The following is a 144,179-nucleotide window of genomic DNA, read 5'->3' on the forward strand; positions in this document are numbered from 1 at the left end:
GTTTGTCATATGATCCATCTCTGACATCATCCAGCCTTTCTCAATCCTCCAGTTGCTTCTCAGTCCCCCAATATCCAGTGTTATCATATAGCTCACTAAATCTAATCCAACAAAGCTCTTCAACCTCCAAAAGAGCTGTCTCTTTCCTCTACCATCAGATCATGGTTTCTTCTTCTTCTTTTTATCTTTTTAATTTATTTGTTTTCAGTGCTCTGCTCTTAAACATTTAGAAAAGACCATCTAATTGTTTATGCCAGGAGAATTTGCATTCTAACAGAGATAGTTTCAATCCAAATTAATTTATAATTGGTGCCAAATTTCATAGTGTGACAAATAAAGCAATTCAATAAGCACAGTGGGGAATATTTCTGGGTTATGCCATGAGGCTGTTCTATGGGTGGATGATTCATCAAAGTATTTCTTCCCTTTCTATAGCTTGTTCCTTTATGTTAATTTTGAATCTGAGCACATAGGATTTATAAAATTCTGCATCTTTTTCTTTATTTTTTTCCCTATGAAATGTTGTGACATTGTGATATGGGTCTGCAGCACTCTGAGAGAGACAGAGGTTTATTCATCAAGCTGTTTAATTGTGGGTCAGTCTTAAGGCTAAGCTACAAGGTATGCAAATCATCAAACTCAGGCCTCCAAAGTCTAGACATTAACCCAGCAACCTCCAAACTCTAATTAGCTTTCGCTTTAACCTCATTTTACTTTCTCTTTCCATTTTCATTGTGTGAAATTTCAAGCTGTTAATAGGATAAAATTGCTTCTACCTTTGTTTGTAAGATATGTCATTTCAAAATTTAATATCTGAAAAATGTCCAAAGGGGAATTTCATCAGATATACTCCATTCATTAGTAGAAAGTTTATTAAGGTTCTATGTAGAGTATATGTAGAATATAAGGATCATTTTTTTGTTTGTTTCTTGCTTGTTTTATTCTTGCCTTCTAACTGATCTATATTTATAAATGTATAATTAGGTATATTTGTTACATGTAGAAGTTCAGAAGTTCACCAACACAATAGGATAATTGTTCAATTAAACATTTTGAAATTTAAGTTAGTCTCTGGTAAATTATACTTCTGTTTATGTATTATTTATTATGATCTTAATGAGTCACAACAAAATTGATGGCTTTACTAATTAAATTTTCAGTAATTTTTAAAATTTTAGATTTATAAAGCATAATTGTTGTAATTTATATTGTTTTAGATCTCTAAAACATGGTATAATTATTTGTTTTATGATTATCAAGTATCAGATTGTGTTGAAACACACTCATTAGTGAAAACACTATTTTATATTTTGGGTATTTTTAGTGGCTATACTTCGATAGTGAAAATGAAATTATTATTTATTAATCCATATTGATTATAGTTATTCTTACTGTTGTATTTAGTACTAGAGCATATAGCACTTAGTGATATACTTACTATTCTACTTTTGATATTATGAGCTAAATGTAGTTGTAGAAAATGCTTTAGTAAATGTTACAGGCAGAGAAGAGACACTAGGATTTGGAAGGTGATTTTATAGTTTAAGAGAAAAAAATTAATTCGGTTTTGTTGTTTTAACTTCTGTTTGCTTTTCTCAAAAGTCTCTTCTTAACTAGTGAGCCCAAAATGTCAGGTCCGTAATCCCAGAAAGAGCTTTCCCAGATGTGTGTACTGGCTGGATCACAGTTCAATGAGCTGTATTATCTGCCTCAGAACAGTCTCTTCTCAAGCCAGTTACTGTTGCTGTAATCATAACCCTTGAAATGTATGGGTAAATAAAGAGTTCCTTATCAGAAATGTATAACTTCTCATTCACTTATCTCAAGAGACTCTTAATGGTAAAACTATGGTAAAATAAGCAATTCCTTTTCTCCCTGTATTTGAAAACAATATACTGTAACCATGATTTCATTCCAGTGCCTCATTAAATTGGCTCCCATTTTATGGAAAGTCCCTTTTGAAAGATATGTTTACAAAGGAATCTTGTTTCATTAAACTCTCAGTCAAGTCTTCTCCTTGAGCTTTGCTATATTTATTGCCTTTTGACCCAAAAAGGGCCATCAGATGACCCCTGAGATCATCTAATAAATAAGCATCCATTTCCCATACATATAATAATTAATAACAATACATAATTAATTTAGTAATTTCCTATCTACTGAATGGTCTCATATGCAGGCCCTACTTTGGGTTGGCATGTAGAATAGATTAGATTTTATAATACTGAACCATTGCCACACAACAAGCTAAATTTATTTACCTAGTAAGAGCTTTTGTTTTGCTTTGTTCTGTTTTCCAAAGACTGAGACACACTTGATAAAGCATTGTTCTTCTCTACCACGAACCATAAAATTAAAGGACGTAATTGGGTTTTCCAGCATTTACCAAGAGTTGATTCAATATTACTGGAATAAAATTACAGGCTCTCAGAACTTGGGTTGTTTAAAGCCATTCTGTAAGTTTTTCAAAAGTTTATCTTTCAAAATTCTACATACCATATTTTAATATTCCAGCCAGCCATTTGGGTTTGACCAATTCTGTGGGAAGAACAATAAAATATTTTTTCTTCCTGTTCAGCCATTTTTTTTGTTTGTTCATTTGTTTTCTTGGTCAATGCAATTTCAGTTTTGCTGGTTTATTCCTTTTGGATTTCCCTAGATCATTATTCGTCATACTAAATGTGATACAAAAAACATTAGCTGAATATATTTTTCCAGATAAAACTCTTGATAATATAGCTGAAAGGCCAAGATAGATATATACACACACACATACACACACACACACACACACTAGCACACACACACACAGATAGAATTTATACTTCCCTTAGTTTGTACCTACACTAAGGTAGGCTACATTCTATTTTTAGCAAAAATGGAATTTAAGACTTTGGGAACAATTCATTAAGTGTTTCACAGGTTTTCAATATAATTTATAGATCATTGTTTTAAAAAGTATTAAATATGAAATAGTCCACACAAAGTGAAATTTTTAGGAAAGTATCTAACCTGACTTTTTCTGTTCAATATATTGGCAATTTTATGGTTATTTCTCATAGGAGAGCCATAATTTTCTCCTTGCTATTATTTGTCTTACCTCTATTGCTTTGCCCCAATTTGCCACTCTTCTTCTGCGAAGTACAGTTTGTTTCAGAAGCTAAAAAATTATGTTAATAACCAAGTAACACTGGCAACCACTAAGTAAATTTTACCTCATTTACTCTAAAAAAGTATTGTGGAGTTGGCTTACAAGCATAATATAGGCAGAATTTGTAAAGGAAGTAGGCCTTCAACTTTTCTCTGACCTAAATTTGAGTTTACAGTGTAACTGTTTCTTCTTTCCACTGGTGAAAAAGATGGTATAGGGTTCCATTTATGGTTGAATTTGTGAATGCTAATTGCTTATTGGAAACCACAGTACTTTCTGTTTTTCCTATTTTAAAAAAATCTCACCATATTTACCAACAACAAATTATAACCAAAAATGGAAGAATATTTGAGAGTAATTTCTTTAATGAAATGTTATTATTTCCTCATTCCAGATTCCTGAATTGGGGGGAAAACACACAAAACCTTACAAATAATGTGTATATTTCATATGATAGTATTTATTTTTTCTTATATACTTACACATTGTTGTTAAATTAATGGTGCCTTAGAAGTAAAGAAATGCAGTATTTATTTACATATACTGAGTACTCTTTACCTAACTTTCATAAGAATAGGATGAGATGAGTGGGGTTTTATTCCCATTTACAGATAAAAAACTTGAGGCTCTAAAGGTTCCAGTAACTTGCTTAATATCTTAGTAGATTTCAAACTCAAAGTAGTTGTGTTCCAGAGACCAAGTTCATAACTATATTACTTTACTAATTCTGAAAGGCTATGTGGATAGCCTAGCGAGCATTGGAAAGGTGTCAAAGAAGTAAGTGGAAGAAATATTAAAAATCATGTCATTTTGTGTTTGTTAATCTTCAACCTGAGGATATTTTTCCATAGATTTTTAGATAGAGTGGAAGGGAGGGAGGGAGGAAGAGAGAGAAAACAACAACAACAACAACACATCAATGTGAGAGAGACACATCAATTGGTTGCCTCCTGCCCAAGGCTGGTTATTGAGCCTGTAATCTAGATATGTGCCCTTGACCAGGAATCAAACCCATGACCCTTCAGTCCAAGGGCCAACACTCTAAACGCTGAGCCTAACTGGCCAGTGCAAAGATCATGTCACATTAATACGAAAAAATAGGAGGTTAATGAAAACAGTGTTCTTCACCTCATATTCTTATTTAATGACAGAGGTCAAACATCTCTCCATTCAAGTGATCGTTAAAAAGAATCCCAAAAAAGATTATTTATAATTTTATTTGAAATCCTTTGGCATTTTTACTTATACTATATTGGAAATTCTTATGTTTTTATCTATTTATTCTCTCTCTACTGTTCTATTCTTAGTCTACTCCATTTAAAAATAAACCGTTTTTTTTAAATAGAAGAAATTTCTATTTCTCAAAGAATTTATTTTAAGCATGGTTATTTTGAACATTTTGGGAAAAACTTGAAAGCCTTGCCTGTAACATTTGATGATTTGGTTCAAACTCAATTACTTATCATCTTTCTATTTAACATTGCTGCCCAAATAGAAGGTAAGGAAGAGAGAAATAGCTGCTTTAGTCAATGTAATATCTCAACTTTCTCAAAACTATACTGATTTCTAATAATTTATTAGTTTAAGTTCTGTTAGAATGAAGGAATTTATGAAAAAAAAAAACATTGCTCTCTCCATAACATCAAGAAAATAATGTAGATAAAATATACATTATTTTTTAAAGACATTTAAGAGCTGTGGTATAAAAGTAGTCTCAATGAGCTAAGTTCTAGAGAGAAATGAGATCTAGATTAAATGTAGGTTGTTAGCTCTTCCTTCTCTGGAGGCATTTGCTAAATATGGGCAAGGAAGTAGACATCAGACCTAATGCTGGGAACTAGATTAGAAAAGGAAAGAGATCTTCATAGCTTTGTACTTAGATCCCAAAGTCCTGCTAGCATGATGTGCTTATAATACACACAGCATGGATCTCATTCTCTAAAATTTTAACTAGATATAAATTAAAATGAACTAAAATTGCAACCCATTTCTAATAGCACATCTCCTGGATAAGTCAGGATATATTCAGCTCCTTGCCCTAGCTGCCAGGGAGAGAAAAGAAGGAGGAAAGTATTTCTGTCTCTTTGGTTTTCTAAAATGTATCTTCGACATACATCCACAATTTGCAAAACACATAAAGAAGCAGAGAAATACAACTCAACATCGAGAGCAAAAATAAGAAATAAAAACAGATAGTTGCCTCAGAGTTTAGAAGTAGTAGACAAAGAATTTAAAATGATTATCATAAATATGTTCAAAAAAACAGAGGCAATGATTAGTGCAATACCTGAAGAACATAATAATTTTACAAATAAGTAGAAACTCCCTAAAGAAAATAAAATGGACGTGTATAAACAAAAAATATATATATATAATTAAGAATTTTTAGATGGATTTAAAAATAGATTGAAAAAGTAGAAATAAGTATCAGTGAATTTGAATTCAGGTCAATATAAGTTATAACTCTGAGGCACAGAGACAAAAAGAATGAAAAATAAAACAGAGCATCAAATTACTTGTCCTGAAGAGAAATAATTTTTACTCTCAGTAGAACCTAAATTTTTTCTTTCAAAAGGAGGTCTCCAGGTACATGGAAGAGGTCATCAAGAATAGGGATGTAACATTATTTCTTTTCTTCCAAATAAAAATTCCTTGAGTATATTTATTGAATTAATATTTAGGAAATTTCTATTGTGTCCTAGTTTCTGGAGATATGTAAGTGAATAACTACTATATTATAGGGTCTGCAGACAGGTCAGTAACAAAACAGATAAACTCTCCATTTATATAGATTTTAGTTTCAAGTGGAAGGAGACAGGAAACAACATGGTGTGTGTGTGTGTGTGTGTGTGTGTGTGTGTGTGTGGTCTGTGTGTGTGTGTGTACTTTCAAAAGTATGTGTGTGTGTCTGTGCACATGAGACAGAAAGGAAGAGTAAGAGAGAGAGAGAGAAAGTGAGAGAGAGAGAAGATATGTGCTTTTAAAAATGTCAAGTAGTAAAAGGAGATATAGTGTGCCCAGGGGATGAAGGAATGTGTAATGTTTTTGATAGAATGGTCTGGAAATGCTTCTCTGGTGAGTTGAAATTTGAGTAGATATTTGAAAAAAGTGAGGTGACAGACTATAAAGATAACTTGGAAAGTGTTTTCAGCAGAAGGATGAAAAGTGCTAAGACAGTGACCCAGAGGCATACGTGTTGTGTTGAAGGAATGACAGAGTTCAGTCTGGCTCCAGTGGAGAGATCAAGTGGAGGAATAAAAGAAGAAAGGCAAGGAAAGTAGTTGGAGCTAGGACTAACAGGGGAGTTAAGTCATGATAAGGACTTGGCCTTAATCTGAAAGAGCTGGGATGTCACCTACCTGGCATATTTTAAAATCATCATTTTGCTCTTATATAGAAAGGCAGAATGGAAAGGGTAGAAACAAGAATAACTAAGTAGTAGTTCCACTAAGTAATAGTCCCAATATAATATTTAGTTAGCATTTGCAGATAGATTTGATATGAAATAAGACCAAAAAGGATAAATTAATGCACAAGTTACTAATAGAAGTTTAATGGTGAATAATTAACATCTCTTTTGTAAATTGGTGTGTTTTAGTATTCTTTTTTTTTCTTTTTCTTTTTTAGTCTTTGTTTTTGTTGTTGTTTTGTATTGTTTTTATGTTGTTTTAGGTTTATTTTTTGTTTTGTCCCATTTCATTCTGTCAGCTCCTGTATAACAGTTGGCACAACATTGTTGTCGTTGAGCCTCACAGCAAATCTAAGGGTTGAACCCCCCCATGAATGGGACAACAGCTATCAAACCCAAATACAATAGGCGGTCCCACATAACCAACACAAGGGACATTCCTAGAGCACCCAGCTCAGAAGATCAAAAGGACTACACCACTGGGTCCCACAAGAAGGACATTTCACCAACATTGGGAGGCATAGCAATATTATCTAATACTAAAAAAAAAAAAAAAAAAAAACACTAAGAAAAAGCAAAAATTGGGGAACAAAGAAACAGGCCACAAATGAAAAATCAGGAGCCCTGGCCAGTTTGGCTTAGCAGTTAGAGCATTGGCCTGTGGTCCAGAGAGACCCGGGTTTGGTTCCCGCTAAGGGCATGTACCTTGGTTGCAGTTAGTCCCCAGCCCTGGTAGGTCGTGCAGGTGGCAGCCACTTGATATGTCCATTTCATGTCGATGTTTCTCTCTCTCTCTCTCTCTTCCTCCCACTCTATCTGAACAAAAAATGGAAAAATGTCCTCAGGTGAGGATAAAAAAGGAAGAAGAAAACAAAAATGAAAGATCAGGAGAAATCTTCAGAAAAATAGCTAAAAGAAAAATGGAGGCAAACAATTGATCAGAAACAGAGTATAAAGTAATAGTTTTTAGAACGCTCAACAACATGAAAAAGGACATTGAAACCATGAAAAACAACTAGTCAAAAATGAAGAATGACATAGCTGAAAAAAGGAATGCACTGGGCCCTGGATGATTTCACTCAGTGGTTAGAGTGTTGGCCTGCGAACCAAAGAGTCTCAGGTTTGATTCTGGCCAAAGGCACATACCTCAGTTGCGGTTATTCCCCAGTCCCAGTTGGGGTCGTGCAGGTGGCAACCAATTGAGGTGTCTCTCTCATATCAATGTCTCTCTAGCTCTCTCTTTCTCCCTTCTACTCTGTCTGAAGATAAATGTAAAAATATCCTCAGGCTAGGATTAAAAAAAAAAAAAAGAATATACTGGAAGAAATTAACAGTAGGTTAGAAGAAGCAGAGGATTGAATCAGCAAATTAGAAGACAAGGTACAAAAAATTACTCAGAGCAGCAAAAAGAAAAAATACTTTAAAAGTATGAGGACAGTTTAAGGGGCTTTTGAGACAATATGAAATGAACAACATCTGCATCATGGGAATGCCAGAGAGAGAAAAAAGTGAGTAAGGAATGGAGAAATTTTTGAAGGAATAATGACAAAAATATTCCATAAGTTGGTGAAAGAAAAACTCACACAAGTTCAGGAACCATGGAAAGTCTCAATCAAGATGAACTCAAAGATACCCACACCAAATTGCATCATAATTAAAATGGCAAATGTTAAAGACAAAGAGAGAATCTAAGGGTAGCAAGAGGGAGACAGTCATTTAACTACAAGGGAGCCTTCATAAGGCTGTCAGCTGATTTATCAACAGAAACTCTATACGCCAGAAAGAAATGGCATGAGTTATTTAAAGTAATGAACATCAAGAATCAAAACCAAGACTACTCTATCGAGCAAGGCTATCATTCAAAATTGAAGATAAAATAAAAAACTTCCCAGATTAAAAAAAAAAAAAAAGGATAACAGAGTTCATTATCACCAAATGAGCATTGTAAAAACTGTTAGAACTGTTACAGGGCACGACTGATGTGGCTCAGTGGTTGAGTGTTGACCCATGCACCAGGAGGTCACCTATTTGATTCCCAGTCAGGGCACATGCCCGGGTTATGGGCCCAATCCCTAGTGCGGAGCATGCAGGAGACAGCCACTTGATGTCCTCTCTCATAGATGTTTCTATCTCTCTCCCTTTCCCTTCCTCTCTTTCTAAAATCAATAAAGAAAAAAAAAATGTTAAAATGACTACTATAAGAAGAAGAAATAGAAAGAAAGAGGAACACAGGCATAAAGAATAAAAATGGCAATACATAAGTACATACTAATAATATAATAACAAATGTAAGTGGATTAAATGCTCCAATAAAATGACATAAGGTAGTTGAATGGATAAGAAAACATGAGTCATATATATGCTGTCTACAAGAGACCCACTGCAGAACAAGATGAAAGTGAAGGGATGGCAAAAAATTTTCCATGCGAATGGATATGAGCAAAAGCTTAGATAGCAATACTTATATCTGACAAAACAGACTTCAAAACAAAGGCCATAACAAGAGACAAAGAAAGTCAGTATATAATACCAGAAGGATTGATCCAACAAGAGGATGTAATTCTAGTAAACATATATGTACCCAATATAGGAACACCCACATATATATAAAAGAAATTATTTGGAGGACTTTAAGGGACAGGTCACAAGAAATACAGTCATAGTAGGACACACTTACACCTCATTGACATCACTGAATAGATCTTCCAGACAAATAAATCAATAAGAAAACACCCACCTTAAACAACACACTAGATCAGATGGATTTAATTGATATTTACAGAGTATTTCGCCCCAAAACTGCAGAATATACCTTATTCTCAAGTAAGTGCACATGGGTTATTCTCAAAGACAGACCACATGTTAGGATGCAAAATAAGTCTATACAACTTCAAGAAAATTAAAATCATATTAAGCATCTTCTCAGATCACAATGGCATAAAACTGGAAATCAACCACAATAAAAACACTAAAAAAATTCAAACACATGGAAGCTAAATAGCATGTTATTAAGCATTGAAGGGCTACCAATGAGATCAAGGAATAAAAAAAAAAAAAAAAAAAAAAAAACTCCTGGAAACAAATGAAAATGAACATACAACAAGCCAAAATCTGTGAGACACAGCAAAAGCAGTCCTGAGAGGGAAGTTCATAGCATTATAGGCCTATCTCAAGATTCAAGAAAAATCTCAAATAAATAATCCAACTCTACAATTAAAAGAATTAAAAAGAGAACATCAAGAAAAGGCCAGAGTAGGTAGAAGGAAGGAGATAATAAAGATCAGAGTGGAAATAATTGACATAGAGACTGAGAAAACAATGCAAAAGATCAATGGAACCAAGAGATGGTTCTTTGAAAAGATAAACAAGATTGATGAACCTGTAGGCACACTCATCAAGCAAAGAGAGAGCGGGCCCAATAAGTAAAATCAGAAATAAAAGAGAAGACATAATAACTAACTCCAAAGAAATACAAAGGATTATAAGAAAATACAATGAACAACTATATGTCAACAAATTGGACAAGCTGGAAAAAGGACAAATCCCTAGAAACATATAATCTTCCAAAATTCAATCAGGAAGAGTCAGAAAAGCTGAATAGATTGATAAGAATGAATGAAATTGAAGCAGTAAAAAAAAAAAAAAAAAAAATCAAACAAACAAAAAACCCAAAAATGAAAAACTTGCAGCAAACAAAATCCTGGACTGAGTGGCTTCACAAGGGAATTCAACCAAAAATTCAAAGAACTAACACCTATCCTTTTCAAACTAGTCAAAAATATTCAAGAGCAACAAAGACTTTCAAGTTCTTTTTACAAACCTGGCATTATCCTAATTCCAAAACCGGATAAAGATATTACAAGAAAGAAAATTACAGGCCAATATCCCTGATGAACATAGATGCTAAAATTTTCAACTAAATAGTAGCAAATCAAATCTAGCAACACATTCAAAAGATTATACACCATGATCAACTGGATTTATTCTCCAGATGCAACGCTGGTACAATATTTGCAAATCAATAAATATGATACATCCATAATCAAAATGAAGGGTAAAGATCACATGATCATATTAATAGATGCAAGAAAAAGCATTTGACAAAATTCAGCACCCATTTTTGATAAACACTCAGCAAAACTGAAATACAGAGATCCTAACTCAACATAATGAAGGCCATATATGACAAACTGAGAGCCAACATCGTACTCAGTGGACAAAAACTGAAAGCATTACCCTTAAAAACAGAAACAAGACAGGGATGCCCACTTTCACCACTCTTATTTAACATAGTACTGGAAGTCCTTGCCACAGCAATCAGACAAGGAGCAAAAGATAAAAGGCTTCCGAATTAGAACGGCAGAAGTAAAACTGTTGTTATTTGCAAAAACATGATATTGTATGTAGAAAACCCTAAAGACCATCAAAAAAATCTATTACATTAAATAAATGAGTTTGGCAAAGTAAAAGGATACAAAATTAACATCCAGAAATCAATGGCATTTTTATACACCAATAATGAATGCTCAGAAAAAGAAACTAAAACAAATAAACAAAACAATTCTATTTACCACTGCAAGAAATTTAACAAAGATACCTAGGAAGGAATTTAACCAAGGAGGTAGAAAATCTGTACTCAGAAAACAATAGGACACTGAAAAAAGAAATAGAGAGAGATACAAACAACTGGAAGCATACAGCATGTTCATGGATTGGAAGAACCAACATCATTAAAATGTCCATACTACCCAAACAATCCATAGATTCAATGAAATCCCTATTAAAATACCAATGGCATATTTCACATATCTAGAATAAATATTCCAAAAATTATATGGAACCAAAAAAGATTCCAAATAGCTACAATAATTTTGAGATTAAAAAATAAAGTTGGAGGGATCATGATACCAAATATCAAACTATACTACAAAGTCATTGCAATCAAAACATTATGCTACTGGCACAAAAACGGGCATATAGATCGATGAAACAGAACAGAGAACCCATAAATCAACCCAAGCCGTTATGTTCAATTAATATTTGACAAAGGAGGCAAGAGCATACAATGGAGTAAAGACAGTCTTTTCAATAAATGGTATTGGGAAAATTGGACAGATATATGCAAAAAAAAAAAAAAAAAATGAAATTAGATCACAACTTCTACCATATTCAAGAATAAACTCAAAATGGATAAAATACTTAAATGTGACTCATGAATCCATAAAAATCCTAGAAGAAAAAACATTGTCAGTAGAATCTCAGACATCTCACATAGCAGAATTTTCACAGATACATATCCTAGTGCAAAAAAATAAAAGAAAAAAATAAACAGCGGGGTCTACATCAAACTAAAAAGCTTCTGCACAGCAAAAGAAACCATCATCAAAATGAAAATCAAACTCACTGAATGGGAGAACATATTTACCAATGATACATCTGATAAGAGGTTAATTTCCAAAATATATAAAGAACTCATAAAACTCAACAAAAGGAAAACAAATAATCCAATTAAATGGGCAAGGACCAGAATAGACATCATTAGATGAGTGGTTTAAAAAGCTGTGGCTCATTTACAGAAGGGAATTCTATGTAGCTGTAAAAAAAGAAGGATTTCTTACACTGCGCAACAATATGGATGGAACTGGAAATTATTATGCTAAGTGAAATAAGCCAGCCAGAGAAAAATAAATGTCTCATGCTCTCACTTACATGTGGAATCTAATGAACATAATAAACTGATAAGCAAAATAGGTCCATAGGCATGGATGGATGGAACAGACTGACAGATCTCAGAGTAGAGGGGGGTCGGGACATGAAGAGATTAACCAAATAACTCATATGCATATGTGTATGGCCCATGGACGCAGACAATAGGGTGGTGAAGGCCTGGGGTGGTGCATGAGCTGGTTGAAGGGGAGCATATGGGGGGAATCTGTAATACTGTCAACAAACAAAGAAATAAACAAATATATAAATATTTAAAGAAAAGAAAATGTGAAAGAAAGTTAAGAAGCTTTCTAATATACAGAGTTTTATAGGGAAAGAATAAACAGCACATAAAAATGCAATATATACAGCTTATAGTGCAAAATTATGTTTGTTTTTCCTTGCATAATTAAAAAAATTGAGGTAAAATTCACATCATATAAAATTTACCCTTTAGAAGTATCCAATTGTTGTCATTATATTTATGAAGTGGTTCAATTATCATCACTATCTAGTTCCAGAACAATTAATCATCCTTAAGTAAATTCCATACCCATTAGGAGTCATTCTCCATTCTCCTAGGAAGTCTCTAAGGAATGGCCTATTTTGCACATTTCATATAAATGGAATTCTCCGATATGTGGCCTTTTGTGTCTAACTTCTTTTACTTATCATAACGTTTACAAGATCCATCCATGTTGTTGAAAGTATCAGTACTTCATTATCTTTTTGTGGCTGAATAATATTGTATGAATATACCACATTTTATTTCTCTACTCATCAATGGGGTTATAATTTTGGGTTGTTTCCACTTTTTGGCTACTATGAGTAATGCTGCTATTATTCTGTTTGCTCTGATGGATCGTCCACCACTAAGCCCTAATTACCATCTTTCTCCCAGCATCAGTCTACAGCATTTGTATCTGCTATTTTCAACCTCAAATGCATATTCTTCTCATACCACAAACTTTGTCCTACTTTATGTTTAGATGTAATAAAATATAAAATACATAATTCTACTTTTATAAATGGGTTCAGGGGGCATCTCCATGTTGGCATTTAGTCTGGATGTAAATACATTAAAAATATCCATGCTTTTACCAGACCCATGATCTTTCAAAGAAAACGTTAAAAGCCAAACCATTTTAACTTCTACTAAAATAATGTATCCTGGAATAGAGTTCTTATTGGTCTCTAAGGAAATTACAATACATTACCAATATCGCAATGTTTTTGTTTCTTCCTTAGAATTGTATGAAGATGTTTGGACCAAAAATATAATTTTTAAAACCTCTATTAAGCAAAACTATGTCTTAATGAATTCTGCTTACTCTTTGTTAGACATATCTACTCTCTCTGGTCTGAGCAGCATCTGATTGAGAGAGACTTTAAATGACGCTAGGGTACAATCAAATAGTTTAACTGTGCAGAGAGGAGCCTAGTAGAATTGGAAGACATGCTTCAGTTTCAACTGTAGTCTTATTTTTGTCCCGGTTCACAAACCTTCAAGCCTGTGTTCAAATATGCTGCCCATTATCCTTCACTTAACATCTGACGCACATAGCCAAAGCACTCACAGCTGGTACTGATCAGACCAGGCCAACACACTCAAAAACTTACATCAGGGAAGCAAGGCCGGGGGTCAGACATCCTTGGCAAAACTTGCTAAACATTTTTGTAAAATTACTTGCAGACTCATCAAGTTACCAGTAATTTTTCTGCATGAATGGTATCCAAAATGCATTTGTGTGCTGGTGGATGTGCTTTTAAAACTGAAGCAAAAAGTAAATAATTGCCCAATTTGCATTACTGAAAATGTGGGACTTGAGGGGTGGGTGTGGAAGGGGCAAATTAAGAGGAGAAAAAAAGAAAATGAGCATTCCCAGAGGGCAGCTGTTCTAGATGTTACCAGGAAAACTTTGCAGAAGAAAATGACCTTGAGAGTTGGAATTCCATTTGAAGGGGGAAAAAAAACCAAAAAGACAAAACAGTCAGGGCTATGATCCAGAATAAAAAGGAAATAGAAATGCTTTAATCTTGCCCCTAAAGCAATGGAAATTTATTGTGTATATTTAGATGAAGATTTTATATTTTTTACTACCCTGGTGGGTAAGCTGAAAAAAAACAACCATTTCGTCCATTTTATGACATGATGGCCCTTTTGGATTGAGACTCAGGCCATTGGCAGCAACATTAGTTTGGTTGGACAAAAGGTTAGTCCAAAGTTAAGGCATCATTCTCACTTAGCTGGCTTGCCAAAGGGACTTTTCAAACACATGCACCTTCAAACAATGGGAAGGTAGCCATTCGCAGGAAATCTAAACTTGTGATAGCTCTATCAGGCATTTTAGTGTCACAGAGTAAGTAAATCTTGTTTGCTTATCTATGATATAAACAAAAAGATATAGGGAATGCTTGAAAATGAGCTCAGGCTGCATTGTGTTCATACTGCTTCAACAGTTTTCTTGTGTCTTTGCCCTGGGAATACATTGCTCTTTTTTTTTTTTTTTTCTGTGAGTTGCTCTCATTGAATCAATTCTTGCTTGCCTCACCCTTAAATTATTGTGATTGCTTACTATCTGAATCTATTTCTCATTAAAAGAAGGAATCATGACTTATTAATGGTGTATTCCCAGTGCATGGCACATAGTAGCTGCTTAGTAAGAATACACTGACTAAATCATTCATTTTCAACAATCAAGAGTATGTAAAGGATGCCCTGGGAAGCATGTTAGTTGAGATTAAGGTAATTATTCCTTATTCAGAATCTTTCTTCTGAAACCATATTAATCCCTTGGGTTTAAAAAAAGTGTCTGGAAGAATTCAGTGGATTGGCTTTCCTTGAGAGACAGCCAACATTTTTCTCTCTTGATCCATAATTGGAATAAAGTGAGGACAGCCATTTAGATGTTCTTTCAAGAGTTCCTAAATTAATTCAGACTTACAAAAGAAGAAGGAGGAAGAGACAGAGAGAGACATGAAGGGGAAGATAGAAGTAGAAAGAATGGGAGACCAAGAAGAGAGAAAGATTGGTTTAGAAATTTTCTGCTGTATTTGTCTTAAGATATTAGCACATTTTATGTAACTACAATTTTGGCCCCAAATTTCATTTTTGCCACATATGCCTTGTTTTAAACTAACTCCCAGAACTGTGCCATAAAATATTCCTAGTTTAGCATCACACCTGGGTCAAGTTCAAGAACCTAACTAATTCTAGTCCTCACACTAAAGCCTCACCCTCCTATGCCAAGAAAAATAGTCTTTGCCATTTACCATCTGGATCCAATGTACTCTTTTTATTTATTTTTTATATCTTAAAATTACTTTCCAAAAAAAAAAAATCACAACAGTAAAAATACAGGGATCGTGAAAATCATTTAAGAATTTTAACAAGAATTTGAACATAGTAAACTCAAATTTTTATTTCATATTTTCCTAATTTTGATATTTTATATGTCCACAAAGGCAACATCCTCTGAATACAACTACTTGCTCATTAGTCAGGCTATTTTTATATTTCAAATACATATCTAATAGGATCTAGTTTATCATTAATTCTTGTCCATATTTCATTCTGATCATAAAATGCAATATTTAAAAATAATTTTTGAAACTTTTGGATGACATAACTTTGGTTATATATTCTTTGCTCTGTAATAACAACCAATTTTCAGTTTTACATTGATAAATATCATTTAAAATTCTCAATTATATTTGTTTCTACTCATTATGTTTTTTAAAAATCACTTTTTTAGTACACACCTGTTTTCAACAATTATCTACTTAAAAACTCAATCAAGTAAAATTTGGTGTACAAACATCATAATAGGTGGAAACACTATCACACATCATTTTAACAAAACAGGACAGTCCAGCTTTCATCACAAATACTGCAGGGTGATACCCTTTCTGTTGAAGGACCAAACTGCATGAGGACACTATTTCTTTTTCATCCTTAGAAATCTATTGCTCACTAACTGATGGTTAAATCTGAGAAAATTTATCTAGGATATTGTCATCTGAATATTCATTGTTTTAAGTTTTGCTTGTATGATACATTTTACTGTCAGCATTACAATAGAGAGTGCTTCTCTCTGTGTTTGCATTTGATTTCTGCATTATCTTGCAGTTGTGAAATATCCTCCTCTTTTAGTTTTCCTCTGTTTGCCATTATGAGCAGAACATTAGAAATTCTGAATTCAAAGTTGTGTTCAATGGAAAGTAAAAGTGGACTACAACCTGATGTCTAGTCTCCTTTCATACGTTCTCAAAAAATGGTGCAATACTTTGAACTACACAATAAGAGAACTGAAGGATGACCCAATAGTGATTATTTATTCTAATCTTTCACTATGCTACTGGGTTACCTAATTATTTCTCTTTTTTCTTATTATTTATTTTTTTAAATATGCCTTGGAATAACTGGTAAGGAATGAGAAAATAATCTCCAGGATGAATCAATAGCTAAATGTTTCAAGATGTAGGAAAAACTGAAATCACTAAAAACTTATAATGTGGCTTATAGATATAAAGTTTTTCAATGAATTCAAGTGATAATTACAAAACACAGTGAATTTTATTGTCATTTAATAAAAATATCTGATTCTTTCTCTTTATTCTTTGGAAGATCCCTAAGACAGAATAAAAACCATGAAGTATTAATACTTACAAATATAACTATTCTAAAAAATAAATTTAGAAACTAACACTGGGTTAGATGAACCCTGAAGGTATACTGAGTTATCAGATACATAATAAATATTTTTTAATAGCAAAAATTAGCAGTGTATGTTTGTGAGTATGTTGGAACATACTATCCATTCTTCTGCACTCTGTACAATGTTGGAGCTAGTACTCTGGCATTCCATTTTCATTGCATTTTTCCTTATAAATCTAATTCAGCATCAGTTTTGCTCTGGATCTGTCCTGGGGCTTTGATCTAGTTCACTGCCCCCACAGGTGGAAGAGGGTGAAAATCTTGATTCAGTAAACAACTTGAGCTTTTGATCTGAAAATAAATAGCTTCCAGGGAAATAGGACCCATATATATTTTATTTTCCTGGCTCTGTCTCTTTTTCATTCAGAAACTCCAACTGCATACAAATCACCGCCTTTCATATTATATCTGGGAGCACCTAATGGGTACCTCAACCTCACATGTGTTCAAGAAAATGTTCATTCTCTCTCTCTCTTTTTTGTTTTTTTTTGCTTTTAATTACATTATTTAAAAATTAATTTATTTGTTTTATAATTTGTTTTTGTTACAGATGTTTCTCACTTTTCTCCCATTAACACCCTCCTCCCCTTCCCCCCGACCCCATCCCCAGCTTTATTGTCCATGTTCATTGGTCATGCATACATGCATGTAAGTTCTGTGGTTTTTCTCTCCCCCCCAAACCCCCTTCCTCTGAGGCTTGTCAGTCAGTACCTCACATCTATTTCTCTGGGTTAATTTTGTTTAGCAGTTTGTTTAATTCATTATATTCCACAAATAAGTGAGATCATGTGATATTTGTCTTTCTCTGCTTGGCTTGTTTCACTTAGAATAATACTCACCAGGTCCTTCCATGCCATCTCAAAGGGTAAGAGATCTTTCTTTCTTACAGCTGCATAATATTCGATTTTGCACATGTACCACAGTTTTTTAATCCAATCATATTTTGATGGGCATTTAGGTTATTTCAAGATCTTAGCTATTGTAAATAGTGCTGCTATGAACACAGGGTTACATATATTCTTTCTGATTGGTATTTCAGGGAAAATGTTCATTCTCTTGCAGGCTCAATGCTTCTTGGTGTTCCTCTACTAGGAACATCAGTGTTCCTGCCAGTGATTGTTGGTCTTAGTAAAGAGTCTCTCTCATTGATAAACCAAACTCATTATTTCTTTTTTTTTAAATCCTCACCCAAGGTTATTTGTCCATGTATCTTCAGGTAGAGTGGGGGAGAGGTGGAGAAAGAGAGAAATATTGATATGAGAGACACTGATTGGTTGCTTCCCGCACAACCACAACCAGGACCAGGGACCAAACCACAACCAAGGTACATGTCCTTGACCTGAACCAAACCAACAACTCTTCAGTCCAAGGGCCGATGCACCAACTGCTGGGCCAAACCGGCCAGGGCATATTTCCTTATTGGTAGACTCTTTAAATTGTCACGGTGTCAGTGCTATAATGCCTATAGGAATGCACATAGGAGTGATGAAGGCCTATTTTTTCTTTTCATATAACAATCCATTGGAGGGATGCCAAAAAATTAGTGTTAGGGCCCAAATGGGTCATAGAGTTAGGGTAGCAGCTTGTCCAGATTTTATTTACAATTCTCCCTCGCGGTCCTTTTTCCTTAGACATGATCCCATAGGGTTGGGCAGGGCCATCTTGGAGTCCGGGCCACCTGCAAATACTATGTTTCTCTGAGGGTGACTACAAGTATCTAGCTCCTGTTTCCATACTTAATTTTGTTATATCCCAGTTGGTTTTCTGCAATCTCCTTGCAAATAAACTTAACTAGGTGGTTAGATATGCTCACATAAATTCCATTACAATTTGCTTTACCTCCTTGGAAAATTCGGATGAAGTACAAATCTAATTCATTTGGACACATCCCAAAATTTGTCAAACATGACCCAAATTTCTTAAATATAATGGTGCAAAGTAAAAGGCAATATCTTAAACTACAATCCCTCTGTAGTTATATCTAACCAAAACTTATTGTTTATTTCTGTCAATAACTTATATATCCTTATGTCAGAATATGGAGAACAATAAAACATGTGAAGAATATAAGCTCTATCATATTATGCTCATGATCACTAATCTGAACTTGAGTTAGAAAGAAAAGAGAGCGAACAGTATTTTATTCTTAAACTTGAAATTCATCTGTCTTAACTTTCTATTCTTTGACAATATTTTGGTAATCAACTTAAAACATATTGAATAAAATTAATTATGTGAAATGCTCATTTTTACAAAATTGACATTACATTATAAATTCTGTTTTATATCCTCTTTTTCACTAAAATTTATATTTGAGCATTTTCCATGTCATTAAACATTATTTGAAAATACAATTTTAATGGCTTCATAATAGACTATTGTTAGAAAATAGCATAATATATTTAACTAATCTTCTGTTGTTAGACATTTAAATTGTATCCCATTTTTCACTATTATAAAAAAAGTTATAAACAGTCTTGTATGTGAGCTTTTAATTGCATATCACTGATGGTTATTTCTCTGGGATGGATTTCTTGGAATAGAATTACTACCTCAAAGTTTACAAATATTTTTAAGGCTTTTGAACATATTGCCAACTTGCCCTCCCAAATGGGTATATATATTTATAATTCGTTAAGTGTCATTCAAAGTATTGATTCTAACTCCAAAAAACTTTTGAAACTCTCTGTTCTCCTCTGCTCTAGGGATGAGATACTCAAGAGATTTCAAATCAGATGGTCCCCTTAATTATTCATGTAACTGACGTCTTCTCAGGAGAAGCAAAGTACTTTTGTGGCCAAGAAATTCTAGTCTTTTAGCATTTCCCCTGAATTATTAAGATAATTTGATATAATCAAAGAATTTTATTTAAAAGTGAGAGATTATGCGTCAGGTTGGGTGACTCCATTTGTTTACATATATTCCCTTCCATGTTCAGGTGTCTTGTTTTGAGCAAAGCAAGTTACCTATTGTCCACACAGTTGTGGAAGGGAAGGCTTGTTAATCCTGTTTGCACAGAAACTGAATGAAGGTAAGGTCAGAGATCTTTGAACCATGTGACACATGAAAGATGTGGTAGAACCATAATTCAAACTCAGGTCTATCTGTTTACAGAGTCTCCGTGAAGTCCACAGTACTAGTCTTGATTTCTAATTAGTAAATTTATGGATTTTTGTGATATAAACAAAGCTCCTGTTGTTGCTGAATCCTAAGAGTTTGTCATTAAACCAGATTGAAATGGAGAGATTTATGACTTCCTCTCTCTATTCAATCATTCACGTGTTCAGCTCTGTTTATTTAGCATCGTCTATGTGACAGATCTTATGTGAAACACTGTTCTTCAGGATACCTGAACTTGTAATTTAGGAAGCCCAAGTTTATAGTCCAGGAATATTAAATTCTCTAAATCTACTGTGTCAGAAAAAGAAGTGCAGCACAGTGGTAAAGATAAGCAGGCCCAAGTACATTCCAGAATCTACCGATGTCAAATCTGACACTTGATATGCTCCGACGTCTCTAAATTAACACGGTGAATACTCTGAAGAGCCTTTGCTGTTGTTACTTGTCAGGCCTCAGATTTCTCCCCATTTATTTTCTCTCAAGATATTTTTGCCAACAACTATGTTGCTCAGTGTGGTTAGGAAAAGGAAATAGCAAAGTGATGTGGTGTATCAGAAAAATAATACTAAGAGCAAATGGAGAAAAATGGGGCTGAATCCATAAAGAAACCACACTTCAGGTGACATTGATTTGTATCCAGGAATGCCTAAAAGGCTCTCTAGTGATTCTAAATACTTAAGAGCATATTCATTTCCTTCTAGAAGAAACCAAAATTACCCAGTAATTTAATTCTTATTGAACAAGAAAGGCAGTCAGTTACATACACAGATCCACATCAACTTGCTGGTTTTGCTTTGCCTCTTTCCATGTGCTGGAGACTGAAGAATTAGAAATATATTTACGAAGCGTGCAATGAGGAGGCTATTGTTAGCATGCCTTGGGCTTGATCCATCAAGAAGTTACAGCCAAAATGCCTGTGACAGAATAAAGTCTCGTAGAGAAGTAGACAACTACCTATCGAGCTAACTTGATGCTCTCCACCATGGTAGTAAAAGTATTGGCAGGAGAATGAGTTAAATAATAAAAAAGGGGGTCAGCAAACTTTTAGAACACACTTGCATTCCTTGCTTTCCCTCTTCCTTTTATCTGTCTTCATTCCTATCCCTGACAGAGTTGTTTATTGTTTCCTGAATTGTTTTAGGTATTTTCAAAAATTACTACTTATATCCCTGTTTTGCCTAGAAGGGCCATTAATGGCTGATTACTGTCAGATCTGTTTTGGCAGGAGATTGCCATCTGAAAAAGTTTACTGTAGGATGTGTTTACAGCCTCTAATTTTGAAAACCAACACCTTTTCCATTGAAAAGAAAGATAGAATCAGAAATACAGCTACTGAAATAAGAGCTGCTTTTGCTGGAAAATAATCTTCATTTTCTATTCACAATGCACAGCTTTGCAGCGAGAGGGGCCTTTCGGTTTGCCACTAAAACTTCTGCAATGTAGATTTTCATCCCAGGTTATATGCAGAAAACAACCTACCTGATTTGTACAAAAGAACACTGCTCTCTAGTGGAATAAGGGGAAAGAAATCCTCATTCATTTGCTTTGCTTGCCTTCTTGGCTGCTGCCTACGAAAGGCGGCTGAGCTTTGTCCTGGACTTATGACATGTTATGATATATGGCTACAATTATTGTGATATTATACTGTGAAGTGGTTTTGCTCTTGTAATCAAGCAAAAATCTTCCCCCCCCAACCCTTTTTTGTAAATTGAAACCAGTAGGTTTCCCCATCTCTTCCTTCTCAGCTGCTGCTTGTACCAAAAAAGAAAAAAAAAAAAAAAAAAGTTTACAACTAATAATGATTTAATTTATACAGGAACTTGCAATAATTTAACTCACATCAGGTTCATTTGAAAGTGATGAATGGCAGCATTTATGGGGCTGGAAATTTTTAATAATGCTTTACTTGTGAATTTATGGCATTCGGGTTTCAGACCGTGGGCTGCCTTTTGTGCGTTCATCGTCTGTCTCCTTCATGATGCTCAGCCCTCCCTTTGCTATCCCCCTATGTGGCACTGGTTGAGGGAACAGTGATAGATTTTCAATGCCCCATTTCCTATCTCGGAGGGAGGGGCTTCAAAACTAGTACAAGTTTGCTCAGAAGGGGTTTTTTTTTGCCCCGGGATGGTTGTTGCCTCATTCATTATTTTCTTTATTTTTTTTCGTAAGTTTAGGAACTGCTATGAAACTCTCACTTACTGATATATAAAGGGTGCCGCAAAAGTAGGTTTATAGTTATGAGTACATACAAGTTTATTCTTGTATTATTATTTATGAATTATTGTACTGTTTTCCATACAAGCAACCGTAACCTGCTTTTGCCCCACCCTGTATTTTATTGCTTTCCTACACAATCTGAAATAACTGTTGGGTATTTCAAATAGTTTTATTTTTTTTTAGATTGTTATTAAGAAAAATCTTTTATTTTATTTTTATTGAATTTATTGGTGTTACATTGGTTAATGAAAGTATATAGGTTTCAAGTGTACAGTTTTAACAATACTCTTAGGGATCGTGGGCTCCTTGGATACGTTTCGTCACCATGCTAATACATACTGAGCTGGTCAACATGAAATTGACCTTCTGGATTTGCTCTAATGGTTTCATACCACTGGGTTGGTTCAAACGTGGTTGGGAATACCAGTGCTTTCCAAACAGATACACACATTTTGAGGGATTAAACCTGCAATCAATAGCCCTCCAAAGATGAATCATCAACATGTCCCATTCCCAAGGCCTGAAAAGTAACTTGAAGTTGGGTCTTCTCTTCAACCTCCTCAACCTTGCGGTTAGGGAGAGCCCTGCTTGGCTCAGAATCTTTATATGCAAATGCACACACATATATGATACCATGTAAGGATGCATAATGCCCCCTACCACTACCACCACTTTCAAAGTCTATCCTTTTGCTGACTATCATTGCAAAGACTTTTAGGATAAAACTGTAAGTAACAATTTGAGATGGCTGGGAACAAGGTGAACTAGAGGCCCCCACACCTTTATACTCCTAGTCACACATATCCACTGAGCTTAGCCCTAAACCTGCTCAGATTCTGCAGACCAGTTATACAGTTGTGAGAAGCAGAGGTCAATAGTAAGAAGAAGGAAAAAAAAACCCAAAAAAACAGGGTATTTTATGAGATGAAAAGCAAACTTCTATTTTTTTCATGTTTAATATTTACTTTATCTTCACCTCTCACATCTGGGCAAAATTAATAATCTCTCATTAAAACCTCCCTTCAAAACACATTAGATAAATTGAGCTTTGTCTGTTCGAGAGAAAGTACTGAAATGATGCTTCTTTGAAAAATTACCTGCTCCAAACCAGGGAAGAAAAGCTCATCTTCAAAATTCTGATCAGTGGGAGTTGTTGATTGCCATTGTCACATGTGTGTGAACAGTGGGACAGCATTGTTCAGGGGGTGGAAACCGCCACTTGAAGGCAGGCCTTGAGAAGGAGTGGAAAGAGTCCTGCAATGAGACACAGTCAAGCTCCAGCCTTTCCACCAAGACATTTAGAGCCTTGAGTCATGTCACTTCTACATAACTCAGTTTTTCATCTCCAAGAATTACCTGCATGAAGGATTCTTACAGGGATCCCATAATGCGAACATGAGAAAGATTTCTGAAAAGATATAATATACTGCACCTATTGAGGAGTTCGAATACTATCTTGGTTACATGCCAAGTAGCCAAGATAAACTGTATTTCACAGTATATGAGCTGTTTAGTTTGTTAATCTCTCCAAGCCTCAATTTCTGCTTCAGGAACATAAGAATAATAACTATTTCACTCAGAGGGTTGTTGTGAAGCCTAGAAATAATATGTACCAAGCATCTGGCTTAGCACTTGGCATAAAATAGGAATTCAATAAATAATAAACAGGATAAAAATGTGCTTGATAATGAAGGTTAGAAAGAATGTATGGAAGTACCTATTCCAGTTCTAGTCATACAGTAGGTACACAATAAATTCTAAATGGGATGATAATAATAATGATGAGGAGGAGGAGGAGGAGGAGGATAACAAAGATGATGATAGAGAAGAAATGCTATATATTACAGTTGGAAATTTTTAGCTGAAGCAACATGGTGTGATTGAAAGAATCCAATGTATTTGAGTTTGAAAACTGATTCCATTAATTAGTCATATTTTGACCTTGAGCAAGTTATGAACTTCTCTAAGCCTAGATTTTCTTGTCTATATATATTTAAGTGCTGCTTAAAGGAATGTCATTAAAACATGTGATCCAAGTACTGACATCTACCTTATTCTAGATATATATTAGCCTCTTTCCTGCCTTTTGCCATCACCATATATATCTTACTTGTTTTGTCTTACTTGCTTTTAAATTTGGGGTGCACACTTTCTACTTTTTGGAGAGGAAATTGCTTTGCTTTATATAATACATATTCACATTCCATTGGTCAGAGCTAGTCATATGAGACTAGTTATATGCAAAGGGAGTTGCGGGAGCAAGGATCTCTTCTGAGAAATCACTTTCTAGAAGCAACAATAACAAAAACTCTGTGGAAGGAAAGTCTATGGTAGAAACTAGCCATGTTTGCCACAGTCAGCTTCTCTGTCCTCAATTATGCATGCTCTTCCTCTCAAACACAGTACACACTTCCCATTTCCCCAAGGGAGGCAACTCAACAGCCACTTCAGTCTCTCCATTCAATTCAAAGTTCAGGAGTTGCACAGGCCTTACCATCATGCCTAGGCCTGTCTTCTCAAGGTCCAGAACCAGCTATCAGCAATTTTCCATTAAACAAGAATGGAGCATGTACAAGATACTCGCAATAAAACTTTTTATTTTATTTTATTAAGGGAAGCTTTTGGCCATAGCAACTGTGAAGGCCACCCTACCGTGAGGATGAGAAAGTTCCTTTAAATAGCCCAAGATGCTTGGATATACCTCAGGCTCAGAACTACCTGAAGTTTTCCTTATCTATTATCCTCCATGGACATATTTTAATTGGAAATTAGGACAAGTGCACAACTTGGAAACTGTACAACTTTTGCTGTTTCTTACTCATGCAAATGTGGGATATTAAGAGCAGTTTTAAATCTTGATGAGTCAAAGGGGGTTTTTAAAAGGCTAGACTCATGATATCTGGCAACACATTTTCTTTCACAATTTAGTAGAACTCTGATCCATTTCCTTGGAAATAATTCCATAATACAACAACCTATGACAATGTTGAACTTTACCTGAGACCTATGCTCCTGAAAAACAGTGATGGTTAAGAAATCCACTTTTGTGTTCTAGGAAACAACCTTTTGAGAAGAACCACTCTTCCTCATATGACTTGGATAAGACTCACAGATGCCCCCTTTGTTTGTTTATGACAAAGCTTGACATAGACTTTTCAAATACCCATTCTCACCTCTTAATGATAAAGCTGAACTGTTTGTCCCTTGACAAATCTGAACAAAATGCCCATGAACTTGACTTGATCAAAGTTCATCACCTTTTAACAAAGTTTTTTATATATTGATTTTGGAGAGAGAGAGAGAGGAATATAGAAAAAGAGAGAGAGAGAAACAATTCATTGGTTGCTTCTTGTATGTGCCCTGACTGAGGATCAATCCCAGAACTTTGGTGGGTTAGGATGACACTCTAACCAACTGAGCTATCTGGCCAGGGCTTATGACTTGACCAAACTTTAGTCAGACTTCTTTCCTCTTCCCAAGTTTCTAAATTTTGTCTTACTCTTAAGTTTAAGCAAACACTGAAATGGAAAACAACTCTCCTTAATGGCCTCCTCTGAGAATAAGTAGGATGACTACAGAGAGAAAAACGTTATTTTTAGCTCAACTTTAGAGCATGCCACTTGCTCATTCTATACCCACTTCATTTCAGTCTTGTTTAGTCTTCTCTGTAAAAGAAAAGCTTCAAGAATTTGGATCTCCATATGTTTCCGAAGATTTATAAAGTTTTCAGCCATTATTTCTTTAAATAATTGTTCTTCATTTTTCTCCCTCTCTTCTCCTTCTGTAGATCCCCTAATGTGTAAATTCATTCACTTGATGATATGTCATAAATTGCATAGGCTTTCTTTTTTTTTTTTTATCCTCACCCGAGGATATTTTTCCACCTTTTGTACAGATAGAGTGGGAGGGAGAGAGAGGAAGGAGAGAGAGAGAGAAACATCGACGTGAAGGGACACATCGAGTGGCTGCAACCCGCACGACCAACCAGGGCCGGGGACAAACTGCAACCGAAGTACGTGCCCTTAGCGGAAACCAAACCCGGGTCTCTCCGGACCGCAGGCCGACGCTCTAACCGCTGAGCCAAACTGGCCAGGGCTAGGCTTTCTTTATTATTTTTTAATTCTTTTTTTTTTTTTTTCTGTTCCTTTGGATAATTTCAAAGGACTAGCCTTTGAGATTATAGATGCTTTCTGCTGCTTATTCAAGTCTGTTCTTGATGCTCTCTATCATATTTTTTTTTTATAAATTTTATTCATTGTATTTTTTCAGCTCCAGAAATACTTTTTGATTCATTTTTATTATTTATATCTGTTAATTTTCTCATTTTGTTCTTCTATTGTTTTCACTGAGTTACCTTTTTGTTTTTTCTTGTAGCTCACCAAGTTTCCTTAAAACAATTATTTTGAATTTCATGCTTGACATAGCATAGATCTCCATTTTGGGGGGTTAGTTACTAACAAGTTATTGTGCTCCTTTGGTGGGTCATGTTTTCTTCATTTTTTCTTGTTCCTTAAATTATTGCATTGCTGTTTTTATATTTAAAGAAGCAGTCACTTCCTCTAGTCTTCTTTAATAATGGGCTTGGGAGAGAAATATCTTAACTTGTCAGTCCTGCTAGAGAGACTGAGCCTCTTTGAGATCTTTTTTAGATACTCCTGCTGCACATTTCTTGTTCTGTCTTGGGGAATGGGAGTTGTTCTTAAGAGTGTATGCTTTTTCTTGATCCTCAAAGCTAGTGTGAATGCTGACAACTTCCTTTTTGCTTTCCATAGGGTGGGGCTGAATGTTCATGTTTGTATGCTTTCTCCCAATCCCAAAGAGTTGGGCCAGCTTTCCCTGCTTGCTCACTAGCTATCTGCAAAGGCTCATATTCATTGCCCTCCAGGGCATGCACAAGATGCAGCCATTGGGTATGTGTATGGGAGTAGGAGTGAGGCATGCAGAGCATTGGGAGTGCCCATGAGCCGGTTGACAGGGTCCACAGGTGAAGCAACCCCAGTGGCTCATGGGCAGGCTTCCTGATGACATCCATGAAGTGATCAATAGGATCCACATATCTTTGATGAGTTCTGGGTCTTGGCTGCTGTGTCCCTAGCCTCTCCTTGCCTCTTAGTCATGCAGATCACCTCAGTACTCTTAATGAGTTGAGAAATAATTGGATCTCTTTGACAGCATCCCACACAGCTGGGAAAGCCAGGTGCTCACTTATACATTATCACTTTCTCCTATGGGAGAAATCATGAGCCACAACATCTCTCTTGGCACTGAACTAGATTGCCTTGGGGATAGGTGACATGAGTAAAGTGAAACTGTCCCTTTACCCTCTTCAATGTATCCAATCTCGGGATTGTTTTTATCCAATAGTGTGCTGAAACTTCTCTTTTGGACACTTAGACTCTCACAAAGTTACTCATGTGGGGTTGATTGTGAAAATTAGTGGATGAGGGTAGAAAGCACCTATTTCACTATCTTGCTTACATCGCTCTCCAGAAGGCTACTTTCCTAATCTGATCTCAGCTGCATGTCAATTTATCCATCTAAGACGTGTAATTGGACCTTGGTAGTTCCAGAACAAATGGAAAATCTCATATATGTCAATGCCTGGTTCTTTTAAGAATCTGAGATTGAACCATCCATTAGGTGTCACATTGAACTTCTAAATACTTCCCACAAACTGCCCCTAAAATAAAAAGTGAAATGGCAGAAGAGTGATGCTGTACCATGAATAGCCCTGTGATCTATATGAGAGAGACTGAGGGAAAAGTTCTTCAAATACACACACACACACACACACACAAACATTTATATACATATACACACACGTGCTTATATATGAATAAAGGTATGTATGCATATATGTATTATGTAATACATATACACACAAAAACAAGGAGAAAATATTAATAGCTCATTTACTTAAAAAATGGATTGAGCTGCTTTATATAAAAAGTAAAGTAATTTAAATGAGAATAAAATCTCATAAATTTTATAATCAAGCAAAAGAGAATAAAAATACAAATATCTAAAATCATGGATTAAGAAAATGTATTTAGCTCTGAGCTCTCTGAAAAGCAGAAACAAAAAGGGGAATAGTTTAAGTAGATAATAAGAGTAAGAATTATATGTAACAGGAAAAAAAGTAAATTGGAATCTGGAACTAGAATTCCTTTTGAGAAAAGTGAAAATCTGATAATGAAAGTTCTTTTCCTCTGTAAAGCACATTGATAGGCTGAGAACCTATTGATAGGTTCATTTTAGGAACTATGAGATGTGGAAAGCTATGCTTCTGCCTGTAACAGAGATAAATAATATGGAGCTCATGGAGCAACCTGGGTGGATAATAAGCAACCTGAGTGAAATAATAAGATTACAAAAAACTTTTGTTAACATGACTAGAACAATCTCCATGACCTCCAAAATTTTGAGTAAAAGTTAATAAACTCGAGAAAAGCTTTTTGTTGTTGTTGAAGGAACCAGTGAAAATGCTGTGTTATTGTTTGTGATCATGCAGAGTACAAGAAGGATAATATTAGGAATGCAAGAACTGTACATAGAAATACAACAAAAACGTATGCTCCTAGAAATATTCAGGATCATGGAGACTTTTCTATGACTTGGAATGTTACAATTAAGGAATTATATATCTATGCCATAGGGAAAATGATAACCTGATACTAATTTAAATAAACATTCAATATAATGGGTTTTAGGGTAGAAAAAGAAAAATCTGAAGCCTATAGGGAGATGAAGAGTGGCTCTGTAAACAGTGGTTATGGCATAAACTGAAGGTAGAGGTTTCCATGTACACCATTCTGGAACTCACCGGTCGCTGCCATCATTCTGTCTCATGAGGCTCTGCCTCAGGAAGGCACTAGTGTGTATTATTTGAACCAGAAAATTAGTGATTATGAGGTCCATGGTTTCTGCAGTTCCATATTAGTATTATTATTGTTTTAATATTCATATTTTTAATGAACTTTGCGTCTTCTTTGATTTTCTTTGGGCAGATATGTTTCAATTCCACATCAGTTAATAGGAACATTGTGTTGGGATAATAGAGGAATAAAAGGTGCCCCTTAATTTTCTTTCCCTAAGGGAAAGATAAAGTAAAAATAGTAAAATGAAAGTTCTCTAAAATATAAAATGCAATGTTTTATTTATTGCTATTATTAGGGGACAGGCCCCAAGTCCACCATAAAGAATTCTTTCAGGCACGCAGACATGCTGAGACTTCAGGATGCATGCTAGAAAGTTTCCTTAGTTCTCCAAAGGTATTTTACTTTTAACTCTCAGATCAGTTGCCAGATTTTTAAGGTAGCTCAAAGATGGACTGACAGATTTACTTCAGGTATGGACACTATAAATTTCAGACTTTCTAATGTCTTCTCATCTAAAACACTCTTGCACTTTGTTCCACAAACCAACAAAATGTCCAAAATAGCCCCACATTTCATGCTTCTAAACCACATCATGCAGAGTTCTAGATTATCTTTTAACCCTGAGATTGACACAAACATCCATGAACACATCGTCACATGCCCCTGCTATGTACTTCTAAAAATATGGCCGTCATATTGCCAGTGTTTGGAGCCTGCAAACTGTTGCACCTCGGCTCACCCTCATTATATTTGGAGAATGAAGACATGACAGTGCTCTTTGAGCACTGAAACAGCAAGAAAAATGCAGATCCGATCAGACCCCATCGCAGATGCACAGCCACCTTTACACAACAGCTCAGCAGAATGAGTGAGTACCAGCAGCAGGTCACAGGCAGCCGGTGTGAGTTCAAGGCCCCACTCCTGGTGTGTGCACTTGCACAACTCATTCTACCTGTGGCTGTTTCTTAACCTCTAAAATGGAGATGAAAATAACAGTGCCTAGCCTTGGCCAGTTTGACTCAGCAGTTAGAGTGTCGGCCCACGGACCAAAAAGTCACGGATTCAATTCCTGCCAGAGGCATGTTCATCAGTTGCAGTTCGTCCCTGGCCCTGGTTGGGGTCCTGCAGGAGGCAACCGGTTGATGTGTCTCTCTCGCCTCGATATTTCTCTCCCTCCCTCCCACTCTATCTAAAGATAAATGGAAAAAATGTCCTAGGGTGAGGATTAATAAATAAATAAATAAATAAATAAATAAATAAATAAATAAATAAATAAAATGACAGGGCCTAGAGCATGTGGATGACCTGAGGCTGCATTAGTTCATACATAAAGTGGTTTCAGGAGTGCCAGGCACAAAATAAGTGCTATAAGGTCTTTTCTCCTCCTTTATTGTTATCGCCATCATCATCGTTATTCCTAGCCAGGGAGACCAGCTTATAACTAGAGTGCATGTAGCAATACATATAAAGAAATGATATATGTGGGTTTGGGGGATGAAAGTGGTTGGTTAAAATAAGTGGGTTCCCAGGAGAAGGATCTATTCTAGGACTTGGAACGAATCTAGGAAGTCTACAAAGAAAGCCAGACTGTGACAAATTCACCGATCTATCGCCATTACATAAGGTATTTTAGAAAATAACCTGTAGTCTCCTGTGGCCCCACCCCCACGAAGCTCCACTGAAAATTCTTTTTATGCATAGGCAACGGAGAAAAATAGGTTACCCCACTGATTATTATTCTTAGTTCGCTTTTTATAAATGAAAACCAATTTATTTTCAGACAATAAAAAAATACATGCATTTCTTTTTCTTATAATAAAACAATGTAGTGTGCAAGGGTTTGAAGCAACAAAAATTCTTAGTTGCATTTTTGAGTCTTGACATTTTATTTATTTTTGTTTTTTTAAATATTAGACAAGCCTATCTCTCAATGTGCATATTTCTGTGGTCTTTTTTAAAATTATTTTTATTAATTTGTTTTTGTTACAGATGTTTCTCCTTTTTTCCCCAATTGACATCCTCCTCCACACCCCCCCTGCACAATCCCCAGCTTTGTTGTCTATGTCTATTGGTTATGTGTACATGCATATAAGTTCTGTGGTATATCTCTTCCCCCTCAGAACCCTCTCTTCTCAGGTTTTTCAGTCTGTACCCTACCTCTATATCTCTGGGTCAATTTTGTTCAGCAGTTTGTTTAGTTCATATATTCCACAAATAAATGATATCATGTAATATTTATCTTTCTCTGCTTGACTTGTTTTGCTTAGCATAATGTTCTCCAGATCCCTTCATGTCATCTCAAAGGATAAGAGATCTTTCTTTCTTACAGCTGCATAATATTCCACTGTGTACATGTACCACTGCTTTTTTATCCACTCATATACTGATGGACACTTATTCTGTTTCCACATCTTAGCTATTGTAAATAGTGCTGCTATGAACATAGGGGTACATATATCCTTTCTGATTGGTGTTTCAGGCTTCTTAGGGTATATTCCTAGAAGTGGGATCACTGGGTCAAATGGAAGTTCAATTTTTAATTTTTTGAGGTAACACCATAGTGTTTTCCACAGTGGCTGTATCAGTCTACATTCCCACCAGCAGTGTACTAGAGTCCCCTTTTCTCCACACCCTCGCTAACACTTGTTGTTTGCTGATTTGTTGATGGCGGCCATTCTGACAGGTGTAAAGTTATACCTCATAGTTGTTTTAATTTGCATCTCTCTGATGATTAGTGATGTTGAGCATTTCTTCATTTGTCTCTTGGCCATTTGTATGTCCTGTTGGTGAGGTGTCTATTTAGTTCCTCTGCCCATTTTATAATTGGGCTCTTTGTCTTCCTTTTGTTGAGTTGTATTAGTACTCTATATATTTTGCAAATTAATCCCTTATCTGATGCATCATTGGAAATTATGGTCTCCCATATGGTGGGTTCCCTTTCCATTTTGATGATTGTTTCTTTTGCTATGAAGAAGCTTTTTAGTTTGATGTAGTCCCATGTGTTCATTTTTTCCTTTGTTTCTCTTGCCTTAGATATTGTATCAGTGAAAATTCAGCTGCATATGATGTCTGAAATTTTTTTGCCTACATTTTCTTCTAGAATTTTTATAGATTCACGAGTTACATTTAAGTCTTTTATCTATTTTGAGTTTATTCTTGTGTATGGTGTAAGTTGGTGGTCTAGCTTCATTTTTTTGCAAGTAGCTGTCCAATTTTCCCAACACCATTTATTGAAGAGACTGTCTTGACTCCACTGTATGCTCTTGCCTCTTTGTCAGATATTAATTGAGCATATTGACTTGGTCGATTTCTGGGTTATCTGTTCTGTTTCATTGATCTATCTGCCTGTTCTTGTGTCAGTACCAGGCTGTTTTGGTTACAGTGGCTTTGTAGTATAACCTGATATCTGGTAATGTGCTCGCTCCTACTTTGTTCTTTTTTTTTTTTTTCAAGATTGCTGTGGCTATTTGGGGTCTTTTTTGGTTCCATATAAACTTTTGAAGTGTTTGTTCTAGTTCTGTGAAATGTGTCATTGGTATTTTGATGGGGATTGCATTGAATCTATAGATTTCTTTGGGTAGTATGGACATTTCAATGATGCTAATTCTTCCAATCCATGAACAAGGTATATGCTTCCACTTTTTAATATCTTCCTCTATTTCTTTTTTAAATGACCTGTAGTTTTCTGTGAAGAGGTCCTTTACTTCTTTGGTTAAGTTTATTCCTAGGTATCTTAACTTTTTTTGTTGCGATGGTAAATGGGATTGTTTTTTCAGTTTCTCTTTCTGTGAGTTCATCATTGGTGTATAAGAATGCCATTGCTTTTGTATCCTGCTACTTTGCCAAATTCATTTATTAACTCTAGTAGATTTTTGATGGAGTCTTTAGGGTTTTCTATGTATAATATCATGTCATCTGCAAATAATGACAGTTTCAATTCCTCCTTTCCAATTTGGATCCCTTTGATTTTTTCTTCATGTCTAATTCCTGTGGCTAACACTTCCAATACTATGTTAAATGAGAGTGGTGAAAGTGGGCATCCCTCTCTTGTTCCTGTTCTTAGGGGGAATGCTTTTAATTTTTGCCCACTGAGTATGATGTTGGCTGTAGGTTTTCCATATATTGCTTTTATTATATTGAGATATGATGCCTCTATTCCCACATGCTTAGCGTTTTTATCATAAATGGGTACTAGATTTTGTCGAATGCTTTTTCAGCATCTATTGATATGATCATATGGTTATCTTTTATTGTTTATGTGGTGAATCACATTTATTGATTTGTGAATATTATACCATCCTTGCTTTCCTGGGATGAATCCAACTTGGTTATGGAGAATTACTTTTTTAATGTATTGCTGAATTTGATTTGCTAATATTTTGTTAAGGACTTTGGCATCTGTGTTCATTAGGGATATTGGCCTGTAGTTTTCTTTCTTTGTAGTGTCTTTTTCTGGTTTTGGAATTAGGATTATGCTGGCCTTATTAAATGAGCTTGGAAGTGTTTCATCTTCTTGGATTTTTTGGAACAGTTTGAAGAGAATGGGTATTAGATTTTTGAATGTTTGGTAAAACTCCCCCATGAAGACATCTGGGCCTGGGCTTTTGTTTGCTGGGGGTTTCTTAATTACATCTTCAATTTTCTTTGTTGTTATTGGTCTTTTCAAGTTTTCTGTCTCTTCCTGGTTCAGTTTTGGGACACTGTGTGTTTCTAGAAATGTGTCCACTTCTCCTAGATTGTGCAATTTGTTGGTGTATAATTGTTCATAGTAATTGTTAATGATCCTTTCTATTTCTGTGGTGTTAGTGGTTACTTCTCCCTTTTTCTTTCTAATTTTGTTTATTTGGTTTCCTCTTTTTGTTTTTTGGTGAGTTAAAGGTCCATTGATTTTGTTTATCTTTTCAAAGAACCAGCTTTTTGTTTCATTGATATTTTGAATTGTTTTCTGTTCTCTATGTCATTTATTTCTGCTCTGACTTTTACTATTTCCTTCCTCCTACTAGCTCTGGGTTTGTTTGTTTGATTATTTTCTAGTTCTTTAACTTGTAGGGTTAGAATGTCAAGTAGAAATTCTTCTTGTTTCTTGAGATAGGGCTGTAGTGCTATGAACTTCCTTCTCAGGACTGCTTTCGCTGTGTCCCATAGATTTTGTGTTGTTGTGTGTTCGTTTCACTGGTTTCCAGGAAGTTTTTAATTTTTTCCTTGATCTTGTTAGTAACCCATTCATTGTTTAATAACATGCTATTTAGCCTCCAAGTGTTTGAATGTTTTTGTGTGTTTTTATTGTAATTAAGTTCCAGTTTCATGCCACTGTGATCTGAGAAGATGCTTGATACGATTTCAGTCTTCTTGAATTTGTAAAGACTTGCTTTGTGTCCTAACATGTGGTCTATCTTTGAGAATGACCCATGTGCATTTGAGAAGAATGTATATTCTGCAGCTTTGGGGTGAAATGTTCTGTAAATATCAATGAAGTCCAACTGATCTAGATTGTCTTTCAGGACTATATGTCCTTGTTAATTTTTTTTTCTAGATCTATCTAGTGGTGTCAGTGGTGTTTTAAAGTTACCCACTATGATCGTATTGCTATTGATCTCTCTCTTGAAGTCCTCCAGAAGTTTTTTAATATATTTTGGTGCCCCCGTATTTGGTGCATACATATTTATCAGGGTTATATCCTCTTGTTGATAATCCTTTTAATATTATGTAGTGACTTTCTCTGTCTCGTATTATGGCCCTCTTTTTGAAGTCTATTTTGTCAGATTTGAGTATTGCTACACTAGCTTTTATTTAATTTCCATTTGCTTGGAAAAATTTTTCCATCCCTTCATTTTCATCCTGTGCGAGTCTTTTGTTATGAGGTGGGTCTCTTGTAGACAGCATATATATGGGTAATGTTTTCTTATTCAATCAGCTACCCTAAGTCTTTTGATTGGAGCATTCAAGCCATTTACATTTAAGGTAATTAATGATAGATAGTTATTAGTTGCCAATTTAAATTCATACCTGTGTCTCCCCCCCCCCCCCCCCCCGGTGTGTTTCTTCTTCTTCTTACAACAGTTCCTTCAGCATTTCTTGCAGTGCTGGGTTGGTGGTGGTAAATTCCTTTAGCTTTTTTTTTTAATGTGAAGCTCTTTATTTCTCCTTCAATTTTGAATGATAGCCTTGCTGGATAGAGTAGTCTTGGATTCAGACCCTTGCCTTGCATTACTTTGTACACTTCATGCCACTCCTCTCTGGCCTTCAGCGTTTCTATTTAGAAATCAGCTGACAGTCAAATGGGAGCTCCCTTGTAGGTAACTTTCTGTCTCTCTCTCGCTTCCTTTAAGATTCTTTCTTTGTCTTTAATGTTTGCCATTTTTATTATGATTTGTCTAGCTGTGGTCTTCTGGGGTTCATCTTGCTCAGGACTCTCTGTGTTCCATGGACTTGTGTGACTTTTTCCTTCACCAGTTTAGGGAATTTTTGGTGTCCCCATATTTGGTGCATATATATTTATCAGGGTTATATCCTCTTGTTGATTGATCCTTTTAATATTATGTAGTGACCTTCTCTGTCTCTTATTATGGCCTTCTTTTTGAAGTCTATTTTGTCAGATATGAGTATTTCTTCTGTCATTTCTTCAAACAGTTTCTCTATTCCTTTCTCTGATTCTTTTCCTTCCAGTACCCCTATAATGCAAATGTTGCTACATGTTTGTATTGTCCCACAGCTCCCTTAAACTCTCCTCCTGCTTTTTAAGCCTTTTTTCCATTTGCTGCTCTATTTGGGTGTTTTTCTCTACCTTGTCTTCTAAGTACTGATTTGGTCTTCAGCTTCTTCTAATCTACTATTGAACCCTTCTAAGGTGTTTTTCATAATAGCTATGTCATTCTTTATTTCCTCTTGATTTATATGCATAGCTTCTACCTCTTTTTTTAAGCTGAAGTTGTTGCCAGTGAGCTATTCATAATTGTTATTAAGTTGTTTGTAGTTCTCACCAAATTGTTTGAGCACCCTTAAAATCATTGCTTTGAATTTTTTATCTGACAAGTTGCTTTCTTCTATTTTTGTAGTTCCTTTTCTAGTGATTCCTCTTTTTCTTTCCTTTGGGTGTTGTTTCTTTGTCTCCCCATTTTAGCCGTCTGGTAACTCTAGACCTGGTGAGGGATGTTTGGATGAATAGGCAGCTCACTGTATATCAAATAAGGATATTGTGCCTCCCAGACTGTTCTGTTGCATGTCGCCTCTTGCTTGCTGTAGATCCTGGAGGATTGACTACTAGGGGTTAGTATTGGTGTGTCCTGGTAGGTGCTGCTACTGGACTGCATAGGCCATTCTGAAGCTGTGTTCCCAGCTGTTTGTTGGTGTCACCTGTAGCTGTATTGCTCAGTTCCTGCTGGAGCTCCACTCCCTGCCCACACCTTGGGTGGCTGGGTCACACAGGACCTTCTTGAGTCCCAGCTCCCAGCTGGACCCATGGGCAGCTGTGTTGCACAGGCCCTACTGGAGCCCTGGTTCCCTGCCGATCTCGTGGGCAGCTGGGTTGTACAGGCCCCATTGGAGCCCCCGCTTCCCACTGATCCCACCAGGAGCTGGATCGCACTGGTCCCTCTTGAGCCCTGGCTTTCCACCGCTCTTGTGGGCCACTGTGTTGCACAGGACCCTGTGGAGCTCAGGTCCTGCTGCTGGCAGCTGGGAAGTGCTGCTGCACAGTGGGGCTCAGCTCCTGCTCAGCCTTTGCTGTAGTTTTGGGGGATGGGTCTCTGCTGCTGGTCTGTGCTTCTGTTGCCTGGGGATGGATGTCAGCTCCCCAGCCTCTGTTGCTGGGGGTATATCTGGACTCTGATCGGGCTGCTATTGTGGGGGATGGTGCTTGGCTCTCAGCCATCTGTGGTTTCTGCAACTGACACCTTGGCAGCTCTGCTAATGTGCACTGGTCTGTGTTGACACAGGGTGTCCACTGGTCCGATGGTGCCAGGTGTGCTGGTGGGCTCAGGTTGCTGGGCCCTAGCCGCTCCCACTGCCTCCTCCCAGGGAAGACCTGGGATCTTCCAAAATGGTGGGACCTCCCCGTGGTGCAGGGAGAAATGCCCTGAAGGGCCGCTCACCGCGGTAGCCGGCTGCTCCGTCCACAGCACAGGAACCTTCTGCTCCGCGGCTCTGCACTGCTCGGGTTTGGTCGTCCACCTTCACGTCCACTCACACTCTCTCACACACTCCCCTCCCTCCGGTCCTGCCTGCCACCATCTTTCAAATGTTGCCTTTTTAAAAACACATTTACTTTTCTCCCACTTACCAGTGGTACTAGACCTTTGTTACTGGTTTTAGTAATGCCAGTATGGTTCAATTTATTCTAGTGTTTAGATCAGAGGCGCTAAATACCTTAGTATTACCTTCTTATTATTGCATTTAAACACTTAGCATAGTGAGTGGATGGAGATGTCAGACAGATCTTAAGGGGAACTGCTTTTCTGCTTCTATATGATAGGCTTTGAACAAGTTATCTGACCCTTTTGATTCTCAGTTTTCTCATCTATAAAACAGGGTTATATAATTTAAAAGATCAAAAGAGAATAAATAAAATACTGTAAAATTATTGACACATTGCCAACTCTAAATAAATATGAGCTCCATTTTGCCTCCCTTTCTAAAAACCAAATATATTCATTAGTTGTCCTAGTAAGATCAGGTTAATTACATTTCTCTCCATTCTTTTGGTTCTAAGTCTCTTCAGCTTTTACTTTTAAATTTGGAATTGATCTGCAAATAAAAGCAGTAATTCCAATTAAGGAAACCAAACAGCCAAACCAATATTTATGGAAGACTTATCTCATTCATACTACAGTGTTTATAATCGGAAAGTCTATCTTGTGAGGATGGCATTATTATCCCATGGAACAGAAGATAAGATCAAGGCTTAAAGTAACTTACCTGACATATTTAAAAAGTGGTGAAGCAGAGTTTTGAACTACTGTTCTATCTGACCCCAAAGTTCATGATTTTGGTAGACTTCCTCCATGAGTTCTGATTTGAAAATAAATGGCATTCTCTCTCTCTCTCTCTCTCTCTCTCTCTCTCTCTCTCTCTCTCTCTCTAACTTATTTCAAATGATGCAGTGTTTACAATGAGCTCAGTGTTGCTCTAACTTTCTGTGATATAGCAATGAAGCAAAATGACAGAGGCCTTGCTGAAATGAGGTTTACAAGTGTTAGAGGAGAGGGAGGTCAGACAATAATAAAATACATTTATTACATTTCTAAGGGTATTACATGCTATGAAAACAAAGATTAATGGTGGAGGGAGTGCTCTCTCATAGAGTTGCAGGAAAAGCATCTCTCATGAGGCGCCTTTCTAGCACAGATAAGAAGAAAATGAGGGAGATGCCATGACAGTATCCAGCAGAGCTTTCCAGGCTGAGCATGTGCAAAGGCCCTACAGTAGAAATGTGGTTATGATGTCTGAGAAACTGAAATGAGGCCAGTGTAATTTAAATAGATAGCCAAAAGGGGAGAGTGGTAGGTGATGAGGTCAGAATTAGCACCATCTTAGATCATTTAGATGTGTAGATCATGGTAATGACTTTGGATTTTTCTTAGAGTCATTGGAGAATTTGATCAAAGGGGTATATGATATAGCTTGAGTTTTCATTGTTTTACTTTGGCTGATGAGAAGACAGTTGATTGCAAAGGGGAAAAGAGCAAAAGCACAGAAACTAGTAAATGATCTCAATAGTGTAGTGAGATTATTTTCTTCGGTTCATCTCCAGATCATTATTCTCTCTTTTACTCCTTAATTCATCATACTTTATACTTCTTGTCATTTTCTCTGATATCTCCAGCCTCTAAATATTGGAGTACCTTGTAAATAATAAAACTTTAGTTATAGTTCTTGTTGGTGTGGCTCAGTGGATGGAGTGTCTGCCTGTGCACCAAAGGGTTGCAGGTTCACATACCCGGGTTACAGGTTTGATCCCCGGCCCTGGTCAGGGTCATGCAAGAGGCCACCAAGTAATGTGTCTCTCTCACATTGATATTTCTCTGTCTCCCCCACCTCCCTCCCTTCCACTCTATCTAAAAGCAATAGAAAAATAATGGATTTAAGAAAGCAATACTTTAATTATAAAGTCTGAAAATTAATGGAGTATAACTTTGATGTGGAGTTTTATATCTGAGCCAATACAATGTCAATTGGTCCATAAACATTGGTCTCCTTGCTGATTCAGAGGCAGATCCACACATGTACAAAAATAATAGACAATGGTGATAGAATCACAAATTAGTGGAGGGAGGACTGACACGTCAGTAAATAATTCCAGGATAATTGCTTATACGCATGAGGGGAAAACAAAGTGATCCCTACCTCACACCATGCACAAAAATAAATGCCAAATAATTTAAAGAATATAAAATAGACAGCAATATCCAACAATATTTAAAAACATAGGAGAATATGTTTAAGATTGCAGGGTAGAAAAATATGTTTAAATAAGATTCCAAAACTTATAAACCATGAAAGAAGAAAATAATCTACTTTTGCTCCTCCTTTTATTAACTTCATTCTTTCAAACCTTATCTCCCAAGTAAGCATAGAGAGGCACTTGTCCTCAAGCTGAAACTTGGGAGATATATCCATTGCACAGAGAAATGATAACAATGACATATCTATGGGGCTTTTTGCTCATTGTCAATATATATAACAGTTCAGACTGCTTTTTATTAAGAAAAAGAAAATTTTCCCAATGGTCCGGCAATCAGAAATATAGGTTTAACACCTACCATTTAACATAAAATTAAATGCTTTCAATTTTATCTACCAAATGTGGACAATAATATATATATATATGTATATATATATATTTTTATCCTCACCCGAGGACATTTTTCTATTTTTTGTACAGATAGAGTGGGAGGGAGAGAGAGGAAAAGAGAGAGAGAGAGAAACATCGATGTGAAAGGGACACATCGAGTGGCTGCCACCCGCACGACCAACCAGGGCTGGGAACAAACTGCAACCGAGGTACATGCCCTTAGCGGGAACCGAACCCGGGTCTCTCCAGACCGCAGGCCAACGCTCTAACCGCTGAGCCAAACTGGCCAGGGCGACAATAATATATTTTATACATACTTTATAAAAATTAGAATCAAGTAAGATTATGTAAGTTTCAATGCTTTTGGCTATTTCAAGCATAATAGAAATATCAACTATTCACTTTAAGTCAGATATAGATAAGCAAAGTAGAGAACAAAGGACGCACTAAAAACTGCAATTTTAAAAAATCACTTCTATGTAGGTTTTTCTGGTTAGTTTTGACAAAAATGAGCAGTCTTGATTTATCAAACAAACAGGTGTTTTTCTGCATTTTATTCTATAAGAGTAGATTTGGGCAGTTAGTATTTTGACAGATATGTAATCTCTCTGGATAAAATGTAACCACTATGATTATTAACATTAAGCCTTAGATTTTGCAGGGAAAAAATGAAAAACACGAGAGGTTTCTAAAACCTTGGACTCATGGGAGCCACAATTTTTCTCAAGCCCATTTTCTTTTTTTCTAAAGTATTCAAACTGCTTTGGAGGGGATATTGTTCTGTGCAGTTGAGTAAGATAAATCACACATGTAAGTAGATGATCCCAGAGTGCAGTTAGATGAACAACCACAAAGCACCAGGGGGAAAAAATATATCTATATGTGGTAGCTATGTCTGAGCAAAACAAACCAACACTATAAACCACTGAGGCATTTAGTAAGAGGATTAGCAAAATACATTCCATTTTTGTTATTGCTGATATAATTTAGATAGAATTGCTATGTTAGCTTGAATAATAACGTACAGAGGGTAACACAGTCAGAAAAGGAAGAAAACAGAGTTAGGGACAGAGGGACTATTATTGAACTAAGTGTGGGTAACAATAAACCTAGTTTATAGTAAAGCAAAGGCATGCCAAACTCAGGTTTCTTACACGCTTGCAGTGTCATCTGGGTGGGTCCATTCTCATGTAATGTCACCCAGCAACAGGAATATAGGGCCACTGACGTATCCAAAATTACGTGTCCTGTGACCCTGAGTAGTAACTGGTATGAACTAATCTAATAAGAAGATGGATCAAGGATAATCGGCTGTGATTCCAAGAAGACAAGTTTGGCATGGTTGGCACTAGACATGGCTTTCTCTAACCCTTTGTCTTTAAAAGTAGGATCCCAGTTTTGTTCAGAGAGCAGAGGCCCAGGGAAAATGTGTAACTGCCTTTGCAGCTAAGAACAGCCCAATGAGATGGAAATGGACATTTACCTGAAGAATAAGCAATACATTTTATTTCACATTAAAAAGGAAGACTTGGCTGACTGCCCTTTACCTTTTGCCTCTTACTTTTCTTCCTCTGTGGAGGGTGGGTGCTAGGCTAAGGGTGGTAGAGCAGAGGGTTAGAAGGAAGCTGGGTCATGGGTGAGCATCTCAGGCACCTGCCCCATCCCTGTAGTCTCTACCTCTAGATTTTGATTAATGGAAGAACAAATAAAAAACCCTATTTGATTAAGCCACTAGACTTGGATTTTTGTTACATGCAGATGAACAAATTCCTATGTGACACAGCAGCCCATTATAAATGAGTGTTTTTCATTAGCTTATATGCAGTGTGGTACTCTTACCAATGGAGATAATTTGGGGTAGCATTAAATTACATGGTTAGAAAGTATTTTCCATTTATCATTCAACCTTGATTACTTCAAGGAGGAAAGTCTCACTTTAGAGCTCACTTTAGAGTGTGTCTTAGTTCTCTAAAATTTATTTTAGATATAATTTATTATATCACCTTTGCAATAATCTAAGATTTACTTTAATCTAAGAGCCTTGGTTAAGCATCATTGTATAGTTAAATTTAATAACATTGTTTTGTTTTCATTAAGTTTAGCTTATAGTCACATTCTCACCATTGTGCAGTTACTGGTTTTCCATTCATGGAAATGACAGAAAGTTTCCTTATAAAATAAATTGAAATAAAAATGTAAATTGATTTAAAGACAAATAATAAGTAAATACAAATAAAAGTGGTACAGAGGAAAAATATTTTTGAAAGGAAAATAGTGTATAAATGAATAATGTTTGATAAGTTAGGACCCAGATATATTCAATTCTGCCCAGACCTATAAGAAGAACCTCAGGTTCACTAACACTTCGGGGCCATGTTCTATTTGCCAGTCTAAGAGAGCCTTGACAGACTTTAGCCTGTTGGTCAAATATCCTCAGTACCGAGAGTTAGGAACAAGTATGTGGTGAATGTGAACAGAATGCTTAAAGCCTGTTATACTCTCCTCTAGACTCAGCTACTAAAATCTCAGTCCAAATGTCATCCTTTAAAAACCTAAAAAATACTCTAGAGTATGGTCTATACAGATGATAAATCAATATTTTACCATTTCAGTTACTTTAGAGAAAGATAGCTATAAAGAATTCTGTTTGGCTAAAATTACAGGGTCATCACCTAGGATCATTTAGTCAATAACTTGAAAGTTATTAAAACTTGATAGTGTATGCTGAATGTCAATACTCTTGTCATCCGTACATTGTCTTCAGTGGAGGTATGTACATGTTACCTGCCATGGCAAGTTCCCCTGTTCGAGAAATTTGAGGTTTCAGTTATTGGGTATACTATTATAGGAAAAAAATCAGAGCGAAGGTCAAATTGTGTAGGAAAACACAAAACCAATGCTATGCTGTTGTAGAAAAGGAAAGCTTAAAGTTATAAATGACAGATTCTCTGATTTTACCAAATCTCCTCTTTTCATTGAAATGCTTGAAATTATCACAGTAAATTTCATATATGGACCTTGGAAAAATGGAAAGTTGTCCAGTAATTTTATACACTTTTGATAATTTTATTACAAAAGTAAGTTCTTTATACATAAGTGATTTGCTTCTTCCTCTTGGTAATTCTTATCTCTATATATATATGTGTATATATATATATATATATATATATATATATATATCCATAGTAGAGTTACAGGAGGCAAGGAGTGTCTGAAAGATGTTTTACACTAAGATTATTGTCACCACTGAAGGAGACACCGGTTTCTAATGTGAACTTTGCAGATTTTGAGCTCTTTGTAAAGCAGTAATAATGAGTTGCTGTACAAGAAAATGTAAGAAAATAACTCAAAAGAGGAAGGAAGAACATTGGAAACGTGGCTTGGGTCTGAGGCATGCAGGTCCCCCACAAGATGGGGACAATACAGAAGGTAGTTGAGGAAGCCAATGAGGCTATGCAGGAGCAGAGAGCACAGGCAGAGCTTGGGAACATTCCCGTGGCTTCAGAGCCTGATGTAAAAAGGCACAATGAAAGACTAGATGTATTCCCCATGGGAGTTGGCTCACAGATTACACTTTAATTCTAAACTACTGGCTTCAAAGTATCCAGCCTGGTGAGGAGTGTGCAATAAGCCAGGGAATATGGGCTGAGTGGAGCGTCAGAGGTATTGTGACTTGTGCCCAGCACCCACTGTGGTACATTAAACATTAGGACGCAAGACCATTGGTAGGAAAGAGCTCATGGGCTCCAGACCGAACGCCACCATTTATGACTGGGTAGTATATTCCAGGCTAAATCTTTAGTTAAGTCCAATAGTAGGATCTATAAAAAGTGGGAATTTGGATGCATGTATCTGAGAGCTGGGTAGCTGCCATGGTGGTAAAGAGTAAACACTGTCCTGGGAAGACACATGGCTCAGGGCAAAGCAGGACTGGAAGTCAAAGAGGAAGTGAAGTAATTTGGGTGAGCACATGCAAAGGGGAAATCACAAATAGCAACAATGATGCTGAGGGAGTTTTTGTCTTAGAGGCAGCTTATCATGTTCCAGCCTGGCTTGGAGTGGCTTCTAGGTGAGGGTGCCTTGAAAATCACATACAGGTTGTAGCATTGTCTCTTCTGTACATAATACCCATTATCTATTGAGCTAATATTGCCCTGCTACATCTGAAACTATTATAAAGTAACCATATAATTCAAATTTAGTTGGGTGTGCTTTGGTGATCATGAATGTGAGTGTTAAAAGAGACATCATACAGCCCTGGCCAGTTTGGCTAAGCAGTTAGAGCAGCCCGTGGACCAGAGAGTCCCAGGTTCAGTTCCCGCGAAGGGCACATACCTTGGTTGCGGTTTGTCCCCGGCCCTGGTTGGGGTTGTGTGGGTGGCAGCCACTCGATGTGTCTCTTTCATGTTGATGTTTCTCTCTCTCTCTTCCTTCCTCTCTCCCTTCCGCTCTACCTGAAAATAAATGCAAAAATGTCCTCGGGTGAAGATAAAAAATAAATAAATAAAGGAAACATAATGCAAATGAAAAGATGAGAAGTTTTTTTTAAGCCTTCATACCACATAAAAGAGTCATTTCTGGGTAAATGTGCTACTGCCAACCACTGGGCTGCAGAGCCAGTTTTGAATATTTAAGCAATAATTGACGATATCTTCGAGGCAATGAATGGCTCCCGTGTTGACACCACATATTGCTGTGTTTACTTAGACTTTGAGTTGATAGTAGGCTTTATATTACACTCAGGAACGAAATGAGAGTGTCTGAAAGATGTTTCACACTAAGATTATTGTCACCACTGAAGGAGACACCGGTTTCTCATGTGAACTTGGCAGATTTTGAGCTCTTTGTGAAGCGGTAGCATTGTAAGTTTTAATTGATAGTCCATTAACTTTAATTATATATGTTTGGGAACTGCTTTATAATATAGAAAGTTGTTGCTATAAATGTTATAGTTAAGGAGGAAGTGAAAAAACTATTTTTTTATATTAAAAAGAGAATTCCTGACATTCAGATAGGCTCTCCTCTTCCTTTTGAATAATAATTTACAGTTTTAAATAATCTATAACATAATCAGATTTTTAAAAATTTAAGTTTTATGCACTGGGATATATGGCTAGATCAATTATGTTTTCTGTTATCTAAGTGTCTTACTTTGGTTAGAAAATCTCAGTCCAAGATAAACATGGCTGTACAGAGAAACCTGGGGAAGTTTCCACTGAGTGAAGTAGGGTTCTACATTTGAAGAGAAAGGACGGGACTTTCCTACTCACCTGTTGGACAGCTTTCCAACTGCCACTCAATCTGTCAGTCTGTTCATCCTGGTTTTGTTGTTGTTTTTTTGTTTTGTTTTGTTTTGTTTTCTTCCATCAATGTAGCAGATTGAGTGCTCTTACATACCAAATTCTTAAATTCAAGAATATTAGAATCAAGGTTTAGAAAATCTAAGATGATCCCTTCAAATGCATAATAGCCAATCAGTAAGTGAAAATTAACAACATACATTGAATACGCTAAAGTAAGTCAGAAGAGAAGAGTAATGGATAGACACTCCAAGGTCGAAAGGTGTCCCTGGAGGCCGACTGCCTTCTCCATGTCTTAGGTGTGAATTTCCAAAATAGAGCGGAGCAGAACGAAAGTTTCAACTTCAGATGTGACTCTGGTTTGAGTATGAGTATGAAAAATTGTGCTTGGAATATTCTTAGAGAGCTCATTGACCCGCGCTCTTCGCCTAAGATGTAATTTATTGGGTGTTATGAATTTAATCCATCTGCAGCTCCCCAGTGTATTACCTGTCTTCCTGTGGCTCAGTCTGGCCAGCTCACTGTCTGCCGAGACCATGAAGATCCTTCTAAGCCTCTGTCATTCTCAGAAGATAAAGGTATTTCACATCTGCTTTAAAATGGCCATATCTATTTTAGGTGCAGCTCTACCTTGATACATCGTGTAGGCAAATAGAAGGTAAGTGGAATTCTTTGAAGTAGTCTTTTTTTTTTTTTTTTTTTTAAGTAATAGGAAAGTTTGTTAGAAAAATAGGCAGACTCCCCGCAGTGGGGAGGGGACCCAGGTGGGCTGCCCCTGAAACAGATTCATGTTGCAAAAGGTTTTATATCCATGACATTAACATGAAAATATAATTTCTATCTGAAATGTTCGACTATTCATTCTCTGATAGGATGAGAGAACACAGTTGAATATGTATTCCAAGGCAGTCAAATATCCAACTGGTGACAAACAGCAGAACAGGGCTAATACACAACCTTTGATAATCTAATAAAAAAAAGTATCTTAACAGAGAACTACCTAGCCAAACAAGTTTTCAGTAAGTGCCCATGAATCAGCATATTAATTAAAAAGTTGCGAAAGGCAGTGGTTTTCATTCAGAGGAGTGGGCTCTCTGTTGCTTTCCTCTCTCGGGCTCGCGTGGAGGACTCCTTACAAGCAGTCCATTTCCCACTAACCAGGAATTGTGCTTTCTATGAATCACACTCAGTCCTTGTATTTCCACCTCTGCCTCAGATGTATTCCTATGTCCTTTCTCCTGAGTCTTATCAGTCTCCCGCTGTCTCAAGTTTCAAATTGCTGTAACAGGACAAAATAGGGTAGGTAAAGTTCTCTCCAGACTTCCCCAAGAAGCTGGTGAGTGAATGGTCCACACTGCTAGTGCATAAGCTTATTTGTCATCTTTGCAGGGGTGCACCCCTTCCTAGTACGTCTTCCACGTGCCATCTTGCAGGCCCAGCAGCCCCCCAGGGTTACCGTATGCACAGCCACGAGCCCACGCACAACGTTCTAGATTTGAGAGGCCTCATCGTTTCCATTCCGAACTTCTCCTCTGGCTCCAAGGACTCAATACCTGCAAATCACTTCTTCCAAACCTCAATCTGTCAAATGACTGCTATTCTTTCATTTATTTAATGCTTCCCCATGAGAACAGTGATGGAGAGGGATCTCTTGCTACATTGGCTTCTGTAAGGAAGTAAAAGGGACGAGAATTTGCCGACTGTAGGGAGTCAAATGACTATAAATCAGTGATTCTCAAACGAGGCACTCACGTCACTGTCCTTCTGCCAGTGTGGCACGCTCTGGCGCCCTCACCTCTAGGGCCAACCGCGCGTTTCCTCTGCGGCGCAGCCTCACGCGGTCCCTGCTCGGGCCCTGGCCCAGAGCGCGCTCATCACACCCTGACCTCTGCAGGTGGGCGGACAAGTAACATCTCTGGGTACATGTAACAGCATTTATTATTGTCAATGTTTTCCAAAAGATTCTAATGTTTGAAATACCGTTTTTTTAGGAAAAGATAAACCTTTCTTCTTTTTTATTTCATGGAATTAGTAAAATATTGGGAATTTATACAATAAGTTCTTCTGTTTTATACACACACACACACACACACACACACACACACAGTAAAGATAAGAAACAGGGCCTAGAGAATAATATTACCAACACTGAATAAAACACTTTAAAACTTCAGGAAGTCGATGCGTTCTGAATACCGATACTGATAAAAGGTAAGAAGCAATAACTTAAATAACAGTCCGTTTTCATTTTTTTTTTCTGGTCTTGAAATAGATATATTACAATGATAATTTGACGAGCAGTCTAATTTAAAATTTGAAGGAAGCAATAGTTTTACAGATGGACATTTATCCTCGGAATTTATAAATATTTAAACAATATATGCCTCACAATGATAGAAAACAGGTGTGCTGGCTAGAACAAAAAATGCAGCTGTATTGTAGCATAATATCAAGTATTGAATTCATTTGCAGACCCTTGAAATTTTTTTCAGTGTAAATTAAGTAAACATTAAAGTTATAAAATAACTGTCATTTGTCAAAAAAAAAAAAAAAAGAAGTGTACATTACTCTGCATGTTTTTATTTCTAAGAATCTACATCAGCACCACTGATTGAAATCTAGGATGTTTATGTTTAACTTGAATATGTGTCCCATTCCTTTGAAACATTACTGGCTAGTAGCCTCTGCTTTGGCAAATGGAGAAATTGGTTTTAGCTCCACTCTAGTGGTTAGATCTGAAACGTAGGCCAGATATTTATACCGATGTCTTTAATTATGTGGTTTTAAAAATTCTGTTTATGCCCTCACAGGAATTAATATAATTATCATTTAACATTGGTTTCTTCCCTTTTCTGTGATTGCTGTTGCTAGGGTCACATAAATCTAAATAGAAAGAACTTTTCTAGTGCTTTATTTGGCTCTTGTTTAAACATATCTTTGGACCTTTTAGTTACTAGAGTTTGATAGCAGCCATTGGGGCTGGCAGAAGAACTAACCTTGGGTAAGGGAGTCAGGCAGTTTGAACCAGAGTTCTTCCACCTACAGGCTGAGAGACTGGGAACAGATAACTGGTCCTATTGTGCTCAATTTCAGCATTTGTTAACTGGACATAATAATACCTTCCTGACAGGACTGAGACAAAGTTTAAATGATTTGTATGTGACCGTTCCGCTTTTGTGGGAAATAGTTCATGGATTGAGTTTTCTTTTCTTTATAAGTTGGAGGAAAGGGGCGGGGTGCACAAGGCATTAATTTGCATTTCATTTCCTATAGTATGTCTGTGAATATGTATTTGTATGCCCACCTCATAATTATTGTTCAACACTATAAAGAAGATGAGCACATCATTTATCTCTTGCACAAACAGACCACATTCTATGAACTGTTTTGTGAATATTCTTTATAGCTGAACCCCTCCGGGAGCTGTGATCTAGCTATTTTGCAACTGTTGGGAGAGAGGGGGCCCTTTCCCTCACTGTGCCACCTTAGGAGATGTCCTCTGCTTTTTCAGTTCTGTACTGGCATATTAAAAAGCCAGCCTTTCATGAACTGGTCCACACATTTAAGTACCATTTGTAATATTATTTCTGTGAAAAACCATATTCTCAGTTTCCATTTGCTGACACAGGACAAACTTTGGTACAAAGCTGAGATACTTCAAGTCCTTAATTTTCATAATGAGTACATATAGGTTGGCTAACTTTATATATATCTAGCAGTAGATTCATGTTATTTTAAAAACTTATAGGAAAAGCCTGGGAATTATGAAAAAGAAATGAAAGCTATAGACTTAACTATCAAGCTACAACATGTTTTCTCTGGAAAAAAAAAGTAAATTATTTTTTTAATGAAAATGCTATGCTTTCTTTTTTGTTTTTCTTAAATATGTGTCATATTTTTATAGTTAAATATTACTATATATCAGAAGCCTTTTATCTTTGAAATAAAACATGCTCCCTGCTCTTAACATTATAGAAATTCTTCATGGTCAAATGTTTAAAAAGACAGATGTTTTTTAAATCACTTCTCAAATTTTTCTTCTTTGTTTCTCAAATGTATTTAATCTCCAGCACTTGACTGGAGTTAACTCAAAGTCTCTACAAAAGCTGAAGTGCTGCCTGAAAGCCTCTTCACAGCTGGTTAATTAAATACCGTAATGAGCACGAGTGGCAAAGGGAGAGAAGGGAGAAATCACGTTACTTCACCGTGTTGCACTTGAAAAATGAAATGTTAAAATCAGGCAAGAAGCATGATAGAGTGGGAAGTGACCTGAATGGAGGGCAGGGAGCGGGCACTGCAAGCTTGACCAGGGGCCTGTGCATTGCTGCATCTCTGAGCAGCAGTTCTCGGGTCTGTCTGTGTTTGGGGAGGTGAATGAGGCAACCCAGAGTCTTCCAGCCCTATCAGCCGTATGAGCAGACAACCCTGGACAACCACATACGATGGGGCCGGCCCACTGCGGGACTCCAGCCACTTTGGAATGAGTTGCTGGCAACACGTGATCATAGACCTGTTACCATGAACTGTTCAGCATTTGCTGTCATTTGTGATTATTTAAACATGCCATTACATTTGAACTTAGGTGTGTGGGAGACAAAGTGGTTTTAACTCCTTGTGTTCTAGGAACAGAAGATGCGAGAGGAAAGGGAGTGAAGGGGTTAGGTTGAATTCTCTTCACTAAAATAGAACGTAGGCTTAGATCTAAAAATAAAATAAAATACTCCATTTTTAGGTATATATTTTGTTACAAGATAATTCGATGACTTCAGATGTAAGAAGTTTAAAGTGAAAAAGGCAAACATAGTGAGCTGCATCATGAGCTGATTAAAGGAAATGTTGACTAAAACACCACCCTCAAGCATATGGACTGATCTAATTAGCTGATTACTAATTCAGATGTAGTGCTGAGTACCTTTATTTGAACATCAATTTCAACTTAATAAGAATTTTTTTCTGCTTCTCTGTCATCATAGAAAACAAGGCTTGGAAATTGGGCAATTAAAGAAATGAGTGAATGAATATCAAATTAAGGCCTTTCCTGATATCCATTTCTAAAGTGCCAAAAAATGTTCTTCATGGCATATTTGTTACAAAATAGGAAGCTATTTCTCCTTTCCAAACAAAAGGCATCTTTCAACCATATCAAAATCTCCCTCCATCCAAATCCACATGGTTATTTTTTTTAGCACTAGTATGTACCTGACCCTATGATATATTCTGTGGATCTAGGGACAACTGTGATACAGTGTGTGTCTTTAAGTAGCACTGAACAAAAAAGGGATGTTATCAATCTTCTGTGATCAATAATGGAAGGAGAAAGAAGTATTTGTGATTACCATGAGAGAACAGAGGAAACCCGTATAACGTAGTCTAAATTGGGTGGTGCAGAATTAGTGAAGGCAGGTCAAGGGGAAATAAAACTTCCCTCTGCCTTTTTCACTTCCTTTATACAGTTTTTAAAAGGCTGATGTCATGACCTGACTGTACTTCCAGGCTCTCTCCCATTTTATCAAGGTTTCCTTCTCTCCCCACTAAACTCTCCCATGCCTTTTCCTCTAGGAGACAATAATCTTATTCTTTCAGTGACAATGGCCTGGAGGTCTACTGACTAATAATCTCATTAATTCTTGTGATATCTTTTCAGAAAAAATAATATATAAATGCAATTATTACTTCAATTTTGCATATGTAAAGCTTGAACCACAAAGAATGAGACAGATTTGCCCAGGGTTACATAGAAAATGGAGGTGCCAAGATCGGAGTGAATGATACCCCAGAACTGGATGCATACACAGTTGCCTTGGGCTTCATTAAATAGGCTTATTATTGAAATAGAAAATGCCAGGGTTCATCTAGAAATATCATAATTATGTACATGTTTCAGAATAATGCAGTGTAAGTTTAAAAATCAGCATTCTAAAACCCTCGATATATAAAATTTTACATGTTTATTTTTTGTTACATCCATTAATGTTTAGTAAAGTTGTAATGTTGTGAAATAAAAGTAAAATTCTTGGGTTGAACTTGTGTGTGTGTGATGTTTAGTCTGATTATAATGGCACTTTGAATGCTTGACTAGTCTACAGAGATTGGTAGTAATTAGCATGACAGACAAAAGAAACAAATGTAGTCTATTTATACCTCAGGCTGAACTAATTTTAGTGTTAAGCATGAATCTAATATTCCTAAATAGGGAATAGTTATTAGCAAATATTGAAGTCAGAATCTTGTTTGTAATTTTGTAACAAAGGTAAGAAATGTTTAACTTCAGTAAGACCATGGATTTTGTTATTAAGGATAATGTTATAAAAGTATTGACTGGAGAAAACTCTTCTTAAACATTAGTGTCTAACAATCCATAGATATAAAGTTAAGCTTGCCTTTTTTGATAAATGTTAATAATTTTTTAAAATATGTGTTTATTGATATTTTAGAGAGAGAGGGAGGGAGAGAGAGATAGGAACATCAATGTGAGAGAAACATTGATCGTCTGCCGCCAGCACATTCCTTACTGGGGATCAAGCCTGCAACCCGGGCATGTGCTCTGACCTGGAATAGAACCAGGACCTCTCAGTCCGTAGGACGCCACTCAATCCACAGAGCCATACAGGCCAGACCAATGTTAATAATTCTTTCAGTGCATGTATTCAATCAAGAAATAAGTTTTACAGAAGTTAGAAATGGGATCTTTACGCAATAAACATTTCTGTTTGTAAACTATATCTCTTTATTTCCAAGCATTATATCAATTTGTTTCTGCCTCTAAATAAAACAGACAGTACCTTAGTCCAAAGAATGTTTTGGACCAACTCAAGGGTTTTTTTTGTTTGTTTATTTGTTTATTTATTTATTTATTTTTATTAATTAATTTTTGTTACAGATGTTTCTTCTTTTCCCCCCACTGATTCCCCCCTCCCCCTCCCTCCCTGCCCTTTCCCGAGATTGTTGTCCATGTCCACTGTTCATGCATACATGCATAAAAGTTCTGTGGTTTCTCTCTCCCCCACCACCCCACTCTTTAGGAGATTGTCAGTCTGTACCCCGCTTCCGCGTCTCTGGTACTACCCCATTCCTCAGACTGTTATGTTCATTATATTCCACAAATAAGTGAGATCATATGAAACTTGTCTTTCTCTGTTTGGCTTGTTTCACTTAGGATGATACTTTCAAGGTCCCTCCATGTAGTCTCAAAGGATAAGAGATCTTTCTTTCTTACAGCTGCATAGTACTCCATTGTGTATATGTATCACGCTTTTTGATCCATTCGTCTACTGATGGACACTTGGGCTGTTTCCAGATCTTAGCGATTGTAAATAGTGCAGCTACAAATATGGGGTACATATATTCTTTCTGATTGGTGTTTCAGGCTTCTTAGGGTATATTCTAGAAGTGGGATCACTGGGTCAAATGGAAGTTCCGTTTTTAATTTTTTGAGGTAACACCATATTGTTTTCCATAGTGGCTGCACCAGTCTGCATTCCCACCAGCAGTGCACTAGAGTCCCCTTTTCTCCACACCCTCGCCAACACTTGTTGTTTGCTGATTTGTTGATGGCAGCCATTCTGACAGGTGTGAGGTGATACCTCATTGTTGTTTTAATTTGCATCTCTCTGATGATTAGTGATGATGAGCATTTCTTCATATGTTTCTTAGCCATTTGCATGTCCTGTTTGGAGAGGTGTCTATTTAGTTCCTCTGCCCATTTTTTAATTGGGTTCTTTGTCTTCCTTTTGTGGAGTTGTATGAGCACTCTATATGTATTGGAAATTAACCCCTTATCTGATACATCATTGGCAATTATGCTCTCCCATACAGTGGGTAGCCTTTCCGTTTCGATGATAGTTATCTTTCGCTGTGCAGAAGCTTTTGAGTTTGATGTAGTCCCATGTGTTCATTTTCTCCTTTGTTTCTATTGCCTTAGGTGATGTGTCAGTAAAAATTCTGCTGCATATGATGTCAGAAATTTTGTTGCCTACAGTCTCTTCTAGGATTTTTATTGATTCATGAGTTACATTTAAGTCTTTTATCAATTTTGAGTTTATTCTCGTGTAGGGTGTAAGTTGATGGTCTAGTTTCATTTTTTGCATGTAGCTGTCTAATTTTCCCAGCACCATTTATTAAAGAGGCTGTCCTTACTCCACTGTATGCTTTTGCCACCTTTGTCAAATATTAATTGAGCATAATGCCTTGGGTCCATTTCTGGGTTCTCTGTTCTGTTCCACTGGTCTATATACCTGTTCTTGTGCCAGTACCAGGCTGTTTGGATTATAGTGGCTTTGTAGTATAACCTGAAATCTGGTATTGTGATCCCTCAAACTTTGTTCTTCCCTTTAAAGATTGCTGTGGCCATTCGAGGTCTTTTTTGGTTCCATATGAACTTTTGAAGTAATTGTTCTAATTCTGTGAAGTATGCCGTTGGTATTTTGATGGGGATTGCGTTGAATATATATATTGCTTTGGGTAATATGGACATTTTAATTATGTTAATTCTCCCAATCCATGGGTATGTGCTTTCACTTTTTTATATCTTCCTCTATTTCTTTTTTCAATGACCTGTAGTTTTCTGCGAATAGGTCCTTTATTTCTTTGGTTAAGTTTATTCCTAGGTATCTTAATTTTTTTGCCGCAATGGTAAATGGGATTAGTTTCTCTTTTTGTGAGTTCATCATTGGTGTATAAGAATGCCATCGATTTCTTGACGTTAATTTTGTATCATGCTACTTTGCCAAATTCATTTATTAAGCCTAGTAAACTTTTGATGGAGTCTTTGGGGTTTTCTATGTACAGTATCATGTCATCTGCAAATAATGATAATTTCACTTCCTCCTTTCCAATTTGGATCCCTTTTATTTTATCTTCCTGTCTGATTGCTGTGGCTAAGACTTCCAGTACTATGTTAAATAGGAGTGGCAAAAGTGGGCATCCTTGCCTTGTTCCTGTTCTTAAGGGAAATGCTTTTAGTTTTTGCCCATTGAGTATGATGTTGGCTGTAGGTCTTTCATATATGGCCTTTATTATGTCTAGATATGACCCCTCTATTCCCACACTGCTGAACATTTTTATCAGAATTGGATGCTGAATTTTGTCGAAGGCTTTTTCAGCATCTATTGATATTATCCTGTGGTTTTTATTCTTCATTTTATTTATGTAGTGTATCACATTTATGGATTTGCGAATATTGTACCAGCCTTGCATCCCTGGGATGAATCCCACTTGGTCATGGTGGATAATTTTTTTGGTGTATTGCTGGATCCGATTTGCTAGTATTTTCTTCAGGATTTTGGCATCTATGTTCATCAGGGATATTGGTCTGTAGTTTTTTTCCTTTGTTGTGTCTTTTTCTAGTTTTGGAATTAGAATTATGCTAGCTTCATAAAGCAAGTTTGGAAGTCTTCCTTGTTCTTGAATTTTTTGAAATAGTTTGAGGAGAATGGGTATTAGTTCTTTGAATGTTCGGTAAAACTCCCCCGTGAAGCCATCCGGGCCTGGGCTTTTGTTTGCTGAGAGAGTCTTGATTACATCTTCAATTTCTTCTGTTGTTATTGGTCTGTTCAAGTTTTCTATCTCTCCCTGATCCAGTTTTGGGAGACTATGTGTTTCTAGAAATTTGTCCATTTTGCTTAGATTGTCGAATTTGTTGCCATATAATTGTTCATAGTAGTTGTTAACGATCTTTTGTATTTCTGTGGTGTCAGTTGTTATCTCTCCTCTTTCATTTCTGATTTTGTGTATTTGGGTTCTCTCTCTTTGTTTCTTGGTGAGTCTAGCTAAGGGTCCATCAGTCTGGTTTATCTTTGCGAAAAAGCAGCTCTTTGTTTTATTGATACTTTGAATTGTTTTTTTGGTCTCTATGTCATTTATTTCATTTCTGCTCTGATCCTTACTATTTCCTTCCTTCTACTTGCTCTGGGGTTTTCTTTTTGTTTGCTCTCTAGTTCTTTAAGTTGTGAGGTTAGATAGTCTATTAGAGATTTTTCTTCTTTTTTGAGGTAGGCCTGTAGTGCTATGAACTTCCCTCTCAGAACTGCTTTCGCTGCATCCCATAGATTTTGTGTTGTTGTGTCTTCATTTTCATTGGTTTCCAGGAAGTTTTTGATTTCTTCCTTGATCTCTTCGGTGACCCATTCATTGTTTAATAACATGCTATTTAGCTTCTATTTGTTCAAATGTCTTTGTATGTTCTTCTTGCAACTGATTTCTAGTTTCACGCCATTGTGATCTGAGAAGATGCTTGATATAATTTCAATGTTCTTGAATTTGTAGAGACTTAGTTTGTGCCCTAACATGTGGTCTATCTTTGAGAATGTTCCGTGTGCACTTGAGAACAATGTGAATTCTGTAGTTTTGGGGTGTAGTTCTCTGTAGATATCTATTAAATCCATTTGGTCTAGTGCTTCATTTATAGTCTCTGTTTCCTTGCTAATTTTTTGTCTAGAGGATCTATCCAGTGATGTCAGAGGGGTGTTGAAGTCCCCTGCTATGATTGTATTGCTATCGATTTCTCCTTTGAAGTCCTCCAGAAGTTTTTTAATATATTTTGGTGCTCCTATACTGGGTGCATATATGTTTATCAAGGTTATATCTTCCTGTTGGATAGATCCTTTCAATATTACGTAATGGCCTTCTTTGTCTCTAATTATGGCCTTCATTCTGAAATCTATTTTATCAGATATAAGTATTGCTACCCCAGCTTTTTTTTCTTTTCCGTTTGCTTGAAAGATTTTTTTCCATCCCTTCACTTTCAATCTATGTGAGTCTTTTGTTGTGAGGTTGGTCTCTTATAAACAACATATAGATGAGTCATGCTTTCGTATCCAATCAGCTTCTCTGTGTCTTTTTATGGGAGCATTCAGTCCATTTACATTTAAGGTGATTATTGATATGTACTTATTTATTGCCATTTTTGTTTAGTGTGGTTCTATTTTCCTTCCCATTTCTCCTGGTAATTACAGCAGTCCTTTTAACATTTCTTGCAGTGCTGGTTTGGTGCTAATGTATTCCCTTAGCCTTTTTTTGTCTGGGAAGCTCTTTATTTGACCTTCTATTTTGAATGATAGCCTTGCTGGGTAGAGTAGTCTTGGATTCAGATCCTTGTTTTTCATGATCTTGATTACTTCATGCCATTCCCTTTGGCCTGTAGTGTTTCTTGTGAGAAGTCAGCTGAGAGCCTTATGGGGTTTCCTTTGTAGGTAACCTGTTGCTTATCTTTTGCTGCTTTTAGGATTCTCTCTTTGTCTTTAATTTTTGGCAGTTTGATTACTATGTGTCTTGGTGTGGGCCTGTTTGGGTTCTTCTTACTTGGGGCTCTCTGTGCTTCTTGAACTTGAATGCCTTCTTCTTTCACCAAATTAGGGAAGTTTTTTATCACTATTTCTTTGAATATATTCTCTAACCCTTGCTTATTTTCTTCTTCTTCAGGGACTCCTATGATGCGAATATTATTCCGTTTCCAGTTGTCCCACAGTTCTCTTAAGCTGTCTTCCTGTTTTTTAATCGTTTTTTCCTTTTGGTTTTCTGATTGGTTGATTTCTTCTAGCTTGTCTTCTAATTCACTGATGCGGTCCTCAGCTTCCCTTACTCTGCTTTTTAGACCTTCCAATGTGTTTTTCATTTCTCATATGTCATTCTTCATTTCTTCCTGTTGGTTTTTAATTGATTTTCAACATTTCTATGTCTTTACTCATGGTGCTCATGTCCTTACACATGCTGTTGAGCTTCTGCAACATCATGGCTCTAAATTCTAGTTCTGTTAACTTGCTTAACTGCACCTCATTTATCTCATCTTCCGTAGAGGTCTCTTGTTCTTTCATTTGGCTTTTGTTTCTGTTTTTCACCATTTTGGCTATCACAGTGGGCTTTGGAGTCTGCCATATTTTCCCAGTGGGTGTTGGTGTTCTGCTATTTGTGGCTCCCTCTCTTGGGTTTGAATGCGCCAGGGAGGACCCACTTTAAACACCACCGTCAAGTTTTAGCTTTTCTGGTTAGTGTTGCTAGCCCAGGGAATAGTAGATATCCTCTAGCTTTTTTTTTGCCTTGAGGCTATTAGTAGAGGTCACCTGCAGATCCTTGGTTTCTGAGTTGCCTGAAAAACTCCCTCAGGTGCTCAGTGTAAGAGGATGTCCTGAGAGTGAGGCAGCTGTTGGTTGTTAATGGGCCTCAGTTAGCATTTCAATGGCCACCAGGTGGGGTTGAATCTGTGAGGGAGGGGCCACCACCTCTTCCCAGGGCCCTGGGAAGGAGTAAAATGACCACAGTCCTGCATGCCTGCACTCAGCGAAAGCTCTTAGCACCCTCCAAAACCGGAGTGTCCCCACACAGTTCTAGTCCAGTCTGCCTTCCCTCTGCCGGAGCCCAAGGTGAGTGGCTGCTGCCAATTTAGCCTCTGTCCGGACTCTGCGTTGTGGAGCTGCCTGGGACTTTAACCCGAGGGCGCTGCTTCCAGCCAAGGGAGCCAAGGGCGTTGCACTCAGCAGAAACCCCAGGACTGAGCCGCAGTAGCGGGACACTGCAGAGGTGGCAGTAGCGTCCAGCACAGTCCCCTGGTCCCCGCAAGTCCATGCGGCACCAGCCGAGGGCTTAGCACACAGAGTTCGTGGGACTCAGCCTTGGTGGCAGCGTCCCACCGAGTCCCCTGGTCCCCGCGAGTCTGTGCGGCACCAGCCGAGAGCTTAGCAGGCAACAGAGTTCCCAGGACCCATGCAGGGTCGCAAGGGAGGCGGTAGCAGTAATTCCCGCCGAGTTCCCTGGTCCCTGCCCAGGCCGCTGCGGACCGTGGGCTCCCTGTCTCCTCTCGCGTCCTCGCAAGCCTACCAGGAATGAGTCGGTGTTTCTGGTTATGTGTTCCTCCAAGGTGTCTTTCGGTTGCCTCTTCCTGACTATTTGCCTTTATTTTTGTTGTAAATCCAGTTTGGTCCTGGGAGATGGTCTGTGTCGCTCCATTCACTTCGCCCTTATTTCGGTTCTCTCTCAAGTTTTGATAGTATCAGGCGAATGGGTAATTTGTGAGTTCATTCTTAGTACCCTTTTATCATCTTTCTGTCATTGCCATGTTATTAGCGACATTGAGATGCCCCTTCTAGATTAGCAGAGAAATGTAGAAATAGCAGCAAAATAGACTCTTCTATAACATATCCAGTCCCGTGCCTTTTCTACAATTTCCCTGCAGAGGTCTGACACATGTGGGGAGATAACTGAAAGGGCAAGGTGCCAGCTGCAAGAGCCACCTCCGCATTGCCATCTAGGCACAGCCACTTGTTATACATGAGAACTTAGGTAAGGACTTCAACCCCAGGATTCAGTCATTAAAACTGTACGGATAATATAGATGTAACCATGTCATGACGTTATGTTGAGTATATTATTGATTGATAACTATTGATTAAAACGGTATTAAATATAATATTAATAATGGACACATGCTAGTAAATCTGTTTATAGCTAATCCACTATTTGGCCATGTTGCAGGACACAAGATTACATACAAAATCAATTGTAGTGCTATGAACTTGCAATGACCAGTGCAAAAGTGAAATTAAGGAGTCTGTTTATAATAGCATCAAAAAGAATAAAATATTTAAGAATAAATTCAACAAAAAGTGCAAGATTTATACACTGAAAACTAGAAAACATTATTAAAAGAAATCAAAGAGGAACTAGATAAATAAAAAAGCATCCCATGTTCATAGATTGGAAGGCTTAATACTGTTACAACAGCAATATTCCCCCAGTTGACCTACAAATGCAACATTTCTATATCAAAATACAAGCTGGACTTTTTTCCTTAAAACTGACAAACTGATTCTAAAATTCATATAAAAATTCAAAGAATTTAAAATAACCAGAACAGTCTTTTAAAAAGAAAAATAAATTTGAAGGACTCATACTTCTCAATAGCGACACTTGCTACAAAGCTATAATAATCAAGACAACATGGTTCTGGTGTGAGGATAGACACATAGATTAATTAAACAAAATTGAGAGCTCAGAAATAAACCCTTACATTTATGGTTCATTAATTTTTGACAAGACTGCCAAGCCCATTTAATGGAGAAAGAAAAGTCTTTTTCATAATTGGTGCCGAGAAAATTTGATATCCACAAATAATAGGATAAAGCTGAGCCTCTACCTCAACCTATATAGAAAAATGAAATAAAAATGAATAAAATATCTAAATGTAAGAGCCAAAATTATAAAAATAATAATAGAAAACATGCAGAAATCTTTATTAATTTGGATTAGGCAATGGTTGCTTAGATACCAAAAACATAAGCAGAAAAGGAAAACAAAAGATAAAATTAATGGAACTTCATCAAAATTAAAAAATTTGTGCTTCAAAGGTTACCATCAAGACAGTGAAAAGACAACCCACAAAATGGGAGAACATGTTTACAAAACATATATAAAATATAATCTAGTAACCAGAATGTATAAAGTACTACTATAACTTAAGCACAAAAATGCAACCCAATTAAAAAACGGTCATAAGGATTGAATAGCTATTTCTACAAAGTAGATATACAAATGGTCAATAAGCACATAAAAAGATGCTCAACATCATTCAGTTAATGCAAGTCAAAACCATAATGGGGTACCTCTTCATACCCACTATTCCAGATAAAATTTAAAATAAAAAGGACAATAGGGGTGTCAATGTAGATAGGGATAAATTGGGGCCATCAGAATCTTTGCAAAACAGGGGTAATTCCTAAAAGTTAAACAAAGAGTTACTATATTATCCTGCAGGTTCACTTCTAAGTATATATATGCCCCCTCCCCCAAATTGAAAACTATGTTCGCAAAATAACCACACATGAATGTCCATTACAGCATTATCCATTATAGCCAAAGAACGGAAATGACCCAAATGATGAACCTAACTGCGAAATAAAAAAACAAATGTGACAAACCAGAATATTATTCAGTCATAAAAAATAATTTAAAAAATGACATACAGATACAGGCTACAGTATAGATAAATCTTGGAAACATTATGCTTGCTAAGGGAAAGAAGCCAGAAACAAAAGGTCACATAGTACATGATTTTATTTATATGAAATGCCCAAATTGGTAAATTCAATGAGACTGAAGTAGATTAGTGGTTATCAAGGAAGGAGGGAGAGGAAGATAGGGAGAAAATGCTAATAGGTGTAGAGTTCCTTTATAGGGTAATAAAATTGTTCCAGAATAGATAGTGATGATGTTTTAAAACCTTTGCAAGTAAACTAAATAAAACATTGCATTTGACACTACAAAAATATGCATGTGTGGAATGTGAATTATATATCAACAAATATAATAACAACTAGGTACCTCAGTAATGCATTCATGACAAGAAAGATCTCAACAATTTGCAACACCTGTAATTCCCACTATTAATTGGAGTTGAAGACAAAATGCTTACAAGTAAACATCTGGGTAATGAATCTTTCTTTAAATTAAATGATTAGTTTCCTGAGACAAATAAACACGTGTGGGATTGGGGAGGATTAAAGATCCAGAGCCTGAGGCAATGTCCACTATGGTGGGGGACAAGAGCAAGAAACTTGTCAACTTTTTGCAGAGGCAGAGAAATTAATTAAAGAAAATAGAAGGATTCATAAAAAGAATAAAAAGAAAGAATGAGATAGAATAGATTAGAAAATAAAAGTTACCCTCATCAAAATTTTTCCCAAACCTAGGATTCCAAAATGGTGGCAGAAGTGAATGGAAGCTACAAAGACTATCTCCCAAGACCAAACTGAAATTACAACTAAAATAAAAACAAATTTCCAGGAAAAACAAACAAAAAGGCAGCTGGAAAGGACCCATATAACCATGGTCAGAAAGAGGACAAGAAATCAAGCCTGGTAGGAACTGAGGAGGTGCAAAAGGGCAGACTGAGAGCCCACAGAGAGCAGCTGTTTTACCTGTGAGCAGTTCCCTCTGGGTTAAAATTCCAAGCTGGATCCACAGCACAGAGGGCCAGGACAGAGCACTAAATTAGCTACAACCACTCACCTTGGGCTCCAGCAAAGGAAGGGCTGACTGGACTGGAACTGTGTGGAGAGACTTGGGAGCATGGAGAGCTGAGACATCGGTGAGACTTTTTTGCTGAATCACTTGCTCACAGGACAGTAGCCATATTACTCAAAGAGCCCCTTCCCAGAGCCCCAGGGAGAAGCAACAGCCCCTCCTTCAGGAATTTATCACCACCTGGCCAAGCCAGAGAAAAGCAAGTTGAGGCTCATTAACAGCCAGCAAGCAGCTGCTCCACCCTCTGGAAATCCTCTTATCCTGAAAAACCAAGGGATTTTTTTCATTCAGTAGATACCTACAAACCAAGGCTCATCAAGTAACTGAGACTAATAGGTTCCGTGCAAAAAGCTAGAGGAAAACTGAACCTTTCCTGGGCATGCAAATCTACCCAGGAAAGTAAGACTTGACAGTGGTGTTTTACGTGGGTCCTCCACACTCATCCAAACCCAGTAGAGGGCTCCAGAACTAATGGAACCAACATCCACAGAGAAAATTTGAAGGTTCCAAAACCCACTGGGACAGCCAAAATGGGGAAACAAAGAAATAAATTCCAAATGAAAAAACAAGAGAATTTGACAGAAGATTAAATAAATAAAAAGGAATTGAGCAAGGTATCAGAGGGAGAGTTCAGAGTAATAATCATGAGGAAGCTCAACAGCGAGTAAAGATATAGAAGCATTGAAAACCAACCAATTGGAAATGAAGCATGACATAATAGAACTAAAGAACACATCAGAAGGAATAACCAGAAGAGTAGAGGAGGCCAAGGATTGGATCAGTGAATTAGAAAACAGGGTGGAAAAAAATCACCCAATCAGAAAACCAAAAAGAAAAAAACAGTTACAAAACAGAAAGACAGCCTAAGGTAACTGTGGGACAATATGAAACATGCAACATTCACATGATAGGAGTTCCAGAAGAAGAAGAAAATGAGCAAGGGTTAGAGAATATATTTGAAGAAATAGTGACAGAAAACTTCTCTAACTTGGTGAAGAAAAAAATACATACAAGTACAAGAAGCACAGAGAGCTCCAAGTACGAAGAACCCAACAGGCCCACACCAAGACACACAATAATAAAATGCCAAAAATGAAAGACAAAAGAGAATTCTAAAGGCAGCAAGAGATAAGCAACAGGTTACCTACAAAGAAACCCCCATACAGTTATCAGCTAATTTCTTAACAGAAACACCACAGACTAGAGAGGAATGGCATGAAGTAATCAAGGTAATAAAAAACAAGGATCTGAATCCAAGACTATTCTATCTAGCAAGGCTATCATTCAAAATAGAACGTGAAATAAAGAGCTTCCCAGACAAAAACAAAAAGGCTAAGGGAATAAATTAGCACCAAACCAGCACTGCAAGAAATGTTAAAAGGACTACTGTAATTATTAGAAAATATAAAAAGAAAAATCAAACCACAATAAACAAAAATGGCAATAAATAAGTACATTTCAATAATAACCATAAATGTAAATGAATTTAATGCTCTGATGAAAAGACACAGAGTAGCTGATTGGATAAGAAAGCATGACTCATATATATGATGTTTGCAAGAGACCCACCTCACAACAAAAGACTCACATAGATTGAAAGTGAAGGGATGAAAAAAAATCTTCCAAGCAAACAGAAAGGAAAAAGGTAGCAACATTTATATCTGATAAATAGACTTCTAAAGGAAGTCCACAACTAGAGCCAAAGAAGGCCACTAATAATATTGAAAAGATCTATCCAACAGAAAAATGTAACCTTGGTAAACATATATGCACCCAGCATAGGAGCACCAACATATATTAAAAATCTTCTGGAGGACTTCAAAGGAGAAATTGACAGCAACACAATCATAGCAGGAGACTTCAACACCCCATTGAAATCACTGGATAGATCCTCTAGACAAAAAATTAAGAAGGATACAGAGACTCTAAAGGATGCACTAGATAAAATGGATTTAATTGCTATGTACAGAGAATTATACCTCAAAACTGCAGAGTTTACATTCTTCTCAAGTGCACATGGACATTCTCAAAGATAGACCATGTGTTAGAACAAAAACTAAGTCTCTACAAGTTCAAGAAGGTTTAAATTATATCAAGCATCTTCTCAGATCACAATGGCATGAAACTAGAAATCAATTACAACAAAAACATGCAAAGACATTTGAACACATGGAGGCTAAATAACATGTTATTACACAATGAATGGGTTACCAAGGAGACCAAGGAAGAAATTGAAAACTTCCTGGAAACCAATGAGAATAAACACACAACAACTCAAAATCTATTGGACACAGCAAAAGCAGTCTTGACGTAGCACTACAGGCCAACCTCAGGAAGCAAAAAAATAATAATTCTAATTGACTATCTAACCTCACAACTTAAAGGACTAGAAAGCAAACAAAAATAAAAACCCAGAACAAGTGGAAGGAAAGAAATAGTAAAGACTAGAGTAGAAATAAATGATATAGAGACTAAAAAAATAATTCAAAAGATCGATGAAACAAAGAGCTTGTTCTTTGAAAAGATAAACATGATTGATGGATTCTTAGTTAGACTCACCAGGAAACAAAGAGAGAGGAGCCAAATACACAAAGTCAGAAACAAAATAGGAGAAGTAACAACCGACACCACAAAAATAGAAAGGATTATTAACAAATACTATGAACAATTATACTCCAACAAATTGCACAATCTAGGTAAAATGGATAAATTTCTAGAAACACGTGGTTTTCTAAAACTGAACCAGGAAGAGATAGAAATTTTGAACAGACCAATTAACAAGTAAGGAAATTGAAGATGTAATAAAGACTCTCCCAGCAAACAAAAGCCTGGGTCTGTATAGCTTCATGGGGGAAGTTTTTTTAGAACATTCAAAGAAAAAATACCATCCATTCTCAAACTATTCCAAAATATGAAGAAGAAGGAAGACTTCCAAACTCATTTTATAAGGTCAGCATAATTCTAATTCTAAAACCAGATAAAGACACTAAAAAGAAAGAAAACTACAGGCTAATATCCCTGATGAACACAGATGCTAAAATTCTTAACAAAATATTAGCAAATCAAATTCAGCAATACATTAAAAAAAATTATTCACCATGACCAAGTGAGATTCATTCCAAGGAAGCAAAGCTGGTACAATATTTGCAAATCAGTAAATGTGATACACCACATAAACAAAATGAAAGATAAAAACCATGTAATCATATCAATAGATGCTGAAAAAGCATTCGAAAAAATCAAGCACCCATTTCTGATAAAATTACTCAACAATGTGGCAATAGAGGCATCATATCTTGACGTAATAAAGGCCATATATAAAAAACCTACAGCCACCATCATACTCAATGGGTAAAATCTATAAGCATTTTCCTTAAGAACAGGAACAAGACAGGGATGCCCACTTTCACCACTTTTATTTAATATAGTACTAGAAGTCTTAGCCACAGTAATTAGACAAGCAGAAAAAAATAAAGAAATCTAAATTAGAAAGGAGGAAGTGAAACTGTCATTATTTGCAGAGGACATAATATTATATATAGAAAACCCTAAAGAGTTCATCAAAAATCTACTAGATTTAATAAACAAATTTGGCAAAGTAGCAGAATTCAAAATTAACATCAAGAAGTTGATGGCCACATCCTGGGCAGCCATTGACTCCTTGATGTTAATTTAAAAAAAAGAAGAAGAAGAAGAAGCCATTGGCATTTTATGCACTAATAATGAACTCACAGAAAGAGAAACTAAAAAAAAAATAATTCTATTTACTGCTGCAGCAAAAAAATTAAGATACTTAGGAATAAATTTAGCCAAAGAAGTAAAGGACGTATTTGCAGAAAACTACAAGACATTGAAAAATGAAATAGAGAATGATATAAAAAAAAGTGGAAGCATGTACCTTGTTCATGAATTGGAATATTTAACATCATTAAAATGTCCACACTACCCAAAGCAATCTATAGATGCAATGAAATCCCAATTAAAATACCAATGACATACTTCACAAAACTAGAACAATTACATCAGAAGTTCATATGGAATTGAAAAAGACCCCGAATAGCCACAGCATTCTTGAGAAGGAATAAGAAAGTAGGAAGAATCACAATATCAAATATTCGGTTATACTACAAAGCCATTGTAATCAAAACAGCTTGGTACTGGCACAAGAACAGGCATACAGATCAATGGCAAAACAGAGAACCCGGAAATTGACCCAAGTCATTATGCTCAATTAATATTTGACAAAGATGGCAAAAGCATAAAATGGAGTAAAGACAGCCTCTGTAATAAATGGTGTTGGGAAAATTGGACAGTTACATGCAAAAAAGAAACTAGACCATCAACTTACACAATACACAAGAATAAACTCAAAATGGATAAAAGACTTAAATGTGACTCATGAATCCATAAAAATCCTAGAAGAAAATGTAGGCAACAAAATTTCAGACATACGCAGAAGAATTTTCACGAATACAATGGCGAAGGCAAGAGAAACAAAGGAAAAAATAATACATGGGACTACATCAAACTAAAAGGCTTCTGCACAGTGAAAGAAACAATTATCAAAATGGAAAGGGAACCCAGTATATGGGAGAACATAATTGCCAATGATACATCAGATAAGGGTTTAATTTCCAAAATATATAGAGTGCTCATACAACTCAACAAAAGGAAGAGAAAAAAAAAATTTTTTTAAATGGGCAGAGGACCAAAATAGACACCTCTCCAAACATACAAATGGCCAAGACACATATGAAGAAATGCTCAACATCACTAATCATCAGAGAGATGCAAATTAAAACAACTATGAGGTATTATGTCACACCTGCCAGAATGGCAGCCATCAACAAATCAGCAAACAACAAGTGCTGACGAGGTGTGTAGAAAAGGGGACTCTAGTACACTGCTGGTGGGAATGCAGACTGGTGCAGCCACTATGGAAAACAATATGGTGTTTCCTCAGAAAAAAAATTACAAACGGAACTGCCATTTGACCCAGTGATCCCACTTCTAGGAATATATCCTAAGAAGCCTGAAACACCAATCAGAAAGAATATATTTACCCCTATGTTCATAGCAGCACTATTTACAATTGCTTTTATATGGAAATAACCCACGTGTCCATCAGTAGATGAATGGATAAAAAGGCTGTGGTACATATGCACAACGGAACATTATGCAGTTGTAAGAAAGATCTTGTATCCTTTGAGAGGACATTGATGGACCTGGAGAATATTATGCTAAGTGAAATAAGCCAATCAGAGAAAGACAAATATCACGCCATCTCACTTATTTGTGAAATATAATGAACAAAAAAACCTGATGAACAAAACAAACCCAGAAACAGAGATAAGAGTAGATTCAGACTGACACACCTGAGAGGAGAGGGGCAGGCGGATGGACGAGGTAAACCGAAGAACTTATATGCATGTGTGTGTAACCAACAATGCTGGGCTGGGGGGTGGGATCGGGAGGAGGGTGTTTATAGGGGAAAAAGAAGAAACATCTGTAACAAAAATAAATTTATTTAAAAATTTTTTTTTTTCCAGATCTACCCCTGCTTGGAAATGTAATCCTCAGAAAGCCATTCCCTGTATATTTTAAGACACAATAATTTTTAAAATATTATCTTTTTTGTTATATTTTCCATTGCATATTGCAAACACCACGCAGCACATTAGTTGCACTTTTGTAACTTTATGTCCTCTAATCTGGTCTCAAATTCTTCCAACAGATCCTTAACCTCAGGCATATGCAAATTGTGGAATAATTGCACATGTATAAAAGCTAACATAAAGGAAATTCATCATAATGTCCATTCATGAAAAATTATTTGCTCTACACCTATGAGGCTCAGACTATGCTTATCAGAGAAAGCTGGAAGTGCAAGTTTCCCTGGGCTGTTAATTCATCATGAATTACACAAAATCAAATCATATTTCTAAGTCTACTAGAAGTAGCCAAGTTCTTTTAGAGTTATACCCTTACAGAGAAATGTTCTCTTGGAGAAATGAACTTTCATGTCATGTCTATATGACCATAAGGGGTGTGAAAATTTTTATGTGTCCATGGGCTATCTTAACTAACATTCTGCAAGTGGTAATACCAGGTCACTGCCCTTGGCAAGTAAAGGGATAACCCAGCAAGGAGAAGCAACCATTTTTGTTTTGTCTTTTTCTTTTATTCCCCCCAAAAGATTATTCTGTGTTTACTTAGTCACAGCCTGACAGATCAATTCAGTCGAACAATTAGTTAAGTTATCCCAAAGGAAACTGCTGAATATTAGAAGAGGGAGTGTTTTACTTGGATTCAAACAAGTTCAGTCCCAGTGTTTATTATTAAAATTTAATGTTACTGTAAGTGAAAAAGGCCTGCGGCCTAGAAAGTTTCCTCCTCCTTCCTTCCCTCCTTCTTTTCTCCCTATCTAATAGAACTTTCTGCAATGATATGCACCATCCGTGGGTTGCCAATACTGAGCATCTGAAATGAGACTGGTACAACTTAGGGCTTGCATTTTAAATTAATTAATTAATTATTATTATTATATTTTTATCCTCACCGAGGACATTTTTTTTTTCCGCATTTATCTTCAGATAGAGTGCGAAGGAGAGGGGAAGGAAGAGAAGGAGAGAAATATCGATGTGAGAGAGACACATCGACTGGTTGCCAACCACATGACCCCCACTGGGGCCGGGGACAAACCGCAACCGAGGTACATGTCCTTCGGGAACTGAACACAGGACTCTCAGGTCCGTGGGCCAATGCTCCAACCGCTGAGCCAAACCAGCCAGGGCAAATTTTTAATTTAATATAAATATTTAAATATGGTTGGTGGCTACCAGATTGGACAGTGCCACCTTGGAATTTTCTATATTATGGGCTATATATAGGTCTTTATATTCTTGACTTGTTGAAGCTGGAAGTTGAACAAAGTTGTGAGCATGACTCAGGAAGTTTGAAGAATACCATTAAACATGGCAGATTCCACGTGGAATGAATCCCAACCTCAGAGGGACCCACCAGGGCCAGCCCTTACTGGGCAGGATTTCTCACCTCTCTGGCCGAACCTAAATCTTTTGTAGCCTTTCTTTGAATTAAAATGCTTAGTATAACTCTAGAAACTTTGCAAATACAAATATTGAGAACGTATAGGTTTAATGAACAAAGATCTTACTGTTCTAGCTATTGGGAAGTATACTCTTTTTTTTTTAATAGATGCTGCAAAACAAAGGTAAAAATAAGTTAAAGAGTTTCTCTAGAAAAGATAAAAACCATCTAATGAATATTTAATCTCCACAGTAGGCTATAAAAGGTAATTACAAACTCCCCAAATCCTTAGTCTAGACTACATCTATTTGGGATTTGGGTAGATTTCAGTCCAGCTCTATCCCTCCCTCACTTTTTGCTTTCCATCAAACCATTTTGCTCCAAAATAGAATATATTATCATTTTATTAGTGACTGTTTCTTTTTTTTTTTTTTTGTAATATTTCTTCAAAAATTTTTAGCTGCATTGAGAACATTTTCTCTCAAACCTTGCAATTAATATGAACTTATTTCTATCTGAATCCTTTTCCACATAGCACTTCAAATAAGAATTATTAATAAATAGAATTTGGCCCCCAAGAGCACTATGACGACATGACCAATCCATCTCACCCAAAAGAATTGTTAGCTATCATTAGAAATATAAAGCTACTGGGTGTCAACATACTTTTGGAATTAAGAAAAATCAAATGTAAATCATTCTACTCAATGTGCTGTCTTTAAAACTGAAACTGTCAATTTATAAGCTTTAGATGAAGCAAAAATTAGACGTTTTTTGAAGACCACCGTTGCATCATATCAAAAGCTTTAAACCCTGGCTGGTTTGGATCAGTGGTTAGAGTGTCAGCCTGCGGACAAGAGAGTCCCAGGTTTGGTTCCCACTGAGGGTCCGTACCTTGTTTGCAGTTTGCCCCCAGCCCCAGTTGGGGTTGTGTGGTTGGCAACCACTTGATGTGTCTGTCTCGCATTGATGTTTCTCTCTCTCTCTTGCTCCCTCTCTTCCTCCTGCTCTATCTAAAGATAATGCAAAAAAAAAAAAAAAAAAGAAAACAAAACAAAACAAAAAAAGCTTTAAATATGTTGCATGATTAATTGTCTGAAAACACTGATATGTTGATATTATTAACCAATTTTACAAATGGAAAAATAAAAAAGGCTCAAAATGGTTAATAAACATCTTCTAAATCAAGCAGCCAGTTAGAGGCAGAGTTAGAATAAGAACACAAGTTAGATCCAGGAGTTGATAGTTAGTTTCAACCCAAAGAGAAGAATTGTCTATAGCCAAGTATTTCCATAGCTACTCAACTGACTAGGTTCTTTCCAGCTGCTTTGATTTCTCTTGCCACAGTCCTATAGTGGCTTCTGGGTCATTTCTTCGAACCCAAGGTGAACAATTCTATCAGTCATTGTTTCACTGATATGTTAAGTAACACTAACATTCTACTTTTGTCCAACCCTGTATTAATATACCATGATGTGTATATACATACAAAATATACATGTGTATATCTCACTATCTCTTTTGCAGGAATTCAAATACTTTTTAAAGAGACCTAGTCTTTCTTTACTAGACATTTAAAATGTTTGTTTTTTTTTCAGCTGAAATAAGTTCTTACTTAAATAGATTAGAAATAGTTAATGATATGTCATACATTTTAGTGACCATTGGTAACATTCTGAGGACTTGAAAATATTTTTTTTCCCAATGGATACCATTCAGTCTTTTGATAAATAGATTAAGTTATGCAATGAAATCAATATTAAATAAATAAAATGATTACCAGCTTAGATACTTGAAATATTTGAAGAATAAAACATACAGTATACAATACTTATTAATTGCAGAGCTGACTGATATTTTACTCCTTGAGTATGAATATATTTAATATTTATTGCTGTGTCACAGTAGTGTTTTATAACAACAGCAGCCATTTATCATCACAGTTCGTTGGATCAGAAATTCAGCAGTGTCTAAGTTGGTGATTGTGTTTTAAGGTCTAGTATAAGGCCATAGTTAGATATTGAGTGGTGCTGCTGTTATCAGAGGACTTGACTGGGGCTAGATGGCTCATTTTTAATGTGGCTTTGTCAAGAGTCTGGCAAATTAATGTTGGTTATTGTCAGAGGCCGCAGTTCCTTTGCATATGGGCCTCTCCACAGGACTACTTAATTATTCTCATTGCATGGTGGCTGGCCTCCCCCACAGCAAGTGATCCAGGAGACCAAGGCAGAAGTTGTAAAACCTTTTAGCCTTCAAAATCATACATCATCACTTCTACTTTATTCTATTGGTCACTCAGAGCAAGCCCTGATTTAATGAAGGAAGGTAAGAATTCCAGGGGAGGAGAATCACTGGGAGCCATATTGGAAGCTGGTAATTACAGTGAAACTGTGCTTTCATTAAACATTTTTTATGGCTTTCTTTCTAAAATATGTTATCCATGTTCCTGCCACAGAGAATGTTATACTTTAAAAAAAGAATCCTTCCTTTTATTATGAGGTCAAGATATAATGAACATCATTATAGCATCGTGCTGTAGAACAATAAGATTCCAGAGATCATTGAGGTAGGAAGAGAGAAGTGGCCCTTCATGGAACAGACAAAAGAGGTACGCTGTTTAATCAACATGCCTTTGTTATATGACCGTAATATCAAGAGGGTATTTAAGTGTGCCCTTTTACTAAAGGCCCTTACACTGTATTTCTGTTTTTTCTTCTCTTTTCCCTAATGGCAATTTATGTGCTTTACTGTCACTTTATGTGGCTACCAGTGTTTATGTCTTGCCACTTCAGTTGTTTCTAGTTTTGCTTACACTGTCAGCAATTTTCTACGGTTTCTATGTTCACTTCTTCTTTTTCTGGCACTTAAACAATTTCTTAGTCTTGGAATATGCAGAAATTAAAATTTCCAACTGAAGTTCAGGATAATGCCTTCTTAATTGCCCACGAAATACTAACCTTTGTCAACTTTGAATCATCATGTTTTTCGTGTGCATAAAGCAAGCAAAGCACGGATTACATTATATAACCATTATGTTGAAGAAGCATAACCTTTATGGTTCAACAGGGAAACAGGTTATTTCTCCTCCCCCACTGGCACTGCATATTCAAGTCTACTTTGTGGGGCCAGTTTGTTATGACACTTAGGTGAGTCTGGACATGGGTTGTCTGGTCACCTCAGATATAAGAAAAGAATTCTCGGGTAACTTTGAGTCACCAGTTATAATGCTCATTTTGTAATAATGATTAACTCTGAGCTTCATTTAAAATAAAAGCTTCACCTATCCCTCAACACGACATGGTGCTAGGTAGCAATGTTAGAACACAAAAGCAGGAGGAAATGACTCTCTTCTTTCCTCTTTTCCCATCCTGTACTTCTGCCACCCTCCCAGGCTTACCAATCGGAGTTTCTTATCCTTTCCATCACAGAAAGAGAAGGAAGGAACACTGAAAGGCAGGAAATATCTTCCTGAGTTTTACTCTTTTGAGTTGGTGCCACGCTTCTGTTAGCCTGGCCTTGTTAAAATTGGCACTTCCGCTCCTGTGTTTCGGTTGGTTCTTGGGCTAACTTCCCTTACCTGTGTGGTAGACAAGAGAATGGTTCCCCAAGCAAATCCATGTCCTCATCCCCAGAACCTATAAATATGTTACCTTACATGGTAAAAGGGATTCATTCCTGGAATGCAAGGATGACTCAACATATACAAATTAATAAATATGATACATTATTTTAATAGAATAAAAGATAAATATCTTATGATCTTCTCAATAGATGTATAGAAAGCATTTGACAAAATTCAACACCCATTCATGATAAAAATTTTTAATGAAATGGGTTTAGAAGGAATGCACCTCAACATAATAAAGGCCATTTATGAGAAACCCACAGCTGGCATCATCCTTAACAGTGAAAGATTAAAAGCTTTTCTTCTAAGATTAGGAATAAGACAAATGTGCCCACTCTCACCACTCTTATTCAACATTGTACTGCAAGTCAAAGCTAGGGTAATAAGCCAAAAAATAAATAATTTATCTGAAAACATATTATCTGAAAAAATAAAACAATTCCATGTACAACAGCATCAAGAACAATAAAATTCTTAGAATATTTAATAAGGAGGCAAAAGATCTATAAGAAAAAACTATAAGATGTTAATAAAAGAAATTAAAGGAGACACAAACAAATGGAAAGATAGCCCATGTTCATGAATAGAAAGAATTATTTTTATTTTATTTTATTTATTTGTTTGTTTATTTTCTATTGATTTTTAGACAGAGTGCAAGGAAGGGAAGGTGGAGGGGAGGGAGAGAGAGAGAGAAAGACATTGATGTGAGAGAGACATATTGATTAGCTGCCTCCCTCACAACCCTGCCCAGGGCTGGGGTTCAAACCTGTCATCCAGGTACATGCCCATGACCAGACTCAAACTTGCGACCCTACAGTCTATGATCTAATGCTCAAACTGCTGAGCCAAACCGGCCGGGGCGAAGAATTATTTTTAAAATGTCTGTACTATCAAAATTAATCTACAGATTTATTGCAATCCCTATCAGGATTCTAATTGTATTTTTTACAAGAAAAAAAATTCTGAAATTTATCTAGAATCACAAAAGACTCCCAATAACCAAAGCAATCCTGAGAAAGAACTAAGCGGGAGGCATCAAACTTCCCAATTTCAAACTATGTTATAAAGCAAAGTAATTAAATTGGTATGATATTGGCATAAAACAGACACATAATAAACCAATGGAACAGAATTAGAGCCCAGAAATAAACCCACACATATATGGTCAACTAACATTTGACAAGGAAGCTGAGAATACTCAATGAAAAATATAGTCTCTTCAATGAATGGTGTTGGGTAAACTGGATATTCACATGCAAAAGAATAAAATTGGAGCCCTCTCTTAGACCTCCCACAAAAAGATGAACTTGAAATGATAAATGTAAGACCTGAAACCATAAAACTCCTAGAATAAATATAGGGAAAAATCTCCTTGACATTGATCTTGGCAATAATTTTACAAATATGACACCCAAAGCACAAGCAATGAAAGAAAAGATAAACAAGTGGCACTACTACATCAACCTGAAAAGCTTCTCGACAAAATGAAAAAAGGCAATCTCTGGAATGGGAAAAGTATTTGTAAACCACATATCTGGTAAAGAATTAATATTCAGAATATGTAAGGAATTTATAAAACACAATAGCAAAACAAAACAAAATAAATAATCCAAATTAAAAAATGGGTAAAGAACCTGAACAGACATCTTTCTGAAGAAGATATTTAAATGGCCAACAGGTACATGAAAAGCTACTCAGCGTTACTAATCACCAGAGAAATGCAACTCAAAACTATGAGATATCACTTCGTACCTGTTAAAATGACTATATCAAAAAGACAACAGACAAGTGCTAGTGAGAGTGGGGGACTGTAAATTGGTGCCACTATTATGAAAAACAGCAAAAAGTTTCCTCAAAAAATTAAGAATACAACTATCATATTACCCAACAATTCCACTTCAGGTTAGATATCAAAAGGAAATAAAACCACTATTTTGAAGAGATTTCTACACCCCTGTGTTCACTGAAACATTATTTACCATAGGCAAGACATGGAAACACATATTTAAAAAGTAAACAAACAAACTAAAAATAATCAGAGCTGCTATGAGAGTTAGCATAATATATCAGTAGATGTTCATAATGATAACACTGAGTCATATTCAAGGGAAAAATATGTTATAGCCTAGGTTTACAAGTAGAGGATCATCTATCATTGATTTTAAGGGAAAAGAAACCATTAAAATGTCTAAAAAATGATCGTGTGGCATGGAATAGTTTACATCATACTTATTTGGGTGTAAATCCATCTGCTACTGGCACGACCTGAGGCATAGTAACAACAGAGCTTTAATAGTCATCTTCCTGCTGTGGTCCAGTGGAAACATCCTCCTGAGAACATTTCCTGCTGATGAATAGGAGTGAGGCCTAAGTCATGGGACTCTGCCCAGACCTCATTCTATGACCCCTTAGCCCCCACACCATTTAAAATGGGTTAGGATGCCGAATGCCCTTTCCCCGACACATTTTCCTCACCTAAGTCACAGAATATGCAGGGATTCCCTAGAGGGGCTGTCCACATGAAACAGATACCCAGTTCCACTCCCAACCCATGCCACCCCCACACACACCACACACTAGACTACGTCAGACTGGATCAATCTGAGGTTTCTCGCCAAAGCCCACTAGTAGTGCAACACATAAAAATATAATGATTTAGCCTGTTTCCTTGAAATGGTTTATGTGTGTTCTTCCCTGTTACAATAGTATATTCTTGAGTAAGAACCATACCCTTTGTTTCTTCATTTCTCCTACTGTCTGTTATATGAACTGAGAGGCAATTAGGAGCTCACTGAGTGTTTGACTGGCAGCTTGGTCAGAGAACCCCAGGACCCAAACAACGTGCTGACTGTAAAGCACATAGGTCTCCCCTTTCTTTCTGTGTGACTGAAATACTAAAAGAAATGCGAAGTCTGTAACACTGGAACAAAAAATCCCTAAAAACGGTTGTTTGGCTGAATTGCTAACACTTAGGGGTGAGGATTACCCTGTGGACCCCTAATTCCAAAGTCATTTCCAGCAGGTAGTGTTTACCAAGCACCTGTCTTCAACAGAAAATGAGTATCTCCGTTGCCTGTTTCTCTTTCTCTCTTAGTCTTACTCCCAGTTCACCAATTGCAAACATTTTTTTTAATAGAAAAGGAAAGATACTTTGAAAAGTATTGCTTTCAGGCTTCTATCTTGGGGTGTTTGCTTTGTTTTGTAAACTTGTTCTTTAACTTTTATAAAGCAAATGGAATTAGGTTTGTAACAAGACTTGTCAAGAATGACATGAGTCTTATTTTAACTGTAAGAAGCTGGAGGACGTCGTTGGACCTATAAGAGGCTGCAGACATTCACTGTAAACAGTCCTACCAGCTAATTTTATGCAGCTTATAAATTCCAGTTTTATTCACTTTCTAAACATCCTTCCCACTAAATTCTGAGGCAGGCTCCATTCCTTGTCAGCTCTGACTTCAAAGTGCTCTGTTAGTTTCCAGACCTAAGGAGAAAGCAATCCCAGAGCTTCCTCGCTCTTAGAAGGCTGCTGTCAGAAAACATACCTAATGCTTGAATTTTTAAAGACCTGTTGAAACATTCAAAATGGATTAAGGAATTGGTTAACAGGAACACCAATTGAGGTAGAAGTTAAAATTCTTAGATGAGATGAGAATAGGCTAGAGTCTTACTAGCTCCATCTTCTAGCTGTTTTTCGGCTCTTGTAAAAAAAAGGGGGGGGGAGGAGTTAAAAACATGTTTACAATCTCCAATAACATTTTCTTCCATGAGTATATCAAAGCTTCTGCTGTATGAAATCTGACTGAAAGGTACTAGGCCAATTCAGTACTTCTAACACATCAGTTTGTAAGATTGTGTATTTATCCTGCTTGTTATAGGTCTATTTATTTGGAAAAAATAATAACAATGCAATTATCAAAATACTGACTGAACTAGTTGTAGATGCAGCATCCACTTTTGTTTCCCAAATTAACTTACAGTAAAATATTTAACACAGATTTGCTAAAAAAAAAAAAAAAAAAAAAAAGCTGATGTTTGCATGACAATGTCTAAGTTAGCTTTCAAAAAGTCTAAAGTTTCTTTTTATGTTTAAATCTGAGGGCAGAGAATATTGATGCAAAGAGATGTAATAAAGGTTCCTAGAAAACTATAGAAAACCAAATTCTATGTAGAAACAGACTAGCCAGTGTTTTAGATCTTTTATCTCAAGTTAACATTCTGAGTAGTTGCAAGATTCTATCAGCTATTTTTAATTCTTCAGATTTAAAGGGTTTCCTTGTCATCGTTGTTTTCTGATAGTCTGATTCAGGCACCAGACACCTTTCCTACTCTGTTCAGTGGGTGCTCCTGAGCCAGTGACATCATCATGCTCCCAGCACTGTTTCAACATAAACTCCAATTTATAAATGAGCCACAGAGTCACCAGGAGGTCAAATGACATATTCACTTTCATGGAGTGTCTCAGTCAAGTTTAACATTTACCCTAGAAGCCCATACTATCATATGTGAGAGCTTTACTGAAGCCCAGAACTTTGAAACTAAACAAAAATTATCCATAGTTCAGAAAGAATTCCATGGAATTCACTAGTATTATTAACTGAAAAACTTGCAGAGACATCAGAAATTTGTTTTGCTAAGAGAATACAAGTTTTTATGGGTGTGGGAAGTTTTTAAATATAATTAATTTTTTCATCATTAGCGCAGAATGAGGTGTTATACAGAGGTGACTTTTAAGCTCTAATATTTTGTTTTTATTTCAATTTTTCTAATAACATTTTTTTTTTTTTTTTTTACAGATGAAGACCACACTTTTTTCCCCTTGATTAATTTTAGAGAAAGAGAGAGAAACATTGACATGACGAGTGGCTGCCACCAGCATGACCAACCAGGGCCAGTGACAAACTGCAACCGAGGTACATGCCCATAGCGGGAACCAAACCTGGGTCTCTCTGGACCGCAGGCTGATGCTCTAACCGCTGAGCTAAATCGAGCAGGGCACTTTTTTTTTTTTTTATCTAATGAAAATCTTTACCTCCTTGAACAGATGGTGTTAACATAATTCAATTTTATTGTTATGACTTCAGGTCATTGTTATGAGAATGCTCAGAGATTCTGTAAGAAAAAAGAAAAGTTGGTTAAAATGTTTAGTTAAGATTTATCCATGTTTATTGCACATGTACATGTGCAATTATCTCAGTTAATATTTAGTAGAAATGTCACCTATTTCCATGAAAATGTTCTATGACAGTAAATACAGAATCATCCAAAGACTTGCCTTCATAGGTATTTGATTGTAGATATCCACAAGAAATAATTTAAGTAACTGTTTGCCAATGCGTGCCAAGGACAATTAGTGTTCCTTATACAAATAGAATTAATACCTTTAAATTTATCCCATTCGAAGACTGGCAAATAATCCAGAACTAATTGAGAGAACCCATGTTTAACTTTCTTTTCTTCTGGAACCACTTTTATTTTAGTGTGAATGAAGCATCGTCTCTTCCATGAGGTAAGGGGTTCACTGAGACAGCGCTGACATCACACTGATGTCTCAAATACAGTCTCTGTTTCTGGAAGATTAAGCACTCAGCAATAGCAGTAGCTAGATCAGTGTTAGTGAAGAGAAGTTTGTGTTATTTATTCTATACACAACTGTCATCCTAGTACCCAGAGACGATTTCTATATGAACCCACTAGGCAGAATGGGAAGAGGGACTGATTGACATCCACAGAACACCTCATTTTGCCGACCGAGTCATTCAGAGCCTTCTTGAAAATACATGTTCTTGGTACACAAATATCTTAACACTCGGAGCTCATTTCAAGAGGTCCATCTATATAAGTCCCTCAGACTTCATTGTCACCATTTTTCTTTAAAAATTTGTTTTTCTTTATTGACTTTAGAGAGGAAGGGAGAGGGAGAGAGAGAGAAAAATATCGATGAGAGAGAACATTGATTAGCTGCCTCCTGCATGCCCCCCACTGGGGATTTGATCCACAACCTGGGCATGTGCCCTGACCAGGAATCGAACCAGCGACTTCTTGGTGCATGGGTTGACGCTCAACCACTGAGCCACATGGGCAGGACTTTGTCACCATTTTTCAATCCTGTCCTTTTCAAGTCCCTGACTCTCCAGTTCTAAACTATTAGCAACTGTTCGTGAATCAGCGCAATTTCTAAGTACCTCCCATTTGAGCCAAAATAAAAAGCCAAATGTACTGCTTGAAGTTCTGCCCATTTGGGGAATTTCCCATCACCACTGTTATCCAGGGCCAAAACCAAGTGAGGCTGAAATTCTCCAGCCATCCACTTAAAGTAGATGCCAGAAAATCATGCAAAGCCATCTGCAAATCAGGTGCAAGGATTTTAGTCGTCAATCAATTGGTCACAGGGACCAATGTGAGAATATAGGTGAGCGTTAGGAGAGAAGAGATAATGCAGAAGACGTTTTCAAAAGAATCTGGATCATTTGTTCATGTAAACTTGTGCTTCTTAGGTCTTCTGGAGCCTAATTTTTTGTATATCATTTCAACTTAGTGAAAAATTGCTACTCTGAATACCCAACCTTATGTCCTAAAGAGTCAGATAACACTGTTCCTGATAAACCGCTCAAATTCTAGTCACTTAATGGTCCTTCATTAGGCATTCATTCTCTGTGTTGGCCCACTAGCAGACCAGGAGCTGTATCCTGAAAAAAGAAAGTATCTTCCGAAGAGGGCATGGATTAACTTTAAAATGCTGGATGTCTGTGCTGTGATTCTGCTACTGGGCCTTGTAAAAGACTTCATATAGCATCCGTAGTTATCACAGACATTTCATGTATTGTTGGATCTACTGGATCATAAGTCTTAAGTAGAAGAGCAGTTTGAGTTGCGGCTTGAACTTGCTGCAGAACTTCTTCTCGGCCTGTTTGTACTCAAATGTGGTAGCTGTGTGTGTTAGTCAGTACATGGGGGCATATTAGCATACCCCAAAAGAAAATGTTTTTTTCCAAAATAAAAAAGGTTTGTAAGAGCATTGTGATTCTATAGTGGTACCTGTGCTTTTATAGTGGTACCTGTACAAGGTACATAAATTTGTCTTTTCCTTAAAAGGGAGTATTGTGATATGCTGCAGACTATTGAATCCAGTAGTCTGAGGTGATGGGTCCCTACACTTTTCTGGGATAGAACTTTGACTTGCTTCTCTTACTAAGGCATTTAAAGTATTGGGTGCTCCCTGTTAATTCTGGTCCAAAGATTTTCATGTCAAAAACATACTGAACGACAAGACATTCTAATGTCAAGACGATCAACATATCCTTGGACTAGGACTATATTATAACAAAGAGCAGGACAGCTAGCATAGCCCTGAGGCAAGACTGTGGAGGTCTTATCTAATATCGGGCTTGTCAGGTAAAAGTGATCTGCTTCTTATGCCCCGTATAATTTGGTCGAAAGAACAAAGCAATTTCCACATCAACAAGTGAACACCAGATTTCAGGAAGCTGGGTATATTTACTTAAGAAAAGATTACAGCCCTGGCCAGTTTGGCTCAGCGGTTAGAGCGTCGGCCTGCGGTCCGGAGAGACCCGGGTTCGGTTCCCGCTAAGGGCACGTACTTCGGTTGCAGTTTGTCCCCGGCCCTGGTTGGTCGTGCGGGTGGCAGCCACTCGATGTGTCCCTTCACGTCGATGTTTCTCTCTCTCTCTCCCTCCCACTCTATCTGTACAAAAAATGGAAAAATATCCTCGGGTGAGGATAAAAAAAAAAAAAAAAAAGAAAAGATTACACATCTGGAACAGCAGTGACAATTGGAGTCAATAACTTATTAAGATCATACTAATCTAAGTTCTATCCATCTTCTGCAGAGGAAAGGGGGCAACATTAAATGGGTTTGTGAGTCTTCCAAGTCTTTGGTGGTGTCTGCAATTTCCCCAGAGATGTGGCATGCCCTTAGGATTGTTTATTATTCTCTATTTGGTCAGGCAGGGGTTCCAGTTGGTCCTTCCTTTTAACAACAATCAAGTAGGGATTTCTCTGATTGTCAAATTTGTTTATTCCAATCAAATATTCAAGAATTGAGAAAGTAACTGCAAGTAACCATGGACTTACTGGGCCAATTGTGATTCAAATGTTGGCCATTGCTCTATCCATTTATCTCCTAAACTTCATTAGATTGTAATTTTATTAATAAATTACAGTGGCTTTGGGGGTTCTCAGTAGTTAGTCTCAATTAAGAAACACCATAACCCCAAGTTCTGGCTATTTTCAACAGTTTGTAGTCACTCTATAATTATAAGTCCCTCTGGGGGAAGACTTGAAGTAAGAATTAAAATATATACAATGTAGGCTTCTAGCAGCATTTGAAGGCCCTTCCTCAAAAGACTTTTGCTTTCTCTTCAAGTAAGGAGTTTGAGATATTTAGACTTGCTTAAGTCTGGAAACTGGGAGAGAGGCCATGACTTTCTATTATAAAGATAACTTGATATTTCTATTCTCCAGTCCTGGTGTTTTACTTGTTATGTAAATCAAGTAAAATTTGTTTAGGCTGCCCAACGATTTAATTCCTAAAGACACTGTGATATTTGGGACACAACATTTGAAGGAGCATCAGTTGGCCTCTGTTACTCCAGGAACCCATATTCTCCACTGAACTCAGCATAATCACTGAAATAATAAACAGATTAAGAATATCTGCCAGTATTTTAGATTTAATTTTTTCTTACCAAGGAAACACGACATGAAAAGTGACTAAAGCCATATTTGTTAGAAAGGAAGAGACACAATTACCTATTTGACTTTTCCTCTACAGAACCTATCAAATTTTATATATACTAATTTATATTTCATATACATGTATATATAGACACATATATTGAGGATTTTTCTCCTCCCACAAAATAATGTGTTATCTTAATATCTTTAAGATGGTACACATTTTTGTCTGCCTTGTCCATTGCAATATCCTTAGTAAATAAAACAGTGTTTGGCACACAGAATGTGTTTGATAAATGTTGCTGAGTAAACGAATGCATAATTATGTATGCACAGAAAATAAATAACATTAATAGAAAAATCTTAGAGTGAATCACTTCAAATAGTGACTGGGTACAATATAAATATTATAGTAGATGCTAAAGAGTAATAAGGGTCCGTAAACCTCAATGCTAGCCCTAAGAGAGGCTAGGATGGTGATTTGGTTAAAGGGTTCATGGGGTAGCTAATAGAGAGCTGTAGAACATGGTGGAAATGGTAGAAAGTGGTCATATTTGGACTGTTTTGAAGTGAGAACTAATATGTTTTACTGATATGTGAACTGATATGTAGTCTCACAGGTAGGATGTGTATGAAATGATGAGATGTATTTGTCTAATGTATTAACTATCACAGGCATTTGACACCACTGATTATTCTTCTCATTATAGCATATTCATTTAGATTCCTGTACATCCCCTCTCTGGGTTTTCCTTATTCCCCCTTCTCTGATTCCCATGTTGTATTCTCCTTTTCTCTAAGGCTTCTTAATTTTGGAATGCTCAAAGATAAGCCCTTAGATCACATCTTTTTAACTTTATTAACTCTTTAAGTGAGTTCACCTACTTTCATGGATTTTAATACCATCCACACACTGATTTCCAAATTCCTCAATTTTTACTCTTGCACACTACCCTGAACTCAGAATCACAATCCAACTGCTGACTCGACATTCTGCCTGGATGGCTAACAGAAATCTCAAATGATAACATGTAAGAAGCCAATTCTTATTTCTCACCTCCAGCCCCAACTAATCTAAAACATGCTCTTCACCTAGTTTTTCTCAAAAATTTAAATGCCATCATCACTTCTCCAGTTGTTCAAGCTAAAAACTGAAAAGGAAAAATAAAGATCGAGACCGTCTTACCAATCTCTCTTGATTGGCCAGCAGTTTCCATTCTGCCCTGCCCCTCCTCCACTCTCCACTACATGCTATTCAAAAAGTTAGAGAGATTTTTTAAGACATAAATCAGATTGTGTTTTTTAATTTTTCAACATTTCTTAATAAAATCTCATCAATTTGGGGCATTTTTATTTATTTTTAGAAATTAGAACATTATTTGATATGAAGGAGAGCTGGTAGAATAATGACTCCACCCCCACCCCCCCAAAAAAACATATCCACATCTCTATCTCCAAAATCTGTAAATCTGCCCCTTACATGGAAAAAGGGACTTTGAAGATGTGATATAATTAATAATCTTGAGATGAGGAGATAACCCTGGATTATCTCTCTGAGACCAATATAATCACAGGTGTCCTTAAAAGAGAGTTAAGAAGGTCAAAATCAAGAAAAAATCTTGACAAAAGAAACAGGGGCCCCTGTCAAACACAGAGATCTGAAGATGCTACACTCTTGCCTTGGATGTGGAGGAAGGGGCCACAAACCAGGAAATGCAGGTGGCCCTGGTAGAAGCTGGAGAGGTCTAGGAAACAGATTCCCCCTCGTCTTTCAGAAGAATACAGACCTGCTGACACCTTGATCTTAGTGTAGTGAGACTCATGTTAGACTACTGGTCTCCAGAATACTAAGACAATATATACATTGTACTGCTTTAAACTATCAAGTTTATAGTAATTTGTTAGTTTATCAACCAGAAACTAAAACAGAGCTGCCTAACATACATTGAAAAATAATTAAACTAAATTTTAGTAAAACGAAACACTTTACTTGAGGTCATGACATCTAGGTTCTACTCTTCATTCTGCCATATTTACTGTATGCTTCTGGAAACATCACAGCATTCTTGTAAATAGGAGGGAATGTTTCACCTTCTCAAATCTCAGAATTAGTAGTAGTTGTATTAGTTTCCTATTGCTGCTGTATACATTACTACAATATTAGTGGTGTAAAACAAAACAAATTTATTTTCTTACATTTCTGAAGGTGAAATGTCCAAAACTGGGCTCACTGACCTAAAACCCAGGTGCTGGCAGGGCTGCGTGCCTTTTGGAGGATCCAGGAGAGAACTGTTTCCTTTACCTTTTCCATCTCCTAAAGGCCACGTGACTTCTTGGCTCAGGGTCCCTTCTTTCTTCTTCAAAGCCCTAGCACAGCATTGATAACTCTCTCTCGGCTTCCTTTGTCACATTGCCTTTTCTCATAAGGACCATTGTGACTGCATTGGGATCCTCCAAATAATCCCTGGTAATATTCCCATCTCAAGATTCGTAATTGAATCACATATGCAAGTCTATTTTGCCATGTTACGTAACATATTCACTGGTTGGGGGGCATCAGGATGAGGGCATCTATGGGGTATTATTCTGTCTACCACACAGGGTCAAATAAAATAACCTGTGGATAAATGGCACTAAACCAGTAAAGCATGATTTAAATATAGCATAAAGTGTTCCTATAGAGGAAAATGCTAATTTGGTTAAGTGCTAAAAAGAGACATTGAAAAGTCCAATTTTTAAAACTGTTCTTTTTTTTAAAGAGACGAGTATGATTAATTTTAATAAAACTGTACTCTTACCTTCCTGTTTATCTCAGTCTTATAAAAATGTTCTTTTTAAATTAATCAGGTGCCTTCTTCATTTAATTGAATAAGCCTGTCTTGTTTTTTTGTTTGTTTTTTTTTTTGGTTAATCTTCACCTGAGGATATTTTTCATCGATTTGTTTTAGAGAGAGTGGGGTCGGGGGGAGAGTGGGGGCGTGGGAGAGAAACATCTATGTGAGAGAGACACATTGATTGGTTACCTCTTGCATTAGCCTTCACCTGGACTAGGGATTGAACCTGCAACCTAGGAATGTGCCCTTGACCGGGAATCAAACCCGTGACCCTTTGGTGCATGGGCCGACACTCTAACCACTGCACACACTAGCCAGGACTAGTCCTGTCTTTTAATTATTCACCTTTATCACATAATACAAATGAAAGTTATGTGCTTCTCTGAAAAAAAAATTATCTAATTAAAAACTAAAATCTAATAACTAAAAACCACATCAAAAAGTCTGGGGAGCTGAGATTATTGCTAATGGACACTGTGCCAGTCTTATTCTCTCCTAATCACTTAAATGCCAGTGAAAAATATAAACTCTATCTGGAATATCCGTGAAGTAGTTTTGAATATTTCCCGCTGGGGTCTCGTTCTCGTGGCACGCTTTCATTCTGTACTATGTTCCTGCAGGTATGTTGTAAAAGACCAATGAGATAAAACTTTTTAAATTGTACCTCTATGTGGTTACTTGGATAAGTAAATTACCAAAATTCACTTGTCTTTGTAAAGCAAGTAATACTCAAGTGTAGGTTTTTATTAAAGCTTCACTGGCTGAGGACAGAAAACCTTTTATGTATAATTATATGATCTCCATTCTAGAAAGACATCACAGTCCAATTCTTGCTGAATTTTTGAGTCTCCTTTTCCTTTGCCAAAACTCATGAACAGTTTTTTTTATCAGGTAGAAGAGTGATAATTAAACATTTCTGTAGCATCATTACCCAAGCATGTGGAAATTTTTCTAGGTCCAGTGAGTGGGAGAATAACTTTTATTGGTTCAAAAACACCAATTCCACCAAGCCAGATGCAATTACATATTTTGAATGTTTGCCAGTGGATAATTTTGGGGTACTAGTAGAAATAATTACTGGGCAAACTAAAGAGTTGCCCTCTTATTTTAACAGGGGAAACCAAAAATTTTAACTCACCAATAAAACTTTATTAAAGGCATTAAAATGCTTTAATTATCAAGGTTATTTTTAAATTTTATACTTAGTCATCAACAAACTTTTGCTTTTATCTAAACATGATTTTTTATGCCCAAGAAATATACATCCCCTCCAAAAAAATAGAGTAAAAACACTGAAAACTTGCTCATAAGCTACATTTTCTACCCCAAATTCCCAATTCTGCAAGCATCTCATAAAAAAAATGAGGGAAAAAAAATGAGTGTAGTGTACAATTGATCTTTCTAAATTACTGCCCCTTTGGCAGGGAAAGATTAAAAAGAGTTCTGACATACTTTTCTTTTATGTCTAGGAGTGCATGTGTTAGAATGAATGAAAAAGTATTTCTTATCAAAAGTATTTAACCAGACAAGGAGAAAGTATCAAGAAACATTTCAAAAGACTTCTTGGATTGGAATCATGAGGAACATCTTTACGCAGGCATACAAGGGCAGATAGACTAGACTTCAATTTTAGAGATCATTAAGACCAGCATTTTAATATGCAGAAGAAGAGAGGGATGGGGAAAGGAAGTCAAATATGAGAAAATTCTCTTAAGGGTGCTTCAATTGGCTTCTTGTCCTTTATCCTTAATAAAGACAAAGTCACGTATTGAGAAGAGATACCCTCTCAGAAATTACAATCATGTTGCAGATATGGGTTGCATCTGGGGGGCATGCTGGGTTCTAGCAAGCCCTGCTCTTACTGTGGAGCTATCAGAACCCACTCTGACACCTTTCTGGGAAATAAAAGAGGGAGGCATCTGCCAAAGTGATTTTAAAAAACAGAGGGCTCTTAGGAGAGCTCATCTTTTGAGAGAAAATATTGAAGAATAGCACATAAGCAAGAACTACTAGAAAAAACCTCAGACCGGAAGATAAAGTATTTGGTCCTAAATTCCTTTCTTCCTTCCTTCCTTCCTTCCTTCCTTCCTTCCTTCCTTCCTTCCTTCCTTCCTTCCTTCCTTCCTTCCTTCCTTCCTTCCTCATACAGCATTAGAAAACATATATTTTTAAAAGAAGTAGTTCTCTTTTTAATGAAATGAATACTCTTCACAATTTGAAAGATGCAAATGAATGTGGGCTGTTCTTAAAAATAAAACTTTTTTGATGTCTGTGTGTGAAAAGATTCTTCATGAAGAGTTTATTTGAATGAGTACTGACTAACTTGAAGCAGCAACCTCCAAATTACTTTGCCAATGAAATGTAAGTGATTGAGATTACTCTGCTATCTACCTGTTAGAGGAATATAATAATCAGGTTTAGTGATCTTTACACTGCCTAGTTTGAGGACTCTGGAGTTTCCACACCAGTGTTTCTGGGCATAGAAATGGAGAAGGTCTAACTTGCCCCAGTGACATCAAGGAAACAGCTAAATTTTGTCTCTTACATATATTAGTCTTCCACATAATATTTTATATGAAGATATGATTATCTAAAAGCATTTGGAAGAACAATAAATAAAGCTACTATTTTAGAAAAGAAAATCAGAAAATTCAAATAACTTATTTTTCCCAAATTGTGAGGTTTGTTTCTAGTTGTAGAAGAAACTAGATATATTCAGGAGTTTGCAAATTCATGAGACATGTCTCATTGTTTTCTCAATGAAACCAGTGCACACAACATTTTTCTTCACCTCTTGGACTATTTTAACCACGAGGTGAAGATACCACAGGTATGCTCACCTCTACCAACCATTTTCTGATCACTCATAAAAGATTGCCATTTGAAAATAAACCGTTACGATAAAAATGCTTTAAGAAGGCCAAACATTGCTGCAGTAAAAATGCACTTGCTCAGTAGTTCATATAACTATTTTTTTTCCTCTAATATCTAAGAGATAGACTGGGGTTAATAATCAGATACTAGTTCAGCATCATGGCCAAGCACTACAGACAGAAGAGCTGGATCTTTGAGTAAGGTAGTGAATTCTTTGGGTTTGGCTTTTCATTCTCAAGTTACATGTGTACATTGAAAATGAACAATGAACGAAGATGGTGACCACACATACAATAAAATGATTCTAGGCAATTATGCTAATAATTTAAATAAGTAACTTACTAACTGAATTATTTGCATATTAAAAAATATCTATTTTTAGTTTTTTTAATTTAAAATGGCTGTATTATTCCTTTAATTTTTCATTCTGGGCAAAATGTACATGAAATGCATCCCCGTGTAGGTAATAAAGTTCCCAGCCTATCAGAGTTCTTCAGTGGTTCCCAACTCATTTGCAAAACTTCTCCCAACATCAAAGACCTTTGCATGTTTTTGCTTAGTACAGGATTTTGCACCTGAGGCAGCCTTCTCTAGTTTGAACCCAAAATGTTGATTTCTCTGAAATGGGCCATTTGTTAACAAGTCCTGGGGGTGCTGTTGATAGTCTCAAGCTTTTGTCTGGCAAAGTTGTTTTTGATGTTCTTCAGAGAGACCTAAAGCCCAGTTGGAATGGCATAATTCAGAAATAAAGTTATTTTTTTAAAGATCTTTTCTTTTTTCTTACCCATAGAGATAAAACAACATGAGTGTGTTTGCAGAAATATTTTCTCCAAGATATTTTTTTTTTCCCTTCTCTGAATGTTTGGATCTTTTGCAGAAAAAAAAAAAACTAGTCTTGTTATTTCAGAAACTGCTTTTTCATTAGGAGTTCTTACTGGTACTGGGATTTATCCTATCTTATATATTTGTACTTTTACTCCCTGCTTTTTAGATTATCTGTAATATATATTTATTGACCCACCAAGACTTACTTTACACCCTTAACTTATAGAAGCAATAGGACAAAATAAAAGAAAATTTTGCAGAGAGGAAAAATATTTTATATCTGATCTCATCACAATAACACAACCGTTTTCATTTTTTCTGTACTTTTCCCATTTGCTCCCTTGATGTCTATATTGGTACAATCATAGCAGGAATGCAACATTGTACTAGGCCTTTTTGTTGTTGTTTTGTGATTACTTGCATTTCCCACATCTCCCCTAATTATTGCCTTAGTTTCTGCATAATATTTTTATGAATGTTTTTTATACATGTATGTACTATAATTTGCTTATCCATTTTCTTACTATCAGATATTTAGAGAGATGGGGAGAAAGATTCTGTTCTTCATTTCAATTTAAATTTACTAAAATTTTTCAAATGTCAATTTCCTGAGTTAAATGAAATAGTATTTTTTATTCTTGATAAACTTTGTCGAATTGAAATATAAAATAATTGTATCAAATTCAACTAAAATCTACATTTTACCATAACATTTCTTTATTTGTGTTATAATTTAAATTTATATTATATATAACCAAATATTTCATAGATGCATAAACTATATTATTTACTATATATTTTATAATCTTCAAAAACAGATGTTTCTTCTTTTGTGATTGATGAAATTAAAATAAAGAACATAATAATTATCTGCTTTATGTTTAGCTTTTCTTAAATTAGTCTAAAATATCCAAATCATTTTTATCTACTACTTTAATGACATTCTGCATAAATCAACTGGAAAATTTTGTTTTCCTCTCTCTGTGAAGTAGGAACAAGCCAGAACTTGTGATTTTGGCAATGTCTTCTTGTTGAGAGAAACACAGACAAGTTCAAGTTGCCATGAGTAATCAAAGTTTACTGTAAATATATAAGGAGATGAAGGAACTTAGTAAAACCTCACTATAGCCCCACAATTAGTCTTCATGGAGTGGCAGTATCCTCTATCATTGTCCAATAGGGAAAAATAGCTCTAATGCCCTAATAGCAACTCTAATAGTTGTACTCAGAAGTGCCCATTTTGCTAAATCAACATCCACATGACTCAGCCTCTGTTTGGCCTACCTTACAGTATATTTCCACATACCGTGGATGGTGACTATTTTATTACTTGCACCCTATTTCCCAGCTGTGTTTATTCAAGGCTTCCACTAAGTAATTACTTTTATTTACTGTTTTCTAAAAACATCTTTATTGGGATATAATTCACATGTCATAAAATTGACCCATTTAAAATGTACAATTCAGTGGTTTTAGTATAGTCACAGAATGGGTATAAGAAGACATGTTGTACCCACTAGCTGTTCCTTTGGATATATACCCAGAAGTGGAATTGCTGGATCATACCATAGTTCCATTTTTAATTTTTTGAGGAACCTCCATACTGTTTTCCATAATGGTTTTAGCAATTTCCATTTCCATTGACAATGTACAAGGGTTCCCCTTTGTCCACATTCTTGCCTACCACTTGTTATCGTTTGTCTTTTTGATAATAGCTATTCTAACAGGTGGGAGGTAAACCTTCATTGTGGGTTTTCATTTTAATTTTCCTGATGATCAGTGACGTTGAACATTTTTCATTTACCTGTTAGCTATTTTGTATGTCTTCTTTTGAAAAAATGTCTATTCAGGTGCTTTGCCTATTTTTCCACTGGGTTATTTGTTTTCTTGCTATACACATGAGTTTTTTATATATTTTGGGTATTAACCCCTTATCAGATACATGATTTGCAAATATTTTCTTCCATTCAATAGGTTGTTACTTCACTCTGTTCATTCTTTCCTTTGCTCTACAGAAGACTGGAAATTGTAAACAAACGTACTGAAGAAAATATAGAGAAGAAACTTCTTGACATTTTTCTGGACAATAATTTTTTTGGATATGACCTGCAAAGCTCAAGATACAAAATAAAAAAAAATAGAAAAATCTGTGCCAAACTAAAAAGCTTCTGCACTATTTTCTTATTAACTTGGCTGAATTCAAACAGCAAACTTTGTCTTCTACAGCATTAGCTCAATTTTTTTTTAACTTATCTGAGCCACTTGGATTGGACCTACACATGCATAGTTCAGGTGTCAAACAAATATATGGCAAGAGTTTACACACATAGTTTTGGGCTATTTCATTTTCAAGACCCTCTCCCCTCACTTTTCAGTTGCTATGTTTGCCCTGAACTCTGTTCTCTGATTCTTCAAACCAAGAAGACCACTTTAGCCATTATCTGAGTTTTAGCAACCTTATATGACAGCGTAAAGCCATAAATTCTTTCAGATTATTTTTTATCTAGAATTTATAGTTCTTATGTGTAGGATGACAGGCCTGAGAGGAGATACTCAGGCATTTCTGGATGCCAGCTTCCTCCGTCATCACAGAAACAAACAAACAAAAAGCTTCTAGAAGCTTCCCAGGTGATTCTAACGCGCAATCAAATTTGAGCACCACTGCCTTTAATCCTAATCTTCCCCTTTCTGAACTGAAATAAAATACATTGCCTTTAAGTCCCAGTTTAGCTCTAGTTTGCATGTAATCTTGCTTGTCCTGTCCACTTACTGGTGAAACGTATTGAGAACAGAGTATCAGGATGTATCCTTGTTAAGTATGGCTCATTGTCTTTAGAATAACTTTAGGCTCCTGGTTGATGACTAATAAATAATTCAGAAATTGACTGAAATCTGACATCTTCTTTTTTAACTCAGACAAAAGAATATTATAAAATACTAGTTTCACTAAGGCAGACTATACTTTCAAGTACACAGCATAAGGTTTTCTATATAAAAAACAGTTATAGATCATAAATCATTCACTAATTACACTATTTAATGTAATTAAATAATCTGGATTACCCAACATGGTAAAGACATAGGGAAAAAAGAAAGATAAATTATTTATAGTCTAAAGATCATCTAATTTACCACATTTAACATCACCTGAAATACATATTTTACATAAAATTTTGAGTTGGTATAATAATTCCTGAGTGACAAAAATCTTTTTTTTTTTTTTTTTTTTTTGGTAAATCCTCACCCGAAGATATTTTTCCATCTATCTCCAGATAGAGTGTTAGGGATAGAGAGAGAGAGAGACATCAACTGGTTGCCTCCCGCATGACCCCAACCAGGGCCTGGAACTAAACTGCAACCAGGGTACCTGCCCTTGACTGGAATCAAACCCGTGAATCTTTGGTCCACACAGGCTGACACTCTACCTGTTGAGCCAAACTGGCCAGGGCAAGAATAATTTCTTAATTAAAATTACTGATCTTCCAGCAAACAAATGTGGGGTTTTTCTTTGTCTTTTTGTTTTTCTACAAGGGATTCTGAAATTGAGTGTTAGGAAAGAAATAACAATGACAGAGGAGAAAAGAATGGAGACTAAAACTTTTTGAACATGTTTACGTCCCTTTGGAAAATTATAGATAAAGGCATGCCAGGTATACAATTGTAAGTATTTTCTAAAATTATATTGTCCTTCGTTACTAACACCTGGTTAACTTCTCCACTGGTCAATTGCTCTCCATGGGTTGAAAGCTCTGATATTTTATTCAATGCTGTGAGAAACAATTTAAAGATAACTTTTTATTACAGAGTGTTATATAAAAAGTTTACATATGTAAGACTCAATGATTTTTCACAAAATGAGTACAGCTGTGTAACCAGAAATCAGATTTTTAAAAAGGCATTAATCGTAGACCCCCAAGACTTCTTATTATATATTTTTTCCAATCACCACCCACCCAAAAACAAACACACAAAAATACATGACTTCTAGCATCATAAACCAGTTCATCTTCTTTACTTTGCATTTTATACAAATAGAATCATACAACATGTACTTTTGGAAGGGGAGAGGTGATCTGGCTTATTTTGCTCAACATTTTGTTTGGAATTCATTTACATCTTGCATACAGTTATAACTATTCTTATTTATTGTTGTTTATATTCTTGTCTGTGAATATACCTCATTTCTACTATTAATTGGTTGAGTAGTTGTCTGTTTGGGATTATTACAGCTAATGCTGTGATAAACATTCAAGAACATATTTTTTGATGAACAAATATATGCATTCTTATTGGACAGTATCTAGGAATAAAATTAGGACTGAGTAGGACTAGGGATATAAACAAGTCATTTTTCAAAGTCATTGTACAGTGGTACAGTGCTAAGAGTTCTAGGTGTTCCATTACTTCAAATTTGTAATTTCCATCTTTTTTATTTCATCCATTCTGATGAATATGTAGTGTTAAAATATTTTGGTTTTCATGTGCTTTTTCTTGATGACTAATGATGTTAAGTATCAATTTATGTATTTATTGGCTATTTGTGCATCATCTATTAGGAGGTATCTGTTTAGGTATTTTGCCTAATTTTCTATTCATGTGTCAGCTTTTATATGCTTATTTGTAAAATATCTTGAAATATACTGATAGAGCTTTGTTAGATATATTAATTGTATCTACTTTTAACTTGTATTGTGCCTTTATATTCTCTTAATCATATTTTTGGACGAATACTACTTCTTAATTTTAATATATTCCTACACATCTGCTTACATTTCATTGTAAGTGATTTATGTACAGTGTTTAAAAACTCTTTTCTGACACTAAGGTAGCATTTTTTCCCCTGTAATATCCTTTAAGAGCTGTAATATTTATCTTTCACATTTAGACCTGCAACCCATCTGGAATTGACTTTTGTGTACGATATAAGACAAGGGTCAAGATGTATACTTCCAAATGAATATGCCACTGAGTGAGCCACATTTATCTAAAAAATAAAAAAACCATTCCTTCTCTAACTTCATTAGAGTTTGATGAAGGAAACACTCATTTAATAAAAGGTTTCCTGGTTGTCAAAATAGGCTTGTGGTGTTGTTTATATTAGAGGAAATAAAATATTGTAGGAGTATAAATGATCAAGAGTGGAAAGATATTCAAATAACAAAAACATCTTCATAATTTAAGGCAAAATTTATTGAGTTTTTAAATAGGCGAGGCTTTATGCATCATTTCTAAAGTAAATATTTTATATTGGAATATCTTTGTGTTTATAGAAAAGTTGCAAAGATAGTGCAGAGAATTCTCATATACACCACACCCAGTATACTCTATTGTTAACATCTTACATAATTATGGAATATTTATCACAATTAATAAAGCAATATTGTTTAATAAAATCCATCCTTTATTCAGATTTCCTCAGTTTTTACTTACTATCCTTTCTTCTGTTCCAAGATTCTACACAGGATCTATTACAATTAGATGTCATCTCTCCTTAGGCAACTCTTAGCAGTGACAGTTTCTAAGACTTCCCTTGTTTTTGATGACTTTACCAGTTTTGAGAAATGCTGCTCCATATCCCTCAATTGTTTATCATTATTATTATTATTATTATTATTATCATAGGGTTATGGGTTTTTGGAAGAAACATTGCAGAAGTGCGATTTTAGCACATCATACAAAAGCTCCCTACTATCAACATGACTTGTTAATGCTGATGTTAACCTTGACAACCTAGATGGGGTTGTGTTTGTCAGGTTTTGCCACAGTTACTCCTGTTTCACTCTTGACTCTTTGAAAGAAAGTCGCTATGCACAATTCACATTTGAGGGGTGGAGAGTTATGCTCCACTTTCTGAGAGGGAAGTATCTATATTAACTACTTCTGTATGAGAGATTTTTCTATTCTCTCATTGATTTTAATCCTCAAAGCAATCTTATCTCATCAAAAAGAGTAAAATACATAGAAGTAAATTTATCCAAGGTTGCAAAAGATTTGTGCACTTAAAACCACATAGCATTTCTGAAGGAAATTAAAGAAAAGACCAAAAAATAGAAAGGTATCCTATGTTTATGAAATGAAAGCATAATATTGTTAAGATATCAAAACTACCCAAAGTAATATATAGATTCAAGGGTATCCCTATCAAAATTCCAACAACATTTCTTGAAAAATAGAAAGATTCATTCTAAAATTTATAAGGAATATTAAGCTATTCCAAAAAAAAACAAAACAATCTTGAAAAAGAAGAACCAAATGAGAAGTCTCACATTTTCTGATTTCAAAATGTACTACAAAGCTATAGTAATCAAAGCAGTGTGGTTCTAGCATAAAGACAGACACATAAAACAGTGGCATAGAATAGAAAGCCTAGAAGTAAACCCTCATATACATAATTAAATGTTTCCGACAAGGACACTGAGGCCACACAATGGGAATAGGACAATCTTTTCAACAAATGATATTAGAAAAACTGAATATCCACATGCAAAGAATAAAGTTGGATCTTTACCTTATACCATATACAAAAATGAACTCAAATGGATCAAAGACAAAAAATAAGAGTTAAAACTAAAAACTGTTAAAAGACTACATAAGACAAAAGCTTTATGACATTGAATTTGGCAATAATTTTTTGGATATGACACCAAAAGCAGAAGCTACAAATGTAAAAATAGATAAATTAAATGACGTCAAAACTTTTGTACATCAAAGGACATTATTAACAGAATTAAAAGGTAACCCAAGGAATGGGAGAAAATACTTGCAAATCATATCTCAAGAGGTTAATATCCAGAGTATGTAAACAACTCCAACTAAACAACAACCAAAACAACAAACAACCCAATTAAAAAATGGACAAAGGACTTGGATAAACATTCCTTCAATGAAGGACATACAGATAGCCAATAAGCACAGGAAAATATAATCAACATCACTAATCATTAGAGAAATACAAATCAAAACCACAATGAGAAACCACTTTACACCCATTAGGATAACTATTATTGGAAAGGAAACACAGAAAATTACAAATGTGTGCAAGAATGTGAAGAAATTGGAAACCCATGCTCTGTTGGTAGAAATGTGAAATAGTGCAGCTGCTATGAAAAAAAAAAAAAAGTATGGTAGTTGTCAAAAAAAAAAAGGAAAGTAGATTTAACATATAATCAAGCAATTTCACTTTAGGGTTATATCTAAAAGAATTGAAAGCACAGACTTAAACAGATATTTGTACACCCCTGTGCACAGCAGCATTATTTACAACAAAGGGTGAAAACAACTTAACAGATTAATGGTACCTTAGTGGGTTTGGACTGCTATAACAAAAATATTCTAGACTTGTTGGCTCAGAAACATCAGAAATTTCTCACAGTTCTGATGTCTGGGAAGTCTAAGGTCAAAGGACAGGCATATATGATGTCTGGTGAGAATCTGCTTCCTGGTTCATAGATGACCCTTTCTGACTGTGTCCTCACATGGTAGAAGAGGGCAAGGAGACTCCCTGGGGCCTCTTTTCGAAGAGCACTTATCCTATTTATGAAGGTTACACCTTCCTGACCTAGTCACTTTCCAAAGGCCCCATCCCCCAATGCCATTACATTGGGGATTCGGTTTCAACATATACATTTGGAGGGTGGGGAGACACAAAGATGATGTCTATGGCAAATGAATAAATAAAAGATGACATATCTGTAAAGTGGAATATTATTCAGCCTTAAAAATGAAGAAAAATTTGACATATTCTACATTATGGATGAAACTTGAAGACATTATACTAAATCAGATAAGTCAATAAGAAAGGGGAAAATAACATACAGTCCCACTCATATGAGGTACCTAGAATGATCAGACCAATAGAGGCAGAAAGTAGAAGGGTGTTTGGCAGGGGCTGGGTGAAGAAGGTATGGGAGATTATTGTTTAATAGGGACAGTTTCAGTTTTTGAGATAAATATTTTGGAGATGAATGGCGATATATACTGCCATGCACACCAATGTAAACACACTTCATGCCACTTAACTGCACACTGAAAAATGGTTGAAATGTTAAATTGAATATATATTTTACATCATTTTTAAATTAAAATAAAGCTGAAAAAAAATCATATGATGTCTCTGTATAATTGTTAATTAATTTTTGTATTGCTTTTTCAAAACTGGTGTCAAGATGGTAAGTAGTTTGTCCAAGACTGCTCAGCTAACACTTGACTAAGCAGGTATTATCTAAATCCAAGGTCATATATTTTAAACTATAGATTAGATAGATAGATAAATGATAGTTAGATGATAGATAATACATCTTGCTAATTCATATGATGAAAATTGTTTACTCTTTTTTTTTCCTGCATATTACTAAAAAGAATAGAATTCTTAGTCCTACAGTTTTATAAATTATTGATAATTTAGTGTATGAATCACCTTTCATGCAGGTGCTCAAAACACAATTCTAGGAGCTATTCTTAATTTCTCTCCTACCTTTACCCACACGTGGAAACCACTAGCAAATATCTTCAGCTCCAGCTCCTTCACATCTCCCACATCTTTTTATCTCCCTCACATCAATTACTTTTAGTCTAGTCTAAAACACAATCCCATTTTACCAAGGCTATAGCAATAGCCTCCTAACTTCTCTTTATATTTCCCTATAGTCCTTCTCCATAGACCGTCTGACCTAAAATGTAAAACAGGTCACTCCTGAGCTCAAGAGTGGGTAAACGTTTTATGTAAAGGGTAAGATAGCAGGTATTTTAAGTTGTGCAACCCATATAGTCTTTGTCACAAATAACTAAGTCTGCCTGTATAGCATGAAAACAGTAATAGACAATATATAAATGTAAATAAATGACAGTGGTTCCTGGCACATAACAAGTACTCAGTAAATTGTTGATAAAAGAAAAATAAAATGTGTACTTATGAGAGATGTTCATGTATTTTTACTGTGTCTTCAGTTGTACGTAGAATTATCCATTAATAGCTTAATTTAATATATCCCACAGCTAAATTCTTAAAGATAGTCTCCGCTGACAATTTAATAATCACAACAAGCAAATCTTATGTTTGTATTTAATTATAAGCACAAAACATTTATTTTATACATCAAAAATCACTATATAAATATAAAATTAAATTTTAGTTTTGTCTTCACTCATCTCATAAAACCTTTCAATGCTTCTTAAATATTTTAGCTTTAAAATATTGTGCTTTTATGCTGTTATCAATAAGCAAACAATGCCCTGGCCGGTGTGGCTCAGTGGTTGAGCATTGACCCATGTACCAAGAGGTTGCCGGTTCAATTCCCGGTCAGGGTACATGCCCAGGGTGTGGGCCTGATCCCCAGTGGGGGCTATGCAGGAGGTGGCCAATCGATATTTCTATTTCTCTCTACCTCTCCCTTCCTCTTTTTCTAAAAATCAATAAAGAAAAAATATTTCAAAAAAATAAATAAATAAATAAGCTAACAAAGAAAAATGTCATAAAGGATACGAAAACGCTATGAACACTGATCTTGTTTTATTTCTTAAAGGTCAGTGGATATGTTACTAACTTTTCTTTTTTATAGTCAAATATATCCTTTTACACATCACATAGTCAGTTTTTCTTTACATTTACATGTATGTTTATTTTATTTATTCTTTATTTAATTTATTGGGGTGACATTAGTTAATAAAAGTAAGGGAACTTTCCACTCAAAGCCACTTGTATAATATAAACTCATGACTTCCATTTACAGATATTAATAGATAAGCATTAAGGTAACCACTAAATATTATCTGTTTGCTCATAAATTCTGACTTCAGAATAAACAAATGATCGTCAATCCTTTTTAGTTCTCTGTTTTTACCAATAGGTGGCAATGATCATTCCTCTCCTCATTTGCTTTGTTATAATTGGGAGACAAATGTAAGCCAGGTGTCATAACAGTGCAAGATTTGCCTAAGGAGTAGTTACAGGAGGGGAACACAATCTGAAAGGCAACCCATTTTAACTGTCCAATACTCCAATTGTTTAAACTTTGCATTATATATTAAGCTAAAATTATGGTTTTGCTATAATAAGCACAGCACTCTCTTGTGAGGCCATGCAAAAGAATTCTCTGCCTATTGTATATGGAAGTCTAAAGATACCGGAGAAGTCTTATTTTTCCACATGTAGCATCACATATTTTATCAACTATTTCTCATGAGACATAGTTTCAGATACTCTATGCTACTTAACCTTCTTTGACATGTTCCAATTAGTTTGTGGCCCTGTTAAAAATGTAGCATCCAGATGTAATCACAGTGTATAATGTAGGCAATGCAAAATTCAGTAAGACTATTATTCATCTATCTTATGGAAACTATATCCCTTTTAATCTACCTCAGAACTTGATTGTTTTCTTTTGTCAGATTTGTCACACTGTGGCTTTTTCTAGACTCATATGTTTTTAAAAGATGTTCAGGTCTTATTCATATGTATTTTGAAACCAAGTCCAAGTTTGTTCAATATCACTAATTATATTTTGTCATTGTTATCCTGATTTTTGTCTCAGCCTGTTGATATCACTTTGAATATTGATTCAGTCTTCTCTTGTATTTGATCATCTCTTCCAAATTTATTATCCACAATGTAAGAAATTTCTGTTTTCCTTTTTTATCCAAGTAATTGAAAATTTTCAAAGTTCTTAACTGAATTAAAATTTTCTGTATTTCCAAAGCCTCCCCAGGCATTTTATTCCTTGATGCTTTTACAACTAGAAGTTGCAATCCACGACAGAAGACACCCATATGTGAGGAATTATGTGAATAACATAAATTGGAATTTTGGTAACCAGAGCTCTCAGTTCTGACTGAGGCATCTCTCAAATAGAGTGCACCTGAGTTGCATTTTAGACTTTCATTGTGGACCTAGTGTGTTATGTGCAATTCTCACAATATTTCACAAATACCATCAAAAACTACTTTGCTGTCAGCATAAGCCTTAGATCATAACTTCGACCAGCCTCCCGAGTCATACCCATCAGTATCTACATCAGCTTTCCTTCTAAAAATCACAGGACCAACTAACATTTTGTAAAAAGTCTTGTAAATATGGCTTTTTAACCATCACTTCAATGGCCCATTAAGAGCCAGTATATGTCAGTTTATTTGTTTGTTTGTTTGTTTATTTATTCAGTCATTCATTTTTAGCTATAACCCTATTATAGTTCTTTTTATTTACAGCTTAAATCATACCTCAGAGCAAAATAAACTCCCATCAGTGTTTGTGCCTCATGTTTACAAAGGCATCATTGCCTAATTACAGCTGTTACTGGTCCACAAGCCACGGCTCAGAATTATTCAGTATGAGGCAGCAACCGAGGCTTTGATGTAGAGCCCTTAACGCAAGACAATGCAAATGACATTTACTAGCAATTTTTTCCCCCATTAATGAACAGTACTTCAGGGAGTGTAAAGGCAAGAGGCATATAATTTCTGAACTATTTAAATTGCTAATTAGATCTGTACAGGAGGTGTATTCCTAATGCAGACAATTACAACGGCTCCTAAGTGTTTGCCTTACAGTTGCTAATTACCGCAGAAGCCAATTAATTGCTGTTGACTTTTTGTATTCTTTTGCATATCGTCAGTTAATATTTACATTTATAATGAAGACAAAATTGGCAAACACTGTGTCATTTTGTAATGAACAATTCCAGTGTCTAAACAATGAACACATTATCCTCATTTGTGCCTGAAGAGTGCAGCTGATTAGCATATGTTCTGTGGATGCTAGAACATCGCTCTTTCTTCTCAAGAGTGAAAACGTCATTTAGGTGCAGGACACACAGGTGCAGTGTCTCCAGGACCCTTGGAATAGGTTCCCACCCTACACCATATAGCAGAGAACAAAACCCCACCGGTCTATAAAACTACAAGATTGAAAGGACTGAGGTTTTCCATAGAAGATAACTGTTAGGAGAATGCTGCAGACAATCCTCATCCATTTGGCTACTCAGTATCTCTCCTACCTATTATGAGATCTTCCACTCTAGGTGCTGTGAAGGCCAGCTACCATGCTTTCTAGCCTCCTTCAACAGCCATGATTGGGTATTTCTTAGGCTCCATCAATTAAGTGCACTATGCTAGATCTGCTATCCGGATCTAGCAGGAAAAAGAAACAAGGGACACAATGTATGTTTCTAGTAAGAGCGGCAGCAGCACTGCTCATCATATCATGCAGTGTTCAGTGCTCACAATGTCAACAAAAAGAGTAACAGCAAAAAGCCCCTGGTTGTGCAAATGGAGGGTTTTCCATTCTTTTTTCCCCTTGGCTTTGCAGCCCTATGGCCAGTTCTCCAACCCTCTCCACAATTCTGTGGGCAACTTGCCTATTTAAAAAAAACATGGTCCTGCCTACATCAGCCAGTTTCTTTTGTTGGCTATAAAGAACTGTCTCAGGTATTTTGCAAGTTTGACGAAGGGTAAGAGATGCACCCATAGCCCAGAGGGCCACGTTTTACGTATTCTTTGACTATTATAAAATCTTTTATTCAGACACCTTATATTAAGAACAAAACAAAACAGACATGGCATCTTTTCCTAGCTTTGCATTACCACCCAAAATAATTGAATTAAACACAAATGCACAACCACATGTGCACACAATGCCAGCTCTTGCCTTTGTTTTCACCTGCCAACAGGAGTAAGTTGGAAATAATTCTTCTCCTAACCAGCCTATTTGTCAGAGTGTGTATTGTAAACAGCGGGGGCCTGAAGTGATTTTGTCAACCAGTTTTCCAACAGTGAAAACATAACTTCCATTCGCAACAACCTCTGGGCACTGCAAACAGAAGAGAGGTGGGAAATGACTTCTTGAGCACGCAGAGCTTCTTGCGGCCTCTTCCAGGGTAGAAATGCTCCTCTGTTACCCTCGCACTGTATTATTTCCCCTGTAATACTGCAGCCAGGTACTGGAGACAGGGAGTTGGAATACAAGAACAAATAGCATATAAAGTGAATAATTTAGTTTCCACAAATTAAAAGCCCCAAATAGACACAGATATTGAAAAGATGAGGGCCTCTATGCACTGTTAAGGACTCTCGAAGAAATGGGGTGATAAATGTTTTAACAATTCAATCTCCAAAAACATAAAAAATAAAACGCTCTGATCTGTACCATTGCCGTCTCCTGGCTGTAAAGACCACCATGGCAATTTCAGCCTACAGGTGGGATTTCACTGAACACAAAGTTGGGAAGAGATGTTCAGTAGCACATATACAGCTATAAAAAAAAACAACAACTTTACTTACACAGATATAAATAACCTCAACAACTCTGACAATAGTAGAAAGTAATGAATTAATTAGCCATGATACGTTTTGAGTACTGTTTCAATACAGTACTCATATAAGTTTATATGATTTCAATTTTATTTTTTAATATGTTTTTATTGATTATTTAGCTAGAGGAAGGGAGAGAAAGATGGAAACATCAATGTGAGAGAGAAACATCAATCAGCTGTCTCCTGCACACCCCAGCTGGGGATTGAGCCCGCAACCTGGGCATGTGCCCTGACTAGGCATTGAACTGGGACCTCTCAGTCCATGGGACAATGCTCCATCCACTGAACCACACCAGCTGGGCTATATGATTTCAATTTTAATAACCAGCTCTCAGTATTCTTGAAAATGTTGACAATTGTCTTTGCAAGAATGTGAGACCTAGCCTTGGCACACAACTACATCAAGTCTCATACAATTAGCTGATGTCAGGGTTTAGGCCTTGTTTGTTAAAAGTGAGTTTTCTCCATTTATAGCAAATGTTTTAAATTTTACTTTGCTGGGTAATTATCAAATCAAATCAACTTGAAAGGGTATGGTTAACTTGATATTTATTGTTCTCTGGCCTTTGAAAAATGTTTATAGAAACAACTGTAATACCACTACTACAAATAATAAATTGTAAGTGTCCCCAATCATTACTTACCTTATATGTGGCTATAGAATCAACCATAATAATGTCATCAAAGGTGGATATTACATTATTTTTCAAGGTGCTTCATTGTGCTGAGGGAAAAGAAAGAAAAAAGTATTCTTTAGCTTACAGTCCTGTTTTCACTGAAAGAATTTAAAAATCAGTCAACATTCATTCAATATTATTACATTCCGCTTTTTAAAAATGTATCTTTATTATTGAAGGTATTACAGATATCTGTCCTTTTTCCCTGATTGACACCCTCCTCCCTGCTACCCTCCCAGCCACCCACCCTCCGGCCCTCACTACACTGTTTATTGTGTCCCCTGGTTATGCATATATGTACATCGGTTCTTTGGTTGATCTCTTCCCTCCCTCCCACCCCCTTTCCCTCTGAGGATTGCCAGTCTGTTCCCTACTTCCCTGTCTCTGAAACTATTTTGTTCGTCAGCTTCTTTAGTTCATTATATTCCACAAATAGGTGAGATCATATGATATTTGTCTTTCTCTGACTGGCTTATTTCACTTAGCATAATATTCTCCAGGTCCCACACATTCTTGATAATAAGACACCATGTCTATATCATCCATGCATATATCGGCCACTGAATGACTTGGACCCTGATAAATGTTCATGCACACTCAAATAATGCAATATTCAGCTTGAGATTCATGCAGGAGGAATAATGGAAGACCAAAATAAACCCATAGCCTTTGCTATTAAATTCTATCTATCTAAATATGTATGTCACATGTGTATATATTTATATATGTGCGTTTTGTATGTGTGTGTGTGAGCCTTTATATGAGCGTGTGTGTGTGTATATATATATAATTATACATATACAATTATATATATATATATATATGTAGTTGGCATTTTAACTTTATTTTTAAAGCAAAAAAAATTTTTTTTTTCCATTCTTTGTTCAGATAGAGCAGGAGGGAGAGAGAGGAAGAGAGAGAGAGAAACATCAACGTGAAAGGGACACATCGAGTGGTTGCCACCCGCATGACCCAACCAGAGCCAGGGACAAACCGCAACCGAGGTACATGCCCTTAGTGGGAACCGAACCCGGGTCTCTCCAGACCACAGGCCGAAGCTCTAACCGCTGAGCCAAACTGGCCAGGGCTAAAGCAAAACAATTTTGATGGCAATTTTAATATTAGTGTTACTTGCTTCCTTATTTTTCAAAAGTACTTATATATTTTCTGAGATCATATATTTGTTATAACATTATCTCCACTGACAATTTTGGCTTAACCTGTTTATTCCTTGATAAGTATTTCAATGTCTTAGTGTGAGCAATGATTAAACACAACAAAGTCTAGGCCTTCACATCTTGTAGGGGCCAAGAAATTCATGCAATGTTTTAAGAGCCTTCATCTGTGGTACATGGAGTGGACACATGCCCGAGAGGAAAGCCTGATGTGTATTAATAGGGTGAAGGTGAGAATGTTTGGCTTCTTAGTCAAGCGAAACCAGTCTCAGAAACATTTAGATAGTATTTAGGTTCTTGAAGTTGCCAGGGCATTGCTGATTGTACTTGTGTTTCTTCCTTTTTTCATTTCTTTACATGTTTACTTTCATGCATTAATTGCATTGAAAGTTCTCGGAAGTAATAACACTGGCGTCATGTTTTTCTTGTCGCTTCCTGATAGCAAAATCAGAGCCTCCCAAACACAATTCCTCCTCTGAGGGGGCCACACAAGTGTCTCGCCCCTGATGTTTCACTGATGCAAGGACAGTTCGATAAATCAACTTCCCATGTAATTACAGGACCTGGATGTGTAACATCCATCAAACAACTGTTTCTGCTTTCGCTCTGTACGCCTTTGTGGGCCCTCTCTCCCAGGAATTAAAACAGGCAGGCTGGATTTCCAGTCTTCCTAGCGCCTCCAGCTTTTCCTGAGGTCCTCGGCTTCCGTCCACACCTGCTCTGGGCTTCCCGCCTCTGCCTTGCAGCCGTTGATCTCCCCCTGCCAGCTGTGTTTGACAAGGCACTCCAGCCCTGAGAGGGAAAAGTTCAATTGTAACCAAACCCTCCTTTGATTGTGTCATTAAAATAAAATGTAAAGGATATACAAGAAAAGACTCTTTTGAAAAAAAAAATGAAATCTTTAAAAAGAAATAGATTTACAAGCTTAACCGTTTCAAAGGAACTCACTGCCTGGTGCAAGCAGGGCGAGCTCCCTGCCACTCGGAAAGTCTTTCTCTGCGTGCTCCCCATCCCTCCCGCTCTGATTTTCCGAGCGCAGAAAGAATGACATAATTTGGGTTGAACTAAAGGTCACTTGGAGAGCCTCCAGCTGTCCAGTTAACTAAACTGCAAGAATAAAGGATTTGGGGCTCCTGCTTAAATTTTATTTTCTGTATTGTCACTAGCTTGTACTTGTGGATGTGTGAATTTCTTGATGAGTTTCCTTGGCCTCATCCCCAGTACGGTGAACCCCCAGACAGCTCATCTGTGCTTTGTTCTCACCCAGCATGCTCTTTGTTTGGAGTTGGTAGTGATGGATGCATGTGGCATATAAAAAACCTACGAAATCACTCAAACAGAAGGAACAGGAGAGGATTAGAGGAACCCAGCTGGCTAGAATGAAATTGGCAGGGTTCAGCCAATGAAAGTCAACTTGCCAAGATTTAGTCTTCTGTTAGGTCATCTGTTTCCTCCTAACTAAACAACTCTTGGATATTTATAGACATAAATGAATTTTTATTCTTCGCAATAGCCAATAACTTGTCATTTCTGGTATTTGAATGTCAGTCATGGGGAAAAACAAGGACTTGTATATAGAATACTCACACGTGGTCGCCTTCAAGTGGAAAACAAGGAACAGATATATTATTTTTCTACACTGAATGCCAAACCAAAACAGAATTTGTGGAGACTTTATATAGTTGGCAGACATTATACATATTGCTGGACAGCTGTACATTACTTATAAGACTTTCCAAAGTTTAAGTTTTGTTTTTTTTTAATATGTACATTTCCAGGCTTCTAACTTCAGGCTTCCAAACATGTGAATAGTCTGTAATCACTTTGGGTGACAAGGTGTTTTCTCACCTAATTTCAACCCAGGACTGAATCTCAGTAACAAAAAACCAGACTTGTTGTTCAAAGTTCAAGTCATACTTCACTTGCTGAGCCAGTTAGCTTGTCTTTTATTTATTTGCTTATTTTTCACACAGCACATCTCAAACTCATTTCTGCATGGTTTTCATAGCAAGTTGCCATCTGATTGCATTTTTTTTTCTATTTTTTTTTTTTCAAATTGAAAAAAGTCAAAGATGACTTAGTATTTACTGTCACCTAGAACTGATTTTTGTTTTGTATAGGGGGGTTAAGAAAGCAGTGTGGGAAGATGGTTTGTGCATGTGTGTTGCAATGATTATTTGTTTTTGTTTTTCTTTATTAATTTCAGAGAGAGAGGAAGGGAGAGGGAGAGAGAGATAGAAACATCGATGAAAGAGAACATTGATTGGCCGTCTCCTACATGCCCCCCACTGGGGATCGGGCCCACAACCTGAGCATGTGCCCTGACCAGGAATCAAACCGGCGACCTCCTGGTACATGGGTCAAAGCTCGACCACTGAGTCACACCAGCTGGGCATTTTTAATTTTTCTTAAAGTATAGTTATTCTGTGAAAAATAAAGAAGTCTATAAAAGCTGAAAATGTTGCTAACTTTTGGTGTGAAAATATGCATAAGAAATATGTGATTATGAGGAAAAAACATGGTTCAGACATTGCTAATAGCTCATAAAAACATTTCCTGCCCTGGCTGATTTGGCTCAGAGGTTAGAGTCTCAACCTGTGGTCCAGAGAGACCCAGGTTCTGTTCCGGCTAAGGGCACGTACCTCGGTTGAAGTTTGTCCCCAGCCCTGGTTGGGTTGTGGGTGGTAGCAACTCGATGTGTTCCTTTCACATCAATGTTTTTCTCTCTCTCTCTCCCTCTCACTCTATCTAAACAAAAAATGAAAAAATTTCCTCGGGTGAGGATTAAATAAATAAATAAATAATTTCCTGACAAGGTTTTTGTTACACTGGAGCTACATAAAGGTCTTGATGACATCCCTTTTCAAGTTCTAGAGCAGGGGTTACAAACTCAAACATCTCCAGGGGCCAGGAAGGTAACATCCATGAGCAAAGGGAACTAGGTTTTTTTTTTTGTTTTGTTTTGTTTTGTGGTATGTGCCCCTAGCAGGAACCGAACCTGGGACTCTCTGGTCCACAAGTCGACGCTCAACCTCTGAGCCAAACTGGCCAGGGCGGAACTAGGTTTAAGGAACATTCTAAGAGGTGAGAAGTTTTAGAAAACTTGTGAGCACATGCCATGTTTAAAAGGGCAATAGGTATTTGGATACAGTCAGCTCATCGCGGAGAATAGAGGATTGTGTTGGCTGATCTTCAGTTTTTTAGAGAAAGCCAGAAATACAGATATACATATGAAATGCTCTTATTTGGTACCATGTGGACCAAAACAAACAAACCAAAACAAAAACAAGAGCCCACGGTAGCTATCTTTGTCACAACTTCTGGCCTACAGTCTGCACTAACATGTATGTATGCTAAAACAAAAACCATAAGGGTGTGGATAAATCTCTCAATCATGAACAGATGGGCCATTAAAGGAAGTCCGTCTCTGTCAGACTACCTGTTGGCAGATCAACATCACCACCATCCTCTCAGACGGTTTCTTCTGGAATTTCCGGAACATCCTCCAGGAAAGAATTTAGCAGTAAGAGTCAGTTGTACAAAAGCCCAGAAGACAGAAGGAAAAGAGAGGCCATTGATTGTTCTCTGGAAGCAGTTCTCTTCAGCTGTGTGGGAAGACATGAGTCATAAGGGCTTCTTGGGAAACTCTTGAAAACCACCCTTTTGCCACCTCAGATTGAAAGACTTGGTAGAAATTTCCCAGAAATTTTTCAGAAATGTGGCAGCTGCCTGGGGCACTCGTGAGAACCACAGGATCGAATGCTTCAGGTTCAGGGAATCAGTAGTGGCTTTGCTCCCCTTCGCTCCCTAAGCTTTTCCAAAGGCCACCTAAGCCTCCCGTCCCTTATACTAAATGTCTCCGTCGATGGATATGTAGATTTGCTGCTTCTCACCAAACCATGGCGAATATATGTAGCATTTGAATGAATAGGGATATGAACATGATTTTCATAGATGAGTTAGAATCATAGGGCTGCAAAAATACAAAGACTATAGCTGTTAAAATTGATTTCATTGGTTATTAAATAAGATTAGAATAGTATTTTTCTTCATAGATATTTAATCCATGTTTTGCTCAAGTACAGATCACTAATTTAGTAACATATTTTATCTGCCTAAACATGTGATAGTTAAGGCAGGTGGAGGTGAGATGAAGAGGAAGTGGATGGGGAATAAAAAATTATTCCAAGCTACTATAGATCTCTTTATAAGTGGAACTAACCCTTATATAGAATACTTCCTTTTATCACTTTTCTTCAGTGTTTGCTTTGGTTTGGTTGACAAGAGTCAAAATAAAGTGCCAAATATAGTTTAAACTAATTCTAATTGACCACTAAGAAGAAAATCTGTATTTTGTCTATGCACAGCTGAAAATCCCATGCTAAACAACTTCAAATATGCATTCAGGTTACCCACGCATACTCAAACTCTCACATACCAAACACACACACACACACATACACACTCATTGCTATTTAATCTTTTAATCACAACATATTCTTAGAGTAACTCACTTGAGCATTTTTTATTGTTTTTTTTTTTAAGTCATTCATTTATTCAACAAAGAAGTAAAGAACACTTACTATGAATCACATTTTCTTTTAGGCACTTAAGATATAGCAATAAAACAAAGTCCTTGCCATCATGGACTTACATTCTAGCAGGGGAGAATAGATAATTAACAAATGCAAGAATAAATATGTAATAAGTGCCATAAGGAGCTCAAGAGAGGTGGGGTGGTGTGTAGAAGCTGGATATTTGAGCAGAGCCTAAATAATGTGACCTACTAGTAAACTGAGCAGGGCAGAATGAGGAGACAGATGTGGCTGCTTGCTAGAAAATGGAGTCCAAGAGGGAGCAGAACCCAAAAGCCTACGGGCTGCAGCAGGACCTGCGATTTTGTTCTGAGGAGAGGGAAGCCTGTGGACGGGCTCTGTGCAGAGGAATGACAGGATCTGAGCTCCAGGTTTCACATGATCACCACAGGAATTAATGTGGAGGTTTGAGTGGGGAGTCCAGAGTAGAAATTTATGAATTAAAACTAAAAAGGTCTGCCTTCCCTGGGTCTGGGCACTAATAGTCTCAGCATCGGGTTTATCTATAAAGCAGGAAGATTATTAATACTTACGTTAGAGTGTGCTGAGAGAATCAGGGAGTTAGCACACGCAGGGGACTCAGAGCCTGGCCTGGTAGGTGTGAGCCAGCAGGGCAGTTACAGCAGCAGCACCGCAGAGCCCCCCCCCACCCCCCCATCCCTGGCCGGATAACCAGCCCCATGAACGATTCAGCCCTTATCTTCCCAGATTTCCCCATACACACGAGGCTATCACAGACACATTATTTTGCTGATCTGTCATTTTTTTTCAGAAATAAAATTGTACACACTTCTTTTTCTCTGAATCTTATTTCTTTTTTATTACTCAATAATAGTCATGGTCATCTATTATATCAGTGCAAGGAGAGCTTCATTAATTGTTTAGTCTTGCATAGTATTCCACAAGAGAGAAGTATAATTTATTTAACATTTCTTGTACCACTTTTAGGGCTTTTTCGTTTTTCTTTTGCTTGCCATGGCATATACCACTGTGATCACTGTGTGTCATCATCGTCACTGCGCTGAGTTGCTGTGAAGTCAGTTCCTATGGGTGGGGCTGACGGCTTGATGGCGATGTTCATTCTAAATTTGTATTTACTAAATTACACTTTTAAAAACTAGTTTTTTTTTATTTATTACTTTTATTTTTGTTACAAATGTTTCTCCTTTTTCCTCCCATTGACACCCTCCTCCCAATCCCCCCCCCCCCCCAGCATTATCGTCTGTGTCCTTGGTTACGCATACATGCGTGTAAGTTCTGTGGTTTATCTCTTCCCTGTGCTAAGCGTAAGTAACATTCTTCTCATGTTTTATAATTTTCACGTTGTTATATATGGGTCATTAATGAATGTGGAATTTATTTTAGCCTTGATGGGACAAGAAAAGAATTGTTTCAGATAAAAAACACTCATGTATTAAAAAATATATTTTTAAAGGAGAAATGTGCTCCATTTCCAAATCTGGCTGCAAAAAAACAAACAAAAAATTGAGCAATTTTCATACTCTCTCTCCTCCCCTGTGCCTATTTTATTTTTACTTTCATTTGTTTATTTACTTTTAGAGAGAGTAGAAGGGAGAGAGGTAGGGAGAAAGGGAGAGAGAAATATCAATGTGAGAGATAAACATCAACTGGTTGCCTCCTGCATGACCCCAACTGAGCTGGGGATCAAACCCGCAACCCAGGCACAAGCCCTTGACCAGGAATCGAAACGTTGACCCTTTGGTCTGTAGGCTGACACTCTAACCACTGAACCAAACCGGTCTGGGTTCTTCTGTGCCTATTTTAAAAGCCATGTGCTTTTATATGTCAATGTCAAGATGGAAGGATCCTGGATTCCAGAGCCACTGCTAGGAAGGAAGCCACTAAGATGATTTTCAGATTCACTCTGGGCTCAGTCAGCAAGAAATAAGCCTTCATGAATCAATCCTGGTGATACGGGGGCTTATTTTTTACTGTAGTAAGAACAAGCTTATCCTGACTCATTTTGGCATCAAATGAAAGAAAGTACACTCAGACCTCTGTGTCCACAGGATTTTGCATTGTGGATTCAACCAACCATAGATCAAAAATATTTGGAGGAAAAAATGTCAGAACCTTCTAAAAAGCAAAATTTGAATTTGCCACGTGCCTAAATTCAGGAAAATAAAGTGATGTGTAGGCATATCCTGCCTATATGTAAACATAGCTTATATGCAAATACTATGCGATTTTATTTTATTTTCTAATCCTCACCTGAAGATATTTTTCCATTGATTTTTTCTTTTTTAGTTACAGTGGAAGGGAGGAAGAGAGAGAGAGAGAGAAGCATTGATGTGAGAGAGACACATAGATTGGTTGCCTCCCACACAACCCTCACTCAGGTACACGTCCTTTTCCAGAATTGAACCTGTAACCCTTTGGTTTGCGGGCTGATGCTCCATCTGCTGAGCCAAACCGACCAGGACACTACACCATTTTATATAAGGAACTTGAGCATCCAATGATTTGAGAGGTGTCCTGGAACCAATTCTTGACAACTGTAATCACACTCTAGTATGGGTTAACATGCTACAAGATTTCCGAGTGATAGAAAACCACTGACAATAGTAGTGAAAAGTAATTATTTCATGTATGAGTTCAGAGATTTCATAGGTAGAGGATCAGGAGGGCATATAAAATTGTGGGGTCCATGTGAGAGATACAGGTAATAAAGAAAATAACTAGGAGTATATTAGGGAAGTAGGAGGAAGTAAAAAAAGCTAGATAATCAATAAGTCAAATAGCTCCAAACTATTAACCAATGAAAAAGCGATGTTAACATAGAGACAGCTAAATCAAACAAGTTGTTCCATAAGGTGTTTTCTGGAAGGTACTTCTTTTCCTGTCTTGAGGATGCTTCTTCTTTTCCTGATGATTTATTCTGGCCATTGTATCTGTGCACAATTCTTGGGTTTCAACTGAGAGAGTAGTGGCCCAGGCTGACCCTCTATTGATTGCTGTCCTCCTGGCCTCAGGGGAACCACTTGTCACCTCATAGTGACTTTGATGTCTACTACTGCAGAGTAGAAAAAATTCTTAGCTGTTGCAAAACATTTTCTAGTGATTTAAGGATCTAGCAGTCCACCAACTCACGGTTATAATGAGCTGTGGGGCTTTTCCCTTGGATTTTGCAGGACGTGCCCTTGAATTATTTATAACTGAGCAGCCACCTGCTTGCAACAATTTTCCATTTTGCCTTGTGCTTAACTGGCCTTGTCAACTGGCATCGCGGGTACAGTGGCACTCTGCACTTCACCTTCAACCCTCGGTTAGAACATGCTGACCACGAGTGGCCACACACCTTGGAAGTTCTTTTCCACGAAAGCCATGCTTTGGTCTAAATAGAGGGTCCTGTAACTTCATTATAAAGAGCTGTGCTGGTTCAGTTGTTCATCCAGGGCTGTCAACTCTAGTGCTGCTCCTTTTTTTTTTTTTTTCTTTGAAAGACAGAAATTTATGGCTATATACGCCTGTGTTGACAAAAAGCAATGTGGGTGGTGGGAAGGGGAAACCAACCCACCTGCATTCAAAAGTTCAGCTCTGTGCTGGCAAACAAGCCATGCCTGCGTTTTTACCTTCCTCGCTTAACAAAAAGAAACATTACATGTTTGAGCAGACAACAAGAGTTGCCATTAGAATTCAGAAAATTGAAAACCTAGACTGCAATAAAAAAAAAAAAAAAAAAAAAAGACAGTCACAGGGGAATCCATAAATGGCTTCCTCACGTTTCAGTGGAATACTTCCGTTTTATATTCACCTCGCAAATAGTGTTCACAAACAAGAGCAAAGAATAAAACCTGTGATTTATATTTATGGACAGGTATACATGCACCCCTGACCTCCTGCTGCCTCCCCAGCCCTCCGTACCAGAAGCAATTTATGGGGGCTGGTCTAAATAAACGTTAAGGAGGCCAGGCCACAGACTAACAGCCAGGAAAATCAATGGTCTCCAGAAACCAGCAAGTAGGATCAATAAAAGAGATTAGGCCTCCCAAGCTAGTGTGAGGCAGTTCCAGGTAAATGTGGCTGGCTCTTCATCGACACGGTTCTCAGCAATGGGATAAAAACTCATATAAACAGAAGCACACAGGGAGTAGCCTCTGGAGCCCCTCCTGTGTTGTAGAGACTGACAGATGACCCCAGAATGAAAGGGATTTATGTAGAGGCCACTGGGAATTTGCAATTGCTTTTCCAGCATCATCTCACACACCTGGGCAGCTGTCCACAGGAAGTAGTGCAGATGTATGTTTTGAACATCTGTCTGCTTTTGCTTCTCATTAGTTAGCTTTCCCTGGATTTATTTATGACTCCTCCCCGGACACAGACCAGCACATCCTTGCTTTCCCTGTCCCCCTACAAATATACCACACACACACACACACACACACACACACACACACACTCATTTTTAACATTGCTTTATTAACATTATTTATACTGAAATGCACAGTATGTACAGAAACTATTATGATATGAACTTAACTATAAGGAAAAATTATCCACTCAGGACTTAAAACATTGGACTGCTATTTTGCAAACTTGAATTGACAACAGAAGAATAAAGGTTAATTACATTCTTGAGTTTGCATGTTAATGTCAAAGCTTATCAACAAAAGAAACTGAAGGATAATTACGTTCTTGAAAAGCAGAGACACTGAAAAAGGAAGGACCTAAGCAGAATAGCCTGTGCCTGTTTATAGAACTGGCCAGTTAGAACTTGGAAATTCAAATCTCAGCTTTGTGGGAATGGTTCCTTTCAAATAAATAGTGCTTCACTTTTCTTCAAAAACTCCATTTTAAAAAGCGAGGATAAGCTTCTTTCTGACAAGAATATGATGAAATAATAGATAAGGATGAGGATATGAAAAGAGGAAGTTCAATTTTCTTGCACACTAAAAGACATTTGGAATTTTAATTAAATTTTAATCTAGGGACAGATAGATGTGAAGTTACTCTCTTGGCAAAAGCACCACACTGTTTGGAAGCACCCGCCATCTCTGGAGTCTGGGCTGACCTGGTGACTTGCTTTGACCAATGCGATGTGATGGAACTTGTCACTGTGAGTTCTGAGACTAGGTTTTAAGAAGCCTTAAATCTTACACTCCTGATGGTCCTAATGACCTGATATAAGCAAACTCAGGCTCGCCCACTGGCTCACTAGAAAAACATGTAATACAGGGATCCGCAGGTGGAAGAGGGACACAGAACCAGGATGGGGCAAGGGTGTGGCACCACTCTACCAGATCTCCAGAACTTCACCAAGCTGGAAGCTCTCTGAACCCCTCTTTTTTTGTCTTTATGGAAGCTTTATTACATAGAAATTTTTGATTAAATCATTGGCCATTGGTGGCTGAACTCAATTTTTAGGCCCTCTCCCTTCCTGGATGTGGGGAGTGGGTGGGACTGGACATTTTAACCCTCTAATCACCTGGTTGGCTCTCCTGGCAACCAGCCCCCAATCGGAGGTGCTTTCCAAAAGTCACCTGGTAACCACAGAACCAGTTCAAACTGGTCCTATCCTGTTTCTAACAACATAGTGAATTAATTTTCAGAGACAACAGGTCAAAACCACAGGACGCAGCCTAAGCATGGGTGAGGAGAGTACTCTGACCTCCAGTTACACCCAGAACCCAAGTCTTGCTCATTCCCACTTCGGAACCAAAAGACTGGGACATGACCAGAACTTAACGCTGGACCCTTTCTGAAGTGAAGGGCCCATTGTCCAGGAAGACCAGGTGCTGAAGCCCCTTCTCATACCGTATCATAAATGTCCAAATTTCAAAACTCTCAATCAAAACGTTCCTCGTTGTCCTGGCTGGGGAGCTCAGTTGGTTGGAGCATTATCCAGGACGCCCAAAGGTTGCAGGTTCAATTCTGGTCAGGGCACATATCTAGTTGAGGGTTCCATCCCTGTCCCAGTGATAGTGGGAGACAATCTACCAAAGTCTCTCTCTCTCTCTCTCTCTCTCCCCCCCATCCTCCTGCCCTCCCTCTTTCTCTCTCTAAGATAAAAAACAAAAAACAAATCTGCCCCACCAGTGCTTCTGCCTACCAGCCTATTCTCCTTAAATCCCTGAAACCAACTCACCCCAACCTCTGACTGGGAAGATGCTTGAGCCTTGCCTCCTGTCTTCTTGCCCCTGGGCTTCACAAGGAGAATGAGGCCTTGGCTGGGTAGCAACCTCATTAACATAAACCCAGTTCTGGTTGGAAAGGGACTTGTTATGAATAACAAGACCCCCGTTTCACTTTTGTGACTCTGAAGAGATTTCAGGAACCGAGGACAAGAAACCAAATATTATGATAATAGATGATCCCAGTGCTTTTATCACTCAGGAAACTCGAAGGTTTTGGGGAGTCTTGAAACAGGAACCATGAACAAGACCAAATACATATTTTCTATAAATTACAATAAGTGCCCTATTCTAATTTACACAAATCCACAAAAAATCTGAACTCCAAACACAAGAGCAAACAAGGAACTGGGGTGGCCTAAATTCTTCCATATGTATCAGCAGCCACACCCTCTAGTTAGCATTAGCGCATCACTTCCAAAAAGAACAGAAGGCTTTGTTCAAATGGGAGGAAGGCTGGGCAGGAATGGGGTGGGGGAGGGTTACCATTGAAACCAGATACTGGTCTCTCTCTGCTTCTTCAACATGCCTGATATTTGCAAAGAAATGGAAATGCCTTTCCATTGTTAAAAAGAGTAACCTGACAATATGCCTGCATGTCTCATAGAGACTTGTCAAAAATATAAGATCATGGGACTCTGGGTGCATCCAATCTGTCATATTAATAAAAATTCCCCAAAGCCTGAACATTCACTTTTCTCTGTGCTTCCAACAAGAAAATCATTCGAAAAAGAGGAGACGGGAACACATATGATCTCAGAGGGTCCTACCATTTCATTAGAATGGCTCATGCTAATTTTCCCTCCAACCGTCTCCACAAAGGAAAAGTTATTTTTTCCTATTAGATCTCTCAACCGCACCGCCTTTGTTGTCACCTCACTGCCATTATCAACAGCCCTGGCGGCATTTTCCCGACGGTGACTGCAGCAGGGCTCCCTGTCTACCCGACTATCTTCTCATGTGTATTCTGTAAAAACCCAGGGGTTCTCAGTGCCTTTATTACCTCCTACAGTGCCGAGAACAACACGACGACAAGCATCCTTTTATTTTGGGTACAAGCTTCAGTGGAGTCCATGCCAGGAATGTGTTCGAGACTTTCTGGAGCAGTTGAACTGTCTGCTCTCCTCTGATCCTCCCTCCCTCCCCAAAATGAAGCGGGACCACTATGCCAGAACAGGACGATACCTGGAACACTCTGTTGTGGAAAGACTCAACGTACTCGCCTCTCTGTCCTCAGTGAGCTTGTGAAGGCCCGCAACCCTTTTCAGCTTATACTCCCCCAGGCCCAGTCACTTCCCATCACACAGAACCAGGCCTAAACTAACCAGTCTGAGGTCATACTAATACTGAACATCAAATACTGATAGCTAAATCACTCTGATCCACCCTTAACTCTGATTTTTAATTTCCGTTATGAGATGTGTATATGTAGTCTGGACACAGGTGAACGTTATTGTATAATCACACTCTTGGCGCTTAAAAGAATTTGGGCTGACTCCAAGGGAGACCAGTCATCAGTCTAGAAGGCATTGGCAAATCTCTTCAATTTGTATTGAGCTTGGTTTTCATGGCAAGCCAATTTCTATGGACGGTCACAGCCCATCTTGGCTGAAGATAAAATCATTATGGAGGAAATCATTAAGTGTATCTTTCTGAAACTATACTGGCTATTACTTCTGTTCCAACTGCTCCCTTGTTCACAGATCCAATTGGAATAAAATAAAGGTATAATTGGCAGAAAGATGATGTGTTCTTCATACAAGGAAAGCACACTACACTCAGTCAGGAAATCACTGCTAACATCTGCCATTCCCTTGGTTATGTGAGCTTAGATAAGTCACTTAACTTCTCAGCCTCTTTCCTTGGATTCTGAAGATGTTACTTTTTTGCCTCATAAAATAACTGTGAATCTCAAAATGAAGAGAGAGCCCCAAAGATGCTTTATATCGAATGTAAATGGTTATACTGTATAAAATACAAGTAATGCAGTATTTATTAATTTAGTTTATTTAACAAGCAGCAGATAATACTATACCAGAAGCAAAGATAACTAGGATAGAGTTTTTATAAATGTGGGTTCACATTCTAAATTAAGAAATAAATAAATGAGCAAAATCTCTTTGGGAAACACAGAGGAGATGGAGATCACCCATCACCATCACTGCCTCCCCCAGTTAATATGCATTAAGAGCTAACACTGTATGTGGCTGCATGCCAAGCTTTTTACATACATTACCACACTGAAGCCTCATAATCCTCTTTTGTCACCATTTTACAGATGAGGCTATTAAATTTTTAAAATTAAAGCATTGGAGTGACAATAAAGCTACTGACGTAAAATATCATATGAGGTGGAAGTTTTATAGGTGAGTGTATTTGTAAACCTTGCAGGTTCCCGTTGATAAATTAAAGCAGACCACTTGGGAACAGCTCTGGAACACCCATCTGAGGTGCAGATGTGAGCGTGATCGGCGCTACCAAAACTTCGGGGTTGTGTCCCCACAGGACAGTTTGAGCACAAAAGAGGACAAATAAAAACAATCATATCTGGGATGTGCATTCTCTCAAGAAGAACCCAGGTTCCAAAAAATTGATTTCCTAGACTTGTTAGGAGTCAGAGTTGAGTTTCTGCCTTAGAAAGGCCACAAGTTAGAGAAAAGTCCCTATATATTTTCTTTTAAGTTCTTAGAATCAGCTCATCCCCAGAAGAGGAAGCAGAAGCCACATTGCAAATGATCAGCTGCTCAGAAGTGGAGATTCCCAGCACATCATGACATCTGAGCACTCTTATGACTAAGGATTGATTTTAATGAGTAATAAGAGACTTCATTTAGGAGAAATTGCATATTTTATATTGTCTTCATTTTCTTTGACATATTTATCATAATAATTTTATCTTTTTATATATTTCAGGAATTATTTATTTTATACTGCTGTTTTTACTTAAAAAAAAAAATCTGTTTACAGTCCTTGCATGTCAAACTCCAATACTGATACCAGTGGACCTATCAAAACCTGTGCACTGCTTTGTCAATAATGGAAGTACCAGGCAGGGTACCCGAGCTCAGATTTCTAAGCAGGGCAACTTTGTAAAGTCTCTTTTTTATGGGTAGCAGAAGCTGCTGTTAAAACGATATGGGAATAGAAGACCGCACATATCTAGCAACAGAGCTAGGTGACGATACCAGGACTGGCAAAGCACAATCACAACTAGCCAACAAAGTAACTTTTGCTAGCTCATGATTTTTTAAGAAGTGTTTAGGAATCTGAGCTAACCAGCTAAGACATTTACTCAAAATAGTAAAATAAATGTGTACATCTCCCAAAGAGGTAGAAACCAGTATTACTTAGATATATTTCAGACATTATAATATCTGAAACAGTCTTCTTTTAAAAGTGACCTTGAGGTCTTGTTTGTAGTTTGATGTCATGTATTGTAGACCTCATTATTACGTTTTATTGATTATATATTATTAATTATATTGATCATGGAATCATTTGAAAATCATAAAATCATCTTAAGACAAAAAAAATTATCTTTTTACCTCTTTATTTTTTTATATTACTATGTCAGAAAATGAAATGAGATGTTATATAATTTCAATTTATTTGTTATCAGTCTAAACTATTCTGAATCAAAAGTGTGATTTCCATTAAAAACAATACAGATTAACTTGTCCTGAAAGAGACACTACGTAAATAGGTCCCATTGAGATCTGTTCTTAATTGTAAATTAACTTTCCTTGACATTTGTACATTTATTTAATTCAGTGAGAAATGGTTACTACTGGGCAAAATTTAATTCATTCATAAATAGTCACTTGCAAGAATAGTTAAAATCTTAAATTTCCATAAGGCATAGATTAGCCATTTGCCACTTTTTTTTTTTTTTTTTTTTTTTTAGCATTTAGCATAAAAAACAGTGAGTCAAAATGACAGTTTTCCATCTGTGATATTTGAGGTGTGAAGGAAATGTGTTGTCCTTTTTTCTAACTTATGTAAAAGTGATTTGGGGTTGGTTTCCAAATGAAGAAAATATTTTTACACAGCTGCAATGCAAGGATATTTCTGGAGTGCACAGAGAAATGGCTTTAATTTTTAAAGGGCTTGAAATTGGGAGTATAATATCCCCACAATATCCATTTGTAGAACAAGTCACAATTTTTCCAAGATATTTTCACATTCATTAATCTCAACTGAGCTTCACAAAACCCTGAGAAGAACAAGAAAGGTAATGTCTCCCTCAATAAAAATTATTTTAGTTCTTAAAGTAAAATGTTCTTTATTTTGTTTATTATGGGGAATTTTTGAACATTTACCAAAATCACTTAAAGAAAGTCATTTAAAAAATTCTTGAATATATAATCAAAATTCTCCCACTGTATAGATAACCAATATATTTTCATGTATAGAACTGAAGGATTTTTTTGTTAATATTCAAAACACACATGGATTATACTATTTATGATGATTTGTAAGATACTTTTAGAATATTTCATTAGCATATTTTTGTCAATTAGTTCAATATCTACATGGTGATTTTTAAATGGAGGTATATCTGATCCTAAAATATAATCAGTGTTTTATTTTTTTATTTTTAAATACACTGTTTTAGAAGGTTACACAGTGCGGAGAGATGAGTATTCTTTTATTATTATTTAAAATAGTTGATGTATTAAATACTTAAAAAATATTACCAGGTATATAGGCTTGAATTCAATATAAATGCAAAAATAGTTCTTCACAACAAAACAAAGTTGAGGCTAAAAATTACTGGCTGCGCCCTGGCCAGTTGCTCAGTGGTTAGAGCGTCAGCCCCGGTACAAGTGAGTCACGGGTTCGATTTCAGTCAAGGGCACGTATCTCGGTTGAGGTTCGTCCCTGGTCCTGGTCAGGGTCATGCGGAAGGCAACCAGTCAATGTGTCCCTTTCACGTTGATGTTTCTCTCTCTCTCCCTCTCTCTCCTTCCCTCCCACTCTATCTGAAGATAAAAAAATATCCTCAGGTAAGGATTAAAAAAAAATTACTGGCTGAATCTTCAAATGGAGACAACTTTGTATCAAAAGTGAATTGAAGAGTAATATCTGGCTGGGAAATAAAGTGCATTTTAGCCTAACACAATTTTCTTCACATTTTCTCATTATAAATAAGAATTCTTTTGATTAGCCCAAATCAACCTCTTAATTGATAAAGGTAATTGAATTATTTTAAAATCTACTGCAATTCTCTTTGATGACTTTGTTAGCTTTGGATTTCTAAGGAATAAATAAGCCTTAAGCAGAACCACTTTTTTAAAAAAATCCAAATTAGAAGTCTAATCCTGATTTAAAATACCTTAAACTATTTTTTACTTATCTCTCTGATATTGTCCAAAGGCTTCAACATGTTCTGTAGACACTATCTCATTAATTCTTAGAACATCCCTGGGCAGCAATTGTAGTAGAGGTTTTCCTATTACTATCACCCTTGCCATGAAAAGGAGGTCCTAGGAGGTTCTGGGAATTGCCTGAGGTTACAGACTATAGCTAAGCCCAGAATCCAGGTCCCCAGCTCCCTTTCCACATGGCGTTTTCTCTCTGCAATAAATAACATTGCTGTTCTGAATGCGGACTCTTCCATCATGTTTTATGCAGCAGAATTTAAATTAGTGTTAGTTATTCAATGCTATCCTTATTTTAGACAGAGGCTCTGTATACTTATGCAACACATGAAATGCCGCACTCTCAATCATTTGCGTTGCCCTCTTAATGATCTTTGAGGATTGTGCTGCAATTGATATGACTGTGGAAATTGGTATTTATCATTAAGGAGACTGAAATGGCAAATCAGCTCATTCACAACTCCATCACCCACTGCATAGAGATATGGGCAGAGTTTAGATAAGTTGAATCAAAAGTCCCTCAAAGTTTGACAAACTCAGTGATTCATCAGAAAAATCACAAATTAAATGGTATAGATTCTTCTCTCAATTAGTAAAGACAATTCTGAAAACAGTGCAGTTGGAGAAACAAATGAGGGTTTTTTCCCCCCTGAGTTTAGTTCTCTCCTGTTCATTTTAGAGTCAGCTAAAAAGTTAACTTTTTATTTTAATAGTGAGATTCCCACTGCTTCTTCCCAGCATGAAGTCATAACCCTCTGTTTGTGGCATCATAATCATTTCCGTAGCAACTAATGGTGTGATATCAGAGCTTAAGGCAGAAGCTTCAAGAGAGAAAGGAACTATAGGGACAGATGATATCTTTAAAATAGAGATGTTTTCCAGCAGATGTTCCTAAACAAAAAGAAATGAATGGAAAGATTGCCCACATTAAGGGAAAATTATAATTAGAATGTAGATGATTATTAAATAATCATTCAGCTAATGATCTCTTTTCCAAAATAAAGAATAAAAACCGAAAAAAGAGCAAAAATGAGGGAAATATATCAATGAGAGAATCTTTTATGAACCAATCTATTATTTTAAATACAGATGGCTATATATTTTTCTAAATATAGCTAAGATTGCTCAGTGTTTTGTGCACAGTGAAGAGAAAATTGTCAGGCGTTGTTGAACCGACAGGGAAATTTGAATTGTACATTTTCACTGAGCTACTTTTAAAGATATCACATAAGCCATATTCATGTATTAGTGATATAAGCAGTTTAACACTAATGATCAGGGTAGAGATAAAATCACGTGTTTATCATGAGCGCATACCTTTGCTACACAAAACATGATTTTGGTGTTTCAGATGCACTTGATCTCTTCTCATGTTGGTGGACATATACACCTAGCACAGCACCAAGAAATGGTCTATGAAAACTAAAAATGCATTTTGTTCTTCAGTTAATTTTGTTCACTAGATTCCACAGATAAGTGAGATCATGTGATACTTGTCTTTCTCTGACTGGCTTATTTGGCTCAGCATAATACTCTCCAGGTCCCTCCCTGCAGAGACAGAAGCAGGGAACAGACCAAGGAACCTCGGATGGAAGTGGGAAGGGGGGCAGGAAGAGATAAACCAAAGAACTTGTACACATATTTGCATAACAAAGGCCACAGACAATAGTGTGGGGAAGGCAGCAGGGCAAGAGTGGCAAAGAGGGGGTCCATGGGGTAAGAAAAAGGGGGACATCTGTAATTATTTAAAAACATAAAGATTAATTTTAAAAAAAAAACAAATAAAATGCATTTTCTCATATGTTGCTGCAGTGGTGAAAACAGGAAAGATGAACATGGGTGGTAGGCAGTTCCAAGTTAGCTGCCAATGAGCCTGGCTTCCTGGTATTCAGAGCCTTATGTAATCTTCCTTTGGGTGGGGGCTTGACTTATCAACGTACTTCTAATGATAGAAGTGATGAGACAGCAGTTCTTGGGTAAGTTATAAAAGTACTGTGGCTTCTGCCTTGGACACTTGCTCTCCCGTTGCTCAATTTGGGGAAAGTTAGCTGCCATGTCTTTTCCAGATGACTGTCAAAGTTTTCCTGGAACTTTTCTGCTTTTAGCACGACAAATCCTACATAAGGAACAGCTGGTCACCTTAGCAAGAGGCTCAAGTGAGTAAGCATGGAATCCCCCGCAGTGTGCCAACAGCCATGTGAGTAAACTTCGAAGAGCAAGAAGGGGCTGGCAAACTTTTGCTGTAAAGGTCCAGATGGCAAATACTCTAGACTTTTCAGATTATGTAGTCTCTGTCACAGTGTTTTAACAGCACACAGGGTTTGTTTGAACTAGGTATGGACGACACATCGGCATGAAAATGATTTTCATGAAGAAAAAGTTTTTATTATATTCACTATGTCCTAGACATAGAAGGCACAGCATGCCACACAGGGATACCCGGGGGGTAAATGTGAACAACCAGCAGTCAGAGAGAGAGAGAGAGGAGCTGCAGGTGAGAGCCTTTGTTGTGGTTTCCTGGGAGGAAGTGGGCAAGGCAAGGTGTACCAGCTAATCAAGTTTAGGACTGGACAGTCTGAGCAATCTTTGCGGGCTCTGGGCTGTAGGGGTTATCTCCCAGGTCTCTGGTGCATGGCCCTGGGGTGATTAGGACAGGCAACAGTGTCTTGGAAGTAGCTGGGGTATGGGCTCTGGATTGGTTGGTTTACTTATTAAAGATGCTCTCTCCAAGGCAAATTATTTACTCTCTCTAGAAATTAGCTAATCTTTGGAAGGGCTGTCTCTCTCAAGTCAGCAAGGCCCCGGATGTCAGAGCATCAAAAACTGAGAAAACATAGTTAATGCACACAAGTACTCAACACTGTCACTGCAGAGCAAAAGAGCCGTAGACAATAACGAGGTAAACTAATGATCATGGCTGCATTCCAGTAAGACAGTTTGCTAACTCCTATGTAAGGCCTGCCCACAGCCACTTGTCTTGAGTAAGTTTGGAAGCAGGTTCTTCCCCCAACTGAACTGTCAGGAAAAAACTGCAGTTCCCATCATGGCTTAACTGCATCCTCCTACAAGACCTTGAACCAGAAGTGTGCGGCTAAGCTACACCCAGATTTCTGATCCACAGAAACTGTGACATAATATTTATTGTTTTCTGACACTATATTTTAGGGCATTTGTTATGCGACAATAGATAACGCCTATAAATATGCTGAATGGAAATATCACAGAGTGTTGAAAGGATCTTGGGTTTTTAATCACTTTTTTTTAAACTTTGTGCTCTTCTATGAAATATTTAAACCATATTATTTAGACTCTGCTTCAATATTTCCTCTGAAAATTCCTTAGCTCGCAGGAAATCCATTTCACTTTTGGATCATTCTAAACATTTTTTTTTTTTTAAGCACTTATTGAAATTGGAGTCAGGAGCAAAGCTCTTTCCTCTTAAAATCCTGCACCACTGTCTCACCTCTGCTTTTGTAGCTGGACACGCTAATATTTGACATCAGGAGGAAATGGTTGTCAACCACCCCCTCCTCTACACAATCCATTTATTTTCTATAATAATAATCTGGTCATCAGTAATCATTACTTTTTCATTGTTCTTTGTTTTTTAAACAATTTTATAAGAACAAATAAATTTCAATTTTAGAGGTATTATTCATATTCAGTAATGTATTATATAAAATGAAATGTACAGAGACCAAACAAAAGCGATAGACCTCTGCTATGGACTGAATATTTGTGTTCCCCTAAAATTCATAAGCTGAAATTGTTATTAGAGAATTGCACGGGCAGAATTTCTTCATCACTAGTGAGAGTGGGGTTCTTGGCGCTACTGGACTAAGCTTTTCCTGAAGTCCCCACAGGAGGATGAGTGTGGTAAAGGGCTTTGTTTTCATGGAGTTATATCCACTTGTTTCAAAAGTCCCATTTCCCTCAGCCCAGTCCTGGGAGAGGGGTATCGGGGAACTCAGCAGAGCTAGAAGGAAGGCCAGTGTCCAAAGTTTCCGTTCCATGGTGGAGTTGAGTCCGGTGTGGCATCAGGCTAATCACAGACCATTAGTCCATTGTGTGTGGGGTCCACGTGGCCATGAACTATGTGGGTGAGTATGGGAGCATGGGAGTCCCACGAACCAGGAGTCAGTGAGCAGCAGGAGAGAAACAAAAGGGCCAAGAGAGGGAACTCCCTTTGTTCAGGAGTTTAAATATCTCTGATTTTATGCCCTTGCAGTGGCACGCCTATTCTGGCCAATTAGCGGTTCCCAGGTATGACCGACAGGCAAGCACCTTCCCACGTCTCCCAAACCTTACCAGGCCTGTGTCTATCGTCCAGTCCCTTCCCCCAGAGATCTGTGGGAAAGGAACTCGGAGAACGCTACACTGCAGCTTCCTGGCAAAGCTGTACAAATGGCATGCCTATAGTATGCAGCCTTCCTCCTGCTCCTCTCCTGTTCATTAATAACCAGGTTACCACCACGGTATCAAAATCTTAACCCCCAAATGTAATGGTATTTGGAGGTGAGGCCTTTCAGAGATGATCAGTCATGAAGGTGAAACCCTCGTGAATGGGATTAGTCCCTCATACAAGAAGCTCCAGAGAGCTCCCTCACCTCTTCCACAAAGTGAGCACAGCAGAAAGGCGCCGGCTATGACCCGGAATAGCCTCACTAACACGAATCTGCCACGCCAGCGCTGTGACCCCGGACCTTCAGCCTCCAGAACTCTGCGAAATAAATGTTGGTTTCTTTATTCGCTACCCAGTCTAGGCTATTTTGTTACAGGAGCCTGACTGGACTAAGACAACCTCACAATTGTTTCACAGCTTTATACTTTAAACACAAACAAATCTCCAAGCGGTCACATAGAATGACGGAGCTGCTATGACTCAAGTTCCATTTCTTCATCCTCATCACTCTACTAACATTGTTTATTTCAAATCTCCTCTTTAATCTCAGGGATACGTGATCACAGTAACTGAAGACAGGGATTGCGGCTGACATCAGCTTCAACAGTTCAGAACCATTAGGAACTTACTCTAGAAACCAATTCCTGCATCTGAGGCTGTGGGTACTGGAGGCTGGAAGTTTTCCAAATCCACTTCCATGCAGAAGACAATGTATTCGAAGTATAAGTAATAAAAACGTGCCAATCTGAAGCTGACGTATCCATTACTACAAAAGACTTACCGCAACAATTCTTTGAACTCAGACCAACAAAAGCTTTTTGGTAGGGGAGACATTTTTTTTTTTTCTTCTCACTGACATTGTTCAGAATTGCTGGCACATGGTGATAATGAAAAGCAGACCAAATTTTACTTGCTTTTATTATTATTTCTGAGTCACCCTACTGCCTGCCACCAGGGCAGTCTATCCTTGGACACTCGTGAAGCCGTGGACATCCACTTTATGAAGCCGGGGAGAGCAGCGCTCTCTGGTTAAAACCTGAGCAGAGGGTTCTCCAGCACCTGATCCGTGCATGGGGGGCAAGTCAGGATCCAGCCCCCACCCCAGACATTTCCACAGGATCACCAGAACTCTATGGAGGAAATCTACACCCCAAAGTCACAGCTCCTCAGAAGCTCCTCGTTTGCACCAGAATTATATTCTTATAGTCATAAGCAGCTAATTAATTAATATTAATAATGGCAAGAGAACAAAGGGAAAGCCAGACATTATAAGCATGGTCATCTGGGCAGCTTCACCAGGAAGCCACAGCTTCCCACTTCCCACGGAGCCACCGGTCCATTCTCTGCTGATCACTGGGGGAAGGGAGCAAACAGAGGCGGAGCTGGGTGCATGCGCAGTGAGGTCAGGGTGGCACAGGGAAGGTGCTTGCCTGTCCGGCTAGCCTGGGGAGCAATGAATTGGCTAGGAGGTGGGCCCCATCAGACCCACATGAAATCTTGGAAATTTAATTGGTTAGTTTGAAGAACAACCTGGTTAAAATCCCCAGAAAAAGAGTCCCCTCTCTCTTGCTCTGTGACCTGCACTTCCTGTGCAATCGTGTGTTCTCTCTTCATAGTCATAGGAGCCGCCCGCAGGATGCTGGACTGGACTGGAGTTTAATATGGAACAGAAACTCTGGGCAGTGGCCTTCATTCTGGCCCTGCTGAAGACACAGTTGGAATTTTCTTATATGGCCAGACCAAGGGAAATGGGATATTAGAAACCCAGGGGGTTATTTCCATCTGAATAATGATCACTCATCCTCCCTGTGCAAATCTCAGGAAATTCTTTTCCTCGAGACCTTGCAAGAACTCCACTTCCACCATACCAATAGGATAATGGTGAGAGAAAAAGGAAGTTTGAAGTGCACATGACCAAAAGTTGCCCTGTGGAACACTTTCCAAATTATCAGTAATAAAAAACACCTCTCCACTGTGCTGGGGGAAGATTGGAATATTTTTCTATTCTCTCTATCTTTCTATTCTCCTCCTTACATAAATATAAAAATTTATATTCCAATATGTTGAACATGAAGAGTTCTTCAGAGTCTGCATTCCAAAGTATAGGCTAAGAATATCTTAGAGGTGTGCCAGGCAGTGAATTAAAAGAACATTATGGTTTTTTTTTCCTGGGCTTTAGGGTGGTACTAACATTTGTCAATTAAAAAAACAAAAACAAAAAACAGTAATTTGTTATGACATTATTTACATTTTAAATGACTATTAATTTACATATATAATTGTATTTTATTTCCTTAAAGAAGGTCCCTGAATAATTCAAGCCTCACAAAATCTGGGCCAGTCATACTAAAAGCATCTAATGAGTCAAGTTCTGTTACTTCTTCACCTTTCCTTCTTCTTCAACAAATAAGGAAATGAAGCTATAAAGAGGCTTAATCTGTCCTCTGTCTACATAAATGCCCTTAAAGTATATAGCAACCACTTTTACATCTCCCCTAAGAGTTTTTTTTCTTTTTTAAAAAAAAATTTTTTATGGACTTTTAGAGAGAGAGAAACATTAATTGGCTGCCTCCTGCCCGTCACTTCCTGGGGACTGAGCTTGAAACCCAGGCATGTGTCCTGACCAGAACCCAACCACAGACTTCTTGGTGCCTGGGACCACGCTCAGCTGAGCCACACGGGCCAGGGCTTCTCTGTTCTTGCATTAAACTTTCTCAGAGAGGCTTTTCTTTAGACTTGAGTCCAATGTCAGTAATACAATAGGGACTCATACTTTTCTCCTGAATAAATTGTTTCTTACCAAATTTTAGTTATTTCTCATATAATTTGTTTTTAAGATCTGTAATGTGTCAACTCTCCCATTTTCTCTTTTCTGAGTATATTATAGTTTGCTGGTGCCCCTCTTAAATTGCAGCACCAAAACTATGCATATGGTTTTTATGTTTAATATTCAGTAATTAAAATATCCAACACTGTCCTTCCCTGAGACCGATTCCAATAGCAACCATACCATAGCATTCAGAGGTATGACTAGAAACAATATGAGGTAGGATAAGGATACTTATAACCATATCTTTCATTAGAAGAACCTTTGTCTTTTTAAGACAATAGTCTCAATTCCAGGGTCAGAATTATCTGGCAAAGTCAATTTCGGAATAGCATTTAAAGCATGCAGGAAAAAAAAAAGAGAGAGAGAGAGAGAAATGTCCACATTTGATTGAGTGTGGCCCTATGTACCCGGGGGTGGGGGTGGGGGTCACTGGTGTTCAATTCCTGGTCAGCGCACATGCCTGGATTTTAGGCTCCATACCATTGGGGGGGGGGGGGCAGTGCAGGGGTGCCTGATCAGTGTTTTTTCCTCTTTCCTTCTCCTTCTAAAATCAAATTAAAAAAAAAATTTTATCGCATATCACAGTTTTATTTATTATATTTCTTAAGTATACTGGCATTGTAGAACACAGTATTACATTACAGTCCCTCACTTTCAGCACTGTCAGGGGCAGGCCTAGTGCACAAGTAAAGTACTCACTTCTTCCACCACCTAAGAGACGACAGCCTGAAAGAGAAAGAGGGGGAACAAGCACTTGAACCCTTGGCCTATGCAGCTGCTGCTTCTCTATGAATGAGGTACCTTGGGCAGGGCACGTTTGGAAAATCAAAAAGCATTTGTAGTTGCTCTAAAATGTTTTGAGCCCTCTCCCTTGCTACTGCCAGGGGAGATCTTGGACCCTCAGTCTGGATGTGTCTATCTTTTCATTGTGCCTTGTAGTATGGCTTGGTGCTGACCACCCAGCCACCGCACCAGGTCTGTCTGAATGGCACAGAAAAATAAGCACAGGCCTTATCTACAGCACTGTGCTAGAGGCAGAGTGACTTTTCTGTCCCTTTCTAAGTTCTTCTGACTGGAATGATGATCAAATCGACATGACAGTGATGGACAGGAGAAAAATGACCAATGTTATGTATTTACCTACGGGGTACCCCTAAGAATGTAGGACCCTGGGACAGATGGGGCAGTTAAGGCCTGTATCCATCTTGAGCTAAGGAAAAGTGGGGGGATGGGGGGATGTGTGTGACTTTAAAGGGCAGGGAGTCGATTCACATGGAAATGGATTTGCATGGTAAACACAAGTTTGCTGGGCCATCTTTATCAATGACACATTGAGAGGACCATGACTTATTTTTTTTATTTTTTATTTTTTCATCCTCACCTGAGGATATTTTTTTCTATTGATCTTAGAGAAAAAGAATAAATGGGAAGTAGGAAGGGTAGGAGAGAGATGGAGAGAAACAGCGATGCAAGAGAGACACTTTGATTGGTTGTCTCCTGCATGGTGCAGACCAGGGAACCTGCAACAGAGGTACATGCCTTTGACTGAGAATTGAACCCTGTACCCTTTGGTTCACAGGCTGACACTCCAACTACTGGGCCACACCAGCCAGGACAAGAGGACCATGATGAAACAGGCCTTGCCAGGTTCCTCTCTGTCTCGGTCCCAGTTCATATTAGAATGTGGTCTATGATGATGGTTTCCTTCTGGAGTAGGTCCTCTATCTACATTCCTCTTCAGCAGTTAGGGAAAATGTCAAAACTTTTTCCTGAGTCTTTTGTTTCTTAAAAATAACAGCTCAACATGATCAATATCCTAAAGAAACATATGTTGGGGGTAGTAATCTTTGTTCCCCCTCCGCACAAATCCAGTAAGTAAGGTTTCGCTTGAGGCATAGAGATGGGGAGCTACAAATAAGTACAGCAATTTCTAAATCCTTGAATTTCTCATTAGAAAGAGGTAACACTTGCAGTGCCCTTGTGGAAATTCTTAGGTGTCAGTTATGGGTCTCCCCTCCACAACGTCGAGGATCCAAAGGTGCGCATCGGCGGAACTGGAGTAGACGAAGATCGTCTGTGAGACCTTCCACGTTCCTCTTGCCATCCCTTCCCCAACGGATAACACACCTCCGACTGCGAGCCTGGGGCTCTGTGTTTTTCATCTGGTTTTCTGGAAAACTTCTCTGCACACACTCCCTCTCATTTCCCCCGTCTCTTGGTAGGTTTTATGTTCCCACCTCTTTTCCGAGACCCACCACCCACCAAGTAATCGATCTCCCACATCTGTTCCATTCATCTGCGTCTGCCTGCCATAAAGATGCAATGTTGATGAGAGTAAGGAAATGAACCTATTCCAAACCTTCGGATGTTTTATTGAAGCAAGAAATGGCATTTCCCAGTGAGAATGTGCAAGAAAGAAGAAACTTCCTAACTTTTCTTTTGAACCTAGACCCAGTGTCCATTTCACATTGTGACACATCCATCTATCTGTATATGTCAATAAAACAAAAACACAGAATTCACAAATATTGTAGAAAGCACACTACAATGTTTTCTATTATACTTTTTCTCCAGTGCTTGTCAATGCTCACTAATTGGATTCTATTATCCACTGAAAGGCCACAGAGGAACCACCCACGCACGGTCTGTCCTGAGCCACAGCAGTGAATGCGCCTACCAGAATGCATGCTGCAGACGTGTCTGAAACTCAACACAGGGGATTTGAGGGTTTGAGGGAGCATGAGTGCGTTTGCCTCTCCCCTCACGAACACAGGCTGTTCTGGCTCAGTTTTCCACCTGTACTCACAGTAACAGTGCGGCCATACCACATGTACTACTTTGTACTTCTCTGGCGTGCTTTCTGAAATATGCATAACAAGAAGAATGAGCAGCACTAATGTCATTTTGTTAAATATGTTTATTATAGAGATGCTATGGTTCAGCGCTAATGGAGTTTTTTTGGTCCTCTGGAGTTCCGGATGCTGCATGTTGCAGTGATTTATGGAAGGCCAGAGTTCTGCTGCACAAAGGTCTGTCATGTTAAACACCCACCAGCTCTCTGCCTATTTTGTACCACAACCCACATTAATTTTCCTGTGACTCCACCCCTACGTTCAATCCATCACTCGTCCTATTGACTCCACCATATACATATATATTTCAAGCCACCACCACCTCTTGCTAGGATACTAATTGGGTTCCCTGCTTCCAGTCTTGCCCTTCTTTAATCCATTGTTCATCCTACAGTCAGGTAATTTAGGCAAGGTCACGTCCCTACTTTAGAGACATAAATATAATGGGATGTGGCACATGTGTGATTGTGTTGTGTACACATGTGTATGTGAAAACATTTCTATCTCAAGGAGCATGTTTTCTTTAAGACAGGAACTCTACCTAAAATGTGCAGCTTTCTGCGGCTGCTAAGATATTCAACTGTGTGTAGTTCTGTGTGGATGTGAAAATAAGGATGGTTAAAAAATAAAAACCCATAATTTGGTTGTCCGACTGAATCAATCTCTCTCTCTCTCTCTCTCTCTCACACACACACACCCACCCACACACACACACACACACACACACAATCTGTGGCTTCTAACTCTTACCTTTGCCATGGCTTCCAGTGCCTACCTGCCCTGCCCCTGCCTCCTTCTCCTCTCCATGTCTCAGGTACTCTCCCTCCCCTCACTACGCTCAGCCATGCTCGGCACCTTTCATTCTCCGAACACGCTGAGCTTTTATCAGCTCGTAGTTCCCTTGCATGGACCATCACTCTTCTACTCTTTATGCCTCAGCTCAAATGACACCTTAACGACATCTTCCCTAACTCACCACGTCCATGCCCTTTGGACATTTTCTGTGTCATGTTCATTACAATCTGGGTCAACCTTGTGTACTTGTTTATTCTTATTTGCTTCCCGGTTGTCTCCCTCTATTAGCACATATGATCTTACAAAGCATATTCTCCATTGAATTTTAGTACTTTGAACAGGGCTTGCTGTACAGTAGGCCCTCAATAAATATGTGAAAATTAAGACTTGCTTTAATGAAATATGTTGAAATGAAGAATGGCAGTGAAGCAATTGTGCCCTGTACTTTTTACAACCAAAAGTTGTTTGCAGAACATAAGAAAATTCAACCTGTTTGTTAATGATTTACAAATGTTGATTCCTCCGATTATTGTGCAAATCTACATGAATTGGAGAAAATGTGCAGTATATAGTCCCTATCTGGTGAAAACGAATGCTGATTTAAGATTCCCACTCTGCCCACACAGATGTTCATAGACTATTATTTTTTTCAGGGCGAATAATAACCGGAAAGGTACTCTATTTGACCTGTCAATATTCTTTACAGCTTTTTTTAGTATCCAATACCCATATCAGTTAGATACAAAAGATTGTCAGCCAAGAGTCTAGCCAAGTCTTGGACTCCATTTATGAGACAGCAATATTTGTTGAGGACTTTTCAGGGATATTGACTGCAGCACCAAGTTACCAGACACCAATTACAGCCAGGATCCAACATTCTTATGCTCATTTCTGAACTGTGGAACTCCTGAAGATTCTGTACATATTTATGTAAAACTAGCATGTTGCCTGGTATTTGTAACTGTTCGAAACGTTCTTTTCGGCTCCGGGTAGCTTTCCATCAGAAGCCTATGCTCACTTTGTTAGGAACGGAAATGCAATATACCCCTCCATGGAATTTATGTTGAAGGCACAATCAACTTCTCTCTCTACCAGTTAATTATTTCCCTATAGGTACTTTCCTGAATATATTAAAATATGCAACCTATTCAAGTCAATTAGGCCTCTTGGCAAACACATTCAGTTATATATTCTTATCACCATCAGTCCTGATCAGGATAGAAGAATTTTTGCCAGGTGACTCCAAATGAGCACTTAGTAAGTGCTAGTCACCCCACTCATCCATCTTTATTATGTATTTAATTCTCCCCCCGAAACTTTTGAATTATTGTCCCCATGTTGCTGATGAGGCCCAGAGAAGTGACAGGTTTCCCAGGGTCATATGGCTGAAGTTCAAGCCCACTAGGATGCTCTTACTCATTGTGACCAATCAGAACTAGAAAAAGACAGATACATTCATTTCTTTGTTGTCTCCACCTGTACACCTTCTCCCAGCTTTCCCATGAACGGAAGAGGCAGAAACACCTGCTTGAACTTCTGGGTCTCTCTTCTTCCTTTCTTACTGTTTCTCAGGCAGTAGGAAAAGATAGGAATAGTGGCCACTTTCATAAGCCCTGAAAAGGATAGTAAAAAAACTGCCATTCTGCCACTTATACCGCTTTCTTTCTGTTCCTCTCATAAGGCTGTTGTCTCCCAGGAAGTAGAATTATGTTTAAATGAAAAGCCCTCACACCTTTTTTCAATCTCACAGCTCAAGACAACTCCAAGGTCAATTTTCTTTCAGGCTTAACTTAATAACTACTTGGAACAAGGTGAGAGGAGAGGAACAATCTATTTTCTTCCACACAGATAAGCAAGCACGAAGGCTCATGACTGATGCAACGTTGTGTATTTGGATGCTGCTCTCAGCATAAAGGTGATAGAAATGACTACCAATTTATGTGAGGACATAAATAGAGATGGCATTTTAAGGTGTGATGAGCAAAAAAACCTTCATCTTTTGACTAAAGTCATTTTTTAATAAAATATTGACTAATAATTCTTTAGTAAAATAAGTAAAAGTGCATTTTAAAAGACAAGAAACCAAGCTTTGTCCAGCTTAAGCCATCCGGTTCCACACGTATATTCTTCCCACAAAGAAGTGTTTATCACAAGCTTGCACACAGTTAGGGAACATTAAGAGTTCTATTTTTTTTTCTTTTTCTATTATCCTATTTTTTTACATGCCTTTTTGTCATAAACTTTTAAAGCCTATAATTTGTGAGTCGTTTCTCACAGATACAATGCCATTTCCACAAAAACTTAATTCGTCATAGTTTCAAAGTCTCCGGCAATGTAAAAGCAAATCAATAGCATAAATGAAGTAAAAACACTATAGGGAATACTGCCTAACAAATAAAATGGTTTAGATAAGCCGTGTTACTGTGAATTTAGGTAGATAGTCTTTAATTACAAACATACACACACACACATGTGTACATGTGTATACATATATATATATCTTAATGTCATAGTATCTACTTCACTTTGTTATATATCGCAATCAATTCAAGTTGGATTAAGAAGTTTCCCAGATCAACCCCTGAGGACAGCTGATTATAGGTCTGACCTTTTGAGATTCTGTGTATTTCCCACCTAATCAGTGTTGGAATGAGCTTCTGCTAAGTGGGACCTATAGGATTCCTAGGGGAAAAGTGAAGCCATTTAAAAAATAATGAGACTTCCTTCTACCCCCTCTCCCTTTCCGTTTTGAGCTCTATTAGGCCATGATAACAATCCCCATCTAGGCTACACAAAAGCATAGCGTAAGCATATATTATTTGCACTATGCAAGGAAAAAGTGGGCTAACAAAGGTTTTGGGGATCTCAGAATGTAAATGACACTTTACAATGGGATTTAAAAAAAAATGCTTTACTTGCCCTTTTACTGATGTCCAAAAAAAGTGTTTGGTTGCAAAAAAAAACTCCTGTGGGGCTTTTAAGCTCCAGTATCTCAGGTTTTGACAGTGTAATTGGTTCCCTGTTGCCTGGGCAATCAAACAGAATTGGAACCATCTCCATTTTGTCTTGTTACAGTAACACACTTGACAGTTTAAATATACTTTCATAAGTACTCTAGTTTGGTCACCAGTTCATTTCTCAAAATGAGTGTGTGTGTGTATGTGTGTGTGTGTGTGCATGCGAGTGTATGTGTGTGTTACATGCCCCTAATTTCATCCTCAAATACCCCTAATTTCTTTCCTCAACCTTCTGTAAAACAGAACAGCATAATAGATGTAATTAGACCTTCAGTAATAGGACCGAATGGAGCAAGCAATGAGACTCCTTCTAGGGAAGCAATCAGTGCATTAGGTCCCCAGGACTGAAACCATTTTTAACAAGGTTTGGGGCTTAGGGAATGTCAGTCTAGGCTTCCCCAAGAGGAAGCTCTACCTTGAATGCAAATCTTCATTTACCATTTCTACAAAAGGGAGGAAAAGAACACCAGCTACTATATTGCACACATAATGAAGCAAACTGGCACTGCTAATATTTTTTATCAGCAGTAAATCAACTATTCACAAGTTCTCAGAAGTATAAATGTGTATTTCACCAGTATTTTAAAAAACATTTCCTATGTCCTCATCACCAACTGTTGGAAGAAGATAATACCAAATTGCAGGTTGAACATAACCTATTTGGTGTTATTATTCTATTCCATGGTGCACTAAGGCAAACTCTTATGAAGAAAAATGTGTCTCCTATTTATAGCATATAATATCCTTTTGCAAAGCCTCCGATGACAGACTAGTCTAAAGAATAAAGCTCTTCCTAACTGGTGATAAATCTTAAACTTTCTCATATAGAATATATTTGATAAAATGTATATTGGCCAATAGAATGAATGTCAATTATGATATTTAAAATTGTTTCAACTAATGAATCAGGTTAGATGGATATATTTGGGCTAATTCTGGCATTGAAAACTTCCAAGATATATAGATAAAACTATCAAAAGTTACTTGAAAACATGAGTGAACCTCAAAAATATTACCAAGGACCACATAACTGCAGTTATATAAAATGTCCAGGATAAAGAAATCTATAGAGCCCTGGCCGGTTTGGCTCAGCGGTTGGAGCGTCGGCCTGCGGTCCTGAGAGACCCGGGTTCGGTTCCCGCTAAGGGCATGTGCCTCGGTTGCAGTTTGTCCCCGGCCCTGGTCGGTTGTGCGGGTGGCGGCCACTCGATGTGTCCCTTTCACATCGATGTTTCTCTCTCTCTCTCTCTGTTCCTCTCTCTCCCTCCCACTCTACCTGAACAAAAAATGGAAAAATGTTCTCGGGTGAGGATTAAAAAAAAAAAACAAAACAAAAAAAAAGAAATCTATAGAGACAGAAGGTATGTTAATGGTTGCCTAAGGTTTGGGAGCATGAGAGGATTGAGAAATGATGGCTAAAGGTGTGGAGGTTTCATGTGTCTGATTGTGAAAATGTTCTACAATTGATTGCAATGATGGTTGCACAACTTTGGACATACTGAAAACTGTTCAATTATATAATTTAAAATAATTGAATTGTATGGTTCAATTCAATATGAGTTATATCTCAATAAAACCATTACCAAAAAAGTTACTTGAACTATTAGGAAGGTCCTAGAACATCAGAATTTAATATTATTACCTTTGATCCAGCTCTTTGTAAAGTCTATATTTCTGTTCTTCCATTAGACCCATCCAATGAAAAGAAATATGTGTGTCTGTCTTTTCATTAATGGCATGGTTTTAACTGTGAGATATTATTAGGGCTGATCTGAGTGTTTATTTTTTTGACAAGTATGTAATGGAGAGTTGTTACACTACAAATTCTGGGAAGGCCTCAGTGCAAAATGTAGACATGATTCTGTCTTCTTGGAAGTACTGGTCAAGTGAAGATATTTACAAGAAAATTACAATGTTGCATATCATGGTAAATTCAAAAAGGTTTAGGAGGGATATTTATCTCAGTTTACGGGGAGTAGAAAGATTCCTGGATGGTGCGATGTCTAAGCAAAATTCCAAAGGGATCTGAAAGTAATTAAGGGTATTGAATCCTTGGACTGACTGAATGGAGAGTGGGATATGAAGAAAAAAGAGGGTATTAAGAACAAAGCCCACATTTCTGGCTTATGCTGTCACATTTTATTAATTAATGTAATTAATTAATTAAGAACAGGGTTAGATTTACAGAAAAAAGGTTGAGCAGATAGTACAGAAAGTTCCCATATGTCCGCATCCCAATTTCCTCTATTATTAATATATTGCGTTAGTGTGGTAGATTAGTTGTAGTTAATGAAACAATATTGGTTATTTTGGTTCTTAAAGTGTATAGTTTACTTTAAGATGAACTCCTGTACACTTCCATCAGTTTTGACAAATGCATGATGTCATGTATCTATCATTACAGTTTTATACAGAATAGTTCCACAGCCTTAAGAACCCCCCTGAGCTCTCTATTCTCTTCCATCGATCTAGTTGTCTATGCTTTTACTAATGCCAAGTTGTACTGTGTAATAATAAGTTCTGAAGTTAGACAGTGTCAGTCCTTTGACTTTGTCCTACTTTGTTAGTATTTTGCTGGCTATTATGAGTTCTTTTACTTTTCATATAAACTTTAGAATCAGTTTGTTAACATCCACAAAATAACCTACTGAGATTTTGAGTGGGACTGTATTGATTCTCTAGATCAAGTTGGGAAGAAATGACATTTTAACAATATTGAGTATTCCTATTCATAAACATAGACTATCTCTCTATTTATTTAGATTTTCTTTTATTTCTTCCATCAGCGTTTTATAGTTTTCTTTGTATAGAACCCACAAGTATTTTGTTAGCTTTATATTTAGTTATTTTATTACACTTGGTGCTAGTGTAAATGAGATAATATTTTTAGAATTTCAAATTCTAATTGCTCATTGCTGATAAAACAATTGGCTTTTCCATACTAATCTTGTATCCTTCAAACTTGCTACAATGCTTCTGGGAGGTTTTTATTGTTGTTGTTGATTTTTTGGGATTTCTACATAGACAATCATGTCCTTTGTGAAAACAGCTATGTCATTTCTTCCTTCTTAAGTTGTTTGTCCATATTTCCTTTTCTTGTCTAACTGCAATAGCTAGAATTTCTAGTAGGTTGTTAAATGGAAGTATTAAAAGAGCACTTCCTTGCATCATTTCAGGTCTTTACGGGAAAGATCCACCATTAAGTATGTTGTTAAATGTAGGGTTTTTGTTTTCTTATTTTGCTTATCAAGTTTAGGAGGCTCCCCTCTCTTCCAAGTTTGCTGGGACTCTATCTTGAATAGATTTTAAATTTTGTCAAATGTTTTTTTCTGCACCTATTGATATGATAATACAATGTTTCTTCTTTAACTTGTTGGTGTATTAAATTAAATTACTTAATTTTCAAATGTTGAGCCAACCTGCCATACCTGAAATTAATCCACTTGGTCGTGACATAGTCAGTTGACCTTTGTACAAGAAGAGTTTGAACTGCATGGGTCCACTTATATGAGTATTTTTTTTTCAGTAAATATGTGTACTGTTTTCCATCCATAGTTGGCAGTCCATGAATGTGGAAGGCCAGCTATATACATTGATCTATACCATTGTATGTAAGGGACTAGAGCATCCATAGATTTTGGTATCCTCTGAATGTTCTGGAACTAATCCCCAAGGGATATTGAGGGACAACTAAGTTTTAAGGAGCCAAATGTTATATGGGGATTTTCAACTGTCTCGGAGTCAATACAATTAACCCCCACACTGTTCAGGGGTCACCTGTAATTTTTTATATATTTCTGGATTCACATTGTTAATCTATTATTGATCATTTTTGCATTCATATTCATGAGAGATATTAGTCTATAGTTTTTCTTTATTTTAATGACTTCATCTGGTTTTGGTACCTCAATTTTTAAAATGTAGAGTACAACATGAACTATGTGAAGGAAATACGTGTGCGTGTCTATGTTTGTGTATGACTTCTTACTGAGTTTCTCTATTCTGTTTCCTAGAAGTATAAATTGGCTGCAATTATATTCTCTCTCTCTCTTTTTTTTTAGTCTCCTTTTTAATTTTCCAGCCTCATTTTCTGAAGTTAGAAAAATAGAGCTACTAAGACAATTTAGGCTCATAAATCCTGACACTCTACATAGACAAGGACTTCTGGAGGTTTTCTTTTTCCTAAAATAGATCTGAGAAAGTAGTGACATCTCTACTGTTCTCATATTTCCATGGATATTCATTATCATGTACACATGCTTTACACTAACACATATATGGCTATCTCTCTAATAGAACTGTTTCTGTTCATGTGCACATTTTCTTGAGATTGCTCCTAATCTTTGATGAATTTACTAAGAAGTCTTGACACTGCATATTTTGTAAATCCCCTTTTACATGTGTCTTCTTTATTTCTGGCTAGATGGCTAACTACAGGGGTTAAAGGTATAGGAAGATGACATTGAATCCTTAAAAAACAGTAATTTGTATCAGCTATCATACTGTCTTTTATCTCTTTACCTTATCCCTACACACATAATTTTAGAAAACTGGAATAATTTTGTGCTTAAATTGCCTTAAACCAGTCATCTTAGTAGAATGTTGATACTGGGAAATAGAAACTGAAAAACATGAGGTATACAATACAGGATGAGAATTGTTCTGCCTTTAGGAATGAAACATGGTGGCACCAAATTACATGTGATAGCAAAACATAAGTGAATACCATTAGACTTTTCTTTGGTCAAGGTCATTAATGATTGGCGAGGGAGTTGACAGTGCAGAGCACACATTTTATATCTTGAAACTCATTTTTTAATCAGGTTTTTTAAAACTATAAAGTGCCACAGAAATAAATCAAATTCAACACACACAAATAAATCACAACTCATGCAACATGCACAGTAATAAAAAGAAAACAACATTCACTGGGGGAAAAGAAAATGCAAACAAAGAAAGATCCAAATAAACTCTTTTTATAAAAGCAGATGATTAGTATTAACATCTCAATTCAAATCACATGAAGATTTAACAATGAAATTCTTTTATTCCCATTATGTACATTGTCATTTCATTTGGTTATTGTTCATGTAGCCTGGAAAGATTTCAATCATAGCCAATTGTTACAGCCTCTAAAATGTGAAGAGGTGAATGGAGTAAGAAGAGACTAAAATAATCTCAGTGCTTTTCCCGAAGAGCTTTGAGAGTCGAAGTGCCCATCAAGAGGTCTAGGAAGCCTAGACAAATAGAAGTAGGACAATAATAGCCTGTGTATTATCCATTACATTTTCTTTTAAAGGATTTTCCCCCTTTCTACTTTTCTTTCGCTCATTTTTAATAACCTCTTAGGACTTCGTCAGTTAAAATCTATTTCTTTTTCTTTTCATAACATTGTCTCATAGTTTATTGTTGCAGCATTGATTTATAATCCTAGACTGCTGTGACTGAGGACATTAACACATAGAGTAAAAAACACCTTCTTGTTTTTAAAACTATCTGAAAATTTCCTTTTAAGTGAACTTAAGAAAGACAATAGTACATGTTAATTCACCACCCTACCTATTTTTTCTAAGAAACATAATACTGGTGCCCCCAGATTCAGAGACACATAGGCACTGAGAAGAATCCCAGCATTTTAATTCAAAATTTCAGAGACAGATAATAATTGGCTCAGTTGTGACAGGAGACAGTTCTAGCTAGGACTAAACAAATGATTGTGTCCAGTACATGCATAAGTTTGAGGGCCCTCTACTGTGTGTTATGTGAGTTTGATATTGACAAGGGTGATACGAAGAGACATGGTTCTGGTTCTCCAAGGAGTTGCTACAGGCGGAGGAGACCCTCAATGTATATCTACTCTAATTTGAAAATATCAGCTTTCTCACTAAAGTCCATCTTACCAAAGAGTTCAGATGATAAAATGAATCCTTTGGTAAACCACTTACTCTGCTTTGGTTTTATCTATAAAGACAGGAAAATAAATACCACATTTAGAGATTGAGTCTCCATTATGCTCGGAAAATAAATATTAACTCCTTTCCAGATTTCCCAACTAACGCAGAGCCACTCACATAATACAGCCTCACTCTTTGTTTAATTGAAATGAAATTCTGGGAGGTCTTCTCTCAGCGTGGTACCAACAAAGGCAGAAAAGAGTCATTAAGAAAACTTTCTCATGGAGTTAAATGGTACCTAGAGACATGATATAAATTCCAGATTCAGGGCATATTTTTTAAAGTGTCTTCATACCCTTCTGATTGTATGTCAAAGATATAAGCTTTTATCAAATATTTAGAATACATATTCCCTTTTTAAAAACATGTTTAACTTATGACTTCCTCTTAAAATGACAAAAGAGAATCATTCCCATCCTTAAAACAAAAAGAGTTTAATAATCTAAAAAAATTATAATTCCTACTGGAGCCATTAGAAAGCTGAAGTTATAAAGCAAACAATTAACTTAAAATCCAAGGAATGATAGGGGTCTGCAGGCAAGACGGAAAGTGAGTACTTGTTTGGCTGGGGTCGGTGTCAGACACTGGATCCACGGAAGCTAGTACGGGAAGAGTATCCAGAATAGGAGAGCGACCCTCTCAGAGGGGAAGGTACAAAGGGACTAACTAAAGTTGAGGGCGAAACATTGAAAACAACACCTGCAGCAAACCAATCCACAATTTACACACAAGGTTATATGAGAGGACTATAAAACTGGGGCACACTAGGGTAACTATAGTAACAACCAAACCCAACTCAGCTCCTGACTAGTTTAAGTAACTGCTTACTATCAAGGCCTGGACAAAGGACACCACCCCCAAAAAATTTTTACCTTCTCACTATCTCACAACAAATGTTCACTTTACACCAGATATTACAAGTCATACAAAGAATCAAGAAAAAAATAACAGCCTAAAGAAAGACAAACTAATAGACACAACCAGACTCAGATATGATCCCAATGTTTGGACTATCAGACAAGGAATTAAAAATCTCTATGATTAATCTGTTAAATGATCTAGCTGAAAAGGAAACAACATGCATGAAAAGGTGGGGAATTTCAGCAGAGAGATGAAACTATAACATAGAATGAAACAGAAATAACGAAAATGAATCACATAGTAGCAAAGATAAAGAATGCCATCAAAAGACTTGTCAGTAGATTTTTTTAAAACCAAGAAAACAATCAGTGAATTCAAAGATATGTCAATAGGAATTCATGACTTCCTGACCAACAAGCCTTAATGCCTGAGGCTTAATGTCACTATCAACCAACTCTCTAATAGCCTACTGGACCACCAGATGACCTCAACCCACTTGATAAATGTATCCACGGAGGAGGGCCACCCAAGTTTATCTTACCAACACAACCTAGTGATCATCTTGGCCCCAATGCTGACCTGAGGTTTACCGCCAGAGACCAATGATGCTCTCCTTTTGTTATTGCCTTGCTTTGGATTCTGCTAACCTCACTGTTTCCTGCTATATCACCCCCTATAATCCATTCTCCCACCTCCCCAGACTATGGTACTCAGACAGAATTCAAGTTGGTCTTGGATTTGTTCCTGAAGTCACTGAAGGAGAGAATACCACTTTCAGATTAGTCATCTAATGCATTTCCCCACTCAGCCTAATATGTAAGTCTCCGCTGTACCACATACACTGCATCACTCAATATTGCTACAAAAGATTGTCAGTGCTGGCATTATGTTATTGATGCTATGGATAGCACTAAGGTTAAACCCACAGTGACTTACTGTGTAACTATATGTATGAAAGAATGCTGATGGAAGATTTGAAGCTCTATTTTGGGCTAGAAATACCCTCTGTCTGCTCTGCTCTACTGGCTTAGGTTACAGCCTGACACATTTAACTTTTGCAGCCACCTTTAATTCTCTCTCCAGATTTCAACACCTGACACCCAGACTTCGATGTTGTCCTACCCTGGCCACGACCGCCTCACCACTCACAATTCCATAATTTCCTTGCCAGGGCCCACACTTCCACTCCCTCCACAGGCACTATTCATCCTTTCCTTAGCTCCATTCCCTTAATGAACCTCATTCTCATTCAATTTTAAGTAGAGAGTTCATTCCCACACCTGTCTGTGCTCATGCTTTTTCCCCGCCCCCAAGGCCCACTTCACTCCATCATAATAATAAGCATCTCCTAGTCTTGAAGAATCTCTCCCATAATATATAGTTACTATTCATTAAGCATATGGTCCAGGCCCTTTATTGCACTAATTGCTGAGCTTGACGCCAAGTCCCTAGATGGGCCACCAGCTTTCATTACCCATACCCAGCTGACCTCATGGAAGGATTTACTATTGGCCAGCCTTTCCCTTCCTAGGTACCACTTCATAAAAATAACCATATCCTAAAATATTTACATAAATTTCTCACCTGGTTTCTCCTTCTGATTTGCTTTACAACTTCTAAGAAACATTCTTACTTTGCTCATAGCAATGAGCCTATTGGCACCTCATTAGCAGGGTTTTCACACTACCATATGCCTCAGCCAAGACTCTCAATCCTGCAGGGGCTCTGATTTTACTTTAACAACACTTGCCTGTTTCTCCATTCTTACATACTTCTACTAGGCCTTACCTCTAATAGCATATATTCTCTGGGAACATTGGGGGAGAAGGGGAGGGAGAAAACATTTCCTTCTGGGCTCTTTGCTCCATGTTCTTTTCCAATTTTATTAAAGTAACTATTATCCAGCACATTCTGTTTGCTCTGCTTACAGTCTAAGAGGTCATTAGCATTGCCCAAGTTACCCATAATCCAGTTAGAAAACACATATTGTTAATACTAACTAGAAATACCCCAAATCCTCTCTGAACATATGCAGTAAGCTGCCAATGCTTTGCATGCCCTCAGCGAGGACTGTGCTTCCTGGTGAACTTGGCTGCTGATAACTGCTTAGCCTTAGCCTATTTACTGGCCAGTCAGAGAGGAGTTTGCTTCCCAAAGGTACCTCCTGCTACATGTGGCTATGTATCATGGGGAAAGTTGCTTGAACCACCCAACAAATAAGACAACATGATAAGTTTGTTATAATATCACTCAATGTTTTAAGCAAATACTCTAGACACATCCTGACAATTTTTCCTGGTTCTCAGAAAACTGCCTAAGATGATTGGATAGATATGGCTATCTAAGGTCTCCCCATTTTCCCTGTAGTTTGCTACATAGGTATATGGCTCCTAAAACTATGTCTACATGAATTTAAATTCAATTGAATGAGACATGGCACATCCCCACCATCAATCAAACATTGGGGTGAATTGTAATAAAATGTCTGACTCTATTTTTTTACTTTTGACTACTAAGAGCTTTCAAGTCCCCTTTTGCCTTTCTGCCCCCATTATGAGCAAGCTAGTAGAAGAAACCATCGCCCCAGACCCGCTCTTAACCAGAGTCAAAATCAGCGAGCACCTCACTGCTCTCCCTAAACTCCTGCCATTAAGGACCAGATTATCTCTGTCCAGCTCTTCCAAGAATTTCTTTTGCCAGTGATAAATTTTCCTACAAATTCTTTTGGTGTGTGTATGTGGCAGCATCAGCTGTAATATCCAGCCCACTAATTGGGAGGGAATCCATATTGTCTCTGTGGGGTGGCTATAATGAAATTAAACTAGAAATAAATTACAGTAAGATATCTGGAAAATCTATAAATACTTACAAAATAAACACCATATTTCTCAATGATCATGTTAAAAAAGTCAGAAAATATTTTGAATAGAATGAAAATGAAGACAACATATCAAAATTTTGAGAACATAGCTATAGTGGTTCTTGGAAATGGATAGCACTTAATGCTTATAATAGAAAAGGGAACAGATCTCAAACACTCCAAGCTTCTTTCTAAAGAAACTAAAAATAGAAGAACAAATTAAGTCAAAAGCAAACAGAAGATAATAAAAATAAGAGTAGAAATCAATGAAATTGAGAACAAAAAATAAAATAAATTTAACCGAAGGCTGGTTCTCTAAAAAGTTCAATAAAATAGATAAATTTCTAACTAGACTGACCAAAAAAAAAGAAAAAAAGAAAAAAAAAATTTAAGTATCAGAAATTTATCAAGAGACATTATTACAGACTCTAGAAATATTTCAAGGACAAAGAAATACAATGAGCAATTTAGGACCATAAATTCAACAACCTAAATGAAATATATAAAAATTTTAAACAACAAAACTACTAAATCTCACTCACAGAGAAATTCACAGGATACAAAATAACCTACACTATTATTGTGGAGAAGATTGCAGTAAAAAGAGAGTGTTCAACCTGGTGGGTGTGGCTCAGTGGACCGAGCCTCCTCCCATGGACGAGAGGTCCTGGTTCAATTCCCAGTTAGGGCATATGCCCAAGTTGTGAGCTCGATCCTCAGTAGGGGGCATTTAGGAGGCAGCCAATCAATGTGTCTTTCTCACATAATGTTTCTATCTCTCTCTCTCCCTTCTTCTTTCTCTAAAAAAAATCAATAAAAACATATTTTAAAGAGAGAGAGAGTGTATTCAATAACACAGGAGAGATAAATCTCTAATTCACAGAACTTTTTCTTTTTTCTATTATTTATAACTAGATAATTTGTCTTGTAAATATAACTATTAAGTTAGAATGGTAATATTAAAATAATACCATTGTCTTCTATTCAAGACAACTTTTTAACCCTTTTTAAAAGTTCTTTCTCTATATCCAGTTAAAGTAAGAAAATTATGAATCAAATTCTTATTATAAATTACACACTATTTTTCCTCTTGAACATTATTCTTATTTTGTTTCCAAATCTGATTTTTAAAAAGTAATTTACTATATATAGAGAGAGAGCTATATATATAATTAATATATTTTTATTGTGTTTTTAGAGAGAGAGAAGGAAGAGAAAGATAGAAACACTGATGTGAGAGAGAAACTTTGATGGCTGCCTCCTGCATTCCCCCTACTGGAGATTGAACCTGCAACCCAGGCATGTGCCCTGATTGGGTATTGAACCAGGACCTCTCAGTCCATGGGATGACACTCAATCCACAGAGCCACACTGCCAGGCAATAATTTAATATAGTTTAAAAACTAGAAGCCCATTGAATATTTTTATTTTAGAAGTTTGAAAATTTTCACCTGGATACATCTAGTTAAGGACTTATTTAGCATTTTGTTAACCTAAAAAATGAAAACATTTCTTAATGTTCTCAATGAAATCTTTCATTAGATAGAAAAAATTTTACTTTATAATTTTAATATGGCTGAAGCTTCAAATGTGCAGGTTTATTTTTACCTATAAAAGTTGTCATTTAGTCATTGGATGGTACTCTGCCTGGACTTGCAAGGTAATGTTCATCTTTTTTATCTCTAGTCAAAAATGACTGGGTAATGATGGATGAAAATTTTTTTGTGGCCCATATTCTGCTATTCACTGATCCCACTGACATTTTTTTTTCTTTATTGATTTTGGAGAGAGAGGAAGGGAGAGGGAGAGAGAGATAGAAACATTGATGAGAGAGAACATCGATTGGCCACCTCCTGCATGCCCCCCACTAGGGATTTGGCCCACAACCTGGGCATGTGCCCTGATTGAGAATCGAACTGGTGACCTTTTGGTGCATGGGTCAATGCTCAACCACTGAGCCACACCGGCCAGGCCCCACTGAATTTTAAAATCCCATGTTTTACATCTTCAGTAATTTGTGGAAACTTCTCACTAAGGAGTCTTTCTTGAAAGGAAACAACTTGAAATCCTAGAAACACAGTGTGAGTAAAATATTTGTGTAATAAGCTCACGACTGGATCAAGGGAAATA

This window comes from Molossus molossus, unplaced genomic scaffold, assembly GCF_014108415.1.
Source record: "Molossus molossus isolate mMolMol1 unplaced genomic scaffold, mMolMol1.p scaffold_m16_p_14, whole genome shotgun sequence".
Taxonomy (NCBI): Eukaryota; Metazoa; Chordata; class Mammalia; order Chiroptera; family Molossidae; genus Molossus; species Molossus molossus.